Source organism: Amblyraja radiata, chromosome 9 (genome assembly GCF_010909765.2).
Source record: "Amblyraja radiata isolate CabotCenter1 chromosome 9, sAmbRad1.1.pri, whole genome shotgun sequence".
NCBI classification, from domain to species: domain Eukaryota; kingdom Metazoa; phylum Chordata; class Chondrichthyes; order Rajiformes; family Rajidae; genus Amblyraja; species Amblyraja radiata.
The window spans coordinates 43,213,662-43,330,170 of record NC_045964.1 but is presented as its reverse complement, the minus strand read 5'-3'; the positions used below and the strand labels follow the sequence as shown (position 1 = coordinate 43,330,170).

At 43.3% G+C, this 116,509-nt stretch overlaps 1 protein-coding gene across 2 annotated transcripts; it reads right to left on the bottom strand.

Annotated features, from left to right (window-relative positions):
• Positions 1-33,162: 33,162 nt before the first annotated feature.
• armh4 (armadillo like helical domain containing 4) lies at positions 33,163-114,455 on the bottom strand. 2 transcript variants are annotated; one of them, XM_033027201.1, is made up of 8 exons: positions 114,212-114,455; positions 98,532-99,792; positions 95,333-95,596; positions 94,570-94,842; positions 89,479-89,706; positions 41,732-41,763; positions 36,889-37,023; positions 33,163-33,749 (listed from the first exon to the last, which is right to left on the bottom strand). In XM_033027201.1, exons 2-8 carry the CDS (start codon positions 99,736-99,738, stop codon positions 33,681-33,683), a joined length of 2,208 nt encoding a protein of 735 aa, XP_032883092.1. In that variant the 5' UTR covers positions 99,739-99,792; positions 114,212-114,455; the 3' UTR covers positions 33,163-33,680. The 2 variants fall into 2 exon arrangements, with proteins under 2 accessions (XP_032883092.1, XP_032883093.1); XM_033027202.1 differs by having other exon boundaries at positions 89,494-89,706.
• Positions 114,456-116,509: the final 2,054 nt, after the last annotated feature.

Below are 116,509 nucleotides of genomic sequence, written 5' to 3'. Positions count from 1 at the left end.
TAAACTTTGTCTCTTTAACCTATGGCCTCTTTGTTTTGACACAGTCACGAAAAAGATCCTCTCATAATTTAAATACTTCCATCAGGTCCCCCCCCTCAACCTCTGGTGCTCCAAAGAAAATAATCCAAGTCTGTCCAACCTCTCTATATAGTTTTTAAGAAGGAACTGCAGATGCTGGAAAATCGAAGGTACACAAAAATGCTGGAGAAACTCAGCGGGTGCAGCAGCATCTATGGAGCGAAGGAAATAGGCAACGTTTCGGGCCGAAACGTTGCCTATTTCCTTTGCTCCATAGATGCTGCTGCACCCGCTGAGTTTCTCCAGCATTTTTGTGTACTCTCTATATAGTTTATACCCTCTAATTCAGGCAGCAATCTGGTAAAATTTCTCAAATTCCTTTCCTTAATCTCACCTGCACATTTAAAAAACCCATTGAAATTCCTGCCTTTAGGTAAATTAGTGGCAACCTTCCCTTGTTATTTGTCTTTTTCTGACTTGGGTCATGGGCCTTGCATTACGAATGCTGTCTCTTCCCAATATGTCTGAAAGGTCATCTTTCTTTGCCTCCTGGGCTCATGATAAACTGTACATGTGCCACTCACCCACAGCACGGTTACATTAGATTTCTCTGCTTATCCAGTTGCAAAACTTTAATTTGCAAAAATAGCTCCCCAAAGATTTCTCCACAGATGCAATTTGATTTTCTGTAAAAATATTTTAAAAATTGCTTACCAGAAGGTCATGAAATCTAAATGAACTGTATTATTACAAATGTAAAATATAGTCAACTTTGTATGTAAATTGGATGACACAGTGGCAGCACTTCTGGTGACACCGCTGGTAGAGCTGCTGCCTCACAGTGCCAGAGTCCCAGGTTTGATCCTGACCTCAGGTGCTGTCTTTGTGGAGTTTTCATGTTCACACTGTGACTGCTTGGGTTTCCTATGTGTGCTCCGGTTTTCTCCCACAACCCAAAGGCGTGTGGGTTTGAATGTTAATTGGTCCCAGTAAATTGTCCTTATTGTGTTGGGATTAGATGCAAAAGTGGGATAACATAGAACTGATGTGAACAAGTGATCGATGGTCGAATGGACCTGATGGGCCGAAGAGCTTGTCTCCATGCTGTATGTCTAAAACTAAACTCCGAAACTAAATAAATGAGAAACATCTGGACAGTTATACAACACATTGTAAACTGTAGGTAGACAAAAAATGCTGGAGTAACTTAGCGGGACAGGCAACATCTCTGGAGAGAAGGAATGGGTGACGTTTCGGGTCAAGACCCTTCTTCAGTCCCGAAACGTCACCCATTCCTTCTTTCCAGAGATGCTGCCTGCCCCGCTGAGTTACTCCAGCATTTTGTGTCTACCTTCGATTTAAACCAGCATCTGCAGTTCTTTCCAACACATTGTAAGCTGTTCCATTGGAATGGACTAGCAATAAGTATTTAAAATTCCTTTTTCAGCAGAGGAGAAACCAGCATCTAACAAATAAATTTTTATTGCCTGAGTAGCTAAAAGCTCCATTTTCATTTTGTTCCCAGCAAAAGTGTGTGGACTGGGATTGAATGTAAAGTGATGGATTACTGCAGCCTGCATTTGGAGTCCAACAAAGATGGATTATTTTATGATCAAAATGTGGGAACATGATTTTGCAAAAATCCTCTGTCTAATTTCAACATACGTATGTTCTTTTTACTTGTGCCTCTTTCACCACAAGCTGAAGAAATGGCAATTATTTACTGCTTATGCAAGATCTGAGCTGCACAGAGCTATGGGAGTAATATTATAGAGGCTAGCGAGAGAATAATATTCTTCTCACTTTTCAATTCCCCTAAAGCTGCTTCTTGCAAACCTAATGCCTCATCTACTCATTGCTTATGGGATGGAAGTTGAATTCTAATCTGAATCACTGATTTATTCTTGCAAGAGGAATACGTTTTATTTGGTTGGGGTAAATCTAAAGCCGATGATATTGGGAGCAGTTTTATTCTTGGTTCAACAAATAGAGTAGAACAGCAGCAACAGTAAACGTGTCTCAAGATGTTTTAAGATAAGATAAAGCAAGATATGATGACAAGTATTTAACCATTGACAGAATAGGGCAGCTTGCAATTCTAGGTTTTCACAAATGTCAGGGAAAATGCAAGGAAAGGGAAAAAAGATCCTTGTGACAGATACCAGAAGCTCAATACCACAGTGTGGAGGTGCATAAAGGATACAGGAGTGAAAATAAAAAGGAAATTAAGAAAGCAAAGGGGTGCTTTAAGAAATACCGGCTGATCAAACCAATACAAATCTTAAACCTTTCCTTGTCTCTTCCCATCGGAACAAAACATGGGGCTGTGATAAAGCTGTAAACTGAAGAGACTGTGGCCAGTTGAAGCAGGGAGGCGTTATTCAGTGCAGGCTATTGACAAGAACTCATCAGCAATCAGCAGTCTCAGGGATTAACTATACCAAGAATAGCGAGCAACTGTAGGGTGATTTTACTGGCTCTGTTGTTAAATTTGCTAAATATTCGGCTCAGATCCCAGCTGGCTCCTATAAGCCTCAGATTGTCTCTCTCATTTAGCCTTCCCCTATTGCTGCCGAACCCCCCTGGGCACTAATAGGTCCTCAGGTTGTAGTAATAAAATAAACAGAAGACAGAGAGCATTAGAAAGGAAAAAAAACATGGGATTTATTAGAGCAAAGATATAGATGTGGATGTATAGAACATAGAACATAAAACAGCACAGCACAGGAACAGGCCCTTTGGCCCACAATGTCTGTGCCAATCATTATACCAATACAAACTAATCTCCTCTGCCAACACATGATCCATATCCCTCCAGTCCCAGCATATCCATGTGCCTATGTACAAGCCTCTTAAATGCCAATGCCATATCTGCCTCCACCTCCACCCCAGGCAGCACGTTCCAGGCACCACCAATGACTGTGTAAAAAAAAACTTGCCCCGGATATCTCCTTTAAACTTTGCCCCTTTACCTTAAAGTAATGCCCTCTAATCTTTGACATTCCACTCTGGGAAAAATATTCTGTTTGTCTACCTTATCTAATCATTATAATACCTTATCTCTCATCATTTTTAATTATTTTATCAGGTATCCCTTCAACCTCCACCATTCTAGATAAAAGAATCCTAGTTGGTTCAACCTCTCCCTATAGCTAATATCCTCTAAACCAAGCAGCATAGTTCTGAATAGTGCTTTAGTTTGTTATGATATGCGCTCTACCAGGACCATTTAAAAAAAGGTTCAAACTTCATTAGCACATCTTTAGATCTTTAATACTTCAATTTTAAATTATCGGTTTTATTACAAAAAGATTACTAAAGTTTAAAAGTTCAGGCCCTTAGATGGACACAAAAAGCTGGAGGGAAAGAGCTGGAGGATCTCTTCTCTCATAGATGCTGCCTGTCCCGCTGAGTTACTCCAGCTTTTTTGTATCTAGCTGCAGTTTAAACCAACATCTGCAGTTCCTTCCTACATAGACAGGCCATTAAACAGCTTAATCAGCTTATAGGACAATGATCCACCATAGTTGCCAATAGCATGGAATAAAGTCAGGAGATTGCTTTTAATGGCAACTTGGACAACATTTGTAACCTTCTATTGTGACATCATCATTTGAAGCTGCTTTGAAAAAGGCTCTCTGTGAGAAGCGGTTTCAAACTTTAATCGCAAATAACTTGTGAAATATAGGATGCAATCTTAAGTGAACCTGATTAAGACGTGGAGGGGAAAAATGTGAGTCATAATATGTAAAATTTTAAGCGCTAGCGAGTAGCGTTTTGAGGAAGATACAAAAAAAAACATACAACACACATACAACACACGATGAGACTTTTATAGGTATAGAGATAGGTAGCAGCAACATTGTCTACATTAAAAAGCACTGGATCTGAATGACTTATTTGCATCTACTTCAAGGAATAAAGGGATAATTGGGGCATTGACATTAAGGAAGAAGAATGCAAAATACTTGAAATAATAAGTAAATAAAACGAACATCTTTAAGGGATATGGCATCCTTACAAAGAGCTAAATCATTAGGTCCAGATAAAATGTCTCCCAGCCTTTTGTAAAGAGGATAAAGTGCAGGCTCTGACAATTATTTTTCAATGCATTTCCACTGCAGCATGGTGCCGGAGGGCTGGAGGTTTATGTCCACTGTTTAATGGAGTAAGATATAGATCAAGTAGCTACATCCATCAACCTGACATCTGAAATGTGCCACAAGGAACTGTATATGCTGGAAAATTGAGGAAATCACAAACTGTTAGTGGAACTCAGTGGGTCAGGCAGCATCTGTGGAGGGAATGGACAGATGATGAATTGGGATCCTACTTCTTTTGAAATCGACAAATTTGATGGAAGAAGATTCTGAGCGATGGCATATATCAGCATTTAGAGAACCATAGGTTCATGAAGGATAGGCTGTGTGGATATGTTATGGGATTTTCGTGCTCAATGTTTTTTTTAGGAATAAAAACGAGTCTTGAAGACACAAGGAACTGCAGATTCTGGAATCTTCGGGAATACACAGGTGCTGGAAGAATTCAATGGGTCAGACAGCATCTGTGGAGGGAAATGGACAGACAACATTTCAGGCTAGGACCTGTCTTCAGAATGATGGAGTCTCAAAGAGGTGTGTTCCCGTGTAGGAATAATTTGAATGAAGGCACCTAGGTACAAGCAGCCCGTCATTTAAAACGGAGGTATGTCGCAATTTCGCTTGTGAAGATTGGTTAATTTCTGGAATGCTGCACCTCAGAAGGGTTGTGGAACTTGGATAATTAGAAGTGTTTAATGTGGAGGCGAAAGATCTGGAGATTGAGGGCTATTTGGATCTGGTATAGTTTTTTTCTTGTTTATTATATTGTTTACAGTGTACAATGTTTACATATTATGTTGTGCTGCTGCAAGTAAGAATTTAATTGTTCTATCTGAGACATATCTATCTTCTATCGATCTGTCATCTATCATAATATAACTAAACGCGTTCTCACCGTTATCCTGTGCCACGAGTGCAACAAGTTTCATTCCGATCGATCCAAACGTGCGTGTGCAGTTCGATCTCCTCTCCTGCCAGTCAGCGCCGCGCGGATTGGTCTCTTCTCCTGTAACTCCACGGGATGGTCCGCCCCTTTCTGCGCCATCGTGTCTTTACTGGAGTTGGGGGACGCTGCCGGTGGCCGGCAGAAGTGACCGGAAGCAGCCTGGCCCGGCACGGCCCGGCGAGGCAATGTCACCAAACGTAAAGCGGAGAGTATGATCCCAGCGGAGGAGAGCATCCAGCGCCTGTTGTGAGTCCCAAACTCACCGCCAGCTCCAGCCCCGCAGCTCCCGTCCCTTCCCCTCTGATCCTCCTTGTTGGCTCCTGCCCCCCTCCCCCGTGATACCCCCCTCTCCCCATAGTTATTCCCCTGTCTTTTCTCCGATCTCTTCCCACCCCCCCCCCCCCCCCCCCCCCCACCCACACATCCGTAGCTGCTGGAGCTTCCAGGCTAAGGCGAGGATTCGAGGCCTGGCTCTAAGGGCGCCAACGGCTGATGCTCTTCAGGACACGCAAGAAGAGAGAGGAGTAGAGGCTAGCGTAAGTAGCCATCTTCATATCGAATGGCGGGGTAGGCTTGACGGGCTTGATGGGCTCGGCGTCCTAATTCTGCTATTTCCTTGTGTTCCAGTGTTCTTTTTAATCTTTTTTAATCTGTACATTGCATGTATTAAATCTGTGGGACTGAACATTGTATTCTCTCTGGACCTTTTAAGGTGAATTTTGTTCCAAAAACGTATTCTATATGCCCTTCAGCCCACAATGTCAGTGCCGAACATGATGCCAAGGTAAACTAATCTCCACTGCCTACAGAAGATTCATACCCCTCTATTTCTTGCATATCCATGTGTCTATATAAAAGTCTCCTTAACATCACTCTTGTATCTGCCTCCACCACCACACTTGGCAGCAAGTTCCAGGCACCCACCATTCTCTTTGTAAAAAGCTTGCCCCGCACATCTCCTTTAAATATTGCCGCATTCACCTTAAAACTATGCCCTCTAGTCTTTGAAACATCTAACCTGGGAGCAAGGTCTGATTGTTTACCCTATCTATGCCTCTCATAATTTTACAAACTTCTATCGAATCTCCTCTCAGCCTCCAACGCTCCAGAGAAAACAATCCAAGTATGTCCAACTTCTTATAGCTAATACAGCATTCTGGTAAACCTCTTCTCACCCTCTCCAAAGCCTCTATATCCTAAGTAGAAAATTCACATACCAAATTTTTAACACAAAGGGTGGCGAATGTATGGAACATTCTGCCAGGGGGGGGGGGGTAGTTGAGGCAGGGACTATCCTAACATTTAAGAAGCAATTAGACAGGTACATGCGGATAGGACAGGTCTGTAGGAATACGGACCAAATGCTGCCAGGTGGGACTAGTGCAGCTGGGATATGTTGGCCGGAGTGGGCAAGTTGGGCCGAAGGGCTTGGTTCCATACTGTATCCCATTGCAAAAACGGAATTGTCACTTTTTTAAATGACATTCATAACCAATTTCATTCTAAAATATACATTGTCCAACTATCATGTTGCCCACTGCCCCTTGTCTTTGCTGTAGAGTTTTCTTTCTTGAGATTATCACAGATCATTGACTATGGTCTGACTCAAATATACTTTAAAATCCAATTACCGCAAAATGAATATATCGTCTCAATAAATGTCCAAAGGTGACATTCAAAGTCAACTTAACTGCGTCCTTTGAGAACCTCTGTGGTTCTATCTAGACAACATGATTTACAACAGGTTTCTAACTCATATTGACATATTTCAAAATGAGATCCGACGATCTGAATTTATAATGTTGGGAATCGATTAATTACAGCAAATAAATCTGACTCACGAGACATTATGATTGCAATATCTCAGAAGCAGTGATCAAAGATACTGACAGCACACTATGTGGCAGAGAAACCAGGAATACAATTATTCCACACTTTTCCAAAACGAAGCATAAATTCCCTGAAAGAATATATATAAAATCTTTGATTATTCTTGGAATATTATGGGCAATCCATCTCTCTAAATGTGATTTAAAAAACATGTACAGAATCAAATAAACTATTATTGAGAATTTCATAATAATTTGCAGATCATACGTAATACAGTGCTCCTTCATTTCTAACAGGAGACTGCACCCAATTGTATGCGCATCAGGGAGAAAAATACAATTAATGGAACTGAGTATAGAAATTGGGATGTTATGTTACAGTTGTACAATATGTGATGAGTCTGCGCTTGGAATATTGGGTTCAGTTTTGATCACCCTGCTCAAAGAAAGATGCCAATAGGCTGGAAAAGGTGCAGAGAAGAAATACGAGGATGTTGCCAGGACTGTAGTGCCTGAACTATATACAGGGAGAAGGTGGGCAGATTAGGACTTTATTCCTTGGAGTGCAGGTGGCTGAGGGGTGAGCTTAGAGGTGCATAAAATCATGAAGCAAATAGATAGAGCAAGTGAACAGTCTTTATCCCAGGGTAGGGGATCTAGTTGTAAAGTTAATGTTGCCCCTCAGGTTCATATTATGTTGCTCACCGACTAATTGTAATTTCAGTTTCCAGGTTTTCCATTAATATTTTGCAAGCAATTCTTAAAACGTAATGCAATAAATGTTCTCCTGGGAAATTCTGCTCAGCAGCATAGCATCACATAGTTCTTGGAATACAGTTGAAAGATCATAAAATAAAGGACTGATTTATAGCCACAGAGTTATAGTGCACAGAAACAGGCTCTTTGGCCCACTCATCAAGTTGCCAAACCTAGCTATTCCCACTTGCTTCCATCAGACCCATATCTTCTAAACTTTTCCTATCTACTTGTCTGTCTTAGTTTCTTTTAAATGTTGTGATTGTATCCAGACTCCACTGAAATCTCTTCAGAAAGTTTAAATTCTCAGAATGTTAACAAGTTTTGGCTAGCATGCAATTCAAGATTGAATTGGCAGATGGTTCCCACTTTTGGGCCGTCTACCAATGAACATTGCAGGTAAGACATTGCAACCATGTAAAATCAGTAATCAACATGAATGTAGCCTCCTCCTAGAAACACAATGAATACGTGCGAGTTAATGGGGCAGACAATGTGCATATCTAGACACAAGGAACTTCAGATGCTGGTTTACATAAAAAGACACAAAGTGCTAGAGTAACTCAAAGGGTCAGGCAGCATCTCTGGAGAACATGAATGGACGTCTGAAGAAGGGTCAGCTCAAAATGACACCTACCCACGTTTGCCCGTATGTATTCATTGGGTTTTATCCAATTTAATTCTCCTGACACCCATTGTTTCTCTCTAGAGATATTGCCTGTCCCGCTGAGTTACTCCAGCATTTTGTGCCTATTTGGTATTTGCTCTGTGGCTATAAATCAGTCCTTAATTTTGTGATTTTTCAAACTGTATTCCAAGAAAACTGCCTATTTCCAAAGACCATTACCTAAAACATTGGAATACAATAGAATGAATTATTCATAGGGTTTGCTGTTCGATCTCAGTCTGAATACTGCTTACAGTATGTTTGCAGTTGCTACAGCACTTTAGTAATATGTACATTGATAAATATTCATGTTAGCTCTTAACTGAGCTGACAGGGTGTTTCAAGTTTTAAAATTGTTGTTTGATGTCATTCTCTTGTTTAAGAAATGTATGAATAATTAATAATTTACATTCTGAGTTTGTTTAGTTGCCACTCTCTCAGATCCTTATGTAGTCCTATACATCTTTCTCATACTTGTTCACTGAATGCATTGCACTCATCCATCCTTCATTCACCCTCTGAAGGTGGTGATGGAGGCAGATATGACAGTGGCAATGAAGTGACTTTTAGATGGGCAAATGGACGTGCAGAGGGAATGGAGGGATATGGATCACATGCAGGCAGAGGAGATTAACTTGACACCATATTCAGCATGGACATTGTGGGCCAAAGGGCCTGTTCTTGTGCTGTACTTTCCTATGTTCTAAAGGTCCTGACCCAAAACAACATCTGTCCATTCCCTCCACAGATGCCGCCTGCCCCGTTGAGTACTCCAGCACTTTGTGTATAGCGCCACCTTCATTCACCCTCTCAACATAAGAATATAAGAAAATAGGAGCAGGAGCCCCTCGAGACTACCCTGCAGATCAATGTGATCATGGTTCATCTACTTCAACCCCAAGCCTTCTCTTCTGTACCAGTTCCCCACAGGCCGCAATCCTCTAGTCTTTCAAAAATGTATCCTTACTAAGTACCTTTCTGGGAGAGAGGGTTTCAGAGAGTGGCCACCCGCTGAATAGTACGGGTGTCATGGGTAAGGGGCGAAGGCAGGAGAATGGGGTTGAGAGGGAAAGATAGATTAGCCACGATAGAATGGCAGAATAGACTTGATGGGCCAAATGGCCTAATTCTGCTCCTAGAACTTAAGAACGCTGCAAGTGTAGACATTGCTATTAGGAAGCAAAGACTGGATACTATCATCACCAACATTTACAGAAACCTGAAGTGAATAGCCTACATTTTCCTGTCTTGCCCTCTGTAGTCATGTCGATCTTGTTGACATCGTTTTGTGTCTCATTGGTGAGGTTCCTTTCAGCTGTCCAGAGTTAAGTCTCAACGAGCCAGGTCATTATCTTATGCATCTGTGGCACCAGTTATACCCATTGTGGATCTAAAAGCTAAATGTCAATAGTAGTGGAATGAAATAGACAGTGCAAAACTATCATGACAGCACCTTGGGAATGAAACTTCTTGACTGCTGTGGCGGTTCTCAGGTTACCAAGCACCTATTAGGAAGGATGTCATTAAACTCAAAAGGATGCAGAGAGATTCACCACAATGGTACCCAGGCTTGAGCTGTTGGTAGATCGATTCCGGGTCTCCGGCGCTGCAATCGCTGCCGAACCGCCTCTGGACCATCCCCGTCCCCACCCGAGTGGTAGCCAGAGACGTTGGGAGTCAGACGGGAGCTGTGCCCCCAGGCCCACAGCCAGCGCGGAGAAGCAGCGCTAAACCCAGCTCAACTCTGCCTGTCCCGCCAGGTTAACCGACAGCCCTGCCTGGACTTACGGGAACGACAGCCCAGGTTTACGACCAGCGCGGAGAAGCAGTGCTAGCTCCACGGCTCCGGACTGGTGTCCTGTCAGTCCAGGCAGGGATGTAGGTTAACTCGGTGAAACAGGCAGAGTTGAGCTGGATTTAGCGCTGGATTGAGCTGTAATTACTGTTCACAGGGCCCACGGCTGAAGCCTCCGAAGCCTCGCGTGCGTGTGTCAACGTGTGCATGCGCACGCGGCCGCCAAGAAATTGTGTCCCTCGGTCCCCCCCATGTTTAGATAGCGATTTCCGTGCCTGCCTCAAGGTACGCCTACTTTGAAGAATTTCACCTCCTCTCTTCGACAGCAGTCTGAAGAAGGATCTCAACCTGAAACGTCACCCATTCCTTCTCTCCAGAGATGCTGCCTGTCCCACTGAATTACTCCAGCATATTGTGTCTATCGTCGGAGTAAACCAACATCTGCAGTTCCTTCCTACCCACCACTCTCTGTGTAAATGATTTGTTCCGCCATCTCCTTTAAACTTTGCCATTCTCACCTTAAAGTAATGCCCTCTATTCTTTGAAATCTCCACCCTGGGAGAAAGTCTGCGCTAAGCTGACATGCTGGCCAAGTTTGTATTTTGGGCTGATCCCATTTGCCAGCATTTGGCTCGTATCCCACTCAACTTTAAAAGTATGGTGAATAATCAGGCACACTACTTATCCAGGATTCTAGGAAGAGATTATTCATTTCCGGTTGCAATTCCATGTCCCAATTTACCTATTTAATGGCCGTAATTTACGGGGCCACTCATTGACAACTAAAATCTGAAGAGAGTTGCTGTTTTACAGAAGCAAAAGAACCCTTGTCAATACAATGTTCTGTGTATGGTGTGGAACATGACATTAAATATAATGCTAGTAATGCGGCTTTTACACGGGGCGACTTGACGCAAGAGTTAACCAGAGTTCAACATCGTGGGAACCTCGTGCGATAACAGTGCGGCATTCGTGGACCACCGTGGACCACCGTAGCGCTAACGGCAGGTCATCGTGTAACTTGGTCACTCGGGAGAAAATTCAAGAAAATTGGAATTTCTCCAAGAGTGACTTGTACACTTGTGGTTGAGTATTGCAACATTATATGAACGTAGTGGCCAGTGCGATATCCGTGCGATATCCGTAATAACTCTTGCGGGTACCGTGGGAACTCCTGCGAACGGTGAACCCGGAAGCTGGACAGAGGGGACAGAAGGTGATTAAAAAAGGTGGTCTCAAAAGGACACATGGGAACATGTGTCCTTCGAGGACGTCCCACCTAATTGTCATTGTTGGATAATCTTTTTAACAGGAACACTTGCAGAGATGGCTCCCAGAAAATCTCAAAGGAAGGGGGAAAAGCGGGTCAGAGATGTTTTTGCCATGCAGGAGAATGAGGAGGAGACGCAGCAAGAGAGACAGGTGGAGAGGCAACAGGAGATGCCACAGATAACACTGCCTGTGGGCTCCTTGGAGCAGGGAGAGGGTGAGCAAGGTGCAATTCAGATTGCCTCCCCAGTAGCCGTTGTAGGAATAGCCTCTACAGACGCTTATGTAAAGGGAAGATGGCAGAAGGTAAAGCCATATAACTTCACCAGGGAACAAGAGGGGGAACTTGTAGAATGGTTCCAATTTAAAGAGATTCTGTACGATAAATCCAGAGAGGATTATAGAAACAGGGAGAGGAAAAGGAACCTGCTGGAGACGAAGGCTGCCGAGTTTCCCGAGTGCTCATGTGAGTTTATATAACGATATATAAGTTCATCAAGAGGAGAACCATTTAATGTTATCCAAGATTTTAAAACATACATTGCTATTGATGTAAAAGTTCTGTGTTTGCAGTAAACTTAAACTTCTCTTATAAGTCTGTCTGTCTGCCCTGCAGCTGCAAAGTAAAAAAGTCGCAGACAGCTTTTACACCCTCTGTGTTTGAAGTTTAAAGAGCCATAAAAAAAATTATGCATGAGGGCAGGCAATTCTCACTTGTAATGCTTGCCTTTAAAAAGGCCATCTGTATTTACCAACTTGTGCTCAGGTATCCAAGAAGCACAAGAAATAGCACATTAAATGCGGAGGGCAGGCTCTATTTACTGTTCAGAACTTTTAATATAACGGAATACATCCAATGCTTGAAGTTCTATTTAATTCCACCACTCTACTGTAATGCAGATGACCAACTCATGCAATGGTTCACTAATCAGAGGACCGTCTATGGAAAGGTCACCGCACTTGGGACCAAAACAGGGTCAGCTGTCAGTCTTCTTCAGCAGAGGTCCCAAATTATTCTTTAACTCATTAAAGAGCTCGGGTGAAATTCTGACAAAGTTTTTGAATGCACTTGTATCCTCTTCGCACAGCACATTAAGCAGTTGCTCATATTGTCCAAATTGAGCTCTCCGTTGAAAGATGGGCTTCACCCAGTGAGACTTCCTCTTAATTCTCTTTTTAATTAATTTCTCCCTTCTGCCTTCAAGCAAACGTTTTCGATGCACATAGTGGGCAGCTGCATGCAGCGCGACAATGAAAAAAACCAACATCCTGTACTCGAAATTATTTCGTAAAGGCATGTCTCCAAATGAGCCGATTCAACCAAGGGAGGATATATATAGTGTGTGAAAAAAAAAGTTACATCATTTGTGTCACGTGTAGTTCACGATGTTCATTCAAGATTTAACGCGACTGCTCGGGAAACGGCCAAGTAACTCGCACGAATAACATAAATGCCGAGTACCGTGGGAACTCTTTATCTACTGCCGTTATATCGTGCGAGACTCGTGCTGGACCACGACCTCTTCACTCTGGTGACATCTTGCGTCAACTCGCCCCGTGAAAAGGGGGTTTAAGAGTGCTGTTATGATCTGTAGAACCAAAGAGGATAAATGTCTAAAATTTCCTGATTTTAAATTGTCTGACAATAATCTTAGTGTCTGTAATAATGTAAAATATCTAGGGCATATTATTACAGAACAAATGACAGATGATGAGGATATTTATAGGCAACGACGCATGATGTATGTACAGGCGAATATTCTCTTGCGTAAATTTGGTGCGTGTGCAGATGTGTTGAAGATGTCGCTATTTAGAGCATACTGCACACCACTCTACACTGCGCACCTGTGGTCGAACTATGGAAAGACAAGTTTGCAGAGATTAAAGGTGGCATATAACGATGCCATGAGAACACTGCTAAGGAAACCTAGATGGTGTAGTGCCAGTAATATGTTTGTGGCTGCAGGAGTCAGTACTTTAGAAGCTATCCTAAGAAATCACATGTATAAATTCATTTGCAGGATAAATGACTCTACAAATGTAATTATTGTGGCCTTGTCAAACATAAGGGTTAGCACTACACGCTACGAATCCCAGTTGTGGAGACACTGGTATCGTTGTCTCGTTGTAGGACATTGATCATTATTTTAATCTGGATTTTTAACTCATGTATTGTGTTTTAAAAAATATATAATTTATGATGCTTTTATAAGTGATAACATAAGATTATATATGTACTTTATGATATTTTTTTTAATATGCAATGCATTTAAAAAAAATGTAATGTTGCCCCTTGTCTGGACCTCGAGTCCGTAATAGATTATTATTATTATTATTATTATTATTATTATTATTATTATTATTATTATTATTATTATTATTATTATTATTATTATTATTATTATTATTATTATTATACACAGGTATGCAAGCAACACATTGCAGCTTTAGATGGCTGTGGGGGACATTCAGAAACACCACAGGGATTCTGTAAATGATACCACTGAATACAATAACACTGATTAGTTATACTCAAAAGCTGATTTTGCTCGAAAGTGACAATTTTCAATCCATCACTATGTTTTCTATTTTGAAACACTGTGCCAGTATTACTGTTTAGTTTAGTTTGATGCAGCACGGAATCAGGCCCTTCAACTCACCGAGTCCACGCCGACCATCGATCATCCATTCACACTAATTCTATGTTATTCCACTTTCACATCCACTCCCTACACACTTGGGGAAATTTACTGAGGCTAATCTGCCTACAAACCCACCCATCTTTGGGATGTGGAAGAAGACCAGAACACCTATTGGAAACCCATGCGGTTACAGAGAGAATGTGCAAACTCCACACAAACAGCACCCAAGGTCGGAATCGAATCCGGGACTCTGCCGCTGTGAGGCAGCAGCTCCACCTGCTGCGCCTCCGTGCTGCCCATTGTTAAGATCTTCTCTTAAATCCCCTGCTCATTCGTCTATAGATTTTAGCTAAGGCAAACTTCAATTTCCTCAGCTGTCTCAGTCATTTCTACCTCTCTTGTGGACTCTTTATCATTTTGAGCATAGACATGGCAAAACTGATTTAATCTTCAGGAGAAACATTCCCCTGGCTGGAAAACATCTCGACCTAGTCTTGTGTGCTTAGTGATGGTCATTAAGCAGATCACCAACACAATCTGTTGTCTGTTTCTCAGTAAATTTATTTATCTGTGCTTGCATGGAATCTAATTTTTCAACCGTTTTTTTGACCACTTGAAAACCTGATCAGTCTGGGAAACCAGTTCCTTACTCACACGTTAATTCGAAAAACACAAAGTACTGGAGGAACTCGGTGGGTCAGGTAGCATCTGTGGAGGGAATGGCTTGTCAATGTTTTGGGTCGGGGCCTTTCTTTAAACTGGGTTTCTGAGTGAAACATACTATTGAAGAGCGGGAGAGCAGCAGGAATCACAGAGGAGGTGCAGTGAGAGAACCATTGTCAGAGATCTTCAAATTGGACAATATTGGGTTCAAGAATAGCTCCTTCCCAACGACTATCAGGGAACGAACACAACACAACACTAACCTCAGCTATGAAGACAAAGCTATTTATTGTACTCCAGTACACGTGATAATAATACTTAAACCTAAACCTAACCTCTCTGTCAGGAAGGATAACTCTTACTCCATAGCTGACTATATATTCAGATCATTCCTGTTTAAAAGGCCTTCTGTGTCTAATTGAAGCAGAACAGCAACTGCGGGCCGCTGGCTGATTTGCCTGACTGCAGGGTGCAGCACAGGTTACCCCAAACTGCATGTGTCTGTCATGACTGAGAGGTGTCCTGCTCTTGTTAAAGAGGCCTATTACCACCTCAAACACCATGCACAGCACCTGCCACCAGTGCCAGCACAATCTGCCCTGGGCGGTTGAAGATAATTAGCTGAATAAGTGGCAGGTGAAATGTGTCACGGTTGTCAATAAATAGCAGCAGCCTGCTTGCCAAAAACATAGTCATTTCCTTTCCTCCCATCCTCCCCCCTGCCCCTCTCCCGTACTCTCCTGCTCCCCTCCTTTCCCCCTCCTCCCACACTCCTCCCCTTCCTCACTCCTCCCTTCCTCTCCTCCTCCTCACCTTGGACTCTGATCCTAAAATGACATTTAAAAGACTTTTGTATAGGCACACGGATAGGCTAGCAATGGAGGGGTATGGATTATGTGCGGGCAGATCCATACCCCTCTCAGCATCGTGATCGGCACAGACATGGTGGGCCAAAGGGTCCGTTCCTATGCTGTACTGTTTTATATTCAAAACACTCAGTCTGCTCATTTGGCAAAAACACAATCCTAGGAATCAATCTGGTAAACCTGCACTGCATCCCTTGCATGTTTGTTGATTGTTTGATGATTGTTTGCTGTACAGTCCAATTAAGTCAACTGACGATGAAGATGCTCTCCAAAAGGATCTCGATACTATGGTCGAGTGGTCACAACAATGGGGCATGCAGTTCAACCCTTCCAAATGTGAAACCATGGGTGTCACCAGAAAGAGGAATCCAGGCGTCACATCCTACAACATACTTGGTGTCACCCTTGAAGAATCCAAACAAACCAAGTATCTTGGCATCAAATTGCAGAATGATCTACGTTGGAATGGTCAGACTCATCATGCAACAGTGAAAGCAACAGGTGTCCTAAACTTCCTGAGGCGCAACTTTCATCATTGTTCAGCTTCTGTCAAGGAGAAGCTGTATTTCACCCTCGTTAGACCTCATTTGGACTACGCAGTTGCAGCATGGGACCCATACACAGATAAAAACATTTCATCCATCGAACGTGTCCAAAGACAGGCCGCTCGATTTGTTACTAACACCTATGAGAGAGAAGCGAGTGTCACCAAACTTCTGAATTCTCTGGGGTGGAACCCTCTCCAAGACAGACGTGAAGCTCACTGTTTGACCTGTTTTTACAAAATGTTAAATGGTCAGCTAGACATAGATCACAAGACCTACACCAACCCCAAACCAATTAGGAGCAGATGAGGGCATTCGATCCAATTTGTGATCCCAGCTACAAAGACAGATGTGTACAGCAATTCGTTCTTACCCCGCACAATTAAAGCATGGAATAATCTCCACCAAACTATAGTTACCCAACCAGATGCAACTAAATTTAAAGTAGCTCTTTCTTCCCAATAACCCTTTCTGGCTTAATCCCTCCCTTCACCACCTCCAGTTTAAATTCCAGTTGGAATATTTTGGAGGACCAAGTAACCAAGAACCAAGAACCATGGAAAGTATATCCATTAGCTGGGAAGAGCTGTCCAATGCACAATGCTTCAGCTGGACTGCTGGCAGTGGCAGGTACAATTGGAAGAAGACCTCTCCTTTATTTAAATAATCTGGCAATAAAGAACAATGTATCATTTGTCTTCTTAATAGCTCGATGTACCTGCATGTTAATATTCAGCGATATGTCTAGAGAATGCATGTAGGGGATATCTCTGGTTACCACAGCTTTTGACATTACATGGATCATTTTTCAAGGTTTAGAAATTAATTCAGTGGAGCAGACATTGAAATGTGTTGTATCAGGCAACAAACTAGAAATTACTCACTGCCAACACCAGTGAGCATAGTTTTAAGGTTTGAGGAGCAAAGTTTAAAGGAGTTGTGTGGGGCGAGTTTTTTTTACACAGAGAGTGGTGGGTGCCTGGAATATGCTGCCAGAGGTGGTGGTGGAGGCAAATGCGATAGTGGCATTTAAGAGGGTTTTGTAAGGATGTGCAGGGTTCAGAGGGATATGGATCACGCACAGGCAGAGGAAATTAGTTTATCTTGCCATAGACATGATGCGCTGAAGGGCCTGTTCCTGTGCTGTACTGTTCTGTGTCCTATTTCCTAAATAATGCTTTTTCATTCTTTCAAGTAACCAGGATCAAATTATTTTCTATGAAAAATCTCTTGCAGTTTTGATTTTTGTTTTGCAATTCATCAGCCCATGGCCCTTGTTCACACACCTTCAGTAATAAATCCTAAAAGGTGAGGCCAGAAAACTGAACATAAGTGGGTAATCGGGATGTTTTGGTGAAAATGTGGAGAAAGAAGATCGAGAGCCAGTATCCGAGACCTTTCGGTGTATGGCGCCAGAGACCCAGGTTCAATCCTGACTTTGGGTGCTGTCCATGTGGAGATTGCGCATTCTCCTATGACCATGCAGGCCTCCTCCAAGTGCTCCGGTTTCCTCACACATCCCAAAGATGTGTGGGTTTTTAGGTTAATTAGCCTCTGGTAAATTGCCCCAAATGTGTCAGGATTGGATGAGAAAATGGGATAAAATAGAACTGGTGTAAATGGGTGATCGTTGGTCTATTTGGACTCATTGGGCCGAAGGCCCTGTTTCTGTACTGTATCTCTAAATAAGCGAGTTCGGTATTCCGAAAAACACAAAGAATCATGGGATTTGTCAAAGGTCACAAGCGATAAAAACTCTCGGCAGCCGTGCCACGGCATGGACATAGACCTGTGTCTTATCTTCAGCCAGGATCGATCCCGGGTCTCCGGTGCTGCAATCGCTGCCGAACCACCACTGGACTATCCCCGTCCCCTCCCGAGTGCCCCCCCCCTCGTCCGGGGGCAGCCAGAGGCGTTGGGAGTCAGACGGGAGTGGCACCCCCAGGCCCACAGTCACGACAGAGAGGCAGCGTTAAATCCTGCTCAACTCTGCCTGTTAACCTAGCAGCCCCGCCTGGACTTACGGGAACGACAGCCCAGGCTTACAGCCAGCGTGGAGAAGCAACGCTAAATCAAGCTCAACTTTGCCTGTTAACCTAGCAGCCCCGCCTGGACTTACGGGAACGACAGCCCAGGCTTACAGCCAGCGTGGAGAAGCAACGCTAAATCAAGCTCAACTTTGCCTGTCTCGCCGGTTTAACCTACTTGGACTGACGGGACACCAGCCCGGAGCCGTGGAGTTAGCCCTGCTTCTCCGCGCTGGCTGTAAGCCTGTGCTATTGTTCCCCTAAGTCCAGGCAGGGCTGGTAGGTTAACAGGCAGAGTTGAGCTGGGGCCGGGGATGGGGACGGGGACGGGGATGGTCCAGTGGCCATGCGGCAGTGATTGCGGCGCCGGAGACCCTGGATCGATCCTGGCTGCCGAGAGTGTTTTTCGCTTGTGACCTATGACCTGGGCATGCGCAGTCGGAATACCGAACTCGCTTATTAAACTAAAGTTCCCAGGGCAACTCTGAAGGATATGATAGTTCGGCTATTAGGGACCTCTCCAGACCAGCCATCACAAACAGTCTCCAATGGGCACAAGGCCATCATTGGCCTCAAGCTCATTGCTACCAGTCACTGCTCACATCAGTGAATACTTAACAAGAGAATGGCATGAGATTTGTTGCTTCAAGCTCACCATTTGACCTGTTTTTACAAAATGTTAAATGGTCAGCTCGACATAACCAGTCAAACCTACACCAACCCCAAACCTATTAGGAGCAGACAAGGGCATTCGATCCAATTTGACTAAGACAGATGGGTACAGCAATTCATTCTTCCCCTGCACAATGAAAGTATGGAACAGTCTTCACCCTACCATAGTTACTCAACCAGATGCAACTAAATTTAAAGTTGCTCTTCTTCTCCAAGAATCCTTTTTTGCTTAAGTCCACCCTTCGCCACCTCCAGTTTAAATTCCATTTGGAATATTTTGGAGGACCAAGAACCAAGAACCAAGCTTAAGGCTTTATCATCTATTTTGCTATATAAAATAGTTAGAGCATAGAACATGAAAAAGCACAGCACAGGAATAGGCCCTTCGGCCCATTATGCCCATAACGTACATGATGACAAGACCAACTTTTATTAGCCTGCACATAATCCATATCCCTCCATTCCCTGCATATCCATGTACTCATTTAAAATTCTCTTAAATGCCACTAAAACAACTCTTAAATGCCACATTTGTTCTTTGTAACCTTAAAATGTTCTTTCTCCAGGAGATTCAATCAGCTCTCAGCGGAATGGCAAAGGACAAATAAGCAATGATTTTTTCACTTTATAATAAACTAACATTTGTGTCAGTTATATCTGTTAAAATTTGGTTATGTTCAATAATGTTTTAAAATTATAAGCATGTTGTCGAGGATTCAGATGAATGAGTATTCATCTGAATCCTCGACAACATGCTTATAATTTTAAAACATTATTGACATTAACCAAATTTTAACAGATATAACTGACACAAATGTTAGTTTATTATAAAGCGAAAAAATCATTGCTTATTTGTCCTTTGCCATTCCGCTGAGAGCTGATTGAATCTCCTACGTGCTTGCTATCCTCAGCATCCTTCAGGCAATTCTGCAGACAGAATTGGAATTAGATACTATGAGACAGATGGGGAACATCTAATGCATTGAGAAGTGTTGGGAGACTACAATTGAAAAATCACCCACGTCGAAAATGTTATGATCTTAGAGGTGTACAAAATCATGAAAGAAAATGATAAGAAGAATGCACAATCTTTTTCCCCGATGTAGGAGAATTAAGAACTATGGTCAGAGAGAGAAGGTTTAATAGGGCCCTGAGGGACAAATTTTGCACGCAGTTGGTGGTGGGTATGTGGAAGGAGCTGCTGGAGGAAGTAGTTGAGGCAGGTTCAATAACAACATTTAAAAAAGACTTGGACAGGTACATGGAGAGGATAGGTTTAGATGGATATGGGCCAAGCATGGGTAAATGGGATTAGCTTAGATGGGGCATCTTGATCAGCATCGACGAGGTGGGCCAAAGGGCCTGTTTCCATGTGACTTTATGGAGGAGTTTGAGAGGAATGACCTGAAATTTGTGTCAAATCCTATCCCGTAATTATTGGAGGGCATTTAACTTATTGTGCCCAGATCAGTGCTGATTTAGTGATGGCAGGGGAGTTGAATAATTGGATGAGTAATCTTGAGGCACAGCCAAACAATCCAGGGACCAGAGTTTCAAATCTGTCATTGGCAGTAGTGGAATTGCAGCAATAAAAATTCTGACTTTATCTGCTGCTTGCCTCCATAACCATTGTGACCATCACCCGCCCCCCTCCCACCCCTCTGGAATATGCACCCATTTCTCCCATTGCAGCACCACCCCTTAAACCCATCTCTGCTCCCATCCCCTTCCAAACATCTATTTCTCTCCCTGGCTTTACACTTATCTGACACACTTTTGTCTCCTTTCCATCTCTGGTCTTTGTCCATCCATCTGTCATTCAAAATCTCCCTCACCTGTACCCACCTATCACTTGCCAGGCTTTGTGCTGCTCCTGCCTCGCTTTTCCAGCTTTCTATCCCCTACTACAGTCAGTCTGAAGTAGGTTCACGACCCAAACTGTCACCTATCCATTCCCTCCACAGATGCTGTGTGACCTGTTGAGTTCCACCAGCACTTTGTGGTTTGCTGAAGATCAGCATCTGCATCTGCAGATTCTTGTGTCTCCATTTCTTGTCTAGTTTTCCTGAGCCATTGTACGGTTCCACAACCCCCTGCTGAAATATATTGTTTAAACTCGCCAAGAGCAAATGTAACCTTTAATCCTGTCCTCTGATTCCATTTGCATCACGATGATCCCATTGAAGAGATTAAGTGCTTATATTCTCTTCCCATCTACGTACATTCTCCTAGCTGTAATGCAAACAATTACGGGTCACTGTGTGACAATGACGTAGTATAATTAGTGCTAAAAGATGATGAATCCTTGAAATTCTCTATCGCAGAATGCTGGAACATAGAACAGTACAGCACAAGAACAGGCCTTCTGGCCCACAATGCCTGTGCCAAACATGATGCTGTTAAAATACCGTCCATTGTCTGCATGTAATCCGTACTCCTCCATTCCCTGCATATGCGTGTGCCTATCTTAAAGCTTCTTTATTGCCACTATCATATCTGCCACCACCACCGCCTATGGCAGCGCATTCAGGCATTCGACACCCAAAAATCACGGCGGTCTTTGGAACTAAATCGCTCCTTAGCGTGAAGATGATGCAGTCTACGGGTTGATTATAAAAAACAGTGACATATGAAGACAAGAGGGTTTCCCCTCATGATTACTACTGATCTCACCCAACGCACCATGGACAGCGTGATAATCCCTTGCTGTGCTCAGTCCTTGCATTCAAAACTGAGTCTGTTAGCATCATAGAGTCAAGGTCATGCAGCACAGAAACTGGCCCTTCGGCCCAACTCATCCATGCCGACCATGATCCCTCACCCCATTTGTCCGTATTTGGCCCATATCCCTCTAAACCTTTCCCATCCACGCTCCTGGTGTTAAATGTACCTGCCTCAACCACCTCTTCAGGCAGCTTGTTCCCACAATCCCACCATCCTCTACAGGAAAACGTTGCCCCTCAGGTTCCAATTAAATCTTTCCCCTCTCATTTTAAAGCTGTATACTCTGACCAAAACTGAACACAATACTCCAAGTCCGGCCTCACCAACGGCTTATACAACTGTAACATAACGTCCCAACTTCTGTATTCAGTACCCTGACTGATAAAGGCCAATGTACCAAAACTCTTATTTAGCAACCATCTACCCGTGTACAGTATCTCTCTGAATATTAAAGGAATCAAGGATTAGTGTAAATTATATTGAGGTGGAAAATCATCCAGGGTCTTGCTGAAAGGCAAGGCAGAGGTCAAATGGCCTATTATTGTTCCTTTTCCTTGTGTCCTAGGCACTCTTTCTTCACATCAACCATTACAGCGACTGTAAAAATTCACATTCTTGTGTCATTTAATTCAGAAAAATATAGAGGTGTCCTAGCCTGTCTTGAAGAACTAATAAATCAGTAATGAATATAATAAATCTAGCTATGAGTCACGGTCTATAACGACTCTGAGATCTGGAGTTCAAAGCCGAAAAGGCTTTTTTTGTGAATCTCAATTTTTCAAATTAAGAGGCTTGAAATTTTACTGTTTTATCAGTCAGTGAAGATGCTTTACAAACATCTAACAGCTTCAAGGTCACTTTCATTGATCTTATTGCTGGATTTTAAAAGTTAATTTTTATTCTGTTACAACAGGATTAGTATCTACATTCTCTAGATTACTGGCCCAAGACACCCATTAAAGGCTGATCCATATCTACGGCTCTGGGAGACTTCCTGCACTCTTGTTTATGTAAAGAGCAACAATTCAATCCGCCCACTTCTAACACAAATTGGGGAGAATTTAGTGTTAGTGCAGATGTTGGCTTTGAATCGTTGAATGGAAAATCCCAAATCCTGCTCGGAAAGTAGTTACAATTCAGTCTGTATCCCAATATTTTTTTAGATATTCAATAACAGGACACAACCTTACAAAATGCATTGAACATAAAACACAAGAAAAGGCTCTTCTTCCCACCATGTCTATGCCAAACATAATGCCATGATAAACCATCATCAGCTTGTGCATGACCCATCTCCCTCTATTCCCAGCATGTCCACGTATCTACCTAAAAATATTTTAAATGTCACGATTGTATTTGTCTCTATCACCTAATTAAAAAAATTGCTAGCGTATTTGAGAAATTCTAAATTCTATTTGGGGTAATATTACCGGTGAGATACTTTGAGATGAATGAGACGAATTAAGTCCACAAAGATGGTCCAAATATCAAGTTTATAGATTGCATTTAGTACTATGGAGCCAATTGCATGTAACTGTATGTTCCTGTGTTTTATTTTTTGATAGTGAGGTGGCACAGTGGTGCAGTGGTAGAGTTGCTGCCTTACGGTGCCAGAGACCCGGGTACGATCCTGACTTTGGGTGCTGCCTGTAGGGAGTTTGCACGTTCTCCCTGTGACCACATGAGTTTTCTCCCACATTCCAAAGACATGCAGATTTGTAGGTTAATTGGCTTCTGTAAAATTGTCCCCAGCGTGTAGGATAGTGTTAGTGTGCTGCGATCGCAGGAAGGTGCAGATTCGTTGGGCCGAAGTGCCTGTTTCCGTGCTATATCTTGAAAGTCTAAAGTAAAGTCCAAGCAGGAAAAATGCCACTTTAGAACAAATAGATAAAATGCTGGAGGCACTCAGTAGGTCAAGCAACATCAATGTGAAGAGAAACAGAATTGATGTTTCAGAACAAGGACCCTTCATCAGAAATAGAAAAGTAAGAATCTAAACATGTTATGTTGTAGAGCAGGGGTGTCAAACTCATTTTAGGTCACGGGCCGGAATGGGCAAAATGCGACTTCATGCGGGCCGGATCAGTTGTGCACACGCGAACGCATGCGCGCGTGCTCCCACAGCTTACGTTGCCTTCGATTTTTCAACCTGCTCTCATGTGTCTCAGTCTTGGCTATAACTACAAAGTGTTTCACTTTACGAATTTAGTTTCTTTTTTTTTTTTTTTTTTTTTTAATATTTTATTTTATTAGAAGTAAGTACAGTCATATGGCACCAAAGTGCCTAATATATATTTTCATAATACATTTTATGTACAACTTCTTTTTTTTTTTTGTTACACTGAAAAAAGATTAGAATAAGAAAAAGAAGTTAGATAGTAAAGGATAGAAAGATGTGAAATATATAGTGTGTGAAAAAAGAAAACGAGTAAATGAAAAAAGTTGAGAGAGAGAATAGAGAGAAGAAAAGAAAAAAAAAAGAGGAGATCATTATTTATAGTCTTGACCAACCCTCGTCCAGTCCTGAAACAGTTATTTTTTACAATTGTGTTGCACCATATGATTCCAAAAAAAACGACGAATGGAGACCAACTCGTTATGAATTGGGGAATTTAGTTTCTTATGAAGAAGATTGCCTAGCAAGCATTACTTTTATGATTGGTATCACCCTACAGTCATAGGCTACAAGAAAGTTGTGATGAGAGAGAGAAAAAACGATGCTATTTTGGCTAAGATTGTTTCGGGAGCCACACCCTTTCCATTAATAAACCATTTGAAATCGAACATTAGCAGACACAAATGTAGACCTAACAAAACTAATTGTAAATGTAGGCTACACAACTGCACCTCATTTTTATTAGCCTGCTTCCAGCAATCAAACTCAGAAAAAAGTTTGAGCACAACCCCGCTGCTCAACCAGCAGACTTCAGTGTGGTAGGGTAGGCCGTGTCCAATATTACTTTCGGACAAAAGAGTGTCAAATTGCCAATGGTTGAGTCCCTTGGTTCTAATAAAATTAACTGTTTTGATTACTACATCCATGACCATGTCCATTTTCAGACTCAATAGAAAATAGACAATAGACAATAGGTATAGGAGTAGGCCGTTTGGCCCTTCGAGCCAATTCAATGTTATCATGGCTGATCATCCCAAATCAGTACCCCATTCCTGCCTTCTCCCCATATCCCCTGACTCCGCTATTTTTAAGAGCCCTATCTAGCTCTCTCTTGAAAGTATCCAGAGAACCTGCCTCCACTGCCCTCTGAGGCAGAGAATTCCACAGACTCACCACTCTCTGTGAGAAAAAGTGTTTCCTCATCTCTGTTCTAAATGGCTTACGCCTTATTCTTAAACTGTTTGTGGCCCTGGTTCTGGACTCCCCCAACATTGGGAACATGTTTCCTGCCTCCAGCGTGTCCAAACCCTAAACAATCTTATATGTTTCAATAAGAAATCCTCTCATCCTTCTAAACTCCAGAGTGTACAAGCCCAGCTGCTCCATTCTCTCAGCATATGACAGTCCCGCCTTCCCGGGAATTAACTTTGTAAACCTACGTTGCACCTACGCTGCACTCCCTCAATAGCAAGAATGTCCTTCCTCAAATTAGGGGACCAAAACTGCACACAATACTCCAGGTGTGGTCTCACTAGGGCTCTGTACAACTGCAGAAGGACCTCTTTGCTCCTATATTCAATTCCTCTTGTTATAAAGGCCAACATGCCATTCGCTTTCTTTATAACTCCTGCTACATAACGCCTCTTGGTGTATAATACAATGAAAATTCCAGAATTCCTGCTCTGGATTCTCTGTCTGAACTTTCTCTCTGACTTTCGCAACAACATCTTCCTTTTTCCTGACCAAGGACTGTGCGCCATCTGTTGCCACGCTGACAGCGTGACTAAAGTCAACCCCAGTTTGTCCAAAGCCTCGACGAGGCTGGAGAAAACGTTGTTCGCTGTTGTGGTGTTTGTCATGGGCACCATCTCCACAAACCCCTCGGTGACGGTCAAAGATGCATCAACACCATGAATAAATATTCCCAATTGAGTTACATCAGTCACGTCAATGTTCTCATCAATTGCAATGGAGAAGGCAATAAATGACTTCACTTTGTCTTTTAGTAGACTGTTCAAATCTCCTGCAAGGTCCCCGATTTTCTCTGCCACAGTATTTCTTGACAAGCTGATATTACCAAAAGCCTGTCTCAGGGCACACCAGCTCAGCCGCCGTCAGCATGCATGCTTTGATGAATTCCCCCTCTGAGTATGGCATTGACGCAGCAGCTATTTTGTTGGCAATAATGTAGCTGGCCTTGACAGCTCCATCATGTCTCTCTCGTCTTTTGGTGAACACTGATTGCTGTTTTTTCTGAGCTGCTTCAAGCTCGTTTACCTTTTGCGTTCTGAGGACCGGCGTACGTCATTTTTTTTTCTGTGTGACGTCTCATAGAGTCGTTTGATATTGTACTCTTTTGCCACAGCCTCTTGTTGCGAGCATATCTGACACACAGGTTTGCCATTGACCTCACAGAAGGAAAAAAGATCTTTCCAATTATCGTTGAATATCCGACCTTCGATGTCAACTTTTCTTTTCTTGGAAAGCATTTTGAATCACAGCAGCAAACAGTCTCAGCCTCGCTACAGGTGTTATTTACCTGAGTACTCTGTGTGTTTATACTGTGTCTGACGACGTAAGTGGGGCCCTAGTGGTCCTTCAGTGCAGGGTGGTAGGTGCTTGTGCACAGTGGGTGGTTAACTGCAGCCTATAGTTTTCTAATTACACACACAAGATGCCGTTGCAGCAGGCGGCACAGACAGCGGTGAGAGAGAGCGCGGCGAGAAAGAGCGGCTGCCGTACAGATACATAATAAATAGTCGTGAATATACTTTTCTTTTCCCCCAAATCATCCCACGAGCCGGATCAGATCCCTTCACGGGCCGGATGCGGCCCGCCGGCTGTTAGTTTGACACCCCTGTTGTCGAGGGAGAGAGATGAAGAGATCAGAGGGAATATCTGGGCTACTATGCAAATCAAGTGTCAAGATAACAATTGCTTAAAAATTGGTAGTTTGAGACTGAAAAGCAAAAAAAAAACAATTTGACACAGAAAGGCACAGCCACATTTGTTGAGACAAAAAAGATACCGATTTGATGCCAAAATGGCAATGGTGGAGAGCTTCAAGTTCCTTGGTGTAAATATTATCAATGAGCTGTCGTGGACCAACAACATTGAAGCGACAGCCAAGAATGCCTCTACCAATGCTTCAACTTCCACAGGAGACTGAGGAGATTTGGCATGTCTGCAATGACTCTGACAAACTCCAATAGATGCACCATGTAAAACATACAGTTTTACAGCATCGCCACTTGATTTGGCAACAGCTCTGCCCCAGAATGCCAGAAATTGCAGAGAATTGTGGATGTAGCCCAGTCCATCACACAGACCAAAATTCCCACCATCGTCTGTCTCCCTCTACACTTCACACTGCCCCAGGAAACAACCAATATAATCTAGTACCATTTTCAACTGGATCATTTCCTATTCTCTCTCCAGTTGGGCAGAAGATGCAAAATCTTGAAAGCATGTACCGCCAGATTCAGGAACAGCTTTTCTTCCTGTTATCAGATTTCTAAATGGTCCTTCCATAATGTAGGGTGTAGTCCTGATCTTCCAACCTACATCATTTTGGACCATTTTTCTGGTACTATAATGCTAGTGCTAAAAGACTGTATTCTGCACTTTGGTATTTTTCACTTTGCTCTACCTGTGCTACTTGTGTATGACTTGATTGTACTCATGTATAGTATTATCTGATTTGCACCCAACAAAACCTTTTGTTGCCTCAGTAAACATATCAATTATAAACCAATACGCTTGCTGGAGTAATGTAGAAGACTAAAGAAAGAGTCGGCAGAATGCGTGTGTAGTGAAGAATTAATGTTACAGGTGATCAGATGGTCGGGATTGCCCTTGCAGACATGAACACTCACCCCAGTCTACCTTTAGGTTCTCCATTGTATAGTAGACCATGTAATGAACATCAAATACATTGTACTAAATTGGGTGCACTCCATGTGAATTATTGCTTCATTAGGATGAAGCGCCAAGGTTCCTGGATGCTGTGAAGGGAAGAAGAGTACAGGCATTGCACTAGTGCCGCAGCTGGTAGAACTGCCACCTCACAGCACCAGAGACCAAGGTTCAATCATGACCCCAGGTGCTGTCTTTGTAGACTTTGCACATTTTCCCTCTGACCCGCATGGGTAGGTTTCTTCCAGGTGCTCCGGTTTACTCCCACGTCCTAAAGACAGGTGGGTTTGTAGTTTAATTACCCTTTGTAAAGTGTCCCTAGTGTGTAGGGGAGTGGATGCAAAAGTGGGATAAAATAGAACTAGTGTGAACAGGTAATTGATGGTGGGAGTGGGCCCGATGGGCCGAAGGGCCTTTTTTTCATGCTGAATCTTTCAATCAATCTCCAGCAGCTGCATGGGAACGTGCTATGAGGAAGGGTTGTCAATTTATTGTGATTACAGTATGAAACCTTCTCTGCAAAATCATTTATTACTTTTATTGTGATCATAAATTGAAACATTCAAGTTCACACTGAGCGCAGTACATGACTACGCTCAATCATCATTGGATTGTGAGAGATGCAATGGTATGTCAGATCTATATTGGTTTCACAATTTATTGTCTCTTTATATTTTGATTTCAACCACAGGATTAGATTTCTGGTGGATGAGGACAGAATTTAACCTTTGCATACTGCGAGGTGACATTGGTGACTGAATAAAATTGGCAGCCTTAGTCAATTTTTAATCTATTTTTACTATTACTAATAGGTAGAAAATTGACATAATGTAGACAGTAATTTTAGCTACGCGCAAGTATAACACTGTAAAAATTAAGGTTAATGTCATGTTTAAGAAAGAACTGCAAATGCTGGAAAAATCGAAGGTAGACAAAAATGCTGGATGAACTCAGCGGGTGAGGCAGCATCTATGGAGAGAAGGAATAGGTGACGTTTCGGGTCGAGATCCTTCTTCAGACTCCCCCTTCCCAGTTCTCCCACCAGTCTTACTATCTCTGACTACATTCTATCTCTGTCCCGCCCACTCCCCTGACATCAGTCTGAAGGAGGGTCTCGACCCGAAAAGTCACCCATTCCTTCTCTCCAGAGATGCTTCCTGTCCCACTGAGGTACTCCAGCAATTTGTGTCTACCTTTGATTTAAACCAGCATCTGCAGTTCTTTCCTACACAAACAGATGCTGAACTCCATTCTACCAAATGATCCCACACAGCAAGTATTAATAATTTCAAGTTTTTTTTACAAGCCAAACTTGAAGTGCGATATCAGCACCAAGAAATTTGCCACTAGTTTTTCTACCACATCTTGAAGATGTGTGATTTTTGTTTTGTGGGTTGTTAGGTTGACTGGCTGCTGTAAATTATTCTCAACGTGTGGGGTGTGTGGTGGAATCTGTGTGTGTGTGTGTGTGGGGGGGGGGGGGGGGGGGGGGGGGTGGGGGGGGGGGGGGGGGGGGAGCAGATGGAAAATGTGGGAAGAAAAAAAAAATTGCGTGAGATTAGGCGAAATGGGCGCTTGGCGGTTTGCACACTCTCAGTACGTTAAAGGATCTGTTTCTGCACTGTCTTTGCCTTCTGCGAGATTTCTCATGCGTGTGTTCATTGCTTTGAAAAGGTGCCACGTCGCATATCAATTATATTACATTTATCAAGAATTCTTTGCAGCAACATACCCAACGCTGGGGACACTTTAGCCTGTAATATAATAACTGATCTGTAAGTCTGACAAATAAATGTTCTAAAGCATTCAATATGTTATCAATTAGCTAAGCACGATTAATAAACATATGTGTCACATTCGAGGTGCCGGTCTGCTGCACCAGCACATACTGTCACCACAAAAGTGCTGTGTGGGATCATAGAAACATAGAAAATAGGTGCAGGATCTTACGACTCCCGAATGCAGGTACTTCAGAGCCGCGTAACATAATTCAAAAACCAGGTTCAAGTTCAAAAATAGTTTTAATTTTTCAATGGAACACAAAACCCAAACCTGATTGAAACAACCCAGTCAGGGATATGGATGGACTAACAAACAATTAAACAGTGCTCCAGCCAGCCAAGTAATGGGCCGTCGAACCGGAGACTCTAAAACCTGCCTAAAGAGATATAACCCTGAAACAAAATACCCGAAAACACTAAGGTCAGCCCTTATCCGTCCCAATTCAATATTTGTTAACAAGTAATGGTGAAAGTACACAAAGTTCTATGCCATGTGGCCAGGCCTTCCTCAGCTCACACCAGCAGGCTGCTCACAAGTCAGGGTCTACGAAGAAGAGAGAGAATCCTGGGAAACTCTGGTATTTAAGCTTCAGATGAGTCACCCGTCACCTGACGCAGCTTGACCAATCGGGTACAGGAGCCTTTAACCCCTTGATTCCAGACTCACAGCCACGAGGCCTGTACTCAGGAGAGAAACAGAGAAAGGTAAGTACATAGCATTCACCAGGAGGGGGAGCGCCTAACACAGGAGGAAGCCATTCGGCCCTTCGAGCCAGCACCGCCATTCATTGTGATCATGGCTGATCGTCCCCAATCAATAACCCATAGAAACATAGGATATTTGGACAGCTTTGAACACCAGCTTGGATGATAAATCTTACTTTGTCCACATTCCAAAACCAAAATAAAAATTAGATTTGTTAAAGGTTTTGCAGGCATCAAAATATAACGGACATTGAATAACAAAGAAAACAACAGAGCATTGTTATTTTATTACATTTTAATAAAATGAGCTGTCACATTCCACAATTACATCAATGATTGTTTTGGTTATAACTCAAACAATTTAAATACACGGGATGTCATTCCGCAGTCTTTTTTCATAGGAAGTGAAATGATTTGCTATGGCAGATCATGAGCATTTATTCCATCAACTGCCCAACCTTATACTGTAATTTATTGCAACCATTGTTTCATTCATTGGTTGAAGCAATACAATAGCTTTTTTTCAACCATGATACATCCTGCTGAACCAACTGATGAGCTTCACGAATAGTTATTCTCTAGACATAAACCAGGAATAAATAGAGAGCCTTTTTTCTTGCAGCTTTTATTGAGTCAGTGGCTATTTAGCAGTCATGTAAATAAAAGACCAACATCAATTAATGGAAAAATAATTAAACTCCAAGTTCAACTTCTTCACTTCTGTAGAATGTAGAAGAGTACAGCACAGGAACAGACCCTTCGGTCCACAATATCTGTGCCAGATAAACTAATCTCGTTGCCTGCACATGACCCATACCCAACTAATCCCTGTATATCCACGTGCCTATATAAAAGCCCCTTAAACTCCACTATCGTATCTACCTACCCCACCACCTCTGGCCGCAGGTTCCTAGCACCCACCACCCTCTGTATGAAAGCTTGCCCTACACATCTCCTTTAAACTTTGCCCCTCTCACGTTAAAGCTATCCTCTCTCATCTTTGATCTTTCCATTCTGGGAAAAAGGTTTTGTCGACCTTATCTACATCTCTCATAACTTTATATACTCTGTTCAATTTCTGGTGTTCCAGAGAAAACAATCCAAGTCTGCCCAACCTCCCCTTATAGCTAATACCCTCTAATTTAGGCATAATTCTGGTAAATATCTTCTGCACCCTCTCCAAAGCTTCCACATCCTTCCTGCAACATCAAAGTCACAACTAAACAATGACCACGATTTATCTTGTATCTGTTCACAATATTGCCTTTAATCATCAAAAGTGCTACATCAACTCCATTTTTGGCCATGAACTTATTTTATCTGTTGCACCATCAGTGAAATTATATCTACAAGTGAGAAGAATTTAATGCATTGCTTTAGTTTCAGGAGGGGTAGGAGTTCTTTTTGACATTTCTCGCACCTCTCTGTCGCCACCGTAATGAATTCCTGCAGTTTCAGAGTCTGTGATATCCAACCACATTCCATCTCCTCCCAAAACTATCCCAAGCTGCTCACCTATTTGCCTGCAATATCAAGCTGTTTAATCATCCTAAAATGTCCACTGCCTCCACAAATTCCACCAACTACTCAATCTGCTTCAGCCCACAGAATCCAAGCTCCAATCACTGTTCACACTAGTTCTATGTTATTCCATTTTCGCATCCACCCTACATGCTAGGGTCAATTCACGGAGACCATTTAACCTGCAAACCTGCACTTCTGTTGAATGCTAACTGCATTTCGTTGTCTCTGTACTGTACACTGACAATGACAATTAAAGTTGAATCTGAATCTGAATCTGAATCTGAATGTGGGAGGAAATCGGAGCACCTGAAAGAACCTCACGCAGTCACAGGAAGAACGTGCCAACTCCACAGCGATAGTACCCCGAGGTTGGGATCAAACCCGGTTCTCTAGCGCTGTGAGGCAGCAACTCTACCAGGTGCACCACTGTACCATCCTGGATGGATACTACTTGAACATTCTTACAAGGCCAGTATATTCCCCAGAGCTCATTGTAACTGCAAGGATAATGAGGCTCTGCAATTCACTGCCAAAAAGGGTGGCGAAGATCAAGCTGAACACTTGACATTCGCTCTCATTCCTAGACATTCTTAATTGATCTTCCAAAGGGAACAGTGAATTTTCTAAAGTAGCAGGTTTTACATTTGGTAGCAAATCAATTGTCCCCAGTTCTATCTTTGCATACAAAATAAGGATTTACCTGAAGTGATCCTCTCTGTTAAGAAAGAAAAGAGAAAGGATTCATTGCATCCATGACTTGGACATATTGCGTAGAATTGAAAGACAAGCCATTCAATTATTGTAAAGCTAACCTTTAACCCAGTGCAGAAGGCAAATGACAGTCTTCGTCAGTGGTATGAACATAATACATATTCTTCTAATGAACTAAGATGATGTGATTGGTGTTGTATAAGTCTATATTAAATAACCTGTTTAACTAACCCATTATTGCTAATAAATATACTGCCTATTAGTGCTTCTAAATTTGAGGGTATTGTAGCTTCTGATAGCCAATTGCAGCAACTCACGGAATCTGCAGCCTTTCTCATAGATTTTATCATGCAGAAAAAAAGGAATATTTAAAATTGTTACAAATTCATGACCTACTTGATAAAGACTGTTTAAAGTAAGAAATGCTTAGAAATCCATCTCTGGTCAACAGCTTCAATGCAACAACCCTTCAGCACATTGTTCTCTGCCTCTCATATTCATTCTCCTGTTTACAATGGAACCAGTTTGTGAGATAGAGTACAGAGCATTTGCAAGACTTCATAGTTTTCTACCTATTGAGGGTAAATTACTAGGCTTAAAGTCATAGAGCGTGACAGCAAGGAAACAGACAATTTGGCCTAACTTGTCCATGCCGACCAAGATAACCCACCTGCCCCCTCAAATAGTCACATTTGTCCACATTTGGCCCATAATACCTCTAAACCTTTCTGATTCACGAACCTGTCCAATGTCTTTTAAATGTTGTTATTGTACCTGCCTCAACGATCTCCTTGGCAGCTCGTTCCATATACCCACCACCCTCTGGGTGAATAGGTCGCCCCCTCAGGTTCCTATTAAACCTTGCCCCTGTCACCTTAAACCTATGTCCTTTAGTTCTTGATTATCCTACCCTGGGTAAAAGACTGTGCATTCACCCGAACTATTCCTCCCATGATGTTATATCCTTCGAAATGATCACCTCGCGACCTAGGAATAAAGTCTTAACCTGCCCAACCCCTCCCTACAGCTCAGGCCTTAGAGTCCTGGCATCAGTTACACGGGCTCCAAAAACATGAATTTTGGTAACAAAATATAAAAACCGCAGTTTAAAAATTACAGCAACCAAGTAATTATTAGATATTGCAACATCAGCACTTTACATTTGTTCTTTCAATTATGCAGAATAAATTTATACTGAACTCAAAACGAGGCTCTCGTGTGAAACAAATATTGAATAAACAAGGCTTTACAGTATATCACAGATAATTTTGCCAATCTTAATCATTTTTCGACATTTAAAGAATAAACACTTGGAACAGAAAGCTAGTAGCATGTAGCAGTGTCATTCTGCACCTTAAATTCCGATGCAGCTTCGTGTAGTTGCTTTACATCAAAGATTCACTACATAATTAAAACTCATCTTCGGAACTGTCAGCCAACAGCATCACACGGTCTTGCATGCTGGTGAAATCTCTTGGCTGCAATTTCAAACAAAGACACAAGAATTTGAATTACAATATTTGTACGGTATTCGCATTTGATAAGACTGATGGTTAACGTAGCATTTCATGGAATTGGCACAAGCCGTTAGAGGTGCTGTCTCACAGTTTCAGCCAACCAGGTTCAATGCTGACCTCTGGTGCCGTCTGTGTGGAGATTTCATGTTCTCCCTGCAATTGCCAGTGTTTCTATCAGGTTCTCCAGTTTCCTCCCACAAAACCAAACATGTGCAGGTCATTAGGTTAATTGGCCACTGCAAATTGCACCTACAGTGTAGGGGGTTGTTAGAATCTGATGGGAATGCAGGGGGAATAAGATGAGATTTGTATAAATGGGGCGCCTGATGTTTGAAGTGAACTAGGGAAGCAGTTTTTATCGGCTAATTTTCATTTTCATACGGTACGATCCCATGAAAATCAATGAGATGAGTGGTCGGTCGGTCAGTCTGTGTGAAGCGAGGTCCCAACCCAAAACCTATCTATGCCCTCTGGAAATGCTGTCCGTCCTGCTGAAGTTACTCCAGCATTTTGTTTCTATATTTCTCTCAGTCAATCGGTTTTGTTAGCTCTGTGATTCAGGTCACCCCATTACAGGAAGGATGTGGAGGCTTTGGAGAGGGTGCAGAGGACGTTTACCTAGAAAGCGCTGCCTGGATGAAAGGGGAGCTTGGACAGACTTGGATCTCTCTGGAGCATCGGAGGTTGAGAGGAGAGCTGAACAAAGTACATAAAATGATGAGAGGCCTAAATATTGTAGACAAAGATTTGAGGGCACAGTATTAAGGTGAGTGGGGCAAAGTTTAAAAGAGATATGCGGGGCAAGTTTTATTTTTACACAGTACCTCGCACGCACCGCTAGGGGTGGAAGTGGAGGCAGATATAATAGTGACATTTAAGAGGCTATTGGATAGGCACATGGATACAGAATGAATGGAGGGATATGGATCAAGCGAAGGCAGAGGAGATTAGTTTAGCATGGCAGCATATTTGACACATACACTGTGGGTCAAATATGATGCCAAGTTAAATTAATCTCCTCTGCCGGTACATGATCTGATATCCCTCCATGCACTGCATATCCATGAGCCTATCTGAAAGCCTTTTAAACATCTGTATCATATCTGCCTCCACCACCATCCCTGGCAACACGTTCCAGGCACCCACCACTCACTGTGTAAAAAAAAAACTTGCTCCGCACATCTCCTTCTCACTTTTCACATGCCCTCTCACTTTAAAGCTATGCCGTCTAGTCTATGACATTAACACCCTAGGAAAAAAATTCTGACTGTCTACAATATTTTCATATACTTCATAATTTCATATACTTCTGGAAACTGCAGGGGTTCCAAACACGCTCAGAGGTCCCAGAAATTCTCACAGATTCAGAGTGCCAATTATATTTGCAGAAAAAAACAAAGTGCTGGAGGAACTTAGCGGGTCAGTTAGCATCTATGGAGGGAATGTTTCGGGTCATCTGGACCATGAGAAATAATGTTGCACAGAAGAAAAAAGAGACATGTAAGAACTTTTTAAAAAAACCATCACGGCTTTTACAGGAAGCATGCAGTTACGGTTGGCCAGTGATGAAGGATTTTGGGACAAAAGATCTGAGTGCACCACTGGCTGAGACCATTGCCTGGGAGATTGGCCCTCCACAGCTGACCAGGCTCTCCCTGTCCTGACCAGCTAGAATTGAATGAACTGATAGATCAGTTGTTAGATCAGTTGTTGTAAAGGAGCTGATCAAGAAAGCATGACAGGTGATGTGCGATATTCCATGGTACATGAGCTACAGAGGTGGTAATGCAATTGTGCAGACTGTGGTATCAAATTGTACAAGGTGAGAATAAAGAGCACGTCAGCCAGTGAGATGGAGACTTAAATATTGTCTTTAACGTTTTGTATTTATAGCTTAAAAATAAATACTAAACCATTGAAACGTAACCTATCCATGTTCTTTCTACTGCTTGACCCGCTGAGTCACTCAAGTATTTTGTATCTTTTTTTTGTAGAAGCCTGATGAAAGATCCTGACTCGAAAAGTCACCAATTCATGTTCTCCAGAGTTGCTGCCTGACCTGCCAAGTTACTCCAAAACTGTGATTTTTTTGTAAACCATTGAATATTCTTAATATTAAAATTCTTAAAACTGAACACACAAGATGACAGACTCCACGAGGGAGAATAAAATGTCTCTCTATCTTGTATTTGAGTTTGAAATATAAAAATTCCTGAGGCACAAAATAAAATAGGTAAAATGGGAATTTCACTTAGATCCATACTGGACGCATATGTTTGGTGCTTGATCTGCTTATGTAAGGAATGAGTTATGAGGAATTAGATTAAACCAATAATGTTTTTAAAATGGAAATGATGGGAATGAACAGGGTGAATGCACAGTATTTTGCCCAGGGTAGGGGAACCAAGAACGAGGTGACATAGATTTGTGAGAGGGGCTGGATTTAATAGGAACTTGAGGCAACTTTGTCACTCACAAGTTGCCAGAGGAGGAAGTTGAGGCAGGTACTGTATATATAATAGCATTCAACAGACATTTGAACAGGTACATGGCTAGGAAAGGTTCAGAGGGATATGGGTCAAACAGGGGAAAATGGGACTAACATAAATGGGGCATCTTTGTCAGCATGGACAAGTTGAGCCGAAGGACCTGCTTGAGTGGTCCAAATAATAATGTGTTGGAACTCAAATCCAAGAAGAGTAAAGGGGCTGTCCCACTGTACGACCTAATTCAAGAGTTCTCCCGAGTTTCCCCTGATTTGAACTCTGAGAATTACGGTAATAGCCACTCGTAGGTACTCGGGGCTCTCGTGGACCTTTTTCAACATGTTGAAAAATCTTCACAAGACTTCACGAGCTTACCGCGTTTCCCGAGTACCTGCCGTTAGCGTTACGAGCCGCTAAGAGACTTCCCGAGCTCCGACGTACCCGCTACGTACATTCTACGTGCTTACCACGAGTTTGATTTTTTTTTTTAACTCGGGAGAGCTCTTGAATTACCTCGTACAGTGGGACAGGCCCTTTAAGGAGAAATCTGTACTGTTACACAATGTAGGTTAGTATGCACTGTAGTTTTTCTCCCACCAATCCCTTGCCTTTACCTTGGTTTCACGTCTTTTAAATACGTTTTTCCTCTTTCGATTCATCACCTTAAGACTATAGAGAGCCCCTAGGATAAAGAGGGCTCCAGCCACACCAACTGCAACAGGCATTAACATCCCAGACATATATCCTGCCTGCAAAACATATGTGATAAATATTAGTGACAACTTCATCGGCGGTTTAATCTCAGATAGCGATATTTTCTGAAATTGCATGAATTCATCAAATTTATACAAATAACCATTCAGTGTCTATGAAAGCCATACTATGTCATTTGATTGATTTATTGATTAAATGATACAGTATGGAAACAGGCCCTTCCAGCTCACCAAGTCCACGCTGACCATCAATCACCTGTTCACACTAGTTCCATGTAGAAACAAGGAACTGCAGATGTTGGTTTTCACCAAAGAACACAAAGTGCTGGTGTAACTCAGCGGGTCAGTCTGAAGAAGTGTCGTGACCCAAAACGTCAACTATCCATGTTTTCAGAGATGCTGTCTGACCCGCTGAGTTACTCCAGCACCTTGTGTACTTTTCACACTACGTCCATGTTATCCCACTTTCGCATCCACTCCTTTCACACAAGGGGCAATTTATAGAGGCCACTTAAACTATAAACCCACTCATCTTTGGGATGTGGGTGGAAACTGGAGCACCTGGAGGAAACCCACATGGTCACAGAGAGAATGTACAAACTTCACAGTCATCACCCGAGATCGCACCCTGGTCTCTGGTGCTGTGAGGCAGCGGCTCTACTAGCTGTGCCACTGTACCACCCACATTCTCACAAACAAAACAGATTTGCACATATTCTGTGGTAGAAATAATGTTGAATGCATGAAATAAAAGCAGAAACAAGCAAATGGCCACTGAGATCACAATATCATTTGATAAGTTCAAGGTTGGTCTGGTCTCCTCAAATGGTGCTGCCAAATCTGCAAAACTCTCTGTTGACCAGATAACTCTGTCTTAGCCTTGCCCATATTTAATTACAACATCGCACACTCGGGTATCTGTAATTCCAAAGGTATGCAAGAGGATACTGCTCCTAATCTTATTTTTAAGTGGCCCAACCCTTGTTCTGAGACCATGGCCACAGTTACAGACTCGCCTATAATAAAAACATTTTACAACACCTATCCTGTCAAGCCCCCCCGCAGAACTCTGTTTCATTGAGATCATCTCCTTAGAATCAGAACAGCATGGAAAGAGGCCCTTCGACCTATCTTGTCCATGCCAACCAAGATGTCTCATCTAAGCTTGTCCCATTTGCCTGCAATTGGCCCATAATCCATCTAAACCTTTACTATCCATGTACCTGTCCAAGTGTCTTTTAAATGTGGTAAAAGTACCTGCCTCAACTACCACCTTGTTCCACAAACCCACCACCCTCTGTGTGAAAATGTTGCCCCTCAGGCTCCTATTAAATCTTGCCCCTCTTACATTAAACCTATGTCCTCTGGGTTTTGAATTCCCTGTTCTCCTTCTTTTAAACTTCAGATGGTGTAGGCCTATTGTGCTCAATTATTTATCCTGGTACATTTCTTTCCTATTTAATAGTAACACACTTTTTAAAGAATTGTATTCCTATTCTTGCTTACAAAGCAGACCCCCTCAAACGCTTTCCACTTACACAACCACTCTCTACACACTTGGGCAACTTTACAGAAGCCAATTAACCTACAGACACGCACGTCTTTGGGATGTGGGAGGAAACCTGAGCACCTGGATCACCGTGCTGTCACAGGGGAAAAGTGCAAACTCCGTACAGACAGCACTCGGGATAAGGAGCAAACCAGTCTCTTCTACCACCCATGCCACTGTGATTACCTCTACTCGTGAATTAATCATGAAGGATTACTTTTAATGTGTGAGTGAGTGGATGCAGTCTGGGAGAAGTTGATCAAAATGTGGAAATTTAAAAAAAAAGTAAGATTAGTGTAAATGATGGTCAGTACGGACTCAATGGGCAGAAGTGCCTGTCTTCATGTTGTATTACTATAATTTCATCACTTGATCCCAGTTTGCAGTGCTAAACAGGTGCTGGAAAGTAATAATATCCACTTGGGGAGGTCCTCCGAAAAAAAGTCAAATGGGAAAATTATCTTAAAAAAATTGTTAGTTTAGCATACACCTTTATTTTGCCACTAAAAATCTAATCTGCACAGGAGATTACTTCAGCCTGTGTTGCAGCTGTGTCTCGTCGTTGAAAATCATGGGAAATGGGTCTCTAAAGAATACTCCGTGGCAACCACGGCAACGTAAAGGACTGCAACGGGTGAGGAAACTGCAGGAGAGGGTAGGGCAGGTCTTCAGTGTGTTTGGTCACACTCTCGCTATGCAACTCTCTCACCCCCCCCCCCCCCCCCCCCCCCCCCCATTCAATTGAAAAGATCGAGTCCTAATCTCCTGAGTGCGCTAAGCCACAGTGAGCTATGAGCTCACAGCTCTGCGGAGATCTCAGTAAGCATCTCTGTGGTGCACTGCTGCAGTAGTATGTGAGATTTGCAGAGAGCTCAAATCTGAAGGAGGCAGGTGCATGCAGCTCTATATCAATGTCCCCGAGGAGACTTTTTCATTCACTCTGTGCTCCTTGGTTTAATCACACTGAAAACAAAGATCTTTGGATGGATATAATGCTCAAATCTCTGTCATTAAGACAGAGATGAGGATTGATGATGTCATTCTTCGTGTGAACAATGCAAAAGAAACATTAGCCATGTCTGAGTGATGTACGTGGTCCAGTTTTGCACCAGACTGGATTTTAACAGCAAAGTCAGTAGCAGGTTAAAACCTCACACAAAGCAGTCTGCACATTAAAAATGAGTTTAATTTCTCAGCTTTTATGTCCTCACAACTTACTTTTTAGTCAAAATAAGATGCAAAGTACTGGAGTAACTCAGCGAGTCAGGCAGCATCTCTGGAGAACAGGGATATGTCATGTTTTGGGTGAGGATCTTCTTCAGTCATTTTTTGTATGTACCATTTCTAATATAGATTGTAAACAGTTCCAGTACCAGTCTCTATGGCTGCACATGTCAAAAAATATTAATTTAACCCTAATTTTATTTTTCTTTGTGACTCGTTAATTATCCATGTCAGTGTGTTACCCTCAATCACAAATGTCTCCTGCAAACACTTCCTTAACAATGGATTGTAACATTTTTCTGACAACCAATATTAGGTTCACTGTCATGGAGTTCATCCTTTCTTCTTTCCCTCCTGAATAGTAGGATCGCATTTGCTGCTTTACAACTTGCTGGATACTTCTGAGAATCTGGAGAAGACAATGTCAAGACAATTTCTTCCTTTAGAACTGACGGATGCAGGCTATTATTCCAGGGCAGTTGCTAGTTCTGAGGAGAGGTTGGACTGATTAGATTGTTTTCTCTGGAACACTGGAGGTAGAAGGGAGATCTGATGGAAGTGTATAAAATTATGAAAGGCACGGATAGGGTAAACAGTCAGAACGTTTTTCCCCAGGGTGGATATGTCAAGGACTAGAGGACAGAGCTTTGAGGTGAGAGGGGCAAAGTTTAAAGGAGTTTAGGGGCAGCACAGAGCTGCTGCCTTACACCACCAGGGAACCAGGTTCTATCCTGACTACTGGTGCGATCTGTACGGAGTTTGTACGTTTTCTCTATCTTTAAAGATGTGTGGGGCAGAATTTTTTACACAGAGGATGGGGGTGCCTGGAACGCCCTGCCAGGGGCTGTGATGGAGGCAGGAACGATAGCGGCATTTAAGAGGCTTTTAGATAGACACCTGGATATGCAGAAAGTGGAGAGATCGTATGCAGGCAGATAAGATTAGTTTATCTTGGCATCATGTTCAGTATACATTGTCAGCCAAAGGCCTGTACCTATGATATAATGTTCTATGTTCTTTGTTTTCCATAGTGACATTAATTGTTTTAAATTCTTTATTCTTTTTCTCCTAATATTTGCGGTTTGTTTTTAGTGCCTTCTTCCGTGACAACATATACAAAATATTTGTTTAACATGCTGCTTTTTCATTATTGCCCATAATTAATTCCCCATCAGTGCTTCTAAAGAGCCAATGTTGATATGCTACTCTTTTCTACCTTCCCATCCACCTTCAATAGATTCTCATTTTCTATTTTTTCCCTCTTTGTCAATATTTTAATTCTTCTTTATTTGTCTCTAAAATTCTTCCTATTCTCAGGCGCACTTCCATTTGTGCAACTTTATAAATCTTTTTTTTCCCCAACCTAAAATCATCCCTAATTTCTTTAGATGGCCACAGATGGATCATGTTCCCCAAGGAGATTTCATTTGCAAATGTAATGTTTGCATTTGTGATTTATGTGGTATTTTATCACATATATATGTCACTCTTTGCCTACCATGTTACACCCTCATCCCTTTTATAGCTAGTTTCAGAGTTAAAGTTGTTCCCAAACGAATGTTGAAATCCTAGCATATTCTTCCCCAGAAGATTCTTCTCCGTGAGATTACTAATTAATCCGGGCTCACGATACATCAAATGTGACGCTCCCGGAAAGGTGAGGCAATTGAATATGGAAACTAGAAATATGTATAGAACATCCCTTCTGCAAACTTTACCTAACATTTTGCCATGTTGAAGAGTGTGAAGCTAACCACCAACTGGGCAGCAAGCACAGTAGAGCAACTTGGGGCATAAGCATCCCAGCAGAAGTGAATTAAGTAATATTAAAAGTTGTAAGGCTGTACACACAAATAGACAAATTTCAACAACACAGATTTATATAAAGAATAATGAAGCATTGTGCCCCTCAGTACTGACTCAACACACAGAATATATCCTCTGCCCATATAAAAATCCTCAGCTACTTACTTTATTTTTGATTTTCTCGAGCCAGCTTCTAACTGAAAAAGGATAGAAAATAGCTGTGTTAGAACATGTTTTCATTTGAAACAAACAGATGAAATTAAGGCAAAATATTTACCAAATAATTCATTGATATATACCTTGGTGACCATGGGAGTGGAGCAGCAGAAGCAAGGACAATTCATTCAATTATAAGCTTCTATGAAGCCCAAGCTATCAATAGTTCTGTAGACTGAGTATCAATTACCCATAGGAAAAATGCAATATTAATGCGTTCCCTATTGTTTGAAATTATCACAAATACTGTGAAGATTTAATCATTGAAGGTTAAATGCCCCTTGAGGACATATTATAACACATTGAAAGAACGCCTAATAGTTTGTAATAAATCAATCTCTGTCAATCTGCAATTACAATCCATCAGAATTACAAATAGATTTCACTCTCATGTAATAAATCAAGAAGATGACATGATACATAGGAAGCTAACTTTATCCTTTTTCCATTCTTTACTGTCTTGAAGCACCAATTACTCTTCCAAGGGAGCTCATTCATGCTGTTCCAAACAGCAGTGGATGCCGTTGCCCACTTATTTGTTTAGCTTAGTTTATATACAGCATAGAAACAGCCCATTCAGCCCACCGAGTACATGGCAACCATCACACTAGTTCTAAGTTATCCCACTTCCTCATCCACCCTACGCACATGGGGAAAATTACAGAGATCAATTAACTTACAAACCCACATGTCTCTGGAATGTGGAAGGAAACTGGAGCACCTGGAGAAAAACTACAAGTTCACAGGGAGAACGTGCAAACTCCACAAAGACATCACCCGAGGTCAGCCTGATTGAGCCGGGGTCTCTTGTAATATTTGGGTCTTTGTTAATATATCAATTATGTAAATCAGCCTGCATTTATAATCCGCCAAAATTAAAAATAGATTCCGGTCATGTAATAAATCATGTAATGGAAATTGACATAATACAAAAGTGACTAACTTTATTCTTCTCCAATTCTTTACTCTCTTGAAGCAACAATTTGATTTCCAATGGAGCCAATTAATTGCAATTCTAAACAGGATGCAGAATTGCTGTTGACTGTTTATTTATCTATATAATTAAAAGTCTTATCATGACCACTTCCTGTTTGCACTGTGCTTTGATTTTAGAAAAAAAACTACCACATATGGCTGTGATTTTTTGGCTATCTTACTCAGAGTCCTCCTCCGCTGCGCAGGCCCTGAGGATTTTTCCCATCGATGAAAATTAAAGGACTTATTAGTGTTTTAAAAATCTGGAGATTCTCTCTCCTGTCAATCACTGCCATGAAGGCTACACCCCTTCTGGTGGGAGGGGGGAGGGACTATAAAACCCAGAATGTGGGTGTGGCTCAGTCTGTCTGCAAGATGACGAAGGAGAGGTCACGACTCTCTGTCTGAGCTGGGAAACTACAGAACATTGTGAGTATGCAAAGTACTTGAATAAATGATTTGTTAGCCCTTAATGAAAATGAAATGAGTTGTTTGGCCTGCCCTGTGCTTGAAACTGCAATGGCAATGGAAATGAAGTGAAAATGCAATGAGTTGTTTGGCTTGGGCCTGCCCTGTGCTTGAAACTGCAATGGCAATGGAAATGAAGTGAAAATGCAATGAGCTGTTTGGCTTGGGCCTGCCCTGTGCTTGAAACTGCAATGATAATGGAAATGAAGTGAAAATGTAATGAGCTGTATGGCTTGAGCCTGTCATGTGCTTGAAACTGCAATGGCAATGGAAATGAAGTGAAAATGCAATCATGGAGTATGGACCTTGTGGGCCGAATGGATTCTTGGGCAAGCAGCTCAATCATTCAGGACTGGTGGGCTGGCAGCTGTTTGGCTTGAGCCTGCCCTGTGCTTGAAAGTGCAATGGCAATGGAAATGAAGTGAAAATGCAATCAGCTGTTTGGCTTGAGCCTGCCATGTGCTTGAAAGTGTAATGGCAATGGAAATGAAGTGAACATGCAATCAGCTGTTTGGCTTGGCCTGCCCTGTGCTTGAAACGGCAATGCAATTGGAAATGAAATGAAATTAGTTGTTTGGCCTGCCTGAAACCACTAATTTCGGCCGACAAGGTCCCTTTTAGCCGAGAAACCAGTCACTTTTGCCCCACGTGCCTGTATTAGCCCAGGAGGGGAATTTTGGCCCAAAAAGCCGTGCCAGGCCAGGAAAAGTCCAGAAAAAGTGCCTTTCACTGAGATTTCACTCCAATTTTTTTTAAGAGCCCCTTCAGCCCATCAAGCCTGTACTAGCCCAGGTCCCTTCAGCCCATCAGTAAGCATTCCCCTGCAAGTATTAAACCTCGCCCCAATATTTTTTTCTCTCCCTTCATTTGCTACCCGTGAGATCTAGGCCAGGATAGACTTTCCTCCTTCATTACTGTGATCTGCAGAAAAAGATGAAAAATGTCTAAAATCGATTCTCCACCCTCTCCCCCTTCTCTCTCACAGTGTCGCACCTGTTTGGGCAGAATTTCTGGCAGTTTCTGAGCTGCCAGCCCACCAGGCCTGAATGACTGGGCTGCCAACCCACTAGGCCTGAGTGTCTGAGCTGCCAGCCCACCAGGCCTGAATGATTGAGCTGCCTGCAAATAATCCATTTGGCCCACAATGTCCATACTAGCCCTCTGGAAACCAGTCCCTTCGGCCCACAACACCCATACTAGTGCTCCAGAAAGCCCCCGCCCCCCACTGGCCAGCAATATTAGAATTGGTGGAGAGGTGGAATATTGAGTTGGGGGACCAGCCCTCCCGTGTGAACATGGGACCTAAAGGGTCCCACTTAGACTTGTCTGCACATACAAGTCTGGAAATAACAGGAATATAATGCTTCCATGAATCATTGTCATGATATTTATATGGAAATAATTAGAATTCAATGCGTATGTAGATCTAATATGCATATGTCAGGCAATTTCGTTCTAATGATAACAGTATTTAAGTGCTAAATTCAACTGCAGTAGAGTGTTAGGAAATATCCTAAAACCCCATCACAATATCTGCTACAATCAAACTGGTTATTGCAATGAGAATGTTTACAAAGCCAAATGATACATTTTGATGACATTGCCTGCTGTGCTAAACTCCAGGCTCCTAAACAGAGAAATTATGCCTGTGATTCCATTTGCAATAATGGCTCTAGATGCTGTTTTCAATTGGTCTTACGCGTGCCAAGCGTGTTTAATGAGGCATCAGTTGCAACCTTCCTCAATGAGCACATAAATCACTCCACTGCTAGATTCTCTGCAATATATATTTTTTGTCAGTTACACCAGTGAGCAGCGGAAGTGGGTTCGTAATCGCCAAAATGTTCCGTGAGAATGATATAGGCAGACAGAGGGACATAAAAGGAGCAAAGGGTAGAAGGGAGATAAGATAAACAAACCTGAAAGCTTTGTGCCTAAATTCGAGGATCATTCGTAATAAGGTGGATGAATTGAATGTGCAGTTAGTAGTTAAGGGATATGATATAGTTGGTATCACGGAGACATGGCTCCAGGGTGACCATGGCTGGGAGCTAAACATGCAGGGGTTTACGATATTCAGGAAGGATAGACAGAAAGGAAGAGGAGGTGGGGTGGCATTGCTGGTTAAAGAGGAGATTCATGAAATAGCAAGGAGAGATATTAGCTTGGATGCTGTAGAATCGGTATGGGTAGAACTGCAAAATAACCAAGGGCAGAAAACGTTTGTTGGAGTTGTATACAGACCACCATACAGCAGTAGGGAGGTTGGGGATAGCATCAAGCAGGAAATTAGGGATGCGCGTAGCAAAGGTACAGCAGTTATCATGGGTGACTTTAATCTACAAATAGATTGGGCCAACCAAATTGGTAGCAGTGCTGAGGAGGATTTCCTGGAATGTATACGGGATGGCTTTTTAAACCAATATGTAGAAGAACCGACTAGGGGACAGGCCATCCTAGACTGGGTATTGTGTAATGAGGAAGGATTGGTTAGCGATCTTGTTGTGCAAAGCCCCTTGGGCAACAGTGACCATAATATGGTGGAATTCTGCATTAGGATGGAGAGTGACAAGGTTAATTCAGAGACGAGGGTCCTGAACTTAAAGAAAGGAGACTTTGAAGGTATGAGATGGGAATTGGCTAGGATAGATAGGAAAATTATACTTATAGGGTTCACTGTGAAGATGCAATGGCAAAGATTTAAAGACCGCATGTATGAACTAAAAAAATTGTTCATCCCTGTCTGGCGAAAATATAAAACGAGGAAGGCAGCTCAACCGTGGCTAACTATGGAAATCAAGGATAGTGTTAAATCCAAGGCAAAGGCATATCATTCTCATTCTCAACGTGGGAAAAACTAAGGAGATGGTGGTTGACTTCAGGAGGGCGGGAAAACAACACCATACACCTCTGCACATCGATGGAGCTGATGTGGAAAGGGTCAGCAGCGTGAAGTTCCTAGGACTCCACCTGTCAGATGACCTGACGTCCACGACCAACACCACAGCACTGGTCAAGAGAGCCCAGCAGCGACTACACCCTCTCCGAAGACTACGGAAAGCAGGTCTCCCCACTACACACCTACGAACTTTTTATAGGGGGACAATCGAGAGCACATTAACCTACGGCATCACTTCCTGGTTCGGGAGCTGCAAGGCTTTGGAACGACACCAACTAAACAGGATTGTGAAGACCGCCAGCAGGATTATTGGTGCTCCACTCCCTTTCCTGCTGGACATATACAGGAAGAGATGTATCAGCAGAGCCATCTCCATCATCAAAGACCCCTACCACCCATCGCATCACATATTCTCCATCCTGCCATCTGGGAAGAGGTACAGGAGCATTAGCTGCAAAACCAGCAGGATGCTCCTCAGCTTCTTCCCGCAGGCTATAAGACTGATAAACGGACTTTGCCCCCTGCAAAGTATCGCGCACCAACCAACCTGGACACACTGCAGCAGAGCCACTGTCGTGCCGCTGCCGATCGGAACGCCTGTTGATGTTTAGTAGAGAGTAGAGTGTTTAATTTGTTCATGATATATGTATTTTTATTTCTATTTATTTTTTACTGCACACTGAATGGACACTGGTTGAGCAACGTTTTTTTGTTTCCTCTGGGTATGTGAGTACTCAGGAAAATGACAATAAAGATATACTTGATACTTGATATCAATCGGCCAGGGGAAGCAGCAAACCGGGGGACTGGGAGAAATTTGGAACTCAACAGAGGAAGACAAAGGGGTTAATTAAGAGGAGGGGGGAAAGAGCATGAAAAAACAGCTTGCGGGGAATATAAAAACTGATTCTAAAAGCTTCTTTAGATATGTAAAAAGGAAAAGATTAGTGAACCCAAATGTAGATCCCTTACAATCAGAGACAGGTATATTTATAATGGGAAACGAAGAAATGGCAGAACAGTTAAACAAATACTTTGGTTCTGTCTTCACTAAGGAAGACACAAACAATCTACCAGAAATACTAGAGGACCAAGGATCTAGTGGGATGGAGGAACTGAAGGGGTCCACATTAGTCAGAAAATGGTGTTAGGTAAACAACAACAACAACAACAACAACAACAACAACAACAACAACAACAACAACAAAAAACAACAAAACGGAGGAGGAGGCGGAGGAGGGAGGCGGAGGAGGAGGAGGAGGCGGAGGAGGAGGAGGAGGAGGGAGGCGGAGGAGGAGGAGGAGGAGGAGGAGGAGGAGGAGGAGGAGGAGGAGGAGGAGGAGGAGGAGGAGGAGGAGGAGGAGGAGGAGGAGGAGGATGAGGCGGAGGAGGAGGAGGAGGGAGGAGGAGGAGGAGGGGAGGAGGAGGAGGAGGAGGGAGGAGGAGGAGGAGGAGAGGGAGGAGGAGGAGGAGGAGGAGGGCGGAGGCGGGAGGAGGAGGAGGCGGAGGAGGAGGAGGCGGCGGAGGGAGGAGGAGGAGCGGAGGAGGAGGGATCGGCGGAGGAGGCGGAGGAGGCATTAGTGCTTATTAGGCTCTGCGTCGTATTCTTCTTCTTCTTCTTCTTCTTCTTCTTCTTCTTCTTCTTCTTCTTCTTCTTCTTCGTCTTCTTCTTCTTCTTCTTCTTCTTCTTCTTCTTCTTCTTCTTCTTCTTCTTCTTCTTCTTCTTCTTCTTCTTCTTCTTCTTCTTCCTGCATAACGCAGGCTCTGGCACTTGGGTTGAAGAGCTTGAGGTCTTCTGGTGTGCAGGGCTCTGGGAGGAGGGGGCAGGTGAGTAAGTGCTCCATAGTTGCCTCCCCGCAGTCACATTCAGTTGGTCCACAGTTGTTGTGCTCCTACTTCTGCATGAGGGCTTTGCACCGTCCGACTCGCGTTCTGAGGCGATTGAGGCAGAGCCAGACTGGCCATGTCTCTTTCACTCCCAATAGAAGGGACTCCTCAGGGTATAGTGTCAGTGTGTGGGGTTTTGATTGTGGGTGTGTCACACAAGCATCCATCCTACAGGGTTATCACATCATAATTTTCTAGGTTACCGGTCATAGACAAATAATTTACACTGTAAGTGCAATATTGTTAAAAAGAAAATTTCCTGAAAATTCCATAATATACCATTTGCTCTCATGTGATGCTTTTGAAATCCAGCCACCTCTAGTTGCTCAAGGGTGATGAATATAAGAGATGGAGGGGGGTAGAGAGGGAAGGGTGGTAGAGAGGGTGGTAGAGAGGGAGGGGTAGAAGAGAGGGAGGGGGGGGGAGAGAGGGAGGAGGGGGCGGTTAGAAAGGGATGGGAGGTAGAGGGGGGCAGAGAGGGAGGAGGGTAGCGGAAAAGGGGAAGGGGGATGGGGTAGAGAGGGAGAGGAAGGGGGTTAGAGAGAGAGAGAGTTAGAGAGGGAGAGGGAGGGGGTTAGAGAGGGTGGGGAAGGGGTAGAGAGGGAGAGGGAGGGAGGGGAGGGGAGAGGGAGGGTAGGGGAGGGGGGTAGAGAGGGAGAGGGGCAGAGAGGGAGTGGGGTAGAGAGGGAGTGGGGTAGAGAGAGGGAGGGGGGTAGAGGGAGGTGGGTAGAGTGGGGGGGAGGGGGGTAGAGAAGGAGGGGGTAGAGAGGGAGTGGGGTAGAGAGGGAGGGGAGTAGAGAGGGAGGGGAGTAGAGAGAGTGGGAGTGAGGGTAGATAGGGAGGGGGTAGAAGGGGGTAGATAGGGGAGGGAGGGTAGAGTAGGAGGGGGGCAGAGAGATGGTAGAGGGCATCTCCCTCCTCCACCCCCCCCCCCAATCTCCCTCCTCCACCCCACCCCCCAATCTCCCTCTACCACCCCTCTCCCCACCCCATCTCCCTTCTCCTCATTTCACTCATCCTCCTCCCCTCGCTCCCATTCCCTGGCCCAGGATCTACCCAGGTCGTAGAGCAACGCCAGGGTCTGGAACACAGCTTGGTTCTCGTACTCGGCCCAGCCGCCGCCTCAGCTTCAATGGGCTCATCCCTGACCCCGGACCCAGGCTTGTCCTTGATTCCAGCGGCGGCTTCTTTTTCGGCCCTGGGCTCAGCTCTCACTCCAGTACCACCCTCCCTGTCGGGCGTCGGGCGCCAGCAGTGGCCGCCACGCGAGTGCGCTGCAGTACCCCTCCGGAGTGTCCCGTGCTGCCTTGCGAGTCGATAGTGACGTCACTCTAGGTTTTTTTTCCAAAACGGGTGAGTTTTCTAGCTTTTTAAAAAACTTTAAACGATTAAAAAGTCCGGGAAATATAGGTGGGAATGCGACGGGAAGATGTTTATTGCCTCTACGAGAAAAATGTGAGTGGAATGTGTGAAAATGGGAAGGCTGTTGCCTAGCGTTTGGAAGAAAGTATGAAAATAAACCAGATTGACACACACACACAGCCACAAGCAAGACGAAAAGTTTTAGTAATAACTAGACCAAGGGGGACCAGTTGGGTCCCGTCCCCTCAACGCGCGATTGCGGGGGGGAGGGGGGGGTGGGGTGCGGCCTTCACTCTCTCTCACACACACATACCACCAAACACAACTAACCCCCCCGTTGAATTACATAGTATTATCATTCCTCCTTTTACCCTTTCCCCACCCTATCCACTCACGCATAACCCACAACTGTGCAGGGTGGCTAGAGGGGGGGGAGGGGGGGTGGAGAGGGTGAGAGGGAGAGGGTGGGGGGTAGAGATTGAGGGGTGGGGGGGCACAACGTCACAGGGGAGGGCTGGTTCCCGAACGCAATCTTCCACCACTCACCCATTGGTCCCAATATTCACCACTCCCTAGAGAGCGAGGGGGGGGGGGGGGCAGAGAGGGAGGGGGCCAGAGAGGGGGGAAGGGGCAGAGAGGAAGGGGGCAGAGAGGGCGGGCTCAGAGAGGGAGGGCAGATAGAGATGGCCCCCTTCCCTCCTCGCCTCCCCCCCTCCTCACGTCTACAACTTACTCTCCCCTTCCCCGCTCTCCCCCTCTCACCCCCCTCCCCCCCTCTCCTCTCCCCCTCTCTATCACTCCCCACCTCCCTCTCTTCCCCCCCCTCCACCCCGCCTCTCTCCCCCCCCTCTCTCTCTTTCTCCGCCCCGGGGAGTGGGTAGAGAGGGAGGGGGAGGGGGTAGAGGCAGCACCTACCCAGGTCGTAGAGCAGAATCCTCCCAAGCCAGGCTGCGGCCGGCGTGGACCAGAGCGAGGCCCGGAGTGATCTGAGGACAGTGAAAAGCAGCGGTGGGCCGGCCGATTGTGGCTTCCGCGAGGGTAAGCCCACCCACCAGCGTGACAGATGATCGGGCGGGGAAGACCGAGAAGAGGTCATCCCCTGTGACGGCCATCACGGCCTCTTTTCCACTGCGCGTTTCCGCGCCCGGGCTGCTTTAACGACCGCGGCCGCCATTTTGCAGAACTTGGAGCCCAGCCGAGCGTGCTGCACGACTTGAACATGTGTTCAACGGCTTCAATGCAGAGCCCTGTTGGGGGGGGAGGGCAGCTGGGCCACGTAACTCGCAGCTCGTGGAAAACAGTGGGGCTGCACGTTTAAAATTCTGTGCAGCTTGCCACGAGGAGCAGAGGCATTGTGACCTCATCCAGCTCGTTTCAGCACGTAAGATTTTAAAAAGGTGTCAGATTGGTGAACAATTTAAGTAAAAAACTCGGGAAATAAGAAATCAAATTTTCAGATGAGGGGATTTTTGAGATCATGAGGTAAATTTCTACCGAAATATGTAAACATTTCACCGTTACCACGTCGGGTTTTCAAGGAGATGTGAATCAAAGAAAATGTTCAACCTAGCAAGCAAGCAAGCAAACGCACAATTAAACATCCAAGATCAGAGTTTTATAATAATATAGATATCGATAGATATAGATATAGATATAGATGAACCAAACAAGGGCAAATGGAACTGGCTTAGATGCAGCATCTTGGTCCGCAAGGATGAGTAGAGTGAAAAAGCCTGTTTCCATGCTGGATGACTCCATGATACTAACTGTAGTACGAAGGTTACTCATAAAGACTAAATACTCTGACGTTTGATATCAGAAAGCGACTTGACTTCAAGTGTCTTTTGCCGTCAGACATGGAACAAAAAGCTCATGCAAGCAAAATAAATTAAGTCAATTGTCAACTTTAATCTGCATCTGCAATGCTCTAATGATCATGTAAATACATTATTCGGTTGACAGTAGATACCTGCAACATGATACTCGCTGAAATTACTCAACAGCTTATAAATATGAATGTGAAGGTGTTTCGTTCATAGCTGCGGAAAATGGAAAATATTTGAATAAATGGGATTTCAGATACAAACAAAACACAAGGCAGTCTTCCTCTTCTTGCGTATGGCATGCACAGCCTAAAGTTGAAGGACAACTTGTTCTATTTGATCATATTTGATTGTGCACGCCAGGTTGATTGCATTCTTCGAAACAGGGCGGACCACGTGAAGGTTGCATTCAAAGTCAAAGTAGCCTTTATTGTCAGTCAGATCTCCCACCCCACAAGGCAGTCAATATGTCTCCATAAATCTTCAAGCCACATCTGCCCTCAGTCAATTCATGACTGATTTATATTGTGGAGTTCAGATCTGAGGTTGATGGTTTCAAGAAAATATATCGATTTCAGGCCAGATAGGTTCACATGGAAATGATGAAGAAGTTAGATGTTAATACTGTGACGAAGTATTTTGTTAAATCCCATCCTGATTGACAGCATTTCCTGTTATTAATTATCGGCATCATCAATACACCTCTTCGAAACCTTTTGACCCATCTCTCTTCATCAATACCTCTTCAGCTGTATTTTTTTATTCTGCACTCCATCCTTGAGTATGTTTTCAATCCATTCATCTCCTGTGTGAATTTGTGCAGAGCAGAACCTACAAAAAGGCTAAGCTGGCGAAAGTCACGATTGACATTCTCCGTGACTGATGTTCTGTTATTTTCTCATGCACTCCCTGCAATAGACAAAAGGTGCAGGAGTAGGCCATTCGGCCCTTCGAGCCAGTACTGCCATTCACTGTGATCATGGCTGATAATCCACAATCAGTACGCTATTCCTGCCTTCTCCCCATATCCCCTGACTCCACTATCTTTAAGAGCTCTATCTAACTCTCTCTTGAAAGAGAATTGGCCTCCATTGCCATCTGAGGCAGAGAATTCCACAGGTTCACAACCCGTGTGAAAAAGTTTTTCCTCAACTCCGTTCTAAATGGCTTTCCCCTTTTTCTTAAACTGTGGCCCCTGGTTCTGGACTCCCCCAACATCAGGAACATGTTTCCTGACTCAAGCGTGTCCAAACCCTTAATCTATATTACTAAAAGTCTGTTCTTGACCGGTTTTGGCTTTCTGTGCTGCGATTTCCGAGAGTACGCCGCCACCTACGGCCGTCATTTTTGGCCACCTCGCTCAGAGCACCCCTCCGCCACATGTGTGCCAAGGATTTTCCCCGTCGATGAAAATTCACAGAGATATTAATGTTTTTACAAAATTTCCCATTCTCTCTGCTGCCCCTGCTGGAGGGACGGGGAGGGACTATAAAACCAGGAAGTGGTGTGCCTCAATCAGTCTCTGCAAGTGGTGTGCCTCAATCAGTCTCTGCAAGTGGTGTGCCTCAATCAGAGCTCTGAATGACACTGACAAATGTCTACAGCACTGTGAGTACGCTTAATTTGGTTTGAAAATGAAAATATGGTTAGAGGTAAAAAAGCACTGCCTGCAAATGGTTGTTTGGGTTTGGGTTGAAGTAAAAAGGCACTCTCTCTCCCCCCCCTCCCTCTCCTCTCCCCACCTGGTCTAGTAATCTTATATGTTTCAATAAGATCCTCTCTCATCCTAAATTTCAGAGTATACAAGCCCAGTCACTCTATTCTATCAACATATGACAGTCCCGCCATCCTGGGAATTAACCTCGTGAACCTACGCTGCACTCCCTCAATAGCAAGAATGTCCTTCCTCAAATTTGGAGACCAAAACTGTACACAATACTTCAGGTGTGGTTTCACTAGGGCCTTGTATGACTCCAGAAGGACCTCTTTGCTTCTATACTCAACTCCTCTTGTTATGAAAGCCAACATGCCATTCGATTTTTTCACTGCCTGCTTTACCTGCAGGCTTACTTTCAGTGACTGATGAACAAGGACCCCCCAGATCTCGTTGTACTTCCCCTGTTCCCAACTTGGCACCATTCATATAATAATCTGCCTTCCTGTTCTTGCCACTAAATTGGATAACCTCACATTTATTCACATTAAACTGCATCTGCCATGCATCTGCCCACTCACCCAACCTGTCCAAGTCACCCTGCATCCTCATAGCATCCTCCTCACAGTTCACACTGCCACCCAGCTTTGTGTCATCTGCAAATTTGTTAATGTTACTTTCAATCCCTTCATTAAATCATTGACGTATATTGTAAATAGCTACGGTCCCAGCACCGACCCTTGCGGTACCCCACTAGTTACTGCCTGCCATTCTGAAAGGGACTCGTTAATCCCTACTCTTTGTTTCTTGTCTGCCAACCAATTTTCTATCCATGTCAGCACTCTACTCCCAATACCATGTGCTATAATTTTGCCCACTAATCTCCTAAGTGGGGCCTTATCAAATGCTTTCTGAAAGTCCAGGTACACTACATCCACTGGCTCTCCCTTGTCCATTTTCCTAGTTACATCCTCAAAACATTACAGAAGATTAGTCAAGCATGATTTCCCCTTCATAAATCCATGCTGACTCGGACTGATCCTGTTACTGCTATCTAAATGTGCCGCCATTTCATCTTTTATAATTGACTCCAGCAACTTCCCCACCACCGATGTCAGGCTAACTGGTCTAAAATTCCCCGTTTTCTCTCTCCTGCCTTTCTTAAAAAGTGGGATAACATTAGCTACCCTCCAATCCACAGGAACTGATCCTGAATCTATAGAACATTGGAAAATGATCACCAATGTGACTACGATTTCTAGAGCCACTTCCTTAAGTTAAACACAGGGCAATTTAGAGAGAACAATGAACCTACAAGCTGCAGATTTTTGGGATGTGTGAGGAAACCAAAGCACCCGATGAAACCCAATGCTGCCACTTGGGGAACGTGTAAACTTCATAAAGACAGCACCTGAGGTCAGGTTCGAACCTGGGTCTCTGGCGCTGTGAAGCAGAAGCACCACCAGGATATCGTTTAAAACAGAGGGGAAAGTAAATGGAATAGGATGAGGACATGTAACAAAAATAATCAGAACCTTGAACAAATATGCCAGTGCGACATATTGTAAAAAATAAGAAATAGTAATTTACGGACATTCCTCATATTGGCCTTTTGCCATCCTCATCCCATAAAATCCTGGCTCTAAACAGCATCTGTAGGCAACAACAGGTCCAAAGCTGCAAATATATTATATTTTGTCAGTTAACAATACGTGCCCAGCACTGCAGGTTGCTGTGATAAATATAACCTTCCTGAAAGGATTCAGATTTAATCCACTAACTGCAATGTATTCTTGTGTGGGCTGTCTTCATGTTGACATAGTTTATGCAACAACAACTGCAATACATGGAACTTTGTGGCTTCCAGTCACGATGCCTGAGGTTACATCTGTTTAAATTATACACATTCAGAGCATGGTGCAAGGCACTGACCAATGCAATAAATAATTGCTTTGAAATATTTCGTACAAGGTGCAACAGTGGTGCAGTGGTAGTTGCTGCCATACAGCGCCACAGACCCGGGTTCGATCCTGACTAAGGTGCTGTTTGTATGGAGTTTTACGTTCTCCCTGTCACCGCGTGGGTTTTCTCCGGTTTCCTCCAACACTCCAAAGACGTACAGGTTTGTAGGTTAATTGGCTTTGGTAAAGTTATAAAATTGTCCCCTATGTATAGGATTGTGCTAGTGTAAACGGGTGATCGCTTGTCGGACGGACCCGGTGGGCCGAAGGGCCTGTTTCTGCGCTGTTATCTCTAAAGTCCAAAGTGAGGGCATTATATTTTATTCAGCAAAGAACATAGGTATGATATGAAACATTTTTTTTTAGGTTAAGGTTTATTATTGTCACATGTACTGAAGTATAGTGAAAAACTTTGTTTTGCATGCTTTCCAAACAGATCAGGTTTACCATATATGAATATAGTCAAGTCAAACTCAAGTCTAATAGATAAAGCAAAGGGGAAGATACAGAGTGCAGAATATAGTTCTCAGCATTGTAGCATATCAGTTCCATAGACAATGTCCAATGTCCACAATGCTATAGAGGTGAATCGGACAGTACCCTTAGCTTATGGAAGGACTGTTCTCATGCCTGATAACACTGGTAGTGTGTGCTTTGAAGATTCTGTACCTTCTGTCAGATGGGAGCAAGGAGGAAGAATGACAGGGGTGGGCCAAGTCCTTCCTTGGGACATGTGGCTTTATGAAGGCATTCTCTTCTGTAAACACTGAAGTCTAATTTGTTTGACATGTATTTAATGTGCTGCTTATGCTTATTTTAAGATTATCTAGTCTTTCTCCTCTCATTTCCCTTGATAATCCTATTTATATAATTCTGCTGCTTCATCATTTTCAGACCCACATTAAGTGAAATTGATTTTCTTTAGGCTTAATTTCCAAAGTGCTTGTCCATCATTAAATGGTTTTGACTGGTTAAATGCTGTGCTAAATCCCACACTAAATTACTTCACTCTTTGCCTACTCATATATTCTTACAGACTCACTAATATTGGCAGATTTATCGAGTATCTGTTTAATATTTCAAGTTGCCAATCCCTTAGAGCTGTATTCAGAAAGAATTGCATCAACTGAATGTAATTAAATTGATACGTTAAGTTAACTACGATGCTCTACTTCAAACCATTTATATAATCTGTGATATCACCTTTAGTTTGATTAGTTTAGAGATACAGCGCGGAAACAGGCCCTTCAGCCCATCAGTCTGAACAGACCAGCGATACCCACACATTAACACTATTCTAAACACACTAGGGACAATTTACTCAATTATACCAAGCCAATTAACCTACAAACCGATACGTCTTTGGAGTGTTGGAGAAAACCGGAGATCCCGGAGAAAACCGTCACATGTCACAGGGAGAACATACAAACTCTATACAGACAACCACCCATAGTCAGGATCGAACCTGGGTCTCTGGCGCTGCAAGACAGCAACTCTACCGCTGTGGCATCAGAGAAATATAACAAATCAGGATTTACTCGCATTAGGAAGAGAATAGGCTAAATAGTGTGAGTCAGCATGGTGTCACCAATGATGTCAATGGGATTAAACCTTCGCTCAGTTATAGTGGGCAATCGGCAATAATGGACAATGTTTTTAAAATGGTGACTGCTACATTCGGTGACTCTCTTTCCCCTTTTCCACACTGTGTCCAGAGAAATAGAGGCACAAAATAATGAGATGCTGGAACTTTGAGCAAAACACAACTCAGCAGGTCAGGCAACATCTAGGGAGGGAATGGGCAGGCACCATTTTGGGTCAGGATCCTTCTTCAGTTGCTGAATGTGTCCTTCCACTTGATGTCAGATGTGTGAAGGGAGATAGGGAGATGCTCTATTTCACAAAGAAAGAAGAAACCAGATGGCAGAGAAAGACTGAATTTTGTCACTGAGTTGAGCATTGGGAACACAATGACACACCTGTCGATTCAATGCAGATTCATAGGATTAGCAGCACGGGGCAGAGCAGTCTGAAGTGATGTATTGTGATGTAGGTGAACATGGCAACATATTCACTACATCCTAATACATGCATTACTCCAACTCTAAAACTCAACCTTAGTCCAGCATATCATGTATCGCACCTAGAAGATACACCCACCCATGCAAATCAAGAAACTTCCTCACATCCTCAAAATGTTCTATCATATTCACCTCCAAATCATGCCTCGCCTACATAACCAGGTCAACAAACCCTCACCTTCCAATGCAAACTATTACTTCCACCTATTCATCTTCTCTGGCTCGTATTTCCAACATACTGTACCTGAACTGTATCAGGTTTCTTGCAACTGAAATGAGAATTAGGTGGCCCATGTTATTTCAATATCGGATGCCAGTTTTCCTGAGGCAAGATTGGGAAGTAAGGCCAGGAACTGCCCACCATCATATGGTCTATAAACAAAGAGTACTCTTATATAAAGAAGGCAGGGTTCTTGAACAAAACATAAAGTGCTGGAAGAATTCAGCAGGTCAGGCAGAATCTGTGGAGGGAACCTGCAGCAAAACAGATGACATTTCGGGTTGAGACCCCTTGTTCAGTCTGTTTGTAGAAGGGGGTAGAAAGCTGGAAAAGCTTTTGTGCGGGACAATGTTCATAGCAAAAACCTCCAAACTGTCCACAGCCAAAGTTGCCAGTGACCTCCAAAGTTTACAAAGCAACTTTTGAGTGTAAGCATTCTGAAAGTAGTTTTTCGCACAAGAAAGCAAAGGTGTCGTATTCACATTTATTGGCGAGTTGCTTGTCATATCTTCACTCTCTTCAATGCCAATGGGGTTTCACAGTGCATTTGCCTTAAGTTCCAGGAACTCTTGATAAACAAAGAACCCATAAGTGCTGGAGGAACTTAGCAGGTCAAACAGCATCTGTGAGGTGAATGGATAGGTTACATTTTGGGTCGAGGTGGATACATATGGGAGCGTGGGTGATTGACAAATGGGTGGAGTAAATGACAAAGGCCAGAGATGAAAAGAAAAAAGGGTGTCAGATAAAGAGAGTAGAGGAGTGAAATAAAACCATATTGCTGTGGTTGACCTATTTAACACTGAAATCAATATCTCATCTCTCCAAGGAAATTGATCCCATGTCACCTTATGCAGGTCTTTCACTTGCTTGGTTTAAACTCCTCTCCTGATGCCTCCCTTGCATACGTCCTGGCCTCCCAGACGTTAGAATTCAATTTATAATCTCCAACACAGGAGATCAGCTGTAACCACTGGGGATTATCCCAGCCTGAGTTACTGAGATATTGATCTCCTTTAATCTCCATTGGTTGTGCTGAACCATTTATCTCACCCGAGCTGAAAGATTGAAAGCCTCAGGTTGCTCAGTGAACTACATGCTGGCTTCATCAGTTATAGAGAGCACATATTGGGAGGGTTATGGTGGTGTTGAACACAAATAGAAAATACTAGATTGGATATTGAAATAATAGATTTTTTCTCAGCAAATATAACCTACGTCTCACAGAATCTTGAGCAAAGCACAAAGTGCTGGAGGATCTCAGTGGGTCAGGCAGCATAAAACTAGAACATAGAACAGTACAGCACAGGAATAGATAGAAACATAGAAAATAGGTGCAGGAGTAGGCCGACAGATGGCACAATGGGCTAAGTGTTCGGCTGGCAACCGGAAGGTAGCTGGTTCGAATCCCGCTTGGAGTGCATACTGTCGTTGTGTCCTTGGGCAAGACACTTCACCCACCTTTGCCTGTGTGTGTCCTTGGGCAAGACACTTCACCCATCTTTGCCTGTGTGTGTGAATGTAATTATGTGAAGCACTTTGGGGTCAATGCAAGTTGACTAAAAATGTGCTATATAAATAAAGAAATTTAAAAAAAAAATTAATTTAATTTAGGCCATTCGGCCCTTCGAGCCTGCACCGCCATTCAATATGATCATGGCTGATCATCCAACTCAGTATCCCGTACCTGCCTTCCCTCCATACCCCCTGATCCCTTTAGCCACAAGGGCCACATCTAACTCCCTCTTAAATATAGCCAATGAGCTGGCCTCAACTACCTTCTGTGGTAGAGAATTCCACAGATTCACCACTCTCTGTGTGAAAAATGTTTTTCTCATCTCGGTCCTAAAAGATTTCCCCCTTATCCTTAAACTGTGACCCCTTGTTCTGGACCTCCCCAACATCGGGAACAATCTTCCTGCATCTAGCCTGTCCAACCCCTTAAGAATTTTGTAAGTTTCTATAAGATCCCCCCTCAATCTTCTAAATTCTAGCGAGTACAAGCCGCAAACGGGTAGGTAATTAGTGCTGCATTTAATGTGCTTGGGGGAGGTTGAATTGGCATTTAAATTATCATTCCTGAGGTTGAAATTTAACTTCCACAGAATGTAGTTACTGGCTCAGGAACCCTACTGTTACAACAGTGGCGCAATGGAGTTACAGTTCAGATCAATAGTTAAACTTCTGATTGCTACAACAGTCTAATAGAAATCTATTTAATTTCAACATCCTTCTGGCAAACAGATGGCAGAGATGTTTTGCTTGGATATAGTATTTTCCAAACTTAGAGCATACAACCTGAGTTCCACTTCTGTATCAGTGACCGTGTGCCATGGCTGGATTAGCAAGTGCACTGGAGGAAACTGCAAAACACCTCTACACTTCACATTGAGTTCCTCTAGTCCTGTATAGGTTTGCACTGGCAATTCTGGTCACTCCAATTGCTTCCTGGATGAGGGTGACAGCTGTTAGTGTAGCGTGTGTTGTAAATTGACCTTAGCTGGCGCTGACGATGGCAGCCACAGTGCACTATTCCTTGCTGTTTTGTATGTGTTTGTTCGTTTGTGTTGTCTGTGCAAACTCTAGAAAGATCACTTTCACGAGAGAGGTACTCATTAACATCGGACATACAGTACCTCCAAACATCGTTCATTCTTTTGCTCTGGTATTTTATTTAATTCACATGTTTAATCGATAATGTTTAATCGATTAATGTTTAATGTTTGATGTGTCATTCCTAACTGTCACTGTATGTCATGTTGTCACTTGCGGGCAGAGCACCAAGGCAAATTCCTTGTATGTGAATATACTTGGTCAATAAACTTATTCATTAATATTATTATTATAAGCAGATCTTGGACGAACTTGGATTATTTTCTCTGCAGCATCAGACTCTGAATGGAGACCTAATTTATACCTAAGTATATAAAATTGAGAGGCATTGATAGAGCATATCAGTCAGAATCTTACGCCCTGGGTGGAAACGTTGACGACTAAAGGACATAACCTTAACGTGAAAGGAGCAAAGATTAAAGAACAAATTTGTCCTCATTGCAGGTCAAATTTATCCAACCTTTCAATGTATAATAAAGCTGCCACATGACTTCCTGACGCTTATATTCAATCCCCCGATCAATGAAGGCAAGCATTCCATATGCGTCCTTTACCGTTCCATCTACTTGTTCTAACTTGGTCCTAGTGGCCACTCTGGGGGTGGCCCAATCGTAGAGGGGCCTGATCGGCTTGCTCAAAATTGTGTGTACTGGGAGTGAAGAAGGGGCTGTTAGCTTCACCACTCCATCCCATATTTATTCCTGTCATCCTCAATTTCCTCCCTCGCTTTCTTCATTTTCCCAAATTTTTCATTATTTCAGGTGTCTCCTGAGCAACTGCCATGGCTTAGTTTAGAGATACAGCGCGGAAACAAGCCCTTCGGAAACAGGCTCTTCGGCCCACCAAGTCTGCACCGACCAGCGATCTCCGCACATTAACACTATCCTACACACACTAGGGACAATCTAAATGTATACCAAGCCAATTAACCTACAAACCTGCATGTCTTTGGAGTGTGGGAGGAAACCAAAGATCTCGGAGAAAACCCACGTACAAACTCCGTACAGACAGCACCCATAGTGCCAGTCTGGATCGAACCTAGGTCTCCAGTGCTGCAAGCACTGTAAGGCAGCAACTCCACCAGTGCGCCACCGTGCCGACCTGTGGTAATTATACTTGATCTGCCATCCTCCCTGTGACAGTATAAAGATCAGCAAACAGCTGCCATCTCTGAATACATAAGTTTAGTTCTAATTCTTATCGGTGGGAATAACTATTTTATTTTATTTTAAATGAGGATGCTCGATTTCAAGATTTTTTTTGGTGATCTCCAATTTGCATTTGGACAAAATCAGCATTTGCTTAGCAGGAGAAATCCAACTTCCAGGCCAATACACGTTAAAAGAAAAGCCACAGAAGACAGGATTGTGATTGTTTTTGCTTCACGCTGCGGATGTGAGATTGAATGGCACATTGTGTTACCTCAGCAACCTGGGCTGCAAACCAGCACTAATCAAGTAGAATGAAGTGTTCTGTATCTGCCTCCCTGAACAATCTGCTGCAATATGAATTTGAAAGATTACTAAGCAGTCCTCAGTGGGCATGGAGCCCCAAAACTGTCTCTCATTGGCGAGATACCAGCAGACTGCGGTGCAAAATGCACCAATACAGCTTGGAGTATTGGGCCAATATTGAAGGAACTTTTCTCTGCATCTGTTCATTACAGGGTGGCACAGTGGCGCAGCTAGTAGAGCTGCTGCCTCACTGCGCCAGGGACCCGGCTTTGTTCATGACCTCGTATGCTGTCTGTGTGGTTGTGGGTGCTGCACATCCCAAAGACTTGCAGGGTTGTAGCTAATAGGTGTCTTTAAATTGTCCCTATAGTGAGCAGATGCGAGCAGGGATGTGAGCATGTGATCGAAGGTCAGCGTGGACCCGAAGGGCTGATGGGCACCGTTTCCATCAATGGGACAATGATGGAGAGGGTCAATAACTTCAAATTCCTGGGCGTGCATATTTCCGAAGATCTTTCCTCCACCCAGCACTATCTTTATGCAATTATAAAGAAGGCACATCAGGTACTTCCTGAGAAGATTACGGCGATTCGGCATGTCAACGAGGATTCTCCTAAACTTCTACAGGTGCACGGTAGAGAGCACTCTGACTGGTTGCATCAATAGACAATAGATAGGTGCAGGAGTAGGGCATTCGGCCCCTCGAGCCAGCACCGCCATTCAATGTGATCATGGCTGATCATCCCCAATCAGTACCCAGTTCCTGCCTTTTCCCCATATCCCCTGACTCCGCTATCTTTAAGAGCCCTATCCAGCTCACTTGAAAGTATCCAGAGAACCTGCCTCCACCGCCCTCTGAGGCAGAGAATTCCACACACTCACTGTGAGGAAAAGTGTTTCCTCGTCTCCGTTCTAAATGGCTTACCCCTTATTCTTAAACTGTGGCCCCTGGTTCTGGACTCCCCCAACATCTGGAACATGTTTCCTGCCTCCAGCGTGTCCAAACCCTTAACAATCTTATATGTTTCAAAAAGATTCCCTCTCATCCTTCTAAACTCCAGAGTGTCCATGCCCAGCTGCTTCATTCTCTCAGCATATGGCAGTCCCGCCATTAACCTTGTAAACCTACGCTGCACTCCCTCAATAGCAAGAATGTCCTTCCTCAAATTAGTGGACCAAAACAGCACACAATACTCCAGGTGTGGTCTCACTAGGGCTCTGTACAACTGCAGAAGGACCTCTTTGCTCCTATACTCGACTCCTCGTGTTATAAAGGCCAACATGCCATTTGCTTTTTTCACTGCCTGCTGTACCTGCATGCTTACTTTCATAGACTGATGAACAGGGACCCCCAGATCCCATTGTACTTCCCCTTTTCCCAACAATGCCATTTAGATAGTAATCTGCCTTCCTGTTTTTGCTACCAAAGTGGATAACCTCACATTTATCCACATTAAACGGCATCTGCCATGCATCCGCCCACTCCCCCAATCTGTCCAAGTCACCCTGCACTCTCATAGCATCCTCCTCACAGTTCACACTGCCACCCAGCTTTGTGTCATCTGCAAATTTGCTAATGTTACTTTCAATTCCTTCATCCAAATCATTGATGTATATTGTAAATAGCTGCAGTCCCAGCACCGAGCCTTGCAGTACCCCACTAGTCACTGCCTGCCATTCTGAAAGGGATCCGTTAATCCCCACTCTCTGTTTCCTGTCTGCCAACCAATTTTCTATCCATGTCAGCACTCCACCCCCAATACCATGTGCCCTAATTTTGCCCACTAATCTCCTATGTGGGACCTTATCAAATGTTTTCTGAAAGTCCAGGTACACTACATCCATTGGTTCTCCCTTGTCCATTTTCCTAGTTAAGCGGCCTTTTCACGGGGCGACTTGACGCAAGAGTTAACCGGAGTTTAACATCGTGGGAACCTCGTGCGATAACAGTACGGCATTCGTGGACCACCGTGGACCACCGTAGCGCTAACGGCAGGTCATCGTGTAACTTGGTCACTCGGGAGAAAATTCAAGAAAGTTTGAATTTCTCCAAGAGTGACTTGTACACTTGTGGTTGAGTATTGCAACATTATATGAACGTAGTGGCCAGTGCGATATCCGTAATAACTCTTGCGGGTACCGTGGGAACTCCTGCGAACGGTGAACCCGGAAGCTGGGCAGAGGGGACAGAAGGTGAGTAAAAATTATCTTATGTGGGATTGAATTAAAAAAATAAATAAAAATAAAGATTTGCATCCGCATATGGACATCAACTTATTCATGAGTTATGTTAATGAGATTCAAGAAAATAACTATAATCTTTAAAAGGGACTTTAAAAGGGACTTTACTGAAAGGTTACGCATTTTTATGGTCCGTGAGAAATTTTTCACATGTACTTCTTTGAGAGATACAGGTCGGAGTCCTCGGGTCCAGGGGTCCGGAACGATACCAATCAATGTTGTACAGAGACCCGTGTAAGGAGTGAACTGCACATGCTGGTTTAAACCGAAGACAGACACAAAAAGCTGGAGTAACTCAGCGAGTCAAGCAGCATCTCTGGAGAAAAAAAGCTGATGTTTCGGGACGAGACACATCTTCAGACTCAATTCCGATTAGGCTGTCTGAAGAAGGGCTCCGATTCGAATCGTCACCTATTCTTTTTCTCCAGAGATGCTGCCTGACCCGCTGACTTACTCCAGCTTTTTATGTTTTTCTTCCCAGATCTGACTTACCTGCTGAGTTACACCAACATTTTGTGTCCTTCTGTGCGTATTAACCAGCATTAACCAGCGTCTGCAGTTCCTTTAGACATTACCTAACTTCAGATTTTAGAGATATAACGCGTGGGAACTCCTGCGAACGGTAAACCCGGAAGCTGGACAGAGGGGACAGAAGGTGAGTAAAACAGGTGGTCTCAATATCGACAAGGGAACATGTGTCCTTCGAGGACGTCCCACCTAATTGTCATTGTTGGATAATCTTTTTAACAGGAACACTTGCAGAGATGGCTCCCAGAAAATCTCAAAGAAAGGGGGTAAAGCGTGTCAGAGATGTTTTTGCCATGTTGCGCTATTCAGTTTCTATATTGTTTCAGTTTCTATATCTATATTGTTGCTCTATTCAGTTTCCCAGGGGGTCGGGACGGGACTGGAGTTGGGAGGGAAAGGTGGGGGAGTCGAGGGAGAGGAGGGGGAGACAGATGGGGGTGTCTTCATTTACTGGCGGCGGGTGTCTGTCACTGAAACAGGCAGGTGAGATTTCACATCCACCTTGTGTGTGCCTCTCTCTCTCTCTCCCTCCCTCTTACACAGGCTGAGAGACTCTGCCTCTGTGAGTGTACGTCTCTTTCTCCCCCTCTCCCACACACAGTAAGACCGAGGTACTGTGCTCAGTCCATCTGTGTCTCCCACATACACAGTAAAATATGTCTCCAAATGAGCCAATTCAACCAAGGGAGGATATATATCGTGTGTGAAAAAAAAAGTTACATCATTTGTGTCACGTGTAGTTCACGATGTTCATTCAAGATTTAACGGGAAAGCTCGGGAAACGGACAAGTCACTCGCACAAATAACAGAAATGCCGAGTACCGTGGGAACTCTTTATCTACCCCCGTTATATCGTGCGAGACTCGTGCTGGACCACGACCTCTTCACTCTGGTGACATCTTGCGTCAACTCGCCCCGTGAAAAAGCCCCATTACATCTTCAAAAAATTCCAGAGATTAGTCAAGCATGATTTCCCCTTCGTAAATTCATGCTGACTCGGACCGATCCTGTTACTGCTATCCAAATGTGCGGCTATTCCATCTTTTATAATTGACTCCCCACCACCAATGTCAGGCTAACTGGTCTATAATTCCCTGTTTTCTCTCTCCTGCTTTTCTTAAAAAGTGGGATAACATTAGCTACCCTCCAATCCATAGGAACTGATCCTGAGCCTATAGAAGATTGGAAAATTATCACCAATGCTTCCACGATTTCTAGAGCCACTTCCTTAAGTATCATGGGATGCAGACCATCAGGCCCTGGGGATTTATCAGCCTTCAGTCCCATCAGTCTACCCAACACCATTTCCTGCCTAATGTGGATTTCCTTCATGGCCTGGTTCGGCAACTTGAATATCCAGGAGTGAAAAAGACTACAAAAAGTTGTGACCACTGCCCAGTCCACCACCGGCTTTGACCTCCTCACCGTCAAAGGAATCTATCGTAGTCGCTGCCTCAAAAAGGCAGCCAAAGTCCCACACCATCTTGGCCACACACTCATCTCACCATTGCCATCAGGAAGAAGGTACAGGAGCCTGAAAACTGTAACGTCCAGGTTCAGGAACAGCTTCTTCCCTACAGCCATCAGGCTATTAAACACAACACCGAGTAAGTTATGAACTGCAAAAGACTATATTATTATTGCACTATATTTGTTATTTATTGAACCTTTTCTTTTTTTTTCTCTTCCCCTGTTATGTACCATATTTACATATTCATATATTCTGTTGTGCTGCAGCAAGTAAGAATTTCATTGTCCTATCCGGGACATATGACAATAAAACACTCTTGACTCTACCTTTCAAACAATCAAGCCTTCCATAATTTGCATGACCTGACAGCAGTTAAAGTTGATACTAGATTAGTGTTTAATTCCTCTTTTTGCCGAACACAAAATTCACCATAAAAAGGAATGAAAACCAAACTAAATGTGAGCACAGGTTACATATTTGAGGGGCATGGTTAACATTATTTACTGGCTGTGGCAGAACTCGTATTCGCATCAATATTTTAGTGTTGTGTCATTATTTCTGATTGCTGCAATATTAGGTTGCTAATCTCCTCAGTATGCATCTCCAATATATCCACATTCACTAGTATGCTGGCCAAGAGAAATGATGAGGTTATAGTGAGTGTATCCTGAAGCCCCTGTCCCACTTCCTGTTTTTGCTACCAAAGTGGATAATCTCACATTTATCCACATTAAACGGCATCTGCCATGCATCCGCCCACTCCCCCAATCTTGGCACGCTAATTACGCGACCTCGTCGTCGCGTTGAGGCGCGACGGGTCCCGCGAGGGTCGTGCGCGTCATCATGTGCCCGCACAGCCGTCTGGTGCGCGTGACGTCATTTGAAGATGGACACAAAATGCAGGAGTAACTCAGCGGGACCAGCAGCATCTCTGGAGAGAAGCAATTATGATGTTTCGAGTCAAGACCCTTCTTCAGTCTGAAAGAAGGGTCTCGACCCGAAACGTCATCCATTCCTTCTCTCCAGAGATGCTGCCGGTCCCGCTGAGTTACTCCTGCATTTTGTGTCTATCTTCAATTTTCCTGTCCCCGCTCTGGGAGTAGGGGCGGATCCGGATCCGCAACGACCGTGAGCCCCAGGCCAAGTTCAGCGATCGTTTGCCTGCTTCTGCTGCTGTTGGAGGTGAGACTTTGCATCGCGCCAGGGTCTTGGGCCTGTCCCACTTTGGCCGTCAGTTACGCGGCAGGCAGGTGGCGCACAAAGATTTAGTTCGGTACAAAATCCAGGAGTGCCGTGCGATACCGCTCACAACTACATACCGCTCCGCGCTTCTCAGTGGGACCGACCCTGCACAGCCACACGATGCCCGTGCGCCTCAACGCGACGACGAGGTCGCGTAATTTACGTGCCAAGCACACGTAAGTGGGACAGGGCCTTTAGGTATCACACTCAGATGGTCATCCTCTACATCATTGCTCACTGCGAATTTTAATACAACTCATAAAGTATAAAACAACACTATAAATGTAATGAAGAGCACTTTGATGCCGTAGGCCTTAATTGAAAACAATTAACAAAGGATGAGAAAAGATATGTAAATCATCAGGTTATTTTAGTCAGTCAGCAATCCCCATCACTAAACTCAAGGAGAGAGGCCAGCTACAAAGTGCATCTGATTCCTTAACTCACAATATCATAACTTGGGGGCTAGTGTAGTAACTCAGCAGGAGGTCAGATCCGGCCTCCATCTAGCCTGTTACTTCCTAAACATCCAGCAGCTCTCTGTGGAACTGCCTTCAGGAATTGGATGCAATCCCATTCAACCAAAAATGTCAATGGATTCATACCTCGCAAAAAGGACATGAGCTGTGGTTTTTAGATGTCACACCCCCCAGCGTTAGTTCCTCTGCACATTGAGCTTGGAATTAAACATCTTCACTTGCCTTCCATCCATCATATCGGCAAAAGTGTGGATGTTTGTTCATGATTGAATAGTGTCCAATTCCATTTGCAACATCTCAGCACATTAAGTTCCCCACGCCTGCATTTAGCAAGACTTTGTCAACATTCAAGCATGGGCTAAGAAGAGGGTGACACTGCGGTCCAGAAGTACAAGGCAATGACCATCTTGAACATGAGAGACCACCTTCCCTTGACATTCCATAACATTATCATCGCTAAGTCCTCCAGCATCAACCAAACCACACACATCTGTTAGCAATAAGAGCTTGTCAGAGGCCGAGTGAACTGTGGAGAGTGATGCCTCCAGACACACCAAGCCATCGACCATCTGGAACATGAAGGAATACTCTCCACTGGCAACTCTCGAGAAGCTTGACACCTCTGGGACAAAGCAGCCTATTTGACTGACGCCTCATAGACACCATTAACATTTAGTCTCTCTGCCACTGATGCCCAGTGACTGCCATGTATATCATCTATAAATTGGACAATGGTTACCTTGCTTAGGGTACTTTAACAGCACCTCCCAAACTGGCAGCCACGTTCACCTTGGATGTGGGTAGTAGACACATATGAACATCACCTACATGTAATCCTCCAAGTTTGAATGCCATTCCAATTTGGAAATATCTTGTTGCTGGGTCTAAATTCTGAAACTTCCTACCCAATAGCATAGTGGGAGTACCTTCACCAGAAGGACTACTACATTAGTTCTGGAAGATGATTCACCGCCATCTTTTAGCGTGGGCAATCAGGGATGGCCAATAAACTGTGGGCTTGCCCTAATCTGAAGCCCTTTCTGTAAGACCAACTTGTCCAGAGGGAGCTTCTGTTCATTGGACTCTTACGCTCACACACCTGCACCATATTGAATTATTCTGTAGCTGTACAACTGGAGGTTTTAATTTTTGCATTTTTGTTATCTGTTAATGAACCATAATAATGAATTATGGCTTACCAGCAAACACTAAATGCTGAAATGGAAAATACCATTAGTTTTCTTTTGATTCATTAATGCTAGGTGTTAATTTTGGGAGGGAGGGAGGAGAGGGGCATAGAAACATACATAGAAACATAGAAAATAGGTGCAGGAGTAGGCCATTCAGCCCTTCGAGCCTGCACTGCCATTCAATATGGTCATGGCTGATCATCCAACTCAATATCCTGTACCTGCCTTCTCTCCATTCCCCCTGATCCCTTTAGCCACAAGGGCCACATCTAACTCCCTCTTCAATATAGCCAATGAACTGGCCTCAACTACCTTCTGTGGCAGAGAATTCCAGAGATTCACCACTCTCTGTGTGAAAAATGTTTTTCTCTGCCATTGCTTATAGTTTGGGAGAAGCGCGATTGGCCAGGACTTACCGGCGGTTATTTCAATGACTGATTTCTTACCTGTACAACGGCAGGAGCCTGGAAGCCTTAAGTTTCGTTTTTGTACGAGAGGGGTTCACCGACGGCTCTCTTGCCAATAAAACCGATTTGTAACTAAATGGATGAGTGAGCCTTTTTCTGTTCTACTAGTCATTTCCTTGAACCTGTTCCCTTGTAACACTAGGTTAATGCGTTTGCGTGAGACTTAACAAGCTGTTCCCATCTAACCTTTCGATGTAATCTTTGCTGATGTCCTACACACATCAGAATTGGTAACGCACTGAAATCCTCCTGTGCATCCTTTGCCGGTATTAACTCGGTATTAAGTGGGAGTTAGATGTGGCCCTTGTGGCTAAAGGGATCAGGGGGTATGGAGAGAAGACAGGTACGGGATACTGAGTTGGATGATCAGCCATGATCATATTGAATGGCGGTGCAGGCTCGTAGGGCCGAATGGCCTACTCCTGCACCTATTTTCTATGTATCTATGTAAGATTGCGAGGGAGAGGCCACAACTGTCATTCTAAGCTGTGAATCAACTGAACTGTGAGTCTGCAATGCACTTGCAATAAATTATATGTTAGCCCTTAATGACAATGCCATGAGTTGTTTGGCCTGCTGTCCTGCCTGTGCTTGAAAGTGCAATGCTTAATTGTAAATGAAATGAAATGACAGGTTGCGCTGATTGCGTAATTTCCGGTGAGTGCAGAGGTCGCCGTGATTGCGTAATTCCCAGTGAGTGCAGCAGTCACGCTGATTGCAGAGGTACCGCTGACTGCGGAAGCCCCACAGTGGAGAGGCCGTGTTCAGCCGTGTGAGAAAATTCAAGAAAGTTTACTGCCATAGGGTCTTGGTGAGACCACACCTGGAGTATTGCGTACAGTTTTCGTCTCCAAATCTGAGGAAGGACATTATTGCCATAGAGGGAATGCAGAGAAGGTTCACCAGACTGATTCCTGGGATGGCAGGACTTTCATATGAAGAAAGACTGGATAGACTCGGCTTATACTCGCTTGAATTTAGGAGATTGAGGGGGGGATCTTATAGAAACTTACAAAATTCTTAAGGGGTTGGACAGGCTAGATGCAGGAAGATTGTTCCAGATGTTGGGGAAGTCCAGGACAAGGGGTCACAGCTTAAGGACAAGGGGGAAATCCTTTAAGGCCGAGATGAGAAAAACATTTTTCACACAGAGAGTAGTGAATCTCTGGAACTCTCTGCCACAGAGGGTAGTTGAGGCCAGTTCATTGGCTATATTTAAGAGGGAGTTAGATGTGGCCCTTGTGGCTAAAGGGATCAGGGGGTATGGAGAGAAGACAGGTACGGGATACTGAGTTGGATGATCAGCCATGATCATATTGAATGGCAGTGCAGGCTCGTAGGGCCGAATGGCCTACTCCTGCACCTATTTTCTATGTATCTATGTATCTATAGATGGTGTGTGAGTGATTGTGTGTGTGTGTGAATCTGTGTGTGAGTGTGAGTATGTGTGTGTGAGTGTTTGTGTGTGTGTGTGTGAGTGTTTGTGTGTGCGTGTGCGTGTGCGTGTGCGTGTGTGTGTGTGTGTGTGTGTGTGTGTGTGTGTGTGTCGTGGAGGGTGTGTGTGTGTGTGTGAGTATGTGTGTGTGAGTGTGTGTGTGCGTGTGTGAATTTCTGGCCTGCACTCTGCTTGAAGTGCTGTGGGGACACCAAGAGGCAGTGAGCAGCAGAACACAACAAGAGACACAACAAGAAAGAACTGAACCTAATAAATCTCATCTTTAACATTTAAATTGTTGTTATATTTTAAAGAGTTATTCACATTTTAAACTTTAATAAATCCTTTTTCCACCTGCCATGCCTGCGTGTTCTTCATCACAATGGGAACCTAATAAGCAGGAATGGATGCGCTGTCGGAGAGCCACTAAGAGTGCATGGGGGGTGGGGGGGGGAGGTTGCGGGGCGGGACTGAATGCGTGGGGGGGGAGGGGAATGGCAAGGAGCAGAGTGGGGGGAAGGTGAAGAGAGTAGGGGTGACTGAGTGAACTGGCAACCCACCAACCATAAGTCACTGGACTGCCAGCCCACCAGCCATGAGTAAGTACACTGCCAGCCCACCAGCTGTAAGTAACTGAAGTGCCAGCCCAAAAGCCATGACTTAGTGAACTGACAGCCCACCAGCCATGACTCACTGAACTGGGAGTCCAAGAATCCATTCAGTCCATAATGTCCATATTGGCCCTCTGGAAACCAGTCCCTTCAGCCCACAACACCCATACTAAATCTCTAGAGATCCACAAAAGGATAGACTTTCCTCCTTCATTGCTGTGATCTGTAAAATAAGATGAAAATGTCTAAAATTGATTCTCCACTCTCTCCCCCTTCTCTGTCACAGAGTCTTTCACCTGTTTTGGGCAGAATTTCTGGCAGTTTCTGAGCTGCCAGCCCGCCAGGCCTGAGTTACTGAGCTGCCAGCCTGCCAGGCCTGAGTGACTGAGCTGCCAGTCCAAGAATCTATTCGGCCCACACTGTCCATACTAACCCTCTGGAAACCAGTCCCTTCGGCCCACAACACCCATGCTAGCACTCCAGAAAGCCCCCCCCCCTCCCTCCAACTGGCCAGCACAACTGGAATTGGTGGAGAGGTGGAATATTGCATTGGGGGACCATCCCTGTTGTGTGAAGCTGGGACCCAACGGGTCCCACTTAGTCTAGTACCCAATATTGGGGAGGATATGGGGCTTCAAGCTGCCAGCCCTATATTTTCCCATCTCATTTCTTTGTCCTCACTTCCCCGCCCTGTCTGCTTAAAATGGGCTGATCTGCAATTAAGAGGGAATAGTCTGCGGTGGGGATATTGTATTCTTCACCAGGATTTTATCTGGCATGTTTATCTGGCGAACTTGAATTATTGGTCGGATAGGCGGGGACTCTTTCCTTTGGAACGTTGGAGGCTGAGGAGATGAACTTATTGAGGTGTACAGGGATAAAGTGAATATTCAGTCTTTTTCCAAGCGTAGAGGATTCAAATACAAGTGGGCATAGGCTTAAGTTGAGAGGGAAGAGATTAAAGAGGGACCTCAACGGCAACTTTTCACAAATAGTCTATATCTGGAATGAGCTGCCCGAAAGGGTTTATAGAAGTAGAAACAATTACGGCTTTTAAAGGAGTTTGGACAGATAGATTTACGTTTATTTTGGTCAAATGTACCGAGTAACAGAGAAAAAATTTATTTTGCACAACTCAGACAATTCTACAGGCACTTATATAATAGGCGACTTACGTAAATTCGCACTTACATAAGCAATTCTTTAAACCTACTGACGCCCCCATGGTCTCCACCTCAGGGCTCCTATGTGGTCTCCACGTCGAATAGTAAATTTAAGAATGCACAGTAGAACTTCTGTTTCCAGCTTGCATAACATCTGACTTACGCAAGGGCCCATGGCACGTAACCCTTACATAAGTCGGGGAGCATCTATATAGATAATACAATCAAACCAATTTCAAGTACAGTAGGTAAAGTAAAGGGGAAGCTATAGTGCAGAATATAGTTCTCAGCACTGTAACATACCAGTTTTGGAGTCCAAAGTATGCAATGGGGAAAATTAGGATTATATGGATGGGAAAGGTTTAGAGGAATACTAGACCAAGTGGGACCCGTTGGGCCCCATTCCCCCAACGCATTAATCTACCACTCACCCATTCCCCCAACGCAACCCATTTCCACCACTCACCCGTTCCCCCAACGTAACCTGTTCCCACAACGCAATTTTACACCACTCACCCATAGCCCTGACAGGAGGCCTGGTCCCCCAATGCAACCTGTTCCCCAACGTAAAATTCCACCACTCCCCTGCCTCCTCCAGCACTGGACTTAAAAAAAATTCCAATTGCTCTTCCCCTGCCTCCCCCTACACTTCCAATTCCACTTCCCCTGGCCCCTCCCCCTCCTGTTCGATCACTTGCTGCCAGGACCACGACTAAGTGTTCTATGATGGCAACATTGTTGCAAATGTCGGGTGGAGGACTGTGAGATCGCATTGTGACGTAATTGCTGCAGCTGCCAGCACTGAAATGTTGAAGTGATTATCAAAGTGGATTTAGTAAACTTAAAAATGTGATGATTTCTGAAATATAACATAAATCTGAACGAAACTTGATACAAACAATCACAGGTCAATGTTGAGTAAGGTGGTGCAAAAATGTTTGCGCTATTGTGTACCGTTTTGGCATCGTTTCTTGAGATTGCACGCAGACAGACAGACGTCCAAACAAGACTTGACTTTTTGCAATATACTAGACCAACAGAAAAATCAGATTTTTTTTAAATCTCACTCCCTCCTTACCCCCTTGAGGTGGAAGTTGCTGATCCCATTGTGATGTCATTGTGATTGGAGGACTGTGAGATGCCATTGTGACGTCATACCTGCAACTGCCAGAAAACTCTCACAGCTCAGTTATTCTTCTCAAAGTTTGCTTTTTTAAACTTGTAAATATCAATAACGTGAAATATAACATCAAATCTGAAGGAAACTTGACACAAAAGACCATGGGACAAAAGTGAGTAAGGTGGTGCAAAAATGTTAGCGCTATTTTGTACCGTTTTAGCGTAGTTCCGGGATCACGCACGCAGACAGACGTTCAAACAAGACGAGAGTTTTAGTAATATACTAGACCAAGTGCAGACCCAACGCACCCGTTCCCTATCCACAGCCCCCACGGCAGGCGTGGTCCTCCATCAAGCAGTTCCCGAACATAAGATTCCAGCAATCCCCTGCCTCCCTCAGCAATGGGCTTTAAAAAATTCCAATTGCACTTCCCCTGCGTTTTGCAATAGCAATTCGCCCTGTGATGTGGAAAGTTCAGTGTTCCTGTGTCGCAACATTATATCAAAGTGCGTTGGAAGCTGGCAGGAATGATTTTAATGATTTTAATGAAAAATGTGAATCAGAATATGTCTGCTCCCCCAACGGTGAGGTCTCCCAACGCAATATTCCACCACTCAGCCGTTCCCCCAAAGCAACGTAACCCGTTCCCGAATGTAAGATTCCAGCACTCAGCGGTGGACTTTAAAAAAAAATTCCATTTGCACTTCCCCTGCCTGTCGCAGCAGTTCCAACTGCAATACCAATTGGCCCTTCCCCGCCTGTTGAAAAATCCCATTGAGGTAAAAAGTTCAGTGTTTCTATTAAACAAATGAGCTAAATGTAGGCAAATGAGACTAACCAGCATGGATGAGATGAGCCTGTCTGTGTGCTGTACAGCTCTATGACTCTAAAAGATTTATAATAATTAACAAACATTCAAAGCACATAACCATTTTAGAAGAATTTCTTCTTCCAGTTTATTTAGATTTTGTCAGTGCAATAGGGAACTCAATTGTCAGGTGTGAAATTGGTTAATTTGCACAAAACAAATTAAGTTAAGACAATCACCACATTCACAATCTAATCTCCACTCAAGTATCCTTGCATCTTCTATAAAGGTTAAGTCAGTGCTACAATATTGCATTCAAATATTTTGTAGCTATATATCAGAGTTTACTCATTTTTTCCTTTTAAAAAATATATAAATTGGTCCATTAATAGCACCTTGTCAACAAACAGCTAAACTTTTGAAGGTTAATAGTTCTGCTTCAGTGCAACATTGGTAAAATAAGCCAGCTGTAAAATGCCATTAGTTTCTTTTGGACTGTGAAATCAGCCCTTGGGCATCGAGTGTATGCGTGTAACCCTGCATGTGAACCATTGTCTAAGAATGTATAAATTGTACCAATTTAATTAATAATGATTATTAAGGTGAGAGGGGTGATGTTTAAAGGAGAAGTGTGGAACAAGCCTTTGGTGGGTGCCTGTAAGCAGTGGCGTAGGGTAGGTTTTGAGCGCCCGGAGCAGTTTAAAATATTGCGCCTCCTCATTAGCAGCTAGCCATGGCCCATGAGCTGTTATAAATCCAAGTTTTGTATTTATTTTCTCAACCTAACAAAAAGATGGCGGTGCTGCCTTAGCAGCTGCGGCTGGCCTGCAGTCTGTCTGTTTTTTTTCCCTTTTTTTGTGTTGTTCTTTTGTCCTGTTTAGTTGATTTTTGGTTTATTATGTTGTGTATGTTGGGGGGGACGACACGTTTTTGGTCTCTTCCTTCGGGGGATGCGACTTCTTTTGTCGTATCCCCCGTCTCCGCCTGCGCCGAGGCCTAATGGCGGAGCTGGCGGCCTCGGAGCTGGGGCAGCGGCAGCAGCGGCTGGGACAGCGGCAGTGGCGACCAGAACTCGGAGCTGGGCAGCGGCAGCTGGGACAGCGGCAGCGGCGACCAGAACTCGGAGCTGGGCAGCTGCAGCGGCGACTTTGACAGCGGCAGCGGCGGCCTGGCCTCGGAGTTGGGACAGCGGCAGCGGCCACCCGGCATCGGAGCCGGGACGGCGGCGGCAGCGGCTGGGACGGCGGCAGCGGCAGTGACAGCGGCGGCCTGGCCTCGGAGCTGGGACAGCGGCAGCGGCCGCCCGGCATCGGAGCTGGGATGGAGGTGGCCGCGGCTGGGATGGCGGCAGTGGCAGCGACAGCGGCGGACTGGCCTTGGAGCTGGGACAGCGGCAGTGGCCGCCCGGCATCGGAGCTGGGACGGCGGCGGCAGCGGTTGGGACGGCGGCAGCGGCAGCGACGGCCTGGCCTCGGAGCTCGGACAGCGGCCGCCCGGCATCGGAGCTGGGACGGCGGCGGCAGCGGCTGGGATGGCGGCAACGGCAGCGACAGCGGCGGCCTGGCCTCGGAGTTTTTTTTTTTATCCAACAATTTTTTTGCGCCCCTAAAAATTTAGCACCCGGGGCAACCACCCCTCTGGCCCCCCCCACTGCCTGTAAGGCACTGCAAGGGGTGGTGTTGGGAGCAGATAAGATAGTGGTGTTTAAAATGCTATTAGATACATAAATGTGCAAGGAATGGATGGATATGGATCATATGCAGACAGATGAAATAAGTTTATCTTGGCATCATGTTCGGTACAAACATTGTGGGCTGAAGGGCCTGCTGTGCTGAATTATTCTATGTTCTAATGATTTTATGAGATCTCACATAATGTCAAAAAGCATCAATTTTTCAAAGGGTTTACTAAGGATTTTAGGACTGGGGCTAAAAAGATATGAGTGTTGAAAAAGTATTGAGTGTTATATCTTTGATTTTTTTTCAACCAAAACTGGTCAGAGACAAACAAGGAAATTCTTGGGAAAATATTTCATGACTTAATGGACGCCTAAAAATTATTTTAAACGGGCAAAGGCTGCGTGGGCTTGTTGATTGACAGACAAAATCGCCAAATCTAACAACGGAATTTCTTTTTTTCCCCGAACAGAAATCTAGTAAAATATATTTTTCTTAAATATCTGTGAAGTGTTGCACTCTGTCAGATATTGTGTCAAAGTATTCTTAATCAGGCTTTGAAGCACAACATCCAGTGAATGCAAATGGATTTATATAACAGAGACACAAGAGACTACAGATGCTGGAATTTTGAACAAAACACAGAGTGTTGACGCAACTCAAGGGGTCAGACAGGACCTGGGGAGAGTATGGGCAGACGACGTTTCAGATCAGGACCCTTCTTCAGACTGACTCTACATAATCTGTCCCCTGTGATAGAGTACATGGTATGTCTCCTGTCAGTATGAAGGAAGGTCCTGACCCGAAAGTGTTCCAAGCCATTCCATCCCCAGGCGCTGCCTGACCTGCTGAGTGCACTTTGGATTTATCTAACTCTAGCAGACTCATAATATCCAACATGTCAGGGAACACACATTGTGTTTGTTATATTATCTGCTGCCTGATGACAACACGAGCCTTTTTCATGAGACCCCCCCCCCCCCCCCATGCCCAGGCATACCAGCGGCCGGAGGTCAAACAAAGATCTGCCTTCACTCGAGCAGCTGTACTTGAAAAGGAGGGGCAAGAACAGGTGACGTTTCAGAGAACACACTTACAAGGCTTTTAGATAGGCACTTGGATATGCAGGGAATGGAGGGATATGGATCATGTGAGGGCAGACGTTCACGAAGGACCGGGGGTCGCTAACATACCCCGGCAGACACCAGGGGGGCCAAGGCTCGTCTCCTTCTCGCTCCCTGAGGGCCGGGAACTGGAGAGGAGGTGGAGGGAGTTGGCGACAGCAGCAAATACTGGAGCAAAGGGTTGGTAAGGAGAACCGGGGCTCTTACCTTCCGGCCCCTCAAGGTTGGCTGTGGGATGTGCCTCTGAGGCATGAGGATTGAAGGTGGCCAGGCGAGGAGAAAGACGATGGCTATCGGATGGACGACGGATAGAGCCGATGGCTATCGGATGGACGACGGATAGAGCCGATGGCTGCAATGGGTGTTTATGGCCAGCTGTGAAAATGGTGCCAAAACTTGGCAATGGACTCAGTGTAAGGATTCAGTGGGCTGTTTCTATGCATTTGTTACGTAATTGGGGATTGCACTTATGTCTGGCAATAATCTTACTGATCTGTGTGGGGAAAAAGAATCTCACTGTACCTTGGTACACGTGATAATAAAAAGAACCATTGATCCACATCTGTAGCACAATAAGGTGATTATCCTCAAAACTCTGAAGGTTCCAAGAGAGATAGCACAATCATGGAAAAATTGATTGTAAATATCTTTGAATATGGCAGATTCATTATTATTTTCATAAGCACTTAAATAATCAAGTCCACAAGCTGGCTACAGAAAAGTAATTGTACTATTTTTTGAATGATATAGCATAAAAGCAGGCCCTTCAGCCCATCGAGGCCACATTGACCATCGATCACCCATTAACACGATTTCTATGTTAACCCACTTTCCCATTCACTCCTTACACACTGGAGGTAATTTATAGAGGCTAATTAATCTACAAACCCGCACATCTTTGGCATGTAGTAGGAACCTAGAGAAAACCACGGGGTTACAGTGAGCATGTGCAAACTCCAAACAGACAGCACCAAAGGTCGGGATTGAACCGCTGTGAGACAGTAGCTCTACCAGCTGCACCGCTGTAATCAAGTCTTTCTCTACGTTGGGACATCACAGAGTCATCAAAGCAGTAAGTACAGAAGCTTGAAAGCACACACCACCAGACTCGGGAATAGCTTTGTTCCCTTTATTACCAGGCTTCTGAATGGTCCTTCCATGAGCTAAGATACTGTCCAATTCATTTCTATCCTATTGTGGAGATCGGACTTGGTCTATAGAATTGATGCGCTAAAATACTGAGAACTAGATTCTGCACTTTGTATCTCCCTCTTTGCTCTATCTTTGTACTTGTGTCTGACTTGAGTGTATTTATGTATCATTTATTTGATATGCTTGGATAGCAGGCAAAACAAAGTTTTTCACTGTACATGTGACAATAATGAACTTTACACCTAAAATGAGGTCCATCAAAAGGTTGAATGAAGTGGATCTCCAGCTAGATGTGGCGTAATTTTATGACACTGTTTGCATTAATTAATGACTCATTAAGTTCATTAACTGCATGGTCAAAATTTACACGGCAATGTTTGGTAATAATCTTTCTAAAGTACAAAAGTGCTGGAGGAACTCAGCAAGTCGAGCAGCATCTCTGTAAAATATGTGTAGGTGACGTTTCGGGTCCGGACCCCTCTTCAGACTGATCGTAGAGGGGAGTAATTACCTCTTTATGCGCACTGTACATCCAGTGAGGAGAAAAATTAACTCTGCATAATGCCCTGTTAGAATTTGGTGCAACTCAATCTTCTAAACCCTAGAGAGTAAATTTAAAAATTGTTTTTTAGACTAAGAACAGCATCATTATAAAATTAGTCCCCAATATTCGCTGGAGACTTTCAGCTGCTTCCTAACTAACCTGGTTTCTAGTATTACTCAATGGTTCATTTTGGTCTTCTAATTTTAGGAAGGACGTTATTGCTATTGAGGGAGTACAGCATAGGTTCACCAGGTTAATTCACGGGATGGCGGGACTGATATATGGTGAAAGAATGGGTCGACTGGGCTCGTATTCACTGGAAATAGAAGGATGAGAGGGTATCTTATAGAAACATATAACATTCTTAAAGGATTGGACAGGCAAGATGCAGGAAAAATGTTCCCGATGTTAGGGGAGTCCAGTCACAGTTTAAGAATAAGGTATAGGCCATTTAGGACTGAGATAAGGAAAAACTTTTTCACCCAGAGAGTTGTGAATCTGTGGAATTCTCTGCCACACAAGGCAGTGGAGGCCAATTCCCTGGATGTTTTCAAGAGAGAATTAGATTTAGCTCTTAGGGCTAAAGGAATCAAGGGATATAGAAACATCGAAACATAGAAAATAGGTGCAGGAGTAGGCCATTCGGCCCTTCGAGCCTGCACCGCCATTCAATATGATCATGGCTGATCATCCAACATCTAGCCTGTCCAACCCCTTAAGAATGGGGAAAAAGCAGGAACGGGGTACTGATTTTAGATTATCAGCCATGATTCACCGGGCACAATGGCAGCCTCACAAACAGTCTGTCTCATCCTTTACTTCTTTTGTTCTTTTTAGTTTGTTGTTAAATGGAGGTTTAAGTATGTTTTCATTTTGTATTATGTGGTGGGTGGGGGGAACTATTATCTCTTTCCTCGACAGAGATGTGACTTTTTCCGTATCGTATCTCTGTCCGCACTGCGGCCTAACATTGAGGAGCTGGCGGCCTCTTGCTGGGGATTGGTTTCGGGAGCTCCAACCGCGGGAGCCTGCGGACTTAACATCGTGGAGCTGGCGGTGGTCCCTTGGTGAGGGACTGACTTCAGGAGCTCCAAGACGCAGGAGCTTCGACCGCCCCGATGCGTGAGCTTCAATCGCTCTGACTGCGGATGGTTCGACTGCCCCGTACATGGGAGAAAAGGAGGGAAGAATATAAGACTTTATTGCCTTCCGTCACAGTGCGCTGTGGTAGATGCTTATGGTAATTTTTATGTAGTTGTGCGTCTTGCTGCTTTTTTGGTATGACTATATGCAAATCAATTTCCTTGAATTTTCTTACATACATGGCTAATAAATTCTTTGTATCTTGTATCATATTGAATGGCAGTGTTGGCTCAAAGGGCCATATGGCCTACTCTTGCACCAATTTTTCTATGTTTCAATTATCATTTGACAATATTTATATTAGTAACATGCCTTAGATAGTAAGTGGAAATAAGTGCAGATCGAAAATGAAATTCAGCTTGGAATGAGTTTATGTAGGATTATTCTATAATATAACACTTAAATTTTAGTAATTACATTTATTAATGATGGATTGCAATGACCTATTAGTAGTTTTAATAATTAAAACATATCTAGTAAAACTTTATTTTGAAACCTGCTTGCACCAAAACCTGAAGTCTTCCTAACTTAGTATTTTTAAAACCTGTCTGCGCGCTTAAGAAGGACAACTTCAAACTTCTTCCCATCTTGTGCAAGTGTTGGAATCTCACTATTATCCCTCTCTCCACTCTACTGGGAGAGAGGGATAATGACAAAACCAGTTTTATATTCAGTTATCAACTGAATCTTAAATCAACGTAAAATAATGCATAAAAAAGTAATTTTTGTATGATTCTGTAACACACAATTTTTCTGAATCTTTTACGCTGCTTTAACATATTCCACCCAAAAACTTTTGATATAATTAAGGAAAATTATATGAAAACGCAACTCCAGGACTTTTTTTCAATTTAAGAGTTGCTATGAATAATTCCTGCTCAGTTACTTGCTCCCCACATTTTATTTATTAGTACACATGTTTATTTATTCATGCTGCAATTGTGCTTTACAATAATAATCTGCTCTCTTGAGACGATTAAAGTAAACCGCAAAAGAAAATCGATGGAAAAGTCAAGAAAAGATTATTTATGAGTTTCAATTTACTTTTTTTCCCCATGGCATAATTAAACTTCAAGATTTACGACTACATCATGAAAACCTGGTCATAGGGTAGTATTTTATCTGGAGCTGGGACATTGAAATACGCAGTGCTGATTTGAGGTTTTTAAATTATATACACCATCCAATGCAAAACACAAATGCTGAAGTAACTCTGCGTGTCAGGCAGCATCTGTGGAAGATTCCAGGGATGCTGCATGACTGAATTACTCCAACCTTTTGTGTTTTGTTCAAGAATTGACAGCCTCTGGTAACACATAGTAGGGACAAGTGAAGACTGGCTACAGACTATCATGTTAGTTTGAAATGGTAAGTATCATGAAGACAATCCAGTAAACAGTCATAAACAATATGCAGGATGACTTTAATCAACATAATACAATCAGCAGGAGCCCACAACTATGTGGGGAATTTGCAAAGGGCAGGTATAATTGGCCATTAGACTACTCAATACTGGAATAGAAATGGTTGAGCAATCCTCCTTGTCTTTCTTTTGAGCTGAAACAAGCACATAAAGTGATATTGTCTGAAATGAAAACCAGAAACAGAGGATGAACACCCTTGCATTTAGGTGCCAATTATTTTCAGAAAATTCAGCAAGAATCATTTGGATTTAACTCGGAACTGGGAATAACATGTCCTGTTTTTAAAGTAGTTTGGTAATTTAAGTTGGTCTTAACTCACTAAAATGTGCCTCAGTTTATCTTCCTAAAACAGTGGAATTACAAATGAGGAATTATGCAAAATTCTCAATTTAGTGTATGTAGATTGGTTATATCCTACTAGCCAATTGTAGTGCTTGTTAGAAACATAGAAAATAGGTGCAGGAGTAGGCCATTCGGCCCTTTGAGCCTGCACCACCATTCAATATGATCATGGCTGATCATCCAACTCAGTATCTTGTACCTGCCTTCTCTCCATACCCCCTGATCCCTTTAGCCACAAGGGCCACATCTAACTCCCTCTTAATTATAGCCAATGAACTGGCCTCAACTACCTTCTGTGCCAGAGAATTCCAGAGATTCACCACTCTCTGTGTGAAAAATGTTTTTCTCATCTCGGTCTTAAAAGATTTCCCCCTTATCCTTAAACTGTGACCCCTTGTTCTGGACTTCCCCAACATCGGGAACAATCTTCCTGCATCTAGCCTGTCCAACCCCTTAAGAATTTTGTAAGTTTCTATAAGATCCCCCCTCAATCTTCTAAATTCTAGCGAGTACAAGCCGAGTCTATCCAGTCTTTCTTCATATGAAAGTCCTGACATCCCAGGAATCAGTCTGGTGAACCTTATCTGTACTCCCTCTATGGCAAGAATGTCTTTCCTCAGATTAGTAGTGGCTCCACCTAATATGCGTTTTATATTAACAAGAGCTTGCCTGCACCGTTCAGCATGAGTAGCTACTAGGAACTGTAATGTCCTGCAGATCGATGCTGCAAGTAGATTTAATAAACATGTGTTGTATCTTGATATGTGTTTGACTCCACTCATTACAGTGTAAAAAACAAAAGGTTGCACATGTTTGATTTTTCTGTTCCTGTATCACTTAGTTATTAAATTGCTTGGATGGAACTTAGAACATAGTACGGGAGAAACCTCTTTGGTCCCCAATGTCCGGACCAAACATGATGCCAGGTTATAATAATCTCTCTTGCCTGCATGTGATCCATATCTCTCCATTCCCTGCATATTCACATGCCTATCTAACAGCCTCTTAAATACCACTATCATATATGTCTCCACCACCCCTGACATTCCAGGCACTCACCACTTTATGTAAAAATATTGCCTGCACATTACCTTAAATGTTGCCCCTCTCACCTTAAAGTCATGCCCTCTAGCCTTTGACATTTCCATCCTGGGAAAAAGATTCCAAGTTTACTCTATCTATGTCTCTCATAATTTTATATATTCCATCAATTCTCCCCTCAGGGCTTGTGGCCCATTTACAAGAATGTTCAGCAACACTGAACAAAAAAGTTATAGAAATTTGAAATTTATAGTGTAGGAAGGAACCGCAGATGCTGGTTTAAACCGAGGATAGACACAAAGTGCTGGATTAACTCAGCAGGACAGGCAGCTGGAGCGAAGGAATGGAATGGGGAAGGAATGGGGACATTTCGAGTCGAGACCCTTCTTCAGACCTTCTTCAGTCTTGACCTGAAAGGTCACCAATTCCTTCTCTCCTTTGAAATTTATAGTACCTGTACATGTTACTGAACTAAAATCATTTCCAGAATTTCTTTGCTTTACCTGAAACGTCAACAATTAAATCAACATCTAAAATGATGGTAGATCAATGATTCTATAATGCAGAGTGGCAACATATAATTTTAATTTTGTACCATAATTTCCTCCAAATATTCAACAGGACAGAACAGCATTTTATTTACATTTTCTGAATCAAATATTTCTCTTAACTCTGTGTGTGCTGAATTTGGCATAATGTTTGGAACAGACATTGTGGGCCAAAGGGCCAGTCCTGTACTATACTTAGTACATAGTACTACAGTCACCATACTATATAGTCTCCATTCTATATTCTCTTTTGTATTTATCTTTCATCCACAAATATGCATATAAAAGATTAAGCATTCGGCAATATTTGATCACCGATGCCCCATGGTGCCACTAGTCATAGTCATACAGCACAAAACAGGCCCTTCAGCCAAACTCATCTATGCTGACCACGATGTCCCATCAAAACAAGTCCCATCTGCCCACACCTGGCCTATATTCCTCTAAACCTTTCCTATCCATGTACCAAATGTCTTTTAAATGTTGTTATTGCATCTGCCTCATCTACTTCCTCTGGTAGCTCGGTTCATGTGCGTACCATCTATTGTATTCAAGAGAGAGTTAGATATAGTTCTTTAGATTAGCTACCCGTTAAAATATACCTTTTTTGTTGGCGCCCTCCAGTGGTCCCTCCAAGGACTAGGAATTCTGCTTGTGATAATTTCCCGACTTGGTCCTAAAACATGCATTAGCTTCTACAAATTCATCCTTGCAGCAGTGCTAAGCCAGCTACCTATTAGCTTAAATGGAAAGAATACTGATGGCAGAGGGTAATGCACTAATGTTAACAGTGCTAATAATTAAAATGAATTTCTAGGTAAAGTTCTATTAGTTACAAATGGAAAAGGATAATGCTGCTTTTAGGCAGCTGGCAAAGACGTCTCGAGAGAGAAAAAGAGGACAAGTTGTATTTCTAGACACTTTCAAAAACCTTGGGATGGGCCAAATTTCTTCACAGCAAATTAAACACCAATTTTATTTGAAGTGCTTTTACTGATTCAATACAGAATAGAACAGAGCACAGATCTGCTGCAGAGCTGTTGCCTCGCAGTGCCGGAGTGATTTTATCCTGACCTCGGGCACTGTCTGTGTGCAGTTTGCACATTCTTTCTGTGACTGCGTGGATTTCCTCCGGACACTCAAGTTTCCTCCCACGTCCCATAGACGTGTGGGTTTGCATGTTAATTGGCCTCTGTAAATTGCCCCTGATGAGTAAGGAGTGCATGCGAAAGTGGGATAACGTAGAACTAGTGTGAGCAGGTAATGGATGTCAGCATGGACTCAGTGGGCCGAAGGGCCTGTTTTCATACTGTCTGTCAATCAATAAGTGGCAGCCAATACAATAAAATTCCACAACAGTGGCATAATTAACCTGATAGTCTGCTTTGGGGAGGTTGTTTATGTATAAATTATGTACCAGGATCTCCAGATCCCTTTGTACCTCAGCAATTTGTAATCTTAGTCCAGTGTGTTAAAGAATAGTTTGTTATTCTTCCCTCCAAAGTAGATAATCTCAGATTTGCACCTGCCGTCTTCTTGCCAATCACTAAACTTTTCTGTTTCCCTTCGCAGGTCACGTTGCCAACCCTCTCACTAAAAAGAGAGAAGACTTTAAATATATTACTTATTTTATTTACATCTTATAATGCTTGTAAAGCAATTCCTGACAGAACTACTATTTTATATGGGGCATCTTGGTCGTCAATGATGAGTTGGACCAAAGGATACATTTCTGTGTCTTGTTACTCCGTTATTCCACAACGATGTGTGAACGTTATCTACATTGTCCATGATTTGTTAGAAAGGCTACCAAATGCTAAAGACACTGTAAGATTTCATAAGTTCTTATTAACTACCAAAAAAGGGAGAAGAGAAAAATATGTCTATAGGGAGCTATACATGAGCTATAGGGAGAGGTTGAGTAGGCTGGGACTTTATTCCTTGGAGCGCAGAAGGATGAGGGTGATCTTATAGAGGTGGGCAAAATCATGAGAGGAATAGATTGGGTAGATGCACAGAGTCTCTTGCCCAGAGTACATGAATCGAGGACCAGAGGACATAGGTTGAAGGGGAAGGGGAAAGGATTTAATAGGAATCCGAGGTTCAATTTTTTCACACAAAGGGTAGTGGGTGTATGGAATGAGCTGCCAGAGGTAGTTGATGCAGGGACTATCCCAATGTTTAAGAAACATTAATCATGTACATGGATGGGACAGGTTTGGAGGGATATGGGCCAAACGTGGCATGAGGGACTAATACAGCTGGAACATGTTGGCCGGTGTGGGCAAGTTGGGCCGAAGGGCCTGTTTCCACGCTGTATGACTCTATATGTCAATTAGATTACTTTAAACAATTCCTTACTGGGGTACTGGAGTGAATTGTCCTGATTTACAATGTAATGCAATGCCATCAACCACATCTTAAATGGAGCATCTCTAATAGTGCAGCAATCCCTTGAAAGTACAATGTATAACACTTTGGGTTTTGTATTCAAGTTTCTTGATGGAAACTTGACCTTTTTTTAAACTCTAATGGCATCCAAATCACTACAGTGTTGGATGCTTGAATTAGTGGACGGGTCTTAAAGTAAGCATCTTTACATCAATTTTCTGCCTGGAAGCAATACGAAATGATTTAGAGTTAAAGAGTGCACAACAAGAAGCAGGCCCTTTGTCCCACCTTGTCCATGCTGACTAATATTGACATGTTGAGTGAGTCCCATTTGCCTGTATTGGGCCTGTTGCCTTCTACACCCTTCCTATCCACTTATCTGTCCAAATTACTTTTAAAGGCCATACCAATGGGGTTGAGAGGGGAAGATAGATCAGCCATGGTTGAAGGAACCAAACGACTCACTACACCCCAAATGAGACCCCTGCTTATGCTTTACTACATAACATTGAAAACAAATCGTGAGAACATGGGTAAATCTCAGGAAACTACACAACTGTGAAAACCCGATCTTAAAACACGTTACAGCTTCAGGAAATAGAAATGAATCAAACTGATTTACTGTTCCCCATAAACTGTTAGGCTACAATGCCCTCCATAATGTTTGGGACAAAGACCCATCATTTATTTATTTGCCTCTGTAGTGCACAATTTGAGATTTGTAATACAAAAAAAAATCACATGTGGTTAAAGTGCACATTGTCAGATTTTATTAAAGGCCATTTTTATACATTTTGGTTTCACCATGTAGAAATTACAGCAGTGTTTATACATAGTCCCCCCCATTACAAGGCACCATAATGTTTGGGACACAGCAATGTAATGAAAGTAGTCATGTTTAGTGTTTTTTTGCATATCCTTTGCATGCAATGACTGCTTGAAGTCTGCTATTCATGGACATCACCAGTTGCTGGGTGCCTTCTCAGGTGATGCTCTGCCTGGCCTCCATTGCAGCCATCTTTAGATTATGCTTGTTTTGGGGGCTAGTCCCCTTCAGTTTTCTCTTCAGCATATAAAAGGCATGCTCAATTGGGTTCACATCAGGTGATTGACTTGACCACTCAGGAATTGACAATTTTTTAGCTTGGAAAATCTTCTTTGTTGCTTTAGCAGTATGTTTGGGATCATTGTCTTGCTGTAGAATGAACCGCCAGCCAATGAGTTTTGAGGCATTTGTTTGAACTTGAGCAGATAGGATGTGTCTGTACACTTCAGAATTCATTATGCTACTACCACCAGCAGTTGTATCATCAATGAAGATAACCTCAGCATCCATACATGCCCAGGCCATAACACCCCCACCACCATGTTTCACAGATGACGTGATATGCTTTGGATCTTGGGAAGTTCCTTCTCTCCTCCATACTTTGCTCTTGCCATCGTTCTGGTATAAGTTAATCTTTGTTTCATGTGTCCATAAGATTTTTTTCCAGAACTGTGGTTGCTCTTTTAGGTACTTATTGGCAAACTAACCCAGCCATCCTATTTTTGCAGCTAACCAGTGGTTTGCATTTTGCAGTGTAGCCTCATTAGGTTTTCTGCGGACAGTGGTCATTGACAAACCGCATGTTTTTTTTCTATTACAAATCTCAAATTGTGGACTACAGATGCAAATAAATAAATAAATGGTGGGTCTTTGTCCCAAACATCATGGAGTGCACTGGAACTTCCTCTACTTGTCAAATATCACTGTTCTGGTTAAAATGTCTATTTATTTCGCAGGGAACATTTACAAGGATGTTGCCAGAACTCGAGAACCTGAACTACATAGAGAGGTTGGGCAAGCTAAAACTTAATTCCTTGGAGCACAGGAGGCTGAGAGGTGATCTTACAGAAGAGTCTAAAATCATGAGGGGCTTAGATAGAGTGAATGCACAGAATCTTTTTTCCCCAGGGAAGGGGAATTGAGAACCAGAGGACACAGGTTTAAGGTGAGCGGGGAAAGATTTAATAGAACCCTGAGGGGCAAATTTTTCACACGGAGAGTGGTGGATATATGGCAACAAGAGGAAGTATGTATGTAGGAAGGAACTGTGGATGCGAGCACAAAAGCGGGGGGAAGGGGGGGGGAGGAAGAGGGATATATATATATATGTATTTTGTGGGCTGGTATCTCAGCCCGTGGCTGTCTAGGCAGGCCGTTGCAGTACCATTGGACTCCGAGGTCTATGTCGGACGGCGGGAGCGCCCGCCCTACCGCATTTTGAGAAGATTCGGCAAAACTTGGGTCGCTGGGAGTCAATCCGGTAGTCATGCCCCTTGGGCGGCCGCCAATCTGACCCTCATCCAGACTTCGACTTGGTACCAAGGGCAACTAGTGCCTGGGCATTCCGTGCAAGAAATACAAGTTTTGCTTTAGAATGAATGTACATTTAATATTTGGTTTGTTTAAGTTTCTAGCAGTTCATGGTGCTTTAGAGACATGGGAGGGGTATAAATAGTAGGTCAGAGGTTTTACTGTTGTATCATTATTGTGACCTTTGTTGGTCCGGCAAAGCGGATCATATGGCAAAGCTTTGGAACCAAGGGTGCTGGAAAAAAATCAGTGGTGGACCTGAACTTATTTTTTTTAAAGTAAGTCTGGCAGTACTACTGCCTCATTGCGCCAGAGACCCAGGTTCGATCCTGACTTTCCGTGCTGTCTGGATGGAGTTTGCACCTTAAGCATATGGGTTTCTGCTGGGTGCTCCAGTTTCCTCCCACAATCCAAAGACATGCGGGTTTGTTGGTTAATTGGCCTCTATAAAATTTCCCTTAATGGGCAGGGAATAGATGCAAAGGTGGGATACATAGATAACTAGTGTGAACTGGTTATCAATGGTTGGCGTGGACACAGTGGGACAAAGAGCCTGCTTGCATGCTGTATCTGTAAACTTTTCTGCCTTAAGTAAATGTCCATCGACAAGGTACCAATGATGAGTTCAGATGAACAGTACAGTTGTTGCAGAAGTACCCAGAATATTCTGATGCTACTCCACTACCTGAACTTCAGCTTCTAACATCCTGCTGCCTGGCAATTACATCAAACTGAATTAGACGTACTGCGCTCAGAAACCTAGCAAACATTTTCATGAATGGCCATCTGGCTTCAATGCTCCACTTACCTTTCATGATACAGACAGAGCTGGTGAGGGAGAGGGGGGTATAATGGGGCAGGGGGGCAGGAGCCAGCGAGGGGGACCAGAGGGGAAGGGGGTGGAGCTGATGGTGCGATGGGGACTTACAGCGGTCGCTGGCCGTTCTCTTTCACCGGGATCAGATTATCCGTTTTCCGTTTGGCAATGTTTCCCGCGCCGGGCTGGGCCGTTTCCGGTCCCACCGAAAATTGTATTGGAAAACTCCGCCGGCCATCCTCAGCTCCAGTAAAGAAGCAATGGCGCAGGAAAGGGCGGACAGTCCCGCGGAGTGACAGGAGAAAAGATCAATCTACGCGGTGCTGAACGGCAGGAGAGGAGATCGATCTGCGCACGCGCGATTTTAAAGATTTTATACACCTCGATAACTTTTACATTAGATCACCGATCGGAACGAAACTTGGTGCAACTGCAGCACAGGAGAACGGTGTGTAAGCTGGCGAAAAATCGTAGTGCTATCGCATATCGTTTTTGTGCAAATAGAATGACCGCGCAAACCGGAAAATGACAAGATCAGAGCTTTAGTTATGTATAGATAAATACAATTACTCACCTTTCAGCAGAAATGTGTCACCAAAATACATGTAAACTCAAATTAGATATGTTTATAAAGTATGGAGCTGTTTATTCTCGCTACCCACCCATGAAATTGAAGGCAATCAATTAAAATAGAACAAATTAAATAGAGCGAAATATCTCTGTGAATTATATACCTCAAAAGGATCGATCCAACACCCGTCATTCAAACTTATATTATTTTGCCATATATTGCAAAATAATTGTTCAAATCAATATTCTTTTATATTTAAATTTTTTTTTTTTTTTACATAATCCTACTGTCAGTCAGGACATCTTTGCATTCTCAACACATTGGAAGTGCCAGTTGTTCAGCTGCTGTAGTAAAATTGTTTAAAAATAACATTTAAATAGCGCACATATACACAAATAAAGTTATTTATTCTTACCAAGATTTTTAGTACCTTGATCATGCTGGTTCCACTCAAAGGAATCTGGAAGCTGATATGACATCTCCATCAACTTTGTCAAGTTTCTGTTGCCCCTTATTGGCCCACCAGGCGTTATGTAGGACAGCGAAGGTACCTCTGTGTCATAATCCATGCTGTCCTCATCCAAGTCAATGTCCTCATCTTCATCCTCATCATCTTCCTCCTCCTCTTCATCATCATCTTCCTCTGCAAATATAAGATCACAAAATGTAGGAAGTAATGCAATATGAAAATATATACATCGAAAAGTTATTGAAAATGGTGGTAAACCTAAAAATGTTTTTAAAAATTTGCCCTAAATCTCTTACTTGAACAAAAGAAGACACTGTGTCTCACAGAAGACTCAGAGGATCAGGCAACATCTCTGGAGGACAGGGATAGGAGATATTTCGGGCCGGGACCCTTCTTCAGACATTGTAGTGAGGGGAAGTCTGACAAGTGATACGTGTGTCAGGTGAGGGGGAGTTTATTGGCAGAAAGGTGGACAAAGGTCAGAGATGGAAAGACAAAAGTTGGGAGGTAAGATGACCTGCTAATAAACCCCCCCTCACCTGCATCCATCTCTAGATGAAGACGAGGAATAAACTGACTTTGACCTATCCCCGTCTCTTTTCCAGTTCCCCCCCCCAACTAGTCAGGCTGAAGGGTCTGGATTAGAACTAGAACAAAAACGGGGTTCATGAAACAGATGACAATTACAAGTAGAATTGTAAAAGGGCCAAGAAAAAGTTTTAGGATACACAAGAAACTACAGATGCTGGAATCCTGCATAGAGCACCAAATGCTAGAGTAGCTCAGTGGATTAGGCAGCATCTCTGGGGAAATGCTTAGCAACGTTCTGGTGGGACCCTTCTTCAGAATTTGTAAATTAATGTGTCAATGGAAAAATATTAAACATAATGGAAAAACTATTTTCATCTAAAGCTAGAAGAATGGACAGGAATAGAAAGGCGATGTGGTACATAAAGAGGACCTTTCTGTGGACATATTAAAACCTGGACACTAAGACAGGGTAAAATGAAAAAAATTTAGAATGTCAATGGCAGTAAAAATAAGATAATGCAAACAGAATTAAAATTAAATGAATAGATAGGACAGGTTGCAATGAAACAGCATAAATAACATGAAGTTGGGGTGAAATAATATCCAAGATGCCCTTGTGGAAGAACAAAACAAAATTTCAATTAAGCAGAATAGAAGATAACAGAATTGAGCATGTTTCCACAATTACTCTGCATTTCATCCTGGGCACTTTAGCAGGATTGCCTTATGTATTTGAACTTATCGAGCCATGCAGCACTGAAACTGGCCCATTTGCCCAACTCGTCCATTCCGAACAAGATGCTCCATCTAAGGTAATCCCATTTGTCGGCATTTGGCCCATAGTCCGCAAACCCTTTCCTTTCTATTTACCCTGTCTGTGTCCTTTAAATGTTATTGTATTGTATAAACTGCCTCAACTATTTCATAATTTCATTTATAAAAGGCAGTCAGTTCATATAAAATGGTGTAAAATGAAATCGAAACCCAACCTGACCTGACCTCAGCCAATCTGATTCTCTGCAGAGCTTAAGGTCCGAGAATCTTTTTGACAATATTTTTGCCATCATTCCCCTCACATTGGCCTCCATCAATGCCAGAGTGTGGCCATGCACAAACTGGAGAAATACCTGGAGCACCTAATATTCCACTTGGGTAGCTTACAACCCAACATTGAATTCCAAAATTCAAGTAATAACGCCCCAGACCGTCCCTTTCCTGTGCCCCGCCGCACCGCCACCCCGCACCCATTTTTCCCCATCATGTCAACCCCCCCCCCCTCCCCCACCTCTTCTTTCCATTCCTTTGTACACTTATCTTCCAAATCAGAGTCCCTCATTTTACTTTTCTCTCCTCTCTCTCCCCCCTTACTTTTGCCCACTTCCACCAATATTACTCCTTCTGCATTACTCTTTACTCTCTTTACATTTCACTCTTCCTCTCTACTTATCTGACACCCTTTTGTATTCTTTGTCACTTTTTCCACATCTTCCAACCCAACCTCTCCTGTGAAGAAAGGTCTCGACCCGAAACGTCACCCATTCCTTCTCTCCAGAGATGCTGCCTGTCCCGCTGAGGTAGTCCAGTATTTTGTGTCTACCCTCCCCACTTATGTCCTCCTATCACTGGCCAAGCTTTGTCCTGCTCACACCTCTCTTTTCCAATTTTCTCTCCTCTAGTACAATCAATCTGAAGAAAGGTCCTGGCCCAAAACATCATCTGTTCATTTCCTCCACAGATGCTGCCTCACCCGTCGAGTTCCTCCAGCACTTAGTGTTCTGCTCCAGATTCCAGCATCTGTTGTGTCTACGGTGGATATCTGTGAAATTCTCTGCCACAGAAGGCAGTGAAGGTCAATTCACGGGATGTTTTCAAGAGAGAGTTAGATATAGCACTTTGGGCTAACGGAATCAAGGGATTTGGGGAGAAAGCAGGAACGGAGTACTGATTTTGAATGATCAGCCATGATCATATTGAATGGCGGTGCTGGCTCAAAGGGCCAAATGGCCTACTGCTGCACCTGTTTTATATGTTTACTCCTCACATTAATGCCTGGCTCAGGCTGATCTAAGTTAAGCTCTGATCCAGCTAATCCCTCTTCTGATTCACCAGAGTACAAAGGGGCCTGCCCTAGACATACCAAGCACATACTCAATAAATGATAATTATTCATTCATTATACTAGGTTGGCTCAATCTGACACTGATCAACACAGTTGGATCTCATTGGAATTGGTTTTGTGACACCGCTCTAGAACTTTGTCTATCTTCTTTGTAATTGCAGTTCTGTACTTATTCACAGCATTTTTTTTTAAACAGTTGCAAATTATTTCAAGATCTTCATCCCAAAATAAGCAATAGGCAGTGGCAAGACAAGGAATTATGGGACAGAGATGTGTAGATAGAATTGCATTAAGAGAGCATTGAATCGTAAGAATTCTGCAGTCAGATGCTGTGGAAGCTCAGTCATTGCTTACATTCAAAGCAGTGATTAATGTATCCCTGCATCGTGATGAAGTCAAGGGATATGTAGGCAGGGCAGGAAAATGCTATAGAGATAAAATACCATGTTTAGTGCTGGGGCACACTTAAAAGAACAAATGTTCTACTCCTGTTCTTTCTTAATCTGGCTTTACCACCTCATCAACCTCCTCTCCCCCCCAATTTCTAAGATTTCAAAAACAACTTGCAATGCTATAAACAGAATTATCCCTGCGTTATCTCTCACTAAACTTCAACTGGTTCCCTGTCAGGAACTCGTATCTTAGCAATTTTGCAGGCCTGGTTAACAACAACAATGATTGGCGCCTACTACTCACTGAATCTATGGAGTCATTGTAAATAATAATAATAATAATATATCTTTTATTGTCATTGCACGTCAGTGCAACGAGATTTAGTGTGCAGCTCCACTGATGTACAAGAAAGGTAAATAAATACAATACATAAATAAACAAGCTGAATTGATTGACGTGACCATCTGAGGGAGACTGTCCAAAGGGGGTGGGTGGGGGGGCACTCATTAGGGCCGGTTCAGAGCCGCTATAGCTCTTGGAATGAAACTGTTCCTGAGTCTGGAGGTTCGGGCATAGAAGGCCTTGTAACGTCTGCCGGAGGGAAGTAGTTGAAACAGACCGTGGCAGGGGTGTGATGAGTCCTTATGGATGCTGAGGGCCTTCCTGAGGCACCGCGTGTGGTAGATAGTAGGATACACAAGAACAGAAATAGCAGTAGGGCAAGTAAGAGGAGGTTGTAAGAGAACTACAAAGTATAGGCAGCTGATAACAATGGAGAAGAGGGTTTGACATGACGAGAAAAATATGACAAATTATTAAAAGCATACAAAATTAATGATTTAATTACAAAAGGTTATAAAATCTTTTGAAGCAGACGATACCAGGGCACCGGAGATGTCCTCATTCTTTAGAGAACTGGGGTTCCCCTCTTCAACTATAGATGAGGCTCTCACCAGGGTCTCCTCTATATCCTGCAGCTCCGCTCTTACTCCTCATCCCCCCGCTCGTAACAAGGACAGAGACCCCTTGTCCTCACCTTCCACCCCATCAGCCGTTGCATACAACATATAATCGCCACCTCCAACGGGATCCCTCCACTGGCCGCATCTTCCCATCTCCTCCCCTTTCTGCTTTCCGCAGAGACCATTCCCTCTGTAAATCCCTGGTCAACTCGTCCCTCCCAACCCAACCCACCCCCTCTCTAAGCACTTTCCCTTGCAACCACAGGAAATGTTACAATTGTCGCTTTACCTCCCTCCTCGACTCCATCCAAGGACCCAATCAGTCTTTCCAGGTGAGGCAGAGGTTCACCTGCACCTTCTCCAACCTCATCTACTGCATCCGCTGTTCCAGGTGTCAACTTCTCTACATCGGCGAGACCAAGCGCAGGCTTGGCGATCGCTTCGCCCAACACCTCCGCTCAGTTCGTACTAACTAACCTGATCTCCTGGTTGCTCAGCACTTCAACTCCCCCTCCCATTCTGACCTTTCTGTCCTGGGCCTCCTCCATTGCCAGACTGAAGCCCAGCGCAAATTGCAGGAACAGCACCTCATATTTTGCTTGGGTAGTTTAAACCCCAGCAGTATGAACATTGACCTCTAATTTTAGATAGCTCTGGCTTTCTCCCCCCTTCCCCACCCCCTTCCCAACTCTCCCACAAAGCCTACTGTCTCCACCTCTTCCTTTCTTATTCCCGCCCACCCCCCAACATCAGTCTGAAGAAGGGTCTCGACACGAAACGTCGCCTATTCCTTCTCTTCATAGATGCTGCCTCACCCGCTGAGTTTCTCCAGCATTTTTTTGTCTACTATAAATTCGTTTGGGTTCAGGTCGCAGAGCCAGGCTGTAGAGAGAATTAATTATGAACAAAATACGATGAGTGGCAATCGTAGAATGCGAAAGATAGTCACAAGAAAGTGGAAAGGAAAAGTAAATTTATAAGTTGCACAGATACTAAAATTAAATCCACCAATTGACAAAGATGGGGTCATACCTTCTGACTCTGTGGTGTCCAACATGTATGTCGGCGGCTCTGACTGCCTTATGGATGGTGACGTGGTTACTCCCAATGTTGACAACATGTTGTCTCTCAATACAGGTACCGAAATTGAAGGTGCAGCTTTCGTTACCCCCATTGTTTTTGTGGCAGATGTTTGCAAAGTTGCATGACTGGATTCAGTGCTTAATCGAGCTGTGGCGGCAGATACATTTTTTGTGATTAGATCTGCTGATTTCTGTCTCGGTAGTGCAGTTGCACTAGCCTCGGCTATAAATACAAAATGGCATGTTTAAAAATCGTAACACAAGTTAGCATGACAGAATACAATATAACAACAATGAATGAATTATAGTCATTTTGAATTAAAATCGTCAATATATAAGTAGGTACATTACAGCTGAAGATCAAGTAATAACAAAAATTATACAGTTTGACTGTATAAAAGTACCATAGTGCCTTAGGTTTGGGGGCAATAAATTAAGTCATGCAAGCACAGTGCAGTGAATAGTTCACTTGAGAAACCAATATACCACTCAATAAAATTCTTGCTCTGCAGTGCTGCTTTGTTGAACTAAAAGGTACAATTGTTCCAACTGTTGATCACACAATTAGGTTTTGCTTAATATTTTATTAAACGGGGAAAAATCCTCTGTATATTTTCTGATTGAACACCACATCTTCATGTTTGCAACATTTTAAACCATTTTAAACTCCCTCTCCTGCTGCTACATATACTGCATCATGGAAATCTGTGTACCTTCTGACTCAAGTTTCTCTCCTGAGCTTGATGGTGGCACAGTAGCTTCCACAGATGGTCCAGGTGTTGTTAAGATATGCAGCAATGTTATGTCGGTGGGAACAGAAGCTGCTGCAGAGGTTTTCTTAGTTTTCCTTGATATGGTTTGCAGTGTAGTAGTTCCAGCTGTAGCTGTCTTGGTTATCTTTGTACCAGATGCAATAGCATGCTGCACCACTTCTGTCGGAATAATAGGTGGCATTTCTTTTGTCGAGTTTGTGTTTGCTGTTATGATAAAAGAAAGTTGTTCAACATAAAATGTATATATCAAAACGCACAGAATATTATAACATACTAGGCCAAGTGGGACCCATTTGGGTCCCTGTCACACGGGAGGGCAGGTCCCCGAATGCAATATTCCACCACTCACCCATAGCCCCGAACTGCTCAGGCGCAGCTGACGGGTTCCCGTTGTGACGCCAGATATCCCCGTTGTGATGCGAGTCATGGCAACCCTCCCCAAGTGCGCCTCGCCATCCCTCTTGCTACCGGACAGACGTGGACCCGAGGTCCCCGTGCGAGGCCGCGGGCCGGCGTGGACTCGAGGACTCGAAGGATGCCGCGGGCGGGCATGGACCCGAGGATCATGAGCGAGGCCGCGGACGGGCGTGGAACCGAGTGAGGCCACGTGCGGGCGTGTGTGAAAGGGGCGCCGACCTGAGCCATGGTTCCCGCCGACCTCATTGTGACATCATATCTTTAAAGATGGCGAAGTTAGAATGAAGCATCAAGGAATGCATCAAGCAGTGAGAATGAAGCAGGTCGACCGTTGGGTAGGTGGTGAAGCGTTTGAGGAATGTTCTGGAAATGCAGCCCTCCCCGACGTCACTGGAAGCTTGTGGAATATTCTGTGTGTGAAACAGGCACTGACCCGAGCCATCGTGCCATCAGCAATAAGTCGTGAAATAAAGCATTAAAATCTTAAGTGAAGCTGCTCACTGCTTAGTGGGGAAAAATGCGAGTCGGAATATGTAAAAATGTTATTGTTACTGCGTAGTGTTTTTGCGAAAATATAAAAACACACACATATATACACAAACACACACACATACAGGATGAGAGTTTTTAAGTTATAGAGATGAGATCCCATTGTGATGTGGAACGCTGCTGCGTTTTTGAAAACTGAGTTTAGTTTTATGTAAATGAGATCCCATTGTGATGTAATTGTGGGGTGGAACACTGCCGATGGGCAGTTTTATTTTAAAATGAGTTTTTAAAAAAAATGTAAATGAGATCCCATTGTGATGTAATTGTGGGGTGGAACACTGCTGCTGGCAGTTTATGTAAATGAGATCCCATTGTGACATCATACGCTGCTGACTGCCAGTGCAGATGGAAGAGATTTCTGTCAGTGGTTTTTGTAAAGTTTAAACGTGAATAACTTGTAAAATGTACCATCAATCTGAACAAAACTTGATATGCCACACCACAGGACAATGGTGAGTAAGGTGGGCTAAAATTTGTAGTGCCATCATGTACCGTTTTGGTGTAATTTCAGGATCACACTCACAGACAGACAGACATAATCACAAACATAATAACAAACAGGATGAGAGTTTTCGTAACATATATAGATATAGATAGATGGAACCTGACCGCAACATTCCATTCCAAACAACACAAGAAAAGAACAGCAGAAAGATTTCAGTGGGTCAGGCAACATCTGTGAAGGGAATGGACAGACAACATTCCAGGTCTGGATCCTTCATCAGACCCTGGCCCTAAGATGCTTTTCGGAACATAGACTCAATTTAGTCATTTCTTAAAACTCCACTGCAAATCAGAGAATATTGCAGCCCGTCCCCAAGTGTGCAGTCTAGAAGCAGACATTACACAAATTAAACAGTGTTTCATTCTCAAGCATCACAGATAATTTGTTTTTAAAACATGAACAGATCAGAACACACTTCACGAAAGATACTTCACAATTACTCAGGGTGATGCTAAAATGAACAAGAAAATAAATTAGGTACTGTAATTTTCTACTTGATTGAGGGATACACAAATAAACAAATCATGTAACACTGGTGGGATTGAGGAAACATGCATCCGAACCGCAGTAAAAGGCAGTGTGTCGGTGCTTAGAAATTCAGTTACACAATATCGGCGTGCAGTTTGAAAATTGACTTTCCCCAGCAGTAATGATCATTTCATTTCATCACGTAGGAAATTCGGCCGGCTGCTTCCTGGCATGCGTCATCTTCCCACCATGGTGTAATTTCCCCATCAGTTGCACCTGGGACTACATTAATACCCCTAAAACAACCCAAATACATATTATTTGAGGAAATACAAGCAAATGTATAAGAAAAGGGTACCTACACTGCCTCGAATAAACAAAGTATCGTGAAAAAGGGTCCCGACCTGAAACGTCTCCTATTCATGCCCTCCAGAACTGCTGCCTGACCTACTGAGTTGTTCCAGCACTTTGTTTTCTAAGTGAGATTCCAGCATCTGCAGCCCCTTGCGTATCTAAACTAAATACTCACCCAGCAGGAGAAGCGTTTTGGGCGTTTGTAGCTGGGCATGCTATTTTGTTCCCCCTTGTCTGTCACTCAATTACATGGATGCTTGATAACAGCACTAAATTATTCAGAATCTAACACTGCAAGATTGACAGGCAAACATTCTACTTGCTGGCAATAAACAGCTCAAGCAACGTGGAAGGTTTAGTTTTTATTTAGTTTCGAAATATATAGCATGGAATCAGGACCTTCGTCCCAATCGTGTCCACGCCAACCATCGATCACCTAGTCACACACTAGTTCTACGTTATACCACTCTCTCATCAACTCCCTACACACAAGGCCAATTAACCTACAATGTTTGCGGGGTGATCGCTGATGAAGGGCCCATTTCCACGTTGTATCTCTAAACAACCTCTTCTATTCCAAGGAGAGAATCCAGCATCATCAGTCTACTCGCATAACTCTCACCCATGAATTCTTTGAATAAATCCAGTGGGTTTTCTGTGAAAGTGTGCACTGGTGCAGCATACGGCCACCTCTAAATAGATCAAATAGTGTTGCATGAACTGTTATATGTATATACAAAAAAAAGAGTAAATTTGTCCTATACCTTCTCCAAACCCTTCATAAATTAACTTATTTTATGCTTGTAAATCATTATTAAATTCATAATTATATATATACACTTGTACCTTCCAAAACTTGTTTCTCAGACGGAGGAGTTGTAGACAAAGCAGATTTGACAGCTGGTGTCTCATTTGTCATTGCCAATCTTTCACTCCATCCTTTATGTATTTGGTTGGTAGTTCCAATTATAGCTACTGTACTGGTTACGAGCATTGTCTGTGCAGTTTCTGTAGAAATTGACGGGACCATCTCTGTGATGGCATCCTCCTCGATTGCTGTTGTAACTCCAGATGTGGTAGTCACCTGAAAGGTGTTTGGAGCCTTGCTGTCTGTTATTGCACTCCCCGTAGTTGCCATGATTTCACTCATTGCTCTGCCAGCACTTGGACTGTTGTATTTCCAACTGAAAGAACCACCTGCCGGCTCAATGGTTGCTGGTGTTACTTCTTCATTTCTCAAATTTTCTACATTTGCAATTGTAAATTCTGTGAAATTTAACATTTCCGAAGTCAACGCTGGGATGTCTTTTTTTGAAGTACTTATAGTTTCAATTGTCTTACCAGAAAGAGGCAAAGCTGTAGTGTCATGACTATTTGCCGTGAAGGTTTCACTGCTGGAGTAGGTTGTCCCTGTTGCCTCTCCACTATCTCCAGTTTTGGTGATCAAGCTCAAAAGAGTTGAAATTGTCACCTGCTCAGTCATTTGTTCGTTGTTCTCCATTCCTCCAATTTTCCCTTTGTCAAGAGTGGCTGTTTCATTCAGTGTGACCCCTGTTGTTGTGTCAACATCACTGATATCAGCAGCATGTTTGGAAGTGGAGTTTGGAGTTAAGTTTTTTTCAGTCTGTGGGGTTTTGTTAACATTTTCCGTCTTCGCAGTTACATTCAATTGTTTCTGTAATGGCACAATTGTTGTAGTTGTGAGTAGTGTATCCAGGCTGGATAAGGTGATTACATTTTCATTTTTGTTCTTACTGGTTTGTAGTGTTTCTTCAACAATGCTGGTATTTAATCTTGCAGTAAGCGTTTCTAAAGAGCTGGAACTACTACTAGGAGCAGTGGGACTCACTATTTCTCCACTTATCACTGTAGCAGTTGTCACCGTGTCACTGCCCTCATGGTGGCTTTTAATATCTTCCAGCTTTTCAGTAGAAACCAACATTGGTATGTTCCTTCTATGGTGTTGGCGAATAGTGGAACATTGTAACTCTGGCATGCGAATCAGGATGACCAAGGTAAGCAGGACAGTGTAAAATTCTGTTGATCTCATCATTACCGAATATGCTTAAGTTAAGAAATCGTCCTGATGAGATCTATCTAAAGGAATCTGAAACAAAAATAAACCAATATTATTTCTAAAATATTTATAGAATGCAATTATTAATTGAATTTACACCAATATTTTCAGATGCAACACAACTTTAACCTAGCTGTCACAGTGCCATTCAGTAAGGACTTTCTTAGAAGATTGAGAAGATTTGATATGTCGACAAATACTCTGTTGAATGTCTACAAGTATATAGTAGAGGGTATGGTTGCATCACAGCCTTGTTCATCAACTCCAACGCCTGAGAAGGAAGGAAATTACAGAGAGTGGCACACACTGCCTGGTCCATCAAAGGTACTGACCTCAATCAAAGGGATCCATAGGGGCCGCTGCCTCAAAAAGACAATCAATATCGTCACAGACCCACATCGGCCACGCTGTCATTTTGTTCCCATCTTCAGGAAGACGGTACATGAGCCTTAAAACCATGACCGCCAGATTGAAGTATAGCTTTTTCCCAACAACCATCAGGCTCTTGAACACTATACACTAATCTCAGCAACTATGAACTTCTCTTTCTTTGGTTGCACAAGAGGATTTTCGTTTTTGCACTAGTATTACAGTTAATAATTTAATGTATTTTTTATTGTTGCATTTGCTTGAGGCAGGGTGGGAATAAGTGTTGGCCATATAACAGTAGATTTGCAATAGGTGTCAGTCGATAGTCTATCTCCAATGATGGAGACGGTGAGATCAAGAAAGGGGAGAGAGGCATCAGAGATAGTCCGAGTGAATTTAAAGGAAGGGTAGAAGTTAGTGGTAAATTTAATGAAATCAACAAGTTCTGCATCGGTGCAGGAGGTAGCTCTGATGCAGTCTTTGATCGAGAAAGGGGAGGGAGGTGCTCAAGCGAGAAACAGCAATGAACTGTAGCCTGACGCTTGTGTTTCTGTTATCCAGATAGTCGAGAGCAGAGTGGAGAGACAGTGAACTAGCTTCTTCTGTTAACCTGTTGTGGAATAGTCAAATTAAAGCAAATCTAGGTAATTTCTAAGGCAGGGATCGATTCATATCACACCTCTCGAAACACTTCATTACAGTGGAGGCAAATGCAACTGGATGAAATTCACAGAGGCAGGTCACTGTGCTCTTCTTGCGTATTTGTGCAACAGATGCCCTTTTAAAGCAGGGGGTTGGGTTGAAACTCAGACCGCATTAGTTGAAGTCCTTGAATCCTTCATAAATTGGTCAGCACAGGCCTTTACAGGGTTGTCATCTGGGCTGGACGTGCCTGGAACATGCTGTCAAAGAAGGTGGCTGAAGCAGAAACCATACCAATGTTTAAGAGGCACCCAGACAGGCAGAGGAACAGGCAGGGAATAGTGTAATATAGATTTGGTGCAGGCAGATGGGATTAGTTTAATTTGCAGTCATGGTCAGTACAAATCATGGGCTAAAGGGCCCATTCCTGTGCTGCACTGTTTTATTTACCCTCCACCGTGCAAAAAACTGATTGGTGGATAGAATGGTTGTTGTAAATTCCCCTTTAAGAAAGTGGTTATTAGGAGATTCAGGATGGAGTTAATAGACACGTAAAAGAAAATAGGTTTCTGGGAAATAATGGGACAATAGGATTGACGAGATTATTCCAAGAGCCAACATTCCCTTGGTGGGCCAATGGCCTCCTTCCATGTCATAAAAACTGGAATCATCAGATATTGCTTGTCCTTAATTAAAAGTTCCCGCATCCAGCGTATAAGGCAAGGATAGTCACCACTTTCCAATTATACAGATTTGACAAAAACAATAGGGATAGTTCATCCATGACTTTAAAAGAGCAAGTAGGTTTAGGAACCAAACATAATTTTACAATCAACCAACTGAATTAATTGATATTGAATAAGAAATTCAAATTTAAGGTCAAACTTTATAATAGTAAACTCATGTTTATCTGGTGTTTATGTGTCTGAAATTCTCATGCAACTGACAAAGGTTTCTAAGATTACAAAGCAATTTCATAATTTTTTTCAAAAACGTAAATTTGATTTTGTTGCGCTGAGTTCAAATTGCATTCTGAATTTGACATTTAGACTTAAATTACTTTAGATTATGTTGTAGCCAGGCTGGGCTACACGTAAAAGTTTATTCCTGCATAACATTGTTTTGTTTTTATGCAAATGTAATGATTTTATTTCAATCATTATGCAAAACATTTTTAGTTATTTTATGTTTACACAGAATTGCAGTGCAGATGGAGGCCGATTAGCAGCAACATGCTCTGAAGATCTAATTAAAAAAAGGAACTGCAGATGGTGTTTTTTACAAAAAAAGACAAACTACTGGAGTAACTCAGCAGGTCAGGCAGCATCTATGCAGCATGTGGATAGCTGACGTTTCAGGTCAGGCCCCTTCTTGAGACCGATTGTGAGGTGGGGGGGGGGGGGGGTGGGGGGGAAGGTGACAAGAAAGCTGGAAGAGACGAGGGGCAGGCTAAAGCCTGGCAGATAATAGGTTGATAAAGGTGAGGGGGGGTTACTGAGAGGCAGATGGTCGGACAAAGTAAAAAATGAAAAGACAGAAGGTGTGATACAAAAGGATTGAAGCATTGTAAATTGTGAAGTAGAGGAAGGGATACACGTGGAAGGGGAGGGGGAGGAATGTGGTGGAGGGGGGGCATGAGTTTTGTAGTAACCTGATATTGGAGAATTCAAATGTTCGTACTGTTGGGTTGTTAGCTACCCAAGTGGAATATGAGGTGCTGTTCCTCCAGTTTGTGTGTGGCCTCACTTTGGCAATGGAGGAGGCTATACGCAGGACAGAAAGGTCAGTATGGGAATGTGAAGAGGAGTTAAACTGGTTAGCAACCAGGAGATCCAGTAGGCCATGGCGGAATGAGCGCAAGTGTTTGGCGAAACGGTTGCCGAGTCTACACGTATTCTCACCGATGTATAGAAGGCCACATCAGGAACACCAGATGCAGTAGATGAGGATAGAGGAGGTGCACATGAATATCTATCTCATCTGGAAGGACTGCTGGGGTCCCACCTAGCCGTGGGATCACATTGGAGGTGACAGAAATGGCGGAGGATGATATATTGGATACGGAGGCAGGTGGGGGGGGGGGGGGGGGGGGGGGGGGGGGGGGGGGGGGGGGGCGAGGACCAGGAGTACTCTATCCTGTTCCATCTCAGGGGAGGGAGAGCAGAACTACAGGACACAGAGCAGATTCAGGTAAGGGATCAATCCCATTGGTATGGAACATTTGCATTTTTCAGCTTGAAATTGTGCAATATGGTACATACTGTAGCGAGTCTTTTAACTTACACTTGAATGCAATATAAATGCTTTAAATTGGATTGGAGCGTTTTTGAAAGGGGAGAGGCTGTGCGATCACTGATCACTGGCCTTGGGGGTACCCGGTGAGGGAGTGGAGCAACCGAGTGGGGAGAGGGTGTGAAAGAAGGGTGTCCCCCCTCCCAGGGTTTTAGTGCACTGTAGAAGTATGATTTCAATGTTTTTTGTATGAAGTATTTTTAAGAGGTAATTTTAAGGGGTAACTTTATCCACACAAAGGGTGATGGGTGTATGGGACAAGCTGCCAGATGAGGTAGTTGAGGCAGGGACCATCCCAACATTTAAGAAAAAGTTAGACTGATACATGGATAGGACAGGTTTGGACCAAAAGCAGGTGGCGTAACTGGGACATGTTGGCGGGTGTGGGCAAGTTGCACCGAAGGGCCTGTTTTCACACTGTATCACTCTATGACTACATTATACCTCCACCATGCATGAATGCTTCAAAATCAAGTGATCGAGTTTTATTGCCATATACTCAAGCATAGAAACATAGAAAATAGGTGCAGGAATAGGCCATCGGACCCTTCGAGCCAGCACTGCCATTCAATATGATCATGGCTATTCATCTAAAATCAGTACCTCTTTCCTGTTTATTCCCCCATATCCCTTGATGTCGTTAGCCCCAAGAACTAAATGTAACTCTCTCTTGAAAACATCCAGTGAATTGGCCTGCACTGCCTTCTGTGGCAGAGAATTACACAGATTTACAACTCTCTGCGTGAAGAAAGTTTGTTCTCATCTCAATCCTAACTGGCCCCCCCTTTATTCTTAAACCGTGACCCATGGTTCTGAACGCCCCCAACCTCGGGAACATTTTTCCTGCAGTTACAGTAAGTGAAAATCTAGCAGGCAAGCAGGATGCTTTCACTAACCACCCCCATTTGAAGTCCACTATCTTCCACCGTATCTACCCAGTGCTTGGTACCTACTTCCAGCAGCCACTGGTTGTCCTCTAGGATGCACCGAGCCGCAGCCTGATCCATGCCGGTCACCTGGGCGAATTCGGCACAGAGACTCTCACGGCAGCGGCGCAACGCTTCGACGCCTCCGACGGCCCGGGACTCTTGCACTGAGGCTGCTCCATGGCCGGAGCTGCAGTGAGCGACTCGCCAGCCCGGCAAACACTCGCCAGCCCCGCTCCCCGTCCGCATCTGTCCCCGCCGCTGCTTCTGCTTCCAATACCCGCGGCCCATGCAGTTGATATGAGTTTTGAAATTTTCGTTGATCACAGAATTTCTCACAACAGAGCGAGAGAAATTTGTGATCAGCGTGAGAATTTGGTGAAATGCGTGATTCTCACGGCTTATGGCTGGGATTTGGCAGCCCTGCCTCTCTAATCCCCCTCGACTAAAGAGACGATGAAAAAAGAAGAGAAGAGAGCAGAAAAAACAGAGAAAAAAAAGAAGAAGAAAGAAGAGAGAAAAAGAGAGAGAGAAAGAGGAAAAGAGAAAGGAAAAAAGAGAGAGAAGGAAGAAAAGAGAGCGGAGAGAAGGAGAAAGAGAAAAAGAGAAGAGGAGAAGAGAGCAAGGAGAGGAAAAAGAGAGAAGAGAGGGAAGAAAAAAGAGAGGAAGAGAGAAAAGGAAAGAGAGAGAAAGAATAGAGAGAGGAAAGACGAGAGAGAGAGAAAAAGAGAAAAGAGAGAGAGATTAAAAAAGAGAAAAGAGAAAAAGAGAGAGGCCAAGAGCGAAAGAAAGGAGAAGAAAAAAGAGAGAAACAAGGCGAGAGAGAGAAAAGGAGAAACGAAGAGAGAAAGAAAAGAAGAAGAGACGAGGAAGAAAGAGAGAACAAAGAGAAAGAGAAGAGAGAAGCGAAGAGAAAAAAGCAGAGGAAAAAAAAAGAGAAGAGCAAAAGAGAGCGCCACAGGGAAAGAAAAGAAAATCAAGAGGAAACAGGGGCGAACAGAAAAACAAGAAGCCAGAGATCGACCTCGAAAAAACCAACCTACTCTCAAGCTCTTCTCTTCACCTATCCCCCCCCCACTCTCCCCATTCACGCCCCCTCTCTCTCTCCCCACTGTCTCCTTCCCCTCTCTCTCTCTCCACCTCCCTTTGAGAGTCTGTCCCTTCGGCACAGAGACTCTCGCAGCAGCGGCACAACGCTTCCGACGCTTCAGACGGCCCTGGACACTCGCACTGTCCGGAGTGCTCTATGGCCAGAGCTGCAGCGTCAGCCCCACAAACACTCAACAGCGCCGCAAACACTCGCCAGTCCCGGCACCCCACATCTGTTCCCGCATCTGTTCCCGCAGCGGACCATGCAGTTTATCCGATTTTTTAAATTTTCGTTGATCACAACATTTCTCACCACTGAGCGTGAGAAATTTCTGATCAGCGTGAGGGCGTGAGAGTTTGCTTGAGGGCGTGAGTCTCACGCTCAAAGCGTGAGAGTTGGCAGCCCTGCAATCTATGGCAGCAGGATGAAACCACATTTACTAAAGAAAGAGGACATTTCGGATGTCCTAGAATGGAAAGCCTCATCTTGGGAGCAGATGCAGTAGAGACAGAGAAATTAAAAGTAGGGGATAAGGTCTTTGCAAGAGGTGTGGTGGGAAGAACTATTGTCCAGGTAACTATGGGAGTCAGTAGGTATGTAGTAGATGTCAGTCGATAGTCTATCCCCCTATGATGGAGCCAGAGATCAAGAAAGGGGAGAGAGGTGTCACAGATAGTCCAAGTGAACTTAAGGGAAGAGAAGAAGTTAATAGTAAAGTTAATGAAATCAATGCATTCTGCACCAGTGCAGGAGGTAGCTGTGATGCAGTCTTCGATGTAGTGAAGAGTTATAGGATGGTGCCAGTGTACGTTTGGAACAAGGACTGTTTGTACTTAGAGAAGAGTGGGAACGGGAACTAATGATAAAAATTACGAAGGTTACATGGGAAAAGTACTTGATATATATTCACAAATGTTCGATTAATGTAAGACATAATCTAATTCATTGAAACATTTTACATAGATTATATTATTCAAAAACAAGATTGAACAAATTTTATCCAAATATATCCCCCATTTGTGATAAATGTTTATCCCAAAATGCAACTATAACACACTCTTTTGTTTCCTGCATAAAACTTTATAGATTTTAGAGTGATATTTTTGAAATATATACAAAATTATTTAAGATAAGAATGGAACCTAATACTCAAATGATTATATTTGGAGTAATGGAAGATGGGAATAAATTGAACACATCTCAAAATTTATTTTTTAATTATGGTTTAATAATAGCAAAAAAATTAATACTTAAATTTTGGAAAATTACATCAATGCCAACGCTTAAAATGTGGATTGCAAGTATGTTGGACACCGCACATCTTGAGGAAATGCGATTCCTCCTAATGGATAAATCAGACCAATTCATAACGAGTTGGTCTCCATTTGTCGTCTTTTTGGAATCATATGATGCAACACAATTGTAAAAGCTAACCGTTTCAGGACTGGACGAGGGATGGTCAAGATTATAAACAATGATCTCCTTACTTCTTTTCTTTATGTCTTATTCTCTTTTCCTATTTTCTTTTCCTCAACTTTCTTCACTCATTCGTCTTTTTTCTTTTTCTGCACACACTATATATCTCACGTCTTTCTATCCTTTACTATCTAATTTCATTTTCTTATTCTTATCTTTCTTTATTATTAAAAAAAAAAGTTGCACATAAAATGTATTATGAAAATATTTGGTGCCATATGATTGTACTTACTTCTAATAAATTAAAATATTTTTAAAAAATAATAAAATTTTAATTTTTTTAAAAAAAGGACTGTTTGTCGTAACCGAGCAAACGGCAGGCATAGCTGGGACCCATACGAGTGCCCGTGGCTACACCTTTAACTTGGAGAAAGTGAGAGGAGTCAAAGTAGAAGCTGTTGCGGGTGAGGACAAGTCCGTCATGCATTAATAGAGGGAAATTGATTGGGTCTCTGAACAAGGAAAAAACGAGGAAGGCCTTGAGACCTTCCTCATCAGGGATGAAGGTGTCGGGGGACTGGACGTCCATGGTAAAGATGAGGCAATGGAGGACTAGAAATGGAAAGTTATTGAAGAGATGAAGGGCGTGGGAAGGGACTGGACAAAGCGGTATAGAATGGAATCAAGGTATTTTGAGATGAGTTCTATGGGGCAGAGGCAGGCGGAAACAATGGAGTTTTCTATTTGTTTGTCCTGTTTGTGGATTTTGGGAAGGAGATCGAAGCGGGCCATGATGGCTGGGAAATGATAAAGGTTGGAGGCTGTGGGGGACATGGCCAGAGGTGATGAAGTTGAAAACAGTCTGGGAAATGATGGTCTAAAGATCTAGCACTTCATGTAACAGGAGTTTATAGTCACTTGATAATATTTTTACTGTATTTCACATTAATAGAATTGCAGTGTAAAAAATTATTTAAAATAGATGACTATAATTCTGCAGGTAGACACAAAATGCTGGAGTAAATCAGAAATCGAGACCCTTCTTCAGACTGGAGGGTCTCAACCCGAAACGCCACCCATTCCTTCTCTCCATAGATGCTGCCTGTCCCGCTGAGTTACTCCAGCATTTTGTGTCTACCTTCGATTTAAACCAGCATCTGCAATTCTTTCCTACAATATAATTCTGCAATTTAGTTTAGTTTGGTTTATTATTGTCACAGTACAGCTTTTTTGTTGCCTGCTATCCAGTCGGCGATAAGGCTATACATGATTATAATCAAGCCATCCACAGTGTACAGACGCAGGATAAATGGAATAATGTTCAGTGCAAGATAAAGCCCATTAAAGTACAAGGGTTAGCCTCTTTCCTAACCAAAAACCCTGGTGGACAGATCCATTCGCGTTGCTTTGAATGCTCGCGCCGCTGCTTACAACTCCAGCCTGGCATCCGGCAACATGGATAACTACAAGTCAGAGTCCGATAGACTGCGAAGGGCGGTGAAGGACGCAAAAAGGAGATGCAGGGAGAGGATGGAGTCGCAGATGGAGCAGCGTGACACTAGACGCCTATGCCAGGGGCTACAGATTATAACTAATTACCAGAGCAGCCCCCCTTAACCGGGAGTGGGCGAGAAATAATATTGGGTAGGCTAATGGGACTGAAGGATGATAAATCCACAGGGCCTGATGGTCTGCATCCCAGGGTCCTCAGGGAGGTGGCTCTAGAAATAGTGGACACATTGGTGATAATTTTCCAATGTTCAATAGATTCAGGATCAGTTCCTGTGGATTGGAGGATAGCTAATGTTATCCCACTTTTCAAGAAAGGAGCGAGTGAGAAAACGGGGAATTACAGAGCAGTTAGCCTGACTTCGGTGGTGGGAAAGATGCTGGAGTCAATTATTAAAGAGGTAATAATGGGGCATTTGGATAGCAGTAAAAGGATTAGTCCAAGTCAGCATGGATTTTTGAAAGGAAAATCATGCTTGACTAATCTTCTGGAATTTTTTGAGGATGTGACAAGTAAAATGGATGAAGGGGAGCCAGTGGATGTAGTATATCTAGACTTTCAGAAAGCCTTTGTTAAGGTCCCGCACGGGAGACTGGTGATTAAAATTAGAGCGCATGGTATTTGGGGTAGGGTGTTGACGTGGATAGAAAATTGGTTGGCAGACAGGAAGAAAAGAGTAGGAGTGAACGGATCCTTTTCAGAATGGCAGGCAGTGGCAAGTGGAGTGTCGCAAGGCTCGGTGTTGGGGCCGCAACTGTTTACCATATATATTAATGATTTCAAAGAGGGAATTAGGAGCAACACTAGCAAGTTTGCGGATGACACAAAGCTGGGTGGCATTGTGAACTGTGAAGAGGATGTTAGGAGGTTGCAGAGTGACCTGGACAGGTTGAGTGAGTGGGCAGATGCATGGCAGATGCAGTGTAATATAGATAAATATGAGGTTATCCACTTTGGTGGCAAAAACAAGGGGGCAGATTATTATCTCAATGGGGTTAGGTTAGGTAAGGGGGAGGTGCAGCTAGACCTCGGTGTACTTGTACTGTGGCAGGGAATTCCACAAATTTACAACTCTCTGGGTGAAAACGTTTTTTTCTCACCTCAGTCTTAAATGGCCTCCCTTTTATTCTAAGACTGTGGCCCCTGGTTCTGGACTCGCCCAACATTGGGGACATTTTTCCTGCATCTAGCTTGTCCAGTCCTTTTATAAGTTTCTATAAGATTCCCCCCTCATCCGTCTAAACTCCAGCGAATACAAGCCTAGTCTTTTCATCTTTCCTCATATGACAGTCCCGCCATCCCAGGGATCAATCTCGTGAACCTACGCTGCACTGCCCCCAATCACAAGGATGTCCTTCCTCAAATTAGGAGACCAAAACTGTACACAATACTCCAGCCCATTGTGGGGGGATGTTTTTATGTTTATTGTTAAATTCTTTAATGTTGTGTCTTATCTTTATCTGTGTGCTGCATGGCAAGTCAAATTTCACTACACCAATTGGTGTATGTGATAATAAATGTCCTTTGTAGATGTGGTCTTACCAGAGCCCTATACAACTGCAGAAGAACCACTTTAGCTTTCTTCACTGCATGCTGTACCTGCACGCCAACTTTCAGTGACTGGTGTAAAGGACACACAGGTCTCGCCGCACCTCCCCCTTACCTAAACTAACCCCATTGAGATAATAATCTGTCCCTTTGTTTTTGCCGCCAAAGTGGATAACCTCAAATTTATCTATATTATACTGCATCTGCCACGCATCTGTCCACTCACTCAACCTGTCCAGGTCACCCTGCAACCTCCCAACATCCTCTTCACAGTTCACGCTGCCACTCAGCTTTGTGTCATTTCACACTGCCACCCAGCTTTGTGTCAAGAGTAAAATAAGTTTGCCCTCTGTTATAGGGTTCTCTACATATTGCTGAGGAAACATTCCTGAACTCGTTTGATAAATTCCACCCCAACTAAGCCCTTGGCACTATGACAATTACAGTCAATTTCGGGAAAGTTAAAATCCCCTACTATGTCAACCTATTAGTCTTGCAGCCGTCTGCAATGGCCTGGTATATTGATTCTTTTCATACCCATTGACTATTTTGGTGGCCTATAGTACACTGCCAAAAAGGTGATCATCCCCTTTTTATTTCACAGCTCCACACATATCGTCTCACTGGATGTAACATCAGTAATGGCATCTCCAACTACTGCCATGACATTATCCTTAATCAATAAAGCAATACCCCTCCTCTCTTACCTCCACTTCTATCTTGCCTGTAGCACCTGTATCCTGGAACATTGCTGCCAATCCTGTCCCTTTCATAGCCAGGTTTCCGTATCAGCCACCGTAACGTCCCAGTCGCATGTACCTATCCACACTCAGAATTCATCCGCCTTACTCGTTAGGCCTCTCGCATTAGAATAAATGCAATTCAATCCAAAAGTCCTTCCTCACTCCTTGTCATGATCCAGTCTATCCTGCCACTGAACTTTCTTTCATCACCTTCCATACGGACTTCCAGCCTCTCACCTGCTTCAATCCTGCATTGGACCCCCCTCCCTTGCCAATCTAGTTTAAACCCACCCAAGAAACACTACTCTATTGGTTCTCCTCCAGTTCAGGTGCAACCCTGTACAGTTTATTTTGTATTCTTGTACAGGTCACCTCTGGCCCAGAAGAGATCCCAATGATCCAAAAATCTGAATCCCTGCCCCCCTGCACCAACTCCTCAGCCACACATTTATCTGTCCTATCTCCCTGTCCATACCCTCATTAGCATATGGCACCAGGAGTAATCGATAGATCACTACCCTAGAGGTTCTGCTTTTTTTACTTTGTGCCCAACTCCCCATATTCATTTTACAGGACCTCATCTCTCTTTGTACCCATGTCATTTGTGCCAACTCGCACAAATTCTGGCTGCTGCCCTGATCAATTGTCACACAGCCAGAACAGTAAAAAAAACTGGTGACTTTCACAGTAAGATGTAGACAGGATGGCACAGCTGCAGTATGGTTACATGTGGTTGAACAGCGCGCTGACATTCACATTTAGCTCTGGAGATAAGGAGCAGTCACTTTGATAGAATGCTAGTTTGTCGCTGGTGCCTATGGAGTTGCACACTAGTGAAGGAAAGAATGCTTTTGATAGAGGGAAAATGAATTGAAACTATGAGATAATAAAAACATGTTTGATGAATGCTTGCGAAAAAAATATTTTCACAACAGGAAGGCAAAATTAACAATTAATATCCACCTAGTTATTAAATTAAACATTGATGATTCAGGATATTTTGCAACAACACAAGTTTCGGGTCACAGTTCCTTACAAACAAAAGTTTAAAAAAAATCTTAAATGTGGTGTCACAAGGATTGTCAGAGAGAAGGCGAGCTGCTGGAAGCCCTACAGCAGCCTCGGGATCAGGCATCACTTGAAGAGGCCAAGCACGTGGATTGTTGTCCTGTGACGGCACAGAGCGATGGAGCAGCAGGAATAGACATTGACAACATCTGGCCATGTCGTCCTTGTCATCCTCTGCAACACCAACACATTGCTGCCGCCAGGACAATGGGCCTTAATGGTCAAGTTAAGACTCTACATGTTTACCAACTTTGAACTTGAAGGCTACAAGTTGGCACTGGAAACATGGCGACTCTTGTATACTGTCTCAGTGTAATTCACTATTCTTGTGCTTTTGTACTCAAGTATGATTGTGCCCATGTACAGTAAGATTTTTACTCAACTGTTTGCAAAAAAAAATTCACTTTACCTAGGTATATGTGAACATTTCCTGGAAGAGGCAAAGATAGCTTTATACCAACATCCCTTAACAGCTTGCTCAAGAATGCAATGACTGCAACTGTGGTCCAAAGCAAGCAATCTGACTGCCATAGAGAATACAGAGAGACAATACACAGGCAGGAGATACTAATATAACATGATTTATTTGCATTAATAAGAGATATTTAGTCAAGTAAGGAATATTTGCAGGGTTGGAGGGACAATTAGCAAAACGTTTGTCGTTTCACTTTTGTGTTTTCGTAATAATTACAGTGAATGCCATACTGACAAGTGGTCTTCGTTCACCTTCAGAACGAGAATATCGTAACTCACATGAGAAGCCACAAAAGGAATATTTTTCAACTATTGAAAGCAAGAATGAGAAAAAAATTGTTATCTGGTCAGTTTTATTTTTATCTTTGTACTGCATCATTTATTTTGTCTGCAATAATTCATTTATTTTTTAATACTGCAACCAAGAACAGTTTTAAGCAGTGATATGCCCTTCAGGTAGTCTCTGCTTTCTTCTCCCCTTCTCAGCTTTCCCTCAGCCCACTGTCTCCGCCTCTTCCTTTCTTCTTCCCGCCCCCCCCCACCCTCACATCAGTCTGAAGAAGGGCCTCGACCCGAAACGTTGCCCATTTCCTTCGCTCCATAGATGCTGAGTTTCTCCAGCATTTTTGTCTACCTTTGCCCTTCTGCATTGTTCTGTGCACGTAAATCTGATGCAGATTGACAGTTGAAATGTCTACTCAATGAAGACCTACAAGTTGAACAACTAGTGACCCCTGATCAACTTTGTCTCATTTTTTTCAATGGGTTTGCTGCAATTGCAATATAACTGCAAAGCTACATTATCAAGTTATGGAAGAGTTGTGGTAATTCTGTATTACATTTCTTTTTTTAATAATAAAGCTAGATTAAACTGGAAAATTACTTGCTTCAATCATTTTCAAAGTTTGAACTGATTACTGCTTGTTAACACCAGACCTGAGCTTATAATCATATTTATTTATTGTTTTGATAAAGTTATTCATTAAAAATGTGTTGATTGTAATCATGTATAATCTTTTCTTTGTGTAGGAAGGAACGGCAGATGCTGTTTAAAATCGAAGATAGACACAACATGCTGGAGTAACTCAGTGGGACAGGCAGCATCTCTGGAGAGAAGGAATGGGTGACGTTTCGGGTCGAGATCAGTCTGAAGAAGGGTCTTGTCCCGAAACGTCTCCCATTCCTTCTCTCCAGAGATGCTGCCTGTCCCGCTGAGTTACTCTAGCATTTTGTGTCTATCTTCATTATAATCTTTTCTTTGACTGAAAAGCACACAAAAGCTTTTTACTGTACCTGGTAATAAATAATAAACCAATCTATACTAGGAATGAACCTACATCTACGTAACTGTGGTTTTGCTTATTTATATCTAAATGGAGATGGAAGGAGGCAAAGATTATTGAATTATTAATACCTTCGTTAAATGCTAACATATTTAGACAACCAAATTAAAATGTGACATGAAAGCCTCTGCAATAAAGAGCCATCAACCATCTTTTAAAGATGCTTGTTATGTTTTGATGGAGTGGTGGGAGGGAAGAGTATGTCAATTCGCACAGGAAAGAAAGCAAAACCATAGGTGACCATTTCGAACTGAAAGGGATAAAATCAAATCACACAAACAAATCTACAGATTTGCCCTCTAGGAAACAGAATTAAATGCAAAATGTTATCATGTAAAATAAAATTGGAAAAATTAAAATATAACAATGAATTGCAGAACTTCATCTAAAAATATTAAACCTGGCAACATGTCACATAAATACTAATTTTGCTATTTAAAATATCAAGGTCCTCAATCGTTTAATTGGATACCTTACGCCAGGGGTGGGGTAAAAAAGGAAATCTAGACTAGATCAGTCTGCAGTAGAGGTAGGTCATTTTCATAAGGTTACATATTCTTGTGCAATTCCGTTTGACACATGTTACAAGGCCGGCAAGAAAATATTGCTGCTAAACCTGGTATACAGCATCTGTACACATGCCCGTTGCAAAGAGACAGCTCTTGGCAACTGAACGTAACGGGACAACCGAACGCAATGACCACAGTTAACGCTTCAGGATTGAAACTATTTCTCCCCCAATATTAAACCTTAATTACTCAAAGGGCAAACAGAATGCTGTTGAAAGGAAGCCAGGGTTGCAATTTATTACGAATTCTGTTATTTCTGTAGAAGGAACACAAACCTTCGATGAAATATTTATCTCCTTCAGATTTATATTCTTACGGAGAGATACAAGACCATCCTAATTTATGCAGCTGGTATGCTTTCTGTTGTCTTAATTCACTGGTTACATGTAATTTCGTAGCACTGCTATTGATAACAATGAAATAATAATCTGGTGATTTAAAAATGAAATCTGCACTTACCGGTTTCATTTACATTCTTTATTTGACTGCGAATTATTTCAATGCATCTGTTTTTAGTGTCGTTCGCTGAAAATGATTCTCAACCCTCGTCACCGGCTCTGTCTCTGCTCCACCACGTCGTGCGTTTTGAATGAAGCAGTGCACGCCCAGTCTTAAGTGTCCGCAGCCACACAGGCTGTGGGCCAGCCCTCTGCCAATCTCGCTTCTTCATTAACACAACTGCAAAGGCTGGAAACAATGTTTTCTGAAACATTCACCTAAAATGACATAATTGCCCCGTGGCAATAAAAAAAGAAAGAAACCGATGATGACAACGTCTCCTCCAGAGATTCAGCTCAACAATCACCATTTGTTGTTAATTAAGGGAAAGGCGCAGTCTGGTTATTTAATGCAGTGATTTTCTGATCTCGCGTTGGAGTTTGTGGGGAAACTTAAGGTAAAGGTGCGATATTGTTGAAACTGCTGATGCGGAATATCGGTTTATTCCATGTGACAGGGCACAACATACTTGAAAGACACGGTGACCTCCGAACACCCATGGTTTTACAATAGACCAGAAAATACTTCCCCTGGAATAAAAGGGGTTGAGGAGGGAGCGTAACTGAGTGCAGGTGAGGGAACAAACAAACCTTCAGCCCAATCCAACCCTCTACCCTTCCTTATCTCCCACACCAGAAGTACTGTGTGGCTGAAGTACAACCATAACCATAAGTACAACAATTACAGCACGGAAATAGGCCATCTCGGCCCTACAAGTCCGTGCCGAACAACTTTTTTCCCTTAGTCCCACCTGCCTGCACTCGTACCATAACCCTCCATTCCCTTCTCATCCATATGCCAATCCAATTAATTTTTAAATGATACCAACGAACCTGCCTCCACCACTTCCACTGTAACCTCATTCCACACCGCTACCACTCTCTGAGTAAAGAAGTTCCCCCTCATGTTACCCCTAAACTTCTGTCCCTTAATTCTGAAGTCATGTCCTCTTGTTTGAATCTTTCCTATTCTCAAAGGGAAAAGCTGATCCACATCAACTCTGTCTATCCCTCTCATCATTTTAAAGACCTCTATCAAGTCCCCCCTTAACCTTCTGCGCTCCAGAGAATAAAGACCTAACTTATTCAACCTTTCTCTGTAACTTAGTTGTTGAAACCCAGGCAACATTCTAGTAAATCTCCTCTGTACTCTCTCTATTTTGTTGACATCCTTCCTATAATTGGGCGACCAAAATTATACACCATACTCCAGATTTGGTCTCACCATTGCCTTGTACAATTTTAACATTACATCCCAGCTTCTATACTCAATGCTCTGATTTATAAAGGCTAGCATACCAAAAGCTTTCTTTACCACCCTATCTATATGAGATTCCACCTTCAAGGAACTATGCACGGTTATTCCCAGATCCCTCTGTTCAACTGTATTCTTCAATTCCCTACCATTTACCATGTACGTCCTATTTTGATTTGTCCTGCCAAGGTGTAGCACCTCACATTTATCAGCATTAAACTCCATCTGCCATCTTTCAGCCCATTCTTCCAAATGGCCTAAATCACTCTGTAGACTTTGGAAATCCTCTTCATTATCCACAACACCCCTATCTTGGTATCATCTGCATACTTACTAATCCAATTTACCACACCTTCATCCAGATCATTGATGTACATGACAAACAACAAAGGACCCAACACCGATCCCTGAGGCACCCCACTAGTCACCTGCCTCCAACCCGACAAACAACCATCCACCATTACCCTCTGGCTTCTCCCATTCAGCCACTGTTGAATCCATCTTGCTACTCCTGCATTTATACCCAACAGTTGAACCTTCTTAACCAACCTTCCATGAGGAACCTTGTCAAAGGCCTTACTAAAGTCCATATAGACAACATCCACTGCTTTACCCTCGTCAATTTCCCTAGTAACCTCTTCAAAAAATTCAAGAAGATTAGTCAAACATGACCTTCCAGGCACAAATCCATGCTGACTGTTCCTAATCAGACCCTGTTTATCCAGATGCTTATATATATTATCTCTAAGTATCTTTTCCATTAATTTGCCCACCACTGAAGTCAAACTAACAGGCCTATAATTGCTAGGTTTACTCTTAGAACCCTTTTTAAACAATGGAACAACATGCGCAGTACGCCAATCCTCGGGGACTATTCCCGTTTCTAATGACATTTGAAATATTTCTGTCATAGCCCCGGCTATTTCTACACTAACTTCCCTCAATGTCCTAGGGAATATCCTGTCAGGACCTGGAGACTTATCCACTTTTATATTTTTCAAAAGT

What these genes read in the sequence shown, in the direction of transcription:
- armh4 (XM_033027201.1), bottom strand. Translation starts at nt 99,738, where the DNA reads ATGATGAGATCAACAGAATTTTACACTGTCCTGCTTACCTTGGTCATC. An exon ending in AGAGAAACTTGAGTCAGAAG is followed by an intron (nt 94,843 to 95,332) that starts GTACACAGATTT and finishes TTGTATTTATAG; the next exon opens with CCGAGGCTAGTGCAACTGCA. An exon ending in GGACACCACAGAGTCAGAAG is followed by an intron (nt 89,707 to 94,569) that starts GTATGACCCCAT and finishes TTATATTTGCAG; the next exon opens with AGGAAGATGATGATGAAGAG.